The sequence below is a fragment of the Ranitomeya imitator genome, chromosome 8, assembly GCF_032444005.1.
Source record: "Ranitomeya imitator isolate aRanImi1 chromosome 8, aRanImi1.pri, whole genome shotgun sequence".
NCBI lineage: Eukaryota > Metazoa > Chordata > Amphibia > Anura > Dendrobatidae > Ranitomeya > Ranitomeya imitator.
This window is the reverse complement of record NC_091289.1, coordinates 145,290,432-145,412,327: the sequence shown is the minus strand read 5'-3', so window position 1 is coordinate 145,412,327 and position 121,896 is coordinate 145,290,432. Positions and strand designations below refer to the sequence as shown.

At 43.4% G+C, this 121,896-nt stretch overlaps 1 protein-coding gene across 2 annotated transcripts; it reads right to left on the bottom strand.

Moving 5' to 3' along the window:
- Positions 1 to 840: 840 nt before the first annotated feature.
- On the bottom strand, positions 841 to 56,062 carry LOC138648041 (calcium-activated chloride channel regulator 1-like). 2 transcript variants are annotated; one of them, XM_069737513.1, is made up of 15 exons: positions 55,880 to 56,062; positions 50,066 to 50,286; positions 49,785 to 49,925; positions 44,250 to 44,397; positions 34,235 to 34,343; positions 30,458 to 30,635; positions 27,514 to 27,738; positions 24,071 to 24,295; positions 21,126 to 21,303; positions 19,576 to 19,682; positions 16,404 to 16,625; positions 14,801 to 15,071; positions 10,787 to 10,951; positions 5,291 to 5,521; positions 841 to 3,648 (listed from the first exon to the last, which is right to left on the bottom strand). In XM_069737513.1, the coding sequence occupies exons 2-15, from the start codon at positions 50,222 to 50,224 to the stop codon at positions 3,317 to 3,319; spliced, it is 2,691 nt and encodes an 896-aa protein (XP_069593614.1). In that variant the 5' UTR covers positions 50,225 to 50,286; positions 55,880 to 56,062; the 3' UTR covers positions 841 to 3,316. The 2 variants fall into 2 exon arrangements, with proteins under 2 accessions (XP_069593614.1, XP_069593615.1); XM_069737514.1 differs by having other exon boundaries at positions 50,066 to 50,300; positions 55,880 to 55,985.
- Between the last annotated feature and the right edge of the window lie 65,834 nt (positions 56,063 to 121,896).

The window sequence follows — 121,896 nt, the reverse complement described above, 5'->3', positions numbered from 1 at the left end:
AGCCAGAGAAACCAAGGAGAGATCTGCCCACAGGCTGCCCCGAAGCACAGTCTGTCTCTGTCTCTATGATGAGGAACACGTTTGTGCTTCAGGGCGGCCTGTGGGCAGGTCTCTTCTTGGTTTCTCTGGCTTACAGCAGGAAGATAACACTCTGCCTACAGTCCTACCCCGGAGCGCTGGCATATCATTAGCAGAAAACCTCAAACACTGATTACACAAGAACCACAAGACGGATTCTTCACCCCAGGTTCATTTTAATTAGTTTAACAGTGCCATCCTGATATTGTAGTTTGCTTAGCAAAATCCTGCTAACGGGTTCACTTTAAGTCTCGTCTTTGCCTTCTTTTTTGCAAACTAAACATTCCCAGATCCTGTAATGGTTCCTCATAGGACATACTTTGCAGTCCGCTCGCCATTCCGGTAGCTCTTCTCTGAACTTGCTCCAGTTTTTCTATGTCTTTTTTTTTAAATGTGGTGCCCAGAACTGGGCACAGTATTCCAGAGAGGGCCTGACTTCACTATTCCCTCATTTTTACTACTAATCCACTTTCACAAGGAAGTATTTTGCATCAGTGTTTGTAAACCAAAACCAAACAGAAAACTATGATGGAGAGATTTGCAAGTCCTTCGTATTTTGGAATCACTCCTAGTTTTGGCCGACAAACACCGATGTACAGTAATTGAGATTATGAATTGTTCAGTTGTTGTACTGGATGCTAATAAACGGTCACAAACCCACACCCACAGTGATATTACTGCTACCATGTCTAATTGATTTATAAATGTTACAAGGAACACATGTAAAATTTACAGGTTGTGGAAAACAATGACATTAGAGAATAAGGTTTTATTCACATTTATTTCAGGTACTTTACAAGCGACCACCAAATCCCAAAAATATAAATCTTTGTTATAAAAATATACGTATGTTATTTGCTTTCCTTTCCCAGCTTAGCTGAATAGCACATCTAATTAATAGGAATCTGTCTTTGCTATAAACTGTTTTTGATATGTAACCTGAGAGCAGCACGATGAAGGGACAGATACCCTGATTCCAGCAATGTATCACTTACTGGGCTTCTTGTTGCAGTTTTTTTTTTTATGAAAACCCTGTTTGTGCAGGGGTAGCAGTGCTGTGATTGCTGAGATGTGTATAACCCCAGCCCCCCCATTGAGTGGCAGCTTTCTGCCTATGCACAGTATAAATAAAAGGCTGACAATCAATGGTGGGAGTAGGGTTACAGAGAGCAGGAGGACTACATGGCACGAAACCACTGGTCCTCTAGTGATAATCTCCTACTGATAAAGCAGTGATTTCATTAAAGCAACAACATGCAGTCCAGTAAGTGATGCGTCGCAGGAATCAGGGTCTCTGCCCCTACTTATTTATGCCCTCGGTTTACATAGCAAACCCTTACTGACAGATTACCTGTAATATACTGATTTAAAATGTAGCTTTATAAAAGGATATTTCAGCCTAAAGCAATTATTACCATGATGAGGTCAGAGAGTAAATTCACAAGACCCTGGTCTCGCATCCAGGTCAGTACTTTGTGACAGCTGGACAGGAGCCCTGGGAATAACTTCTTACCTGCCGACATCATCTTTTGATCAGTCGTCCTGGCGTGATGATGTTGGTGTGACATGGCGCACCTAAGATATGGTGCCAGGCTGGCTAATCAGAAGAGGAGTTGTGGCTGGCGGCAGGTAAGGGGCAGCTCTCTGGGCTACTGACCTGGCCAATGGGCAAGGGGACAGTACATATATTCATTAATCTCTATTTAGCCTATCCATATTCACTGGTGAATGTGAGAACATGGCGGTCCGATAAGTGGCCCTACCACTGATCGCCAGAGTGGAGGACATCTTTTCTTCCTAAGTGAGCCCTCTGCTGCTCTATTCACAGTCTATGGCATTGAAGCAAACAGCCTTGTAATGGACACTTTTTCTTAATATCTCTGTTCCGACCTGATCAATCCTTCATTTGTACATGATACAATTGTACATCAATGGTTTGTACGGTTCCCTGATATTTCCATTTAGGTGTGACATGAATACTGACTTCCAGTGCTCCTTGTACAGTGTCATGAGCCAGTATACATCTTAGTAATATTTAATACCTAAGCAGATACACAGCAGATCATCCAGTGGATCACTACTCTAGAAATAGAGATATAAATAAAAAAGAAAAACTAAATAAATTAGTGAACGTACATCCCCATTCTCTGGAGATTGCTTTAATCAGTTCCTATTAAAATGGTTGTGCTTCTGGCACTGACGGTGCCCTCCTAAATATCATCAGATGTCACTCTATTAGAAAAATGGAAGCATTTGGCAAGACGCTCTAGATACTGAACCTCCATTTTTTTGGTGGCTCACTTTAAGATAACACATAGTCATGTAATGTAGCTGGGTAAGCCTGAATCCAGATCTGCCGGGACTCCAGATGCTTCCATAATAAAGCCTCCATGCGCACAACTCAGCTTTTCTGCATGAGACCTTAGATTTTCTATATCAAGATTTGTCTTGGCATTTTTCCGTGTTTTTTCCCCCGATATTTTACACAGGTCTATATATTTATCATAACTCATATGTCAGGTATAGTTCTGAAGTTGAGATGTTGTTGAGTATACATAAGGTTTATCAACTCATGGGGTTTCCAGAACCTACTAAAGACACTCGACTAGAGCAAATAAAAGCTAAAAACAAAAAAATATACTAAATAAGCAATCAATCTCTGCTTTTAGGATTTGCTTTCACATGGTTTCAATTGGCTGGGGAAGAACATAAAAGAGAATGGTGATGATGATGGTCTCCTCTCTACTGATAGGTTTCTACTGTTAGCCCTCTAGACCATCAGGACTAATGTGGGCTGGAATAAGAGAAAATTACATAATTTTGTTAAAAAGAAAGAAGTATGGTAATTTTTCGCATCAAAATGTGTTGAAAAGTCAGTAAGGAAGAATGAAAGTACAACTGACTCATTCATACACATACATTATAGGGGACGTAGATTCCAGAAATACCAAGGTCAGTGTTTGGAGCGTTGCGTGCCGCTGCACCATCGTCCTCCTCAATAGTTCTGCTTTTCCATCATTCCACGTATAAGAAGACACTGTTATGTTGTCTAGGAGTTGTAAAATGGTATGAGCCTCATACAAGCGCACAAGGAAGTTTCCATGGAAGGTTATTGCACGGCACTGGCTCTCTTTTCTAACCAGTGATGAAACAGATCGATAAGTATATGTACATGTCCTATATAGGTATATCGTCCGCTTCAGTCCAAAATCTTGTTTTCTGTCATTCAACTTGTGCTTCAGAGATGGAAAGCAACAATTGTCATCAAAAGAGTCAAAATCAGCGCGTTTCCTGTTCCTAACACGCCGTTGGCCGAGCTTCTCGGTAAGAACAGGGCTGCCCTTGCCACATTGGACGGCTCCGATTTTTGATCTACCTTGTCTATAGCAACCAAGGCGAAATAAAATATGGTGCCATTTTTAATAGTAGTATTGTGAGGAGTGAAGCGAAATTCTTCCCGTAAACCGGACTGTGATGGCGCAAGACTGGAAATATTGACCGGCGTGCCTTTCTCAAAGTCATCAACGAGCGTGGTGCTGTTCAGGCTCATTCGTAGGTCGTAACTTGTGGCTACAAATGAAAAAGATGCAAACCATCAAAAACTAGAGGAACTACATTATATACAACTCTTCATAGACTTCATTTCATGTAATTATCTAAGTATATTATTGTAAATTACCCCTAGTTTTTTTTTACTTCACGAGTCATTTTATCCCTGAAAATGGGAGCAGCATCGTGACGTTATATATCATAAAAGCCAGAAAACACAGGTAACCAAAAATTGGCCGAAAATTCATCAAGAAACCAAATGATCATTAATAAGTGCCCAATGCTAAATCTGTAACAGGGCTCAACCATTTATAATACTGAACTCGTGGCATAGCGGCCTTTGAACCCTCTGAGGCACCAGGGCCTTAGTGCAAATCCTGGTCCTATAGCTATATTCCTGCTGATTCCCAGCTATTAACCTCTGACCAAGGATATTGCTTTTATGCTACTTGTCTGTGACCCAATATACCAATGCAATAGGAATGTTTCTTAATTGAAAAAGGGAAGAAAAATGTTTACAGCCAAATTAATAATTTTCCAAACTATGAAACTTTTAATTTTGGCTAACTTTCTGCTTTCAGTTTTCTATGTGGTTCCCTCCCTTCCTGAGACATCATTCAGGCGTCTGATTTTTGTTTTTATACATATCTTAAATCTGATTTTCATGTATTTTTGCTTTGTACCATCAGTGTGTCATCCATTTTCCTTGAATGCAAAAATAAATAATTCCATGCTCCTCTTACTCATTAAAAAGTACAAAATGAACGGAATTTGGATGGTATTTGAGTGCTGTCTGGTTTTTTTCACAGACCCATTGATTTGAATAGATCATTTTCATTCACAAACTGGATCAAATCACAAGAAAAAATTAACTAGTGAATGTACCCATAGACTATAAAGGACCACGGTTCCATTCATAAAACATATATGTGATGGTAGTTCTGGTTCTATATTCATGTACTAATGGTAGTTCTGGTTCTTCACTCATGTACTAATAGTCATAGTTCTGGTGCTGTATTCATGTATTGATGGTGGTTCTGGTTATGCATTTACAGTATGTACTGATGGTGTTTCTGCTGCTGTATTCAAGTACTTATGATGGTTCTGGTGATGTTTTCACATACTTATGATGTTTCTGGGCATTCATTATAACACTAAGCACCGTATCATGTCAAATCTATGTAATGCGTAACATACTCACTGTCAGGATGCAATTCTGCTTGCAGTTGCAGCAGGTGCCACATGACCACTCATACGTGATTTCCACCCTTACGGTTACATGCCATCTAGCTATTCCTGCTTCTCTCAGTGAAGCAGGGGTTATAGTTTTTCACTAAACATTGACAAAAATCAGGAAAAGCCACTATTTGGCAAGTTACAATAAGTGTGCAAATCACATATGAGCGGTCACATGATGACTGCTGAAGGAAAATCTAGTTTCTCCTTTCTTTCAAGTACAGAGGGAGATCCCAGATTATCAGATCTAATTTATCATGGGTGATGGTCAGTGTAGCTTTTAGGATATTTTGAACTAAAATGTGCTTCCGTTTGAGACTTATCCTTCCCGAGAATAATATTGTACCAGCCAGATAAAATAGTGAAATGTTCACGTCACATAAAACATGAAAATAATGCATGTTCAGAAATGAGAAAAAGCACATACCATTTCCTTTATCTTCATCATCACCAGTGGCTGTCCAAGACAGCACAACTATTTGGTCCTGAAACTCTGCCCCCAAATCGGTGATTCTACTAGGCTTAAAGACATCCGGTAAGGGACCCGATGGCACATTTGATACTACAAAAGCACCTCCTGCGGCTGTACGGCTAAAATTTCCCAAATTCAGATCCTCAATGGTAATTTTTGGTTTTGGAGGATTACTGACTAATACACCTGTGAAAAAATAAAGAAAAAATAATCAGGTAAATGTGACAGATGGGAATAGAACATCAATATCACCAAAAGCATTAAGATTTTCCCTACTCTACCAAACCTTAGAGTTGGCACAATGCAGTCAGGCAGGTAATGTTCTCCTGGCATTCGCAAAACCAGTGGTGGCATGCTTTACACCACTCAATCCGATGCTTGACATTGTCCTTGGTGACGTAAGGCTTGAATGCAGCTGCCCAGACATGGAAACACATACATGCTCCCGATGAGGGCACAGTTTTTGTGCTGATGTTATTGTCAAAAGAGGTTTGGACTCTGCAGTTATGAAGTGAGCAGAGTGTTGATGACTTACAGTTGTGCTCAAAAGTTTACATACCCCGCAAGAAGTTTTGCTTTCTTGGTCTTATTTTCAGAGAATATGAATGATAACACCAAAACATTTTCTCCACTCATGGTTAGTGGTTGGGAGAAGCCATTTATTGTCAAACTAATGTGTTTTCTCTTTTTAAATCATAATGACAACCCAAAACATCCAAATGACCCTGATCAAAAGTTCACATACCCCATTTCTTCATACCGTGTATTGCCCCCTCTAAGATCAATGACAGCTTGAAGTCTTTTGTGGTAGTTGTGGATGATGTTCTTTATTTTATATCAGATGGTAAAGGTGCCCACTCTTCTTGGCAAAAAGCCTCCAGTTCCTGTAAATTCCTGGGCTGTCTAGCATGAACTGCGTGCTTGAAATCTCCCCAGAGTGGCTCAATGATATTGAGGTCAGGAGACTGAGATGGCCACTCCAGAACCTTCAGTTTGTTCTGCTGTAGCCAATGATAGGTCGACTTGGCCTTGTGTTTTGGATAATTGTCATGTTGGAACGTCCAAGTACGTCCCATGCGTAGCTTCCGGGCTGATGAGTGCAAATTTACCTCCAGTATTTGCTGATAATGTGCTGCATTAATCTTTCCTTCAACTTTGACCAAGTTTCTTGTGCCTTTGTAGCTCACACATACCCAAAACATCAGCGATCCACCTCTGTGCTTTACAGTAGGAATGGTGTTCCTTTCATCATAAGCCTTGTTGTGGCCAAAAAGTTCAATTTTGGCCTCATCACTCCAAATTGCCTTGTTCCAGAAGTTTTGAGGCTTGTCTCTGTGCTGTTTTACGTATTGTAGGCAAGATACTTTGTGGCATTTGCACAGTAATGGCTTTCTTCTGGTGACTCAACCATGCAGCCCATGTTTCTTCAAGTGCCTCCTTATTGTGCATCTTGAAACAGCCACACCGCTAGTTTTCAGAGAGTCCTGTATCTCAGCTCATGTTATTTAAGGGTTTTTCTTTGCATCTCAAACAATTTTCCTGGCAGTTGTGGACTACATTTTTGTTGGTCTACATGACCGTGGTTTTGTTTTTACAGAGCCCCTGATTTTTCATTTGCTAACCACAGTTTGAACGCTGCTGACTGGCATTATCAATTCCTTGGATATCTTTTTGTATCCCTTTCCTGTTTTATACAGTTCAAGTCGCTTTTCCCATAGATCCGTTGACAATTCTTTTGCTTTCCCCATGACTCACACTCCAGTGGATGGATGAAAGATGCAAAAGTTTGTCTGGATCCCAGAGACTCACTCAGCTTTTACACACACACACTGATTACAAGCAAACAGGTCACAGGTGAGGATGTTGCCTTTAGTAGACATTCAACCCCATTTGTGTCAACTTCTGTCCATGTTATCAGGCCATAATCACCAGGGTAGGTGAACTTTTGATCAGGGTCATTTGGATGTTTTGGGTTGTCATTATGATTTAAAAAGAGAAAACACAGTTGTTTGACAATAAATGGCTTCACCCAACCACTAACCATGAGTGGAGAAAAAGTTTTGGTATTATCATTCATATATATATAGAGTGTGTGTATGTCCGTAAAGTCATGGTGAACTTTTGACCAGTCACTGGAAAGCAACAAAAAAACGACAGAAATGTGAAATCTGCTCCAAGTAAAAGAAAAACTCTCCCAGTTTCATACCTATTCAGTGCAGTTCGATGTGGGCTCCATTTATTGCCCTACAGTACACACATCCAAATGATAGTAAAGTTCTTGCCACATACGGGTAAGGACGTCTGGTGTAACAGAGTGAATAACATCTGTGATTCTCTGTTTTAAGTGATTAATGTCGTTGATACGTTCAGTGTACACATGTTGCTTCACATAACCCCAAAAGTAAAAGTCTAAGGGCATCAGTTCCGTGGATCGTGGTGGTCATGGCTTGACAGAACCCCTGCCTACCCACGGCCGGGGGAATGTTCTATCCAGAAATTAACAAACAATGGTGGTGTAGTGTGGAGGAGCGCTGTCCTGTTGAAAGATGACACCTTCTGGAAATTGTGGCACTGCATACAATTCCAACATGTCAAGATATGTGTTTGCCGTCACAGACCGTGAAAAAAAAGGGCCTATCATGGGGTTTCTCCACTAAACTTCTGGTTTCCTTCAACTGCTTATCCCTATTCCTATGTGGTGGCGCTTCGTTATAAACGCACCGATATTCACGTAGCACTTTGGTCACGGATTTTAATTTAGCGAGCCACAGAACACACTGAACTATTCCTCTGTACCATCCACATCTTGACTGGCATGGAAAACCACACAGCTGGCGTAAGCTTGTGGTTTCATGATGTCACAGACCTGGCAGTGTATTAATCAGAGTTCAGTTTATCAGGGGTTAATCTGACTGGGGGCCTCGGCAACAGCTTAAATGAGTTTGTGCTGTTTGATTGGTTCTTGCTATCTCTTCTCATGAACAGGTCTGACATTATTGGCCCAGAGAAAGGGCGCCAAAATGTAAACTATAAATAGATCCTGTAACTAGTCAAAAGTGCACCATGACTTTACAGACACACACACTAATATATATATATATATATATATATATATATATATATATATATATATATATATATATATATATCCAGCAAAAAAAGAAAAAGAAGCAGCACAGCTTAAACTCCAGAGATTATAAATAACTGTGACATATACAGGATACACGGCAGTCCGAGGAAGAAATGGAGGTGCTTGCGTGGAGTAAAGTCTGAATAATCACAAGTGAATAGAAAAACGCAACAGCACTCACCAATTCTGCAGTTCAAGTGTCCTTTATTGAAACACCATGCGATACATCTTGACGGCACGGGGGAGTGAAAAAAAGGCAGGAGTGCGACAGACGAGACGACGGCCGTTTCGCACTGCAAACGAGCGCTTCTACGGGTCCTTGTCCAAAAGGAAGTGACGCCAGGATAAGTAGGTGAGTTAACACGCACTCCACCTGCGCCATCATCCAATCGGACAAAAGAAAAGTGCACAGTGCATTAAAAACAATTAAAAACAAATGTGAAAGCACATTACTAACATGGGCGAACAACATATACAATCCTACGGTGACATTCTGTTTATTTTTATAGCAGTTTGATTGCAGGTATTTAGGATTGTATATGTTGTTCGCCCATGTTAGTAATGTGGCGTCACTTCCTTTTGGACAAGGACCCGTAGAAGCGCTCGTTTGCAGCGCGAAACGGCCGTCGTCTCGTCTGTCGCACTCCTGCCTTTTTTTCACTCCCCCGTGCCGTGAAGATGTATCGCATGGTGTTTCAATAAAGGACACTTGAACTGCAGAATTGGTGAGTTCTGTTGCGTTTTTCTATTCACTTGTGATATATATATATATGTTATGTATGTGTATAGGCAGGATCACTTATGTCTGTTGTGCGCGTGTCTGTGCGTGTATATATACAGTATATGTATATATATATATATATATATATATATATATATATATACATACTAGATGGTGGCCCGATTCTAACGCATCGGGTATTCTAGAATATGCATGTCCACGTAGTATATTGCCCAGCGACGTAGTATATTGGCCAGTCACGTAGTATATTGCCCAGCCATGTAGTATATTGCCCAGCTACATAGTATATTGCCCAGTCACGTAGTATATTGCCCAGTCACGTAGTATTTTGCCCAGCAACGTAGTATATTGCACAGTCCACGTAGTATATTGCCCAGCGACGTAGTATATTGCCCAGCCACGTAGTATATTGCCCAGCCACATAGTATATTGCCCAGCCACATAGTATATTGCCCAGCCCCGTAGTTTATTGACCAGCCACGTAGTATATTGCACAGCCCACGCAGTATATTGCCCAGCGACATAGTATATTGCCCAGTCACCTAGTATATTGCCCAGTCACGTAGTATATTGCCCAGCCACGTAGTATATTGCACAGCGACGGAGTATATTGTCCAGCCACATAGTATATTGCCCAGTCACGTAGTATATTGCCCAGTCACGTAGTATATTGCCCAGGCACGTAGTATATTGCCTAGCCACATAGTATATTGCACAGCGACGGAGTATACAGCACAGAGCCACGTAGTATAGAGACTTAAAAAAAAAATAAACATATACTCACCTTCCGAAGGCCCGTTGAAGTCCTGCTATACTCACCAACCGCCGCCTTTCCCGCTCCTCGGGACGCTCCCGGGACCGCTCCATTGCAAGCGGCAGCTTCCGGTCCCAGGGCTGGTGTGAGCAGGACCTGTGATGACGTCGCGGTCACCTGACCGTGACGTCACGGCAGGTCCTTGTCGCACACCAGCCCTGGGACGGGAAGCTGCTGCTTGCAATGGAGCGGTCCCGGGAGCATCGCGAGGAGCGGGAAAGGCGGCGGATGGTGAGTATAGCAGGTTTTTTGTTTTTTTGATTATTTTTAACATGACATATTTTTACTATTGATGCTGCATAGGCAGCATCAATAGTAAATAGTTGGGGACACACAGGGTTAATAGCAGCGGTAACGGAATGCGTTACACCGCGGGCTGTTACCGCTGCCACTAACCCTGTGTGAGTGGTGAGTGGAGGGATTACGGAGCGGGCGCCGGGCAGTGAGTGCAGGATAGTAGGGGAGGGACTAATCGGACTGTGCCCGTCGCTGATTGGTCACGCCTTCCATGACAGGCAGCTGCCGAGACCAATCAGCGAATGAATAACCGTGACAGAAGGACAGACAGACAGACGGAAGTGACCCTTAGACAATTATATAGTAGATATATATATACGCACACACACATACAATAACTGCCTCGTGTCTCCATTCCTGAATTTCAGAACTTTGTATAATTGGTGCAGTAAAAAATAGGTTCTTTCAACAAAATATCAAATTCAATTGCATTACTATTAGACTGATATCAGAACATGATAATCTTACCATTCTCAACATAACCAGGAAGGTATAGCACCCGGCTTTTTGGGATGGTGGCTTTGCTGTCTTTCTCATGACTTTCTACACGTACTTTCAAGTTGTACCTGCCATTTCCATTAAAGGCTGTGAAGAATCTGGAATATATTCCGTCATTCTTGATAATATCGGCACCTTCAAAGAAAGCAAAGTTTATTTATGCAAAATACAAGACTTGAATACTTTAATTGCAGAACTCAATATCAATTTTACAAAGACAGATGTAATTGCACAAATTAAAAATTATGTATGCCTCCACACATAATGCTTCTTTATTGTTCATTTGCTTTCAAATTTTTTGCTGCAATTGTGGGAGTTGGAAGAGATATGTATCTGCTAAAACTAGCATTTGGCTGACACCTATTTAGTGTATAAAGGGGCCATTGGAGACAGCAATAGGAAAGTGGCTGAACACAGATCTGCAGCGAACAGTGGGGAAAGTATCTAAGGTTTTATGGAGGGCAGAGAAGACAAACTATAGATACAGAGGAAAGCACGTGGAGAGGAAAGTACAGTATTGGAACTTTGCTGATACTTTAAGAGAAGACAGCAGCACCCTGGATACACACAGCGCTCACATCCAACCTGTATTACTGGCAGGGATATTTCCACAAGAGAAAAAAAAATAGACTTGGATCAGGTTCCAAACCAGTCTGAAAATGATTAAAGGAGTGAAGACTGCAGAATGAAACGTTTATTTTTATTATAATTAACCCCTTCATGACCGGGGGATTTTTCGTTTTTCCGTGTTCGTTTTTCGCTCCCCTCCTTCCCAGAGCCATAACTTTTTTATTTTTCCGTCAATTTGGCCATGTGAGGGCTTATTTTTTGCGGGACGAGTTGTACTTTTGAACGACATCATTGGTTTTAGCATGTCGTGTACTAGAAAACGGGAAAAAAATTCCAAGTGCGGTGAAATTGCAAAAAAAGTGCAATCCCACATTGGTTTTTTGTTTGGCTTTTTTGCTAGGTTCACTAAATGCTAAAAATGACCTGCCATTATGATTCTCCAGGTCATTACTAGTTCATAGACACCAAACATGACTAGGTTATTTTTTATCTAAGTGGTGAAAAAATATTCCAAACTTTGCTAAAAAAAAAAAAAAAAATTGCGCCATTTTCCGATACTCGTAGCGTCTCCATTTTTCGTGATCTGGGGTCGGTTGAGGGCTTATTTTTGGCGTGCCGAGATGACGTTTTTAATGATAGCATTTCGGTGCAGATACGTTCTTTTCATCGCCCGTTATTGCATTTTAATGCAATGTCGCGGCGACCAAAAAAACGTAATTCTGGCATTTCGAGTTTTTTTCCCGCTACGCTGTTTAGCGATCAGGTTAATACTTTTTTTTATTTGATAGATCGGGCAATTCTGAGTGCGGCGATACCAAATATGCGTAGATTTGATATTTTTTTTATTGATTTATTTTGATTGGGGCGAAAGGGGGGTGATTTAAACTTTTATGTTTTTTTTATTTTTTTCACATTTTTTTAAACTTTTTTTTTTAACTTTTGCCATGCTTCAATAGCCTCCATGGGAGGCTAGAAGCAGGCACAGCACGATCGCCTCTGCTACATAGCAGCGATCTGCAGAATTGCACGTGTGCTGTGAGCGCCGACCACAGGGTGGCGCTCACAGCGACGGGCAATCAGTAACCATAGAGGTCTCAAGGACCTCTATGGCTACAATGGAGACGCATCGCCGACCCCCGGACATGTGACGGGGGTCGGCGATGACGTAATTTCCGGCCGCCCGGCCGGAAGCGGTAGTTAAATGCCGCTGTCTGCGTTTGACAGCGGCATTTAACTAGTTAATAGGCGATTCTGCCCGCGCCTATTACGGGCACATGTCAGCTGTTCAAAACAGCTGACATGTCCCGGCTTTGGTGCGGGCTCACCGCGGAGCCCTGCATCAAAGCAGGGGAGCCGGCATCGGACGGTATAGTACGTCCGATGCCGGTAAGGGGTTAATAAACAGTGGCTCAGTGGTTAGCACTGTTGTTTTGCAGCGCTGGGGTCCAGGGTTCAAATCCCACCAAAGACAACATCTGCAAGAAGTTTGTATGTTCTCCCCGTGTTTGTGGGTTTCCTCCAGGTTCCCCGGTTTCTTCCAAAGACATACTGCTAGGGAATTTAGACTGTGAGCCCCATTGGGGACAACAATGATAATTTATGCAAAGTGCTGCAGAATATGATAGCGCTATATCAGCAAAGCATAATAATAACTAAACGTAATCACTAACATAAGTAAAAATGATTCTTTCCATGTCAGTGGTGTCCATAGCCTTTAAAAGCACTGTGTCATGTCCCCAAACGCTATTAACCGGCAGATTAACCCCATATCTGCAGGTTAACAGTGCTCTACAGCCGTGCAGACCCCAGACTGACACCCAGCCTGCAGGGAGGAAATGAACATTATTCCTCCTGTGCATAGTGAGTGAAGGCTGGGATGAGAGATGAGCGGACCCATCGATGTTTGGGTTCGCCAGAACTTCAATCCAAAGCTCGGTTTTGGTACCGGAACTCTACCTGAACCCCATAGAAGTCAATGGGGACCTGAACTTTGGTGATTTAAAATGGTCGTAGTAAGGGCTAGAGGGCTGCTGAAGGAAGCAAAGCACCCCCACAGAATCTCTCTCTCCATCCGAACAGTAAAATGGACTTCTGGGATATGCTTGTGTTTGGAATTCAGCACCATTAGGTTCTCTGATCTCTGGCTGTGACTACTCCCCGACGCTGACTGACAGCAGGCTCAGCAGTGCATCAGTACAGAGCTGGCTGTCAGTCAGTGGCAGGGAGCGGTTACAGACCTCCGGGTTAAGTTCGTGTTCAGCACCATTAGGTTCTCTCATCTCTGGCTGTGACTACTCCCCGACGCTAACTGACAGTAGGCTCAGCAGTGCATCAGTACAGAGCTGGCTGTCAGTCAGTGGCGGGGAGCGGTTACAGACCTCCAGGTTAAGTTCGTGTTCAGCACCATTAGGTTCTCTCATCTCTGGCTGTGACTACTCCCCGACACTGACTGACAGTAGGCTCAGCAGTGCATCAGTACAGAGCTGGCTGTCAGTCAGTGGCAGGGAGCGGTTACAGACCTCCAGGTTAAGTTCGTGTTCAGCACCATTAGGTTCTCTCATCTCTGGCTGTGACTACTCCCCGACACTGACTGACAGTAGGCTCAGCAGTACATCAGTACAGAGCTGGCTGTCAGTCAGTGGCGGGGAGCGGTTACAGACCTCCAGGTTAAGTTCGTGTTCAGCACCATTAGGTTCTCTCATCTCTGGCTGTGACTACTCCCCGACACTGACTGACAGTAGGCTCAGCAGTGCATTAGTACAGAGCTGGCTGTCAGTCAGTGGCGGGGAGCGGTTACAGACCTCCAGGTTAAGTTCGTGTTCAGCACCATTGGGTTCTCTCATCTCTGGCTGTGACTACTCCCCGACACTGACTGACAGTAGGCTCGGCAGTACATCAGTACAGAGTCGGATGTCAGTCAGTGGCTGGGAGTGGTTACAGACACCGCTCACTATGCATTTAGTGATGACTGAAGCTGCGCTGGACACGTCTCTCTGACTGAAAGCAGAACACTATTAACCTGCAGATTAACCCCACATCTGCAGGTTAGCAGCATTTTAGGACACAACAGGTTCCCTTAAGGAATAAAGACTGCAGTACTATTAATTACCAGCAGGTGGCGCACACAGACTGTTCTTTAGAACCTTCAACATGCAATAGTTTTACTTTCCCGGCAACACTAAAGTTGCCTGAAACAAATTGTTGAGCGACGAATGATATCAAAATGTGCAAATATACTATACACTATAGAGGTTTTCTGATTAACGGGTTGGATCTGATGGCCGTACCACCATGACTATGAAATACTACTGTATGTATAAGGATAATGTAGAAGTCATTTACCTTATTGATATGATTTCCTTAACCAATACCACATGCATGAACATGTAATAACACTATATCACGAGAACTAACCTGCACCGTTGTCCAAAAGTGGGAGCGTAATCACGTTTCCGTTCTGCGGCTCAATATATGCAGTAACTTTTGCATGTAGAACTGGAGCAAGTCCCTGGGTGACCGTCGCATACACAATCATTGGAGAAGGGAAACTGCTTGTGTCAGCATTCATGTATGTTTCAGCGATGATTGGGGGAACATTAGAATCGGCTGCTCGGGAATTTACGGTCAAACCAAGAACTTGTTCCGCTGAATGACTATTACATAGATTGTATTCCCAATCTCCTTTCTAAAATGAAATATGTACAGTTTGTTTAATTTTTAGCAAAGTACAAGGGAAACCTTACACATTTTGACAACAGATACCGTAAATAGATGAATAGATAAAGATGAAAAACGTAATAGTACTATTTCTTAAAAAGGGGGTTTAAAATCTATTTTTGGCCTTTATGAGTTGTATCCTTTATTTTCACCAATTTTCCCCTCTGTCTCTCATTTTCAGTTCTCTCTGGGCTATGGCTGGGGGAGTGAGTATCTGTTATGATGTTATGCTATGAGAGATATTGATTATTGCTATTCTTTTTCTGTAGCACACAGGCAGAAGCAACAATAGCATGGAGGACAATATATTGTAGTACTAAGCAGTGTAGCTGTGATTCCATCTCTGGAGTTAGGTAAACAGTTGCTTGAGCTGCAGCTTAATCTGTCTGTGCCTGCCTGGTCATTTACACTCCCCTCTATAGTGAGTATAATAGGAGGTGTAACCTGATACCTTACTGGGATGGCAACCCTTGCTTTGACCAAGACAGTTTTGACCATTTTTTTTAAGTGGATGATGAGTTCAGGAAGCAGGGAGAGAAGTGTCTCATAGGTGGAGAAAGAAGCAAATTTCTCAGATTAGATACAATATTTTCAACTGCACACCAGAATTCTGCGCAGTTTGTTAAAATGACAGTGATCATTTAACATGAGTTGATATTGGGCACTGTAATGTACATTATGGGAAAAACATTGTAGGGAATTTAATGCCATAACTGCACTAAAATCTGCACATTTTTACTCCATAGAAAGGTGGATGGAGTTAACCAGGGAAGAGTCAAAAAATATTTTGTAAAATATCAACATCAGATCTGTGAAGATCAGACAGCCAGCGCCCCTACCGATCATCTATTCCCAGCATTTGCATCAGCTAGATATAAAGAGTATACGGTGGAGGAACAGCACAGCTCCATACATTGCATATAGTGGCCATTCTCAGGTATTACGGCTCGGCTCCTATTTACTCTGATAGGAGAGTGACTGCAGTACCGAGAATGGCCACCACAACATGTACGGAGCTAATGTGTTCTGATACCGTACATCGTTCACATTGGGCTGGAGCTATAAATGGCTGATCGGTGGGGGAGACAGATGTAGTCAAGTATACGTCATTAATACCTAAATAGAGGACAAAATAAGGAAATATCAGAAGCTCTTAATAGGGCAGTATCTGGTTGTGGGACATTTATATTATATATATATAGTTGTCATGGTTAATATACAGTCTTATATGCTGAAGGACAGGAAGACCTGTGGATATTCATGTAGAAGCAGATGAAGGAGATGAGTAGTGTGCGGTTACCTCTGCTGTGCCTGGGATCGTGAGACGAGCTGATTTTGAGATAGCATCACTGGCAAATTGGTCATTTTTATATTCTTTCCCTTTTGGATCCTTAATTTCAATAGATGGTATGATACTAATCCATGTTACTAAAAAGAAAGTGTCATTTCCCACAGTATTATCGATGGTCACTTTGCCTGCCAGACATTTGCTTGGTTGTATTGTTGTTGCCGTACTTTCTATCTGTTAAGTAAGAAAAAAAGCATTAAATTGTAAGGGAAATTAGTTAATGGGTTGACATGCAGTGATGGTCTTCTGTAAGGAAGGGGGGCTTGAAACTGTCCCTTGAATCCTAACTATCCCTGTCCCGGGGGTACTGTTGATGGCAGAGAGGCCTGAGTCTCCATCCTTACTATGCTCCTATTAAAGGGAACCTGTCACCCCCCTCAGGCGTTTGTAACTAAAAGAGCCACCTTGTGCAGCACTAATGCTGCATTCTGACAAGGTGGCTCTTTTAGTTATGATGCCTGCACACGCTGAAATAAACGTTTATAAAATGCGCCCCCTCATACTCTGAAATCGCCAGGGGGGCAGGTCTTTCTTTCCTAATCAGACGCAGCACAGCCGTCACTCCGGGCCTGTGCGCGCTGGGCGCCGCCTCCTCTTGCTGCATTATCGTCCCCAGCGCCTGCGCTGTAAGTACAAAGGGCAGCGCAACTGCGCACGCCGAAAAAAAAAAATAATGCGCAGGCGCCGAGGACGATAATGCAGCAAGAGGAGGCGGTGCCTGGCGCCCACAGGCCCCCGAGTGACGGCTGTACTGCGTCTGATTAGGAAAGAAAGACCCGCCTCCCTGGCGATTTCAAGGTATGAGGGGGCACATTTTATAAACGTTTATTTCGGCGTGTGCAAGGAGCATAACTAAAAGAGCCACCTGGTCAGAATGCAGCCTCAGTGCTGCACAAGGTGGCTCTTTTAGTTACAAATGCCTGAGGGGGGTGACAGGTTCCCTTTAAACCCTAATCTGTTCCCTTCTCCCACCCCATGAGACATCAAACAGAAATGCAATGCAAACAAGACACAAAGGCAAAACAGGGATAGCAGAAAACTTCTATTATACAAAAGCACAACCCAATAATAGGGAGGAGGAAAGGGACAGGGAGGAATAACGTAAATGGGAACAGGGACCATGAGTTAAACACACATATACTACAGCAAACCACAGAACATTTTCACTCCAAACACTTAGCTTTAGAACACAGCACATGAAGATAAATCTTTCACTGGCAGGGACAAGAAGATCTGACCAGTTTATATAGGAAGAGGTAATGACAAGATCAGAAGCAGCTGAAATGAAGCATAACCATCTAACTACAGGTCTTCCAAGGGAACATGACACCCTTGTGACATGGGGTTGTCTATTTTCCAGAAAGTAGGCCCCAAACTCTGTAACATACCTAAAAAAAAAAAAGACACTGGGTCTTGGTGTTTTTGGCTGTGGTGGTGACGTCATATCAACTGCTCACATCACAGCCGTAGTCAGTCATTGAGGTCAGTGGCTCATGCCCAAAGATCAGTGTCTGTGCCGAGGTGGACGGCACGCGCCACTAAAGCTCAATGATTGGTTAGAGCAGTGATGGGTCTTGCAGACCTGACATCTTTGCTTCAGCCAAAATACAGAGAACCGAAGTGGCAAGGAGCTGAAACTGGACACAGAGAGGAGGCATCTGCTAAATTTATAATAGGTATTTTACAGTGTTTGGGCCAACTTTTCTCATAGTGGACAAATCCTTTAAAATTAAGTTTGGTTTAAGTCCAACCCAATCCTGATGCTATCAAGCCCTTGCATAGGCACAGGGAGGTGTTTTAGCTGTTCCCTTCTATACGTCTTATGACGGAATGTGGATGTCATGGGACACAGGCCTCCTTTCATATGATTATTCATCTGAAATACTATGTCCCTTGTAATAACCACCACTGAGAAAATGAACGACCACTGTCACTTTCCCTGACATAATAGTATGGGACACTTTGAGAACTTCTACCTCTCTAAAAGAAAGTCAGCAGGTTATCGCGCAGGAGGAGCTGAGCAATTTTACATGTATTTTGTAGAAAAAATTTCAACACAACTTGTGCTTTCTAAAAAAAAATCCATTCTTATTCTGGCTTTTCAGTCCTAATCATTGATTGACAGCCTTCTTTACATAGGTGTAATACTGAGATGTCGGTCAGTCACTGATAAGGACCGCCCACCTGACTGAAAAACCTAGAATAAGAAGAGGTCTAAATGATGTTATACCGAGTCTTCTTCCATAAACCTGTATATCAATCTGCTCATCTACTCTCTATAAGGCCACGATCACTCTGAGTGTTTTGAGGAGTTCAAAAAACAGGTTCTTCAAGAAAGAAGTGCTCCTGTTTGGGGAAGTGTTCAGAGGAGTTGTCCTTTTCTCGAATCTTTTTTTAAGAGTTTTGGAATACCGTAGCTTTTTTTTTCTTCTGTTTTTTTTTTTAACTGAAATAGTTTATGACAGGCTTTTGCTGGGACGATGTCTACTTTGGAGAGATTTCCCTAAGGATCTTCTTCAAACAGTGGCACACTTTTTTTCAAACAAGTGTTTTTCAAGACCTTTTCAGAAAAAAAAGCTCAAAAAACCTCCTTAAGTCCATGTTCACACATTGAGTATTTGGTGAGTTACCTCAGTATTTAAGCCAAAATCAGGAGAGGAACAATCAGAGTAAACGTATAATAGAAACACGTCACTACTTCTGTATTTATCTCCCACTCCTGGTTTTATCTTACAAATCCTGAGGTAAAAAACTCACCAAATACTCAACTTGTGCAAGTGGCCTTAATGAACAATAAGGTCATGAGTGTTTTTAGGAGTTTTTGCAGTAGAAACTGAACAGAAACTCTTAAAGCCCTTCTCAAAAACTCCACAAAAACATGGAATTTCCTCTCATTTTCTGCTCCACAAACTCAGTAAAAGGACCACACTCCATAGTTGATTTTCCCTGACAAATGTCTGGGAAAGTGTTTTTCAATCAGTTTTTCAGGAGGATCAACTCCATAAAAACTCCCCAAAAATCTCAGTGTGAACATAGCCATACACGCCACTTGCACATTGGCCTCCATTGTCAGTGTGACAAGTTTGCATTAATGAGACTTATATAAGCCATACTTTTTGCATACCTGAACGGATTGCTGTATAACATCTCCACTTCCAGATTTTATTCCACTGAAGGAGTCTATCAAACCATTTGCATCCACGTTATCAGATGCGTAAAGTTTTAAGCCCCCTGTAGGCAGATTATATTTATTTCATTAGGCATCGTATAATTAAAAATTACATAACAAACACCAACATCCTAAAATAAAGAAACAGGAAGAATCCAATTTACCTATACAAGTTTCTAAAACATAAAGCTTGTATAATCACATGTGCCACCAGCTATTTTGCCACCATATTCTGTCACGATGATGTTAATGAGTAATGCTGTCATGAATTTACATTTTCCTTAAAATTTTCACAACTCTCCTGGAAAAAAAAAGGAAGACCTCCTCAACTCCCAGAGGAGTTAGCTAATTTTCAGGCACTTCCAGAACATCATGGGCAGCACCCAAATCCACTTTCATAGGGTGTAATGTGGGGGGGAATCGCAGATGAGGTTTGGAAGGGGATGGCTATAGGCTATATAGAAAAAAATTTTCTTACTTCCCGGATGCAAGTTCTGGAAAGTTTGAAAAATTGCACAAAATGCGGTCATATTGCATCAATATTTATCAAAACTGTATAACTCTTAGCCAGATGTATCACAGTGGTTCATGCTGTTTGGTAAATCTGCTTGAATTTTACGACAGTCTATACTTATTTTACAACTTTTACTAGTTGGCTTACTTTGTGCACCACAATTGTGGAGCCTTTTTTTTTATGACACATTTTTTGCCACACCCACTTTCAGATAAGACACACCCCATTCCATAGAGCCAACGCCCTCTTGTCTAAAACACACTATAAGGCCGGGATCACACATACGCGAGATACGACCGAGTCTCACAGGTGAAAACCCAACTCTGGCGCCGGCACTCCGGAGCAGAGCGTGCAGCCGCACAGCAATGCATGGAGCTGCACGTTCCGCTCCGGAGTGCCGGTGCCAGAGCTGGGTTTTCACCTGCGAGACTCGGCCGTATCTCGCGTATGTGTGATCCCAGCCTAAGTATGGTGCACTTCATTAAAGACTGTGGCACATTAAGCTTGATTAATATGATATGCCCAAATGTGGGGTTTTTTTTGCAGGAATTTACAAAATTGTATAAAGTTTGCTATATGTGAATACAGCCTAGGAGCTGATTCATTCCTGCATTAAAAAAAGGAAAATGTGTTACCAAATAAATGCCTGTTTTCCATTCAGAAAATGTCAAGTTTCCCATTCAAGAATTTTCGATTAAATTTAATTTACATTAATTAAAAAAAAATAGTTATTTTATCATTTTCTAAATATTCACGCCGTAAGTTTCCTCGTCTGTCTCGGAATTTGCAGATATCACTCATTTCAAACGAAAGAGGAAATTTGCATGTGGGTTTATGATGCAAATATCGTGACAATGTCTACCAGAAGTTTTTAGTAGTCATCGGCTGCGCGACAATATAACTTAATAACTCAAAAAAAAGATGTCTTTGGAAACAAATCAATACTTTCTGACCATCAGGTTACAACATTATATAATGCAATATAACATACCTGTAATATCAGCCAACCCTTCCAGCCCTTTATCTGCACTGGTGCCCAAAGCAATGGTATGAATGATAGCACCACTGGCTTTAACTTCGTCATTGCAAGAGACGATGTTAGCGTCCTCCCCATCAGTTAGCAGCACTATTTCAGTTCCGTATGTACTACTATCAAGCTTTTTGTTTACCTAAATTAGAGGGAAAAAACTGAATTTTATTACACATGTTGCAAAACTCTCCTACACCCAAATTATACTTTGTAAAAGTGCTAGCACATGGCCGTCTTTTCGAACCAATGTTATTCTTTGGTGCCATACACATGTCTTATTTTTATCCTCCGGCGGACCTCACCGAGGAAAAAAGAAAAATCAGGGCATACCCTAGTGTGATTTGCTATTTCGATCGCACTTGGCCATGCAAGTCGATGAGTGTGTGGGAAGCATTGGACTGTACCTAGATGACATCTGAGTGCAGTCCGATTTCTACAGTCTGACAGAATAGGGAAGATGGAGATATTTTTCTTCTCCATCTTCTCATCGAGAGAGAATCGGATCACACTGTGATCAAACTTTGATCAAACTCTGAGCAGAGTGTGATTCGCATAATTGACCCTTTGAAGAATATGGGAGCTATTATTTCTTGTCAATCAACTATCTTATATGGTTCAAGATTATAGTCCTCCTGCAAAGTGTGAAGCTGAGACAGGAAACCATTGTCAGTAGGAGGCCAAGCTAAATTCACGCCTCCAGCAGATAGCTGGGTCAAAGCTATTCCTGGCAGGATGGATCCCTATTGAGAGTGTAAAGCTAATTACCTGACGAAAGAATTCCCCCAGCCAGATGGAGCCTTAATTTCATAAAGAGTTATGAAGTTATGGACTTACTGTATGTCCCAGCTGTATACTGGCTACATTTTTGAGATCCCGGGAACTGGCTGAATGCCTGCCGGAGTCTCAACCCATTGTAGCACCCAGGGGTAGGGAGAACAGCAAGTTGAAGCCAGATAGTGAAGCTGTGTTTGGTCTCCGATTTTACCGGGGCCCGCTGGATCTGATGGCGCTAAAATCGCCTCACCACAACCTTCCATAGAGAAGTTATGATCCATCAAAGGTTTTGGAGCTACAGCTGCCACACCAAGTGAGAGGGATTCTATGACTATCCTATGGCGTGGGGAAAGGAGTGACTGTCCAAGGGGTTAGGTGCACGTGCAACAACATGGGCTTTCATTCTCTGCCAAGGGAGGTCACGTCATGCAGCATGTTGGAAGAAACGGAAATAGATGGCCCCCACACGTCCCATGTGGTTGCCAGCAGCTAACAGCCAAACATCAAGCCAATAACTGACTTTTGTATCATCTGCTGATACTTTTGTACCACCACCTATATTTCCATAACTGACCATTGTATATGTATAACCATTGTGTATATAGTGTATTGTGTAGTGTGCCCTTAAGGGGATTAAATATATAATTTAACCATGGGCTGCTCTTTTACTTCGATCCACGAATCCACATGTTCATGTTCTCAGTTTTAACATCACATACTACTGGGGCTGGTTTCTGGCCCAATATAATTCCGGACTGGGCTTATATCTAACAAGGAACTGGTGGCAGTCCTATCAGGCTAGCAGAGCTCTGTTTGACTGGCATGATGAAAGGTGTCTCTCAGCCTGTCAGGGTTGTTAGCGAGTGTGATGCCATGTCAGTGGTGGCGTGGGTCACCTACTCTCACTCCCTGTGCCTCCCTGGGCCCATGTGGACAGGGAGTGTCTGTGTAAAACTGCAAAGCTGACCATTAGAGTCCCTAGAGGATGCAGAACATCACTTTAATGAAAATGAAGAGTCTGTACAAAGTGATGCCTTTGATGTAATAGTGACGTCAGGTGAGGTGGCTAAGTGTGGTTTCATCAAATGTGGTGGCAGTGATGGGATCCTGCGTGATCTCTTCAATGTCATCCTTCACAGACTTGATTCTGTTGGATGAGAGACTACACGATCGTGTGACCCTAGCCTAACAATGAGCGATTTAGAAATTTCGATAGCCCGACAACTCTTCTAATGCACTCAGAATGATCAGTAGTAAGATCGCTTTGTGGGCATACTGTGGTATGTAAAATTTGAGCACCCCTGGTCAAGCGTTATTAGCTGTGATACTTTCAAAAGGGGGTGCTACTACGTACTAATCATGCAGGGTGCCAAAACGTTTGCATAGGGTCATTTTCCTTTTTGTAATTTTTAAAATGTTAATTTTTTTTGCGCAAAATACAAAGGAAATGTGTCATCTTTAACTTTACACCTTTAGAGATCATCTGATGTTAAGCTTGCTTAACCGTTCACAATGACAGAATGTTCAGCTGGGGCCCCAAACCTTTATATACCACTGTAGACTGTCACTGAACTCGGCAGCACATGTCCTGCTTACTCAGCATAAAGTGCTGCTGAGAATTATGAGCATTTTGCTAGTTTGTTGAGTTTTTGGAGGCCTTTTCATTGGGCGGTTGGGAACCTATTTAGACTGACTATCTAGAAACAAGCCTTCCTAAGAATGACCATTCTCGATAACCATGTAGTGTACATGCACCCTAAGTAACAGTATTCCTGAAATATTATATGGAGTCTGGAGTACTTTGGAGGTTATTATCCATTATCGCTGATGGTGTAGAGTGATATTGGATACGAATATCCCTTCCCCGTGAAGATCTATTGTAGGTATACTTTAATATCTTATGCTTAGAGGTCTAGGGAGGGTTACTGGCTGATCCTTAAGATTATGTCATTAAATAGTTTCTTAAATTTTGATTTGTAAAACAAATTTTCAATGACTCAATAAAGGATTTTGTATGTTATGAGCATGTAGTTTATTATGACACTGGTATATTACCACTAGGAAAGCATCTTTCCATGTAAAACTTTTTATATAAAAAAATTTAAATAAACTATTGAAAGAAAATACTTTACCTCCAGTCCCTTACGAACTCCAGCACAAATGTTTGTGCCACCAGTAGCTCCTTTGGGGAGAAGCTGTTTCAGTTGTTCACGCTGGAAAGTATCAACGATTTTCACCAATTCAGATTTAACTATCGCATCGGTGGAGAAAACAACAATGCCAACATGGGATCCGGATTCAACTATTTGCATGATGTAAACTTCAGAGGCTTGGTAGAGACGGGAAATGCGGTCATTCTGTAATGTAAAGATGCAAATTATTATACCAATATGGGTCATTTAAAAGTGAGTTTTCATCTAATTTGACACCTCTACAGTCATAATGACTCGTATTTGGTAAAAAGGTTTTAAAAAGTTTTTTTGTTTTTTTTAATTGAAGAGAGTTTTTTAATATTTAGTGTATAATGTGTTTTTTTTTCACTGTCTACCTGATTGTACCCATTAAACAACATGGGAACAATAACTCTATTAGCCCAAAATCATATGGCCATATTAAAGGGGTTGTCTCATGTTCTTTACTTTGGGTAAGTTTGCAAACTGCCTGTAAAAATTGTTCTCAAGAATGGAAGGATATTTATTGCTTACTGACAGTAATCTAGGTCACTGGCCATACATATTGCTTACAAGCCGATTCCAATAAAACTTGCAAGTGCTAATCTCAGAAAATCATAGAAGGTTAGAGTTGAAAGGGACATCTGGGGTCATCGTGTCCAAGCCCCTGCTCAATGCCGGATTCACTAAACCATCTCAGACAGAGGTCTGGGCAGCCTATGTTTGAAGACTTACATTGAAGGAGAACTCACCACCTCTCATGGCAGCCTGTTCCACTCATTGATCACCCTCACTGTCAAAATGTTTTTTCTAATTTCTAATCTGTCTCTTCTCCCTTTCAGTTTCATTCCATTGCTTCTCATGTTTCCATGTGCAAATGAGAAAAAGGATGATCCCTCTACACTGTGACATCCCTGCAGATATTTGTAGACAGCTATTAAGTCTCCTCTTTGCCTTTTAATTGGCAAACTAAACATTCCCAGATCTTTTAACCATTCCTCGTAGGACGTACTTTGTAGTCCTTTCACCATCCTGGTCGCTCTTCTCTGAACTTACTTGAGTTTTTCAATATCTTTTTTAAAATGTGGTGCCCAGAACTGGACACAGTATTCCAGATGAGGCCTGCCCAAGGAGGAGTAGAAGGGGATAATGACTTCACGTGATCTAGACTCTATGCTTCTCTTAATACATCCTAGAACTGTGTTTGCCTTTTTGGCTGCTGCATCACACTGTTGACTCATGTGCAGTCTGTGATCTATTAGTTTCCAAAGTCTTTTTCACACATGCTGTTGCTTAGTTCTATTCCTCCCATTCTATAGATGTAATTTTTGTTTTTTTTGCCCAGATGTAGAATCTTGCATTTATCCCTGTTAAATACCATTCTATTAGCTGCTGCCCATTGTTCAAGCTTATCTAGATCCTTTTGAATCCTTTCTCTGTCTTCTATATTCTCGGAAGATCGCTGGGGCGCACTCTTGGCTCCCAATCTGGCTAGTTTAAGTGCTACTGCACTCCTCCTATGCTGCCGAGGGAAAAGGTACCCCATATATTAGCATCTGATATTGCAGAGTTTGGACCTGTGGTGCAAGGATGCCGCTGGTCTGAACTGTCAATTAAGTAGGAGTGCACTGCCTCTGTTTGCTGAGGATGGGGATGTACACTCCTGCTTGATTCACAGTTTGACTCTTGCCAGTGATGAGAACAAACCTTTAATGATGAGGAATGGGATTTAAGAATTATATGAGACCATATTCAAGGTTTCAGCATCTCCATCATTACATTTTGAATGTGTGAGGCACCAGAATAATGTGCTCTTGTCTGTCATGGAATCCAAGTCGCTGATTGGTCGTGGCAAAACGCCCACGACCATTGCCACAACCAATCAGCGACGGGCGCAGTCTGGCAGCAACATGGCCCTCCTTCCTCCCCGCAGTCAGTGCCCGCTCTGTACTCCCCTCCAGTCATCCAGTCAGCCCTCACACAGGGTTAATGCCAGCGTTACCGGACCGCGGTGTAACGCACTCCGGTTACGCAGCTATTAACCCTGTGTGACCAACTTTTTACTATTGATGATGCGTATGCAGCATCAATAGTAAAAAGATTTACTGTTACAAATAATAATAAGAAAAAAAAGTTATTCTCACCCTCAGACGTGTCGTCCTGTCCTCGGCAGTGCAAGCGGCAGGTTCCGGTGCTAAGGATGCTATGCGAGAAGGATCTGCCATGACGTCACAGTCATGTGACCGCGATGTCATCACAGGTCCTTTGCTCATACCAAACCTGGGACCGGAAGCTGCTGAGTGCACCGCACACAGGCGACAGGACCACAAGGGGCCCTTCAGAAAGTGAGTATGTTTATTTTTTATTTTTTAACCTGTTACATACGTGGCTGAGCAATATACTACGTAGCTGGGCAATATACTACGTGTCTGTGCTGTATACTACGTGGCTCTATGCTGTATACTACGTGGCTCTGTGCTGTATACTACGTGGCTCTGTGCTGTATACTACGTGGCTCTGTGCTGTATACTACGTGGCTGGGCAATATACTACGTGGCTGGGCAATATACTACGTGACTGGGCAATATACTACGTGACTGGGCAATATACTACGTGGCTGGGCAATATACTATGTGACTGCGCAATATACTACGTGGCTGGGCAATATACTACGTGGCTGGGCAATATATTACGTGGCTGGGCAATATACTACGTGACTGGGCAATATACTACGTGGCTGGGCAATATACTACGTCGCTGGGCAATATACTACGTGACTGGGCAATATACTACGTGATTGGGCTATATACTATGTGACTGGGCAATATACTATGTGGCTGGGCAATATACTATGTGACTGGGCAATATACTACGTGGCTGGGCAATATACTACGTGGCTGGGCAATATACTACGTAGCTGGGCAATATACTACGTGGCTGGGCAATATACTACGTGACTGGGCAATATACTACGTAGCTGGGCAATATACTACGTGGCTGGGCAATATACTACGTGGCTGGGCAATATACTACGTAGCTGGGCAATATACTACGTGGCTGGGCAATATACTACGTGGCTGGGCAATATACTACGTAGCTGGGCAATATACTACGTAGCTGGGCAATATACTACGTGACTGGGCAATATACTACGTAGCTGGGCAATATACTACGTGGACATGCATATTCTAGAATACCCGATGCGTTAGAATCATGCATATTCTAGAATACCCGATGCGTTAGAATCAGGTCACCATCTAGTCATATGATAAGAGTATTAGGGGTAATGATAGGTGACTGTGTTATCCTCTTGGATGAAGTAGTTTTCGGACAATTTTACTATCAAATACGGAGAACGGGACTTCAAGTACAATCATAAAAGAACAAATAAAATGAGCACTTACAGTGCCCATACTCCCGGAAACATCAAGAACCAAGGTGACCACTCTGTCCTTGTATTGCAGCAAGTCGAATGTAGGATCAGGAATATTGGTGTTGGTTAATGGAGCACTTGTCTTCATGTCAGGAGAATTCATGATGATTTCCCATGTGCTCTTCTGGTTACACAATCTGTTGTGTTGATTTGGAGCCTCTTTGTTATGAGATTGTTCATTGCAGAATGCATGGACCTGGAAGTGAACAATGGTAGGTGTTAAATGACTGCATGTAACAAGGTTTTTAGGATGAGAAAAATGAAAATAAACCAAAATGCCTGGCGGCCTCGACCAATCGGCGACGTGGGATTTCCAGGACAGATAGCCAAACCCTTAGACAATCTATATATATAATTGTCTAAGGGTTTTTCCGTCTGTCTGTCTTTCTGTCTGTCTGTCTTTCTTTCTGTCTGTCTGTCTGTCCTGGAAATCCTGCCTCTCTGATTGGTCGAGGCCGCCAGGCCTCGACCAATCAGCAACGGGCACAGCGACGATGATGTCATAAAGGACGTAGACATCCCGCGTCTCTGATTGGTTGAGGCCAGGATTGGCCTCGACCAATCAGCAACGGGCACAGCGACGATGATGTCATAAAGGACGTAGACATCTCACGTTTCTGATTCAGCGATGGGCACAGTATCGACGTAGATGTCATAATGGTTGCCATGGCGACGATGATGTCATAAAGGTTGCCTCGACCAATCAGCGACGGGCACAGTCTACCGCGAATTCTGGAATCATCATTGTCCATATACTACGGGGACATGCATATTCTAGAATACCCGATGCGTTAGAATCGGGCCATAATCTAGTATATATACAGTGGGGCAAAAAAGTATTTAGTCAGTCAGCAATAGTGCAAGTTCCACCACTTAAAAAGATGAGAGGCGTCTGTAATTTACATCATAGGTAGACCTCAACTATGGGAGACAAACTGAGAAAAAAAAATCCAGAAAATCACATTGTCTGTTTTTTTATCATTTTTTTTGCATATTATGGCGGAAAATAAGTATTTGGTCAGAAACAAACAATCAAGATTTCTGGCTCTCACAGACCTGTAACTTCTTCTTTAAGAGTCTCCTCTTTCCTCCACTCATTACCTGTAGTAATGGCACCTGTTTAAACTTGTTATCAGTATAAAAAGACACCTGTGCACACCCACAAACAGTCTGACTCCAAACTCCACTATGGTGAAGACCAAAGAGCTGTCAAAGGACACCAGAAACAAAATTGTAGCCCTGCACCAGGCTGGGAAGACTGAATCTGCAATAGCCAACCAGCTTGGAGTGAAGAAATCAACAGTGGGAGCAATAATTAGAAAATGGAAGACATACAAGACAACTGATAATCTCCCTCGATCTGGGGCTCCACGCAAAATCCCACCCCGTGGGGTCAGAATGATCACAAGAACGGTGAGCAAAAATCCCAGAACCACGCGGGGGGACCTAGTGAATGAACTGCAGAGAGCTGGGACCAATGTAACAAGGCCTATGATGATGATGTCATAAAGGACTATAAACATAAGGATGAATGACCTCGGGGAGATCAACACATCCAACACCGCGGAGACACCATCACGTGTTTCTCAACGCAGTGATGTTTATAGTCCTTTTACTAGGCACTGCTCCTAATAGCCAGTTTCCTACTCCACACTGATGAGGGGCAAATACCCCGAAACAGCTGTCTGTGGATGGATACCATGTTTTGGCATAGGTGGTTTTCCTTTTTGGATGCTGCCCTTTCCGTGGTTGTTCCTTCCCGGTGAAAGACCTGGCTATTTATTGCTTGCGTTGAGAAACACGTGATGGTGTCTCCGCGGCTTTTCTACATGCATTTGCATATTTCCCATAAGGGATGGGAGCAGTGTTCTGGATCACTGCATTGAGAAACACGTGATGGTGTCTTCGCGGTGTTGGATGTTTTGATCTCACCGAGGTCATTCATCCTTATGTTTATAGTCCTTTCACTAGGCACTGCTCCTAATAACCAGTTTCCTACTCCACACTGATGAGGGGCAAATACCCCGAAACAGCTGTCTGTGGATGGATACCATGTTTTGGCATAGGTGGTTTTCCTTTTTGGATGCTGCCCTTCCCGTGGTTGTTCCTTCCCGGTGAAAGACCTGGTTATTTATTGCTTGCATTGAGAAACACGTGATGGTGTCTCCGCGGCTTTTCTACATGCACTTTTAGTATTTAGTGAACATAGTAAAAAAAATCCAAAAAACAATTGTGGAATTGAACTTTCATCGCATTTGGAATTTTTTTCCCATTTTCCAGTACATGATATGGTAAAATCAATGGTGCCATTCAAAAGTACAACTCGTCCCGCAAACACAAGCTCTCACATGGCCATATTGATGGAAAAATAAAAAAGTTATGGCCGTGGGAAGAAGGGGAGAAAAAAATGGAAATGGAAAAACAGAAATACTCCTGGTCCTTAAGGGGTTAATTTGACAACTGGATCAAAAATCGGACATGTCTCATTTTTTTGTCCATTGACCACTTGGTAAGAGGAGAAAAATAACTAGAGATGTGCAGATCCCCATAGATTATGAAAGGTACAAGTGCCATCAGTGAAAACCACGGCTAACACTTGTACAGGAAAATCAGTCGTGCTCATGAGCCATAATAAGAAGAGAGCCATTTTCCCAGCTCGTATACTACTTTTGGGCTTGTTAGCCTTCATACTGAAGACCAGTCTATTTGGTAGTAAGAAACTCTAAAAAAAAATTCTGCCTTCTATTTTTTTTATGTTCTTTTTTTAAGAAATGAAACCGGATTATCCTTCTCTGTTATTGCAGCTCGGCCCGATTCACTTGTACAAATAAAGAGTGACATTTCCATACTTGGCTTCCTAACCCTGGAATTAATTGGGTCAGTAACAATAAAGCACTTATAGTATGAGCACTTACAGGATCCAGGGCTTGTCCGTACATGACAGATTCATGGACATCTCGGTCCACATTAGGGTAAAATGCACATTCGTCTTCAAAGACACCGGTTAATGGGTCGATTTCACAGTCTGCTTTTTCACATTTCGTTCCTAGGCAAACATCAACTTTATTTACTCCACCTAAGTTCAGAGGACATCTGAAAAAAAACAAAAAACAAACATGTTAGTTCTTGCTGACTGCAAATTCCTTCAGTCTTCCCTAAGAGTGCACGTACATGCTCTGTGGTTTAATTAAAGGAGTTTTCGAAACAATTAAAAAAAAATAGAGCTAAATGGTGTTTCGGCCTCTCACGGGCCCCACACGTGCTCATTACGATCTTTGGTGCTGGGCACATGGCCGCTTTTTTCTGGCAGCATGGATGACAAAAGCCGATACAAGTCTATGGGTTCATGAAAATACGTGTGTAGCACATAGATGCCATCTGTGTCCTGTACGTGTTTAACATTGCAAAGTATAGGAGAAGCTTTGGAATGTCTTTATCCATACCGGGAAAACATTAACACCGGTACCGGTTTTTCACGCACGTGGTTTATATGGACGTGTGAAGGAAGCCTTAAATAGTAAGTTCTAAAACTCATGAATACTTTCCAGTTAGCCCAGGCGCCCTGACCTGCCGGTAGCTGATTGCTCTCTCTGTTTCCTATGTTGGTACCTGACCGGAGCAGTGAGTGGAAACGGCCTGTTGACATTCACAAAATCGCGGTAATAAGTGATGTGGACAACTAACTTCCACCAGAATGGAGCAGTGAGTGAACTGGGCCGGCTTACTTTTATGTAGCCAGAGCAGTGAATAAAGGGGGCTGGTTGATTTTCTAGACACTGCAATATTGAATAAAGGGGTGACTTTCACATGACTGCAACAATGAGGGAAGACGTAGGCTGACTTTCATGTGACCGGAGCAGTGAGTGAAGGTAGCAGACTGGCTTTCATGTGACCGGAGGAATAAATTAAGGTGACTGGCTGACTTTCATGTGATCGGAGCAGTGAATGAAGGGGGATGGCTGACTTTCATGTGTCCGGAGCAGTGAGTGAAGGGGGCTGGATGACTTTCATGTGATTGCAGCAGTGAGTGAAGGGGGCTGGATGACTTTCATGTGACCGGAGCAGTGAGTGAAGGGGGCTGGATGACTTTCATGTGATTGCAGCAGTGAGTGAAGGGGGCTGGATGACTTTCATGTGACCGGAGCAGTGAGTGAAGGGGGCTGGATGACTTTCATGTGACCGGAGCAGTGAGTGAAGGGGGCTGGATGACTTTCATGTGACCGGAGCAGTGAGTGAAGGGTTCTGGATGACTTTAAAGTGACCGGAGCAGTGAGTGAAGGGTTCTGGATGACTTTCATGTGACCGGAGCAGTGAATGAAGGGGGCTGGATGACTTTCATGTGACCGGAGCAGTGAGTGAAGGGGGCTGGATGACTTTCATGTAACCGGAGCAGTGAGTGAAGGGGGCTGGATGACTTTCATGTGATTGGAGCAGTGAGTGAAGGGGGCTGGATGACTTTCATGTGATTGCAGCAGTGAGTGAAGGGGGCTGGATGACTTTCATGTGACCGGAGCAGTGAGTGAAGGGAGCTGGATGACTTTCATGTAATTGGAGCAGTGAGTGAAGGGGGCTGGATGACTTTCATGTGACCGGAGCAGTGAGTGAAGGGGGCTGGATGACTTTCATGTGACCGGAGCAGTGAGTGAAGGGGGCTGGATGACTTTCATGTGATTGCAGCAGTGAGTGAAGGGGGCTGGATGACTTTCATGTGACCGGAGCAGTGAGTGAAGGGGGCTGGATGACTTTCATGTGACCGGAGCAGTGAGTGAAGGGGGCTGGATGACTTTCATGTGACCGGAGCAGTGAGTGAAGGGTTCTGGATGACTTTAAAGTGACCGGAGCAGTGAGTGAAGGGTTCTGGATGACTTTCATGTGACCGGAGCAGTGAATGAAGGGGGCTGGATGACTTTCATGTGACCGGAGCAGTGAGTGAAGGGGGCTGGATGACTTTCATGTAACCGGAGCAGTGAGTGAAGGGGGCTGGATGACTTTCATGTGATTGGAGCAGTGAGTGAAGGGGGCTGGATGACTTTCATGTGATTGCAGCAGTGAGTGAAGGGGGCTGGATGACTTTCATGTGACCGGAGCAGTGAGTGAAGGGAGCTGGATGACTTTCATGTAATTGGAGCAGTGAGTGAAGGGGGCTGGATGACTTTCATGTGACCGGAGCAGTGAATGAAGGGGGCTGGATGACTTTCATGTGACCGGAGCAGTGAGTGAAGGGGGCTGGATGACTTTCATGTGACCGGAGCAGTGAGTGAAGGGGGCTGGATGACTTTAAAGTGACCGGAGCAGTGAATGAAGGGGGCTGGATGACTTTCATGTGACCGGAGCAGTGAGTGAAGGGGGCTGGATGACTTTCATGTGACCGGAGCAGTGAGTGAAGGTGACTGGCTGACTTACATGTGACCGGAGCAGTGAGTGAAGGAGGCTGGATTACTTTCATATGACCAGCGGAATAAATTAAGGGGGCTGGCTTAATTTCACTTGACTAGACCATTGAATGAAATGAGCTGACTAACTTTCACAAGTTCAGAGCAGTGAGTGAAGGGGGCTGGATGACTTTGAAAAGATAAGCAGACCCCCTTTTCAAGATATATATACCAGCCCAGCGTAGGCCAAAAGTACACGGTTTTGGTGAGTGCACTAGATGGTAACATTGCCTAACTTGTTTAGCAGCGTGACCAGTGATCCTCCAATTACATTTGTAATTGTAATTCCATATTGTGCAAACCTTCTTCAGTCACTTTAATCAGATGTCAATCAACAACATGGGTCTTCCTGCATTGAAATGGACTAATGCAATGGCATTGATATGGTATGTTGGTGTATGTTGTGCAAGTTAATAATATTTCATATGCGAGTAGGGCTCGTGAATTCTTTGTATAGATAATTAGATAATATATCAAGCATAGAACGAATTGTACTATTTACTCTGAGATTATCTTTCATTAAATTTGCTATAAGGAAGTTACTGTGGATTTTCCCATACATGGGATTAGCAGAGGTTTCATATCAATAAATTCCTTCCTCTTCACCTTGGATGAACTGTAGGCTTTAGGCCAGGTTCACACCTTCAGTATTTGGTCAGTATTTTACATCAGTATTTGTAAGCGAAAACCAGGAGTGGGGGAATGGTGATATGCTTCTATTACACTTTTCCTCTGATTGTTCCACTCCTGATTTTGGCTCACAAATACTGATGTAAAATACTGACCAAATACTGAAGGTGTGAACGTGGCCTTAGTGAGGTTTGCATCAACAATCATCTTGAGAGATACTAAACTGGAAACCCAGAAAAAAATACCCGATTTCTAGACAGATAACCCCCTGTTGACCGCCTAAACCAATATTGAATACTCCAAGATTTATGAACATAAAACCCACCTTCTTGGTAAATTACTACTGCGATCACTGGCATGCTATTAACACTGGTGTCTGTACACATTTCTACATATTTATTTATAGGATAATCCTATATCTTCCTTTTTGTTTAATTAAAGGGTGGTTAGGGCTTAAATGTCCTTATGACGTAGCATCATATATGTCAGAATGAGATAGTTTACGTTCAACCTACTAAAGTCTCATGAATCTAGGCTGTCCCCCCACATATAATGCTTCTGTAGTTATAACTTCAAAAGCCATCCCTGCATAGTGTGATTTTACAGAACTTAAAAAATGTATTTATTCACCTTGTTGCTTCAACATTGCCCTGTTTACTGATGTAGAACGGAATGTCTTCATTGTACTCATCAAAGACCCCCCATCTGAGATGAGCCCATTCATGGACGAATACTCTACCTGTGAAAATAAAGCACAAATATTAGGGAACCGACATCGGTTTATTCATAAGAAACAGCAGCTCTTAGGCTGCCGTCACACTAGCAGTATTTGATCAGTATTTTACATCAGTATTTGTAAGCCAAAACCAGGAGTGGGTGATAAATGCAGAAGTGGTGACGGGTTTCTGTTATACTTTTCCTTTATTTGTTCCACTCCTGGCTTTGGCTTACAAATACTGATGTAAAATACTGACCAAATACTGCTAGTGTGATGGCAGCCTGACTCTGGTAGCCTTAGGCTGCCGTCACACTAGCAGTATTGGGTCAGTATTTTACATCAGTATTTGTAAGCCAAAGCCAGAAGTGGAACAAATAAAGGAAAAGTATAATAGAAACATATGCACCACTTCTGTATTTATCAACCACTCCTGGTTTTGGCTTACAAATACTGATGTAAAATACTGACCAAATACTGATAGTGTGACGGCAGCCTTAGTCATCCACTGATGATCAAGAGGAGATAACAACTAATTGGGGAGCACTGTGGCTCAGTGGTTAGCACTGCAGCACTGGAGTCCTGGGTTCAAATCCCACCAAGGACAACATCTGCAAAGAGTTTGTATGTTCTCTCCGTGTTTGCGTGGGTTTCCTCCGGGTACTCCGGTTTCCTCCCACATTCCAAAGACATACTGATAGGGAATTTAGATTGTGATCCCCATCGGGGACAGTGATGATAATGCCAGTAAAGCGCTGCGGAATATGTTAGCGCTATATAAAAAACAAAGATTATTTATTAACTAATGAATTGAAGTTTTATTAAATGGTTGTGACCTTTGGAAAACCAATTTTATACACCCCATTATCAAATAATAGAGAGATCACCTGCTCTCAGGATCCTCATCTCTTGGCCAGAAGGCCAAATAGCACCTAGGAGAACCGCTCCTGTTTTTTTGCATTGCACAGAAACCCTTTCATTTTAATTGGGCACTGTGCAGTACTTTATTTCCCCTGTGGGGGTGCTGCAGGAAAGTTCAACACTTACTGCCAGGTTCCTCATAGATTGCTGAGACACTAGTAGAAAGAAACCTTGTGATCAGCTTAAATTTTAAGACACACTTCTGAGAAATATCGCACCAAGGAAAGCCAAAAGGAAAAATAATGGCACGTCCATCCAATGACATAAAAAACCTTTATTTAAATGTCCATTAAAAAAGTGGAACCACATAGCAGTCCTTAATGACAGCATGACACGTGTCAGTGCGGCGCCCCAGGGTCCTGGTCGTCGCTGTGGTATTGCTTTCCTCTCGGGGAGAGTGATGCTACGTTTGGAGGCAAAGAAGGATAACTGCATCCAGGTATCACAAACATGCAACACATTTCACACTCCAGGCCACCAGGGGGAGCTTCTGCTCCTATTTATTAGGTCACTCCCCACATAGGAAAAACTGGTTGCCTGTAGGAAAAGTTAGTAAGTTGCTGGCTGAGCTCATCTCAGTTAGTTGGTCCCTGACAGGGGTGGGATCCTGTCAGTGAACGAAGGAGAAAGGACAAGGAGCTCCTAGACATCAAAGGCAGAACTGTATTGCAGTGAGCGTGAAGGAAGTCTGTTATGACCTGGTGGTTAGGAGCACCCGACCTGATAGTTAAACTCATACAGGACGAGCTCTGGGATGTGGGAGCTCTGCTGACCGCAAGCCCTAATCCTATCGCACACACTAAAAATAGCCGTGGAGCGCTCCTGACGCTCCCTAGGCGCCTCGTCACAGCCTCAGAGCTAGCTAGCCCTAGAGATAGAAAATAAAGCCTACCTTGCCTCAGAGAAATTCCCCAAAGGAATAGGCAGCCCCCCACATATAATGACTGTGAGTAAAGATGAAAGTCACAAACGCAGAAATGAAATAGGTTTCAGCAAAGGGAGGCCAGACTTACTAAATAGACAGAGGATAGGAAAGGAATCTTTGCGGTCAGCACAAAAACCTACAAAAGACCACGCAGAGTGTGCAAAAGGGTCCTCCGCACCGACTCACGGTGCGGGGGGTGCCACTCTGCATCCCAGAGCTTCCAGCTAGCAAGACAAAATCAGGATAACCAACTGGACAAAGAAACAATGAGCAAAAATAACAATAAGGAACTTAGCTTCTGCAGGAGAAGACAGGTCACCAGGCAGATCCAGGAGCGAACTGAACCAATGCTAAAACATTGACAGCTGGCATGGAGTAACGATCTGAGTGGAGTTAAATAGAGAAGCCTACCAAAGGATAAACCATGTCACCTGTGTGAGGAACCTCAGAAGCAGCAGCTTCACTCATAGCCACCAGAGGGAGCCCACAGACAGAACCCGCCGAAGTACCATCCACGACCACAGGAGGGAGTTCGACAACAGAATTCACAACAGTACCCCCCCCTTGAGGAGGGGGTCACCGAACCCTCACCAGAGCCCCCAGGCCGAACAGGATGAGCCAAATGAAAGGCACGAACAAGATCGGCAGCATGAGCATCAGAGGCAAAAACCCAGGAATTATCTTCTTGACCATAACCCTTCCACTTGACCAGGTACTGGAGTTTCCGTCTCGAAACACGAGAATCCAAAATCTTCTCCACCACATACTCCAACTCCCCCTCGACCAACACCGGGGCAGGAGGATCAACGGAGGAAACCATAGGCGCCACGTATCTCCGCAACAACGACCTATGGAACACATTATGGATGGCAAAAGAAGCAGGAACGTCCAAACGAAATGACACAGGATTAAGAACCTCAGAAATCTTATATGGTCCAATGAAACGAGGCTTAAACTTAGGAGAGGAAACCTTCATAGGAACGTGACGAGATGACAACCAAACCAAATCCCCAACACGAAGTCGGGGACCAACACAACGCCAACGGTTAGCGAAACGTTGAGCCTTCTCCTGGGACAATGTCAAATTGTCCACCACATGAGTCCAAATCTGCTGCAACCTGTCCACCACCGCATCCACACCAGGACAGTCCGAAGGCTCAACCTGCCCTGAAGAGAAACGAGGATGGAAACCAGAATTGCAGAAAAAAGGAGAAACTAAAGTAGCCGAGCTGGCCCGATTATTAAGGGCAAACTCAGCCAAAGGCAAGAAGGACACCCAATCATCCTGATCAGCAGAAACAAAGCATCTCAGATATGTCTCCAAAGTCTGATTAGTTCGTTCGGTTTGGCCATTAGTCTGAGGATGGAAAGCCGAAGAAAAAGACAAATCAATGCCCTTCTTAGCGCAAAATGACCGCCAAAACCTCGAAACAAACTGGGAACCTCTGTCCGAGACGATGTTCTCCGGAATGCCATGCAAACGAACCACATGCTGGAAAAACAATGGCACCAAATCAGAGGAGGAAGGCAGTTTAGATAAGGGTACCAAATGGACCATCTTAGAGAAGCGATCACAAACCACCCAAATGACCGACATCTTTTGAGAAACAGGGAGATCAGAAATAAAATCCATGGAAATATGCGTCCAGGGCCTCTTCGGAATCGGCAAGGGCAAAAGCAACCCACTGGCACGAGAACAGCAGGGCTTAGCCCGAGCACAAATCCCACAGGACTGCACAAAAGAACGCACATCCCGTGACAAAGAAGGCCACCAAAAAGATCTAGCCACCAAATCTCTGGTACCAAAGATTCCAGGATGACCAGCCAATACTGAACAATGAATCTCCGAGATAACTCTACCAGTCCATCTATCAGGGACAAACAGTTTCTCCATAGGACAACGCTCAGGTCTATCAGCCTGAAACTTTTGCAGCACACGCCGCAAATCAGGGGAAATGGCAGACAAAATTACCCCTTCTTTAAGAATACCCGCCGGCTCCGGAACACCCAGAGAGTCAGGCACAAAATTCCTTGACAGGGCATCAGCCTTCAGATTCTTAGATCCCGGAAGGTATGAAACCACAAAATCAAAACGGGAGAAAAAGAGCGACCATCGAGCCTGTCTAGGATTCAACCGTTTGGCAGACTCGAGATAAGTCAAATTCTTGTGATCCGTCAAGATCACCACGCGATGTTTAGCTCCTTCAAGCCAATGTCGCCACTCCTCGAATGCCCACTTCATGGCCAACAACTCCCGATTGCCCACATCATAATTGCACTCAGCAGGCGAGAATTTTCTAGAAAAGAAGGCACAGGGTTTCATCACCGAGCCATCAGAACTTCTTTGCGACAAAACAGCCCCTGCTCCAATTTCAGAAGCATCAACCTCCACCTGAAAAGGGAGCGAAACATCTGGCTGGCACAACACAGGGGAAGAAGCAAAACGATGCTTCAACTCCTGAAAAGCCGCTACAGCCACAGAGGACCAATTGACCACATCAGCACCTTTCTTGGTCAAATCAGTCAACGGTTTAGCAATACTGGAAAAATTAGCGATGAAGCGACGATAAAAATTAGCAAAGCCCAGGAACTACTGCAAGCTCTTCACAGATGTCGGCTGAGTCCAATCGTAAATGGCCTGAACTTTAACAGGGTCCATCTCGATAGTAGAAGGGGAAAAAATGAAACCCAAAAATGAAACCTTCTGAACTCCAAAGAGACACTTTGACCCCTTCACAAACAAGGAATTTGCACGAAGGACCTGGAACACCATTCTGACCTGCTTCACATGAGACTCCCAATCATCAGAAAAGACCAAAATGTCATCCAAATATACAATCATAAATCTATCCAGGTACTCTCGGAAGATGTCATGCATAAAGGACTGAAACACAGATGGAGCATTGGAAAGCCCGAATGGCATAACCAGGTACTCAAAATGGCCCTCGGGCGTATTAAATGCTGTTTTCCATTCATCACCCTGTTTAATTCGGACAAGATTATACGCCCCTCGAAGATCTATCTTGGTGAACCAACTAGCCCCCTTAATCCGAGCAAATAAATCAGACAGCAGCGGCAAAGGATACTGAAATTTGACTGTGATCTTATTAAGAAGGCGGTAATCAATACAAGGTCTCAAAGAACCATCCTTCTTGGCCACAAAAAAGAACCCTGCTCCCAATGGTGACGACGACGGACGATTATGACCCTTCTCCAAGGATTCCTTTATATAACTCCGTATAGCGGCGTGCTCTGGCACAGATAAATTAAGCCATTAGGAAACTTACTACCAGGAATCAAATTAATAGCACAGTCGCAATCCCTATGAGGAGGTAGGGCACCAGATTTGGGCTCTTCAAATACATCCCGGTAATCTGATAAAAACTCAGGGACTTCAGAAGGAGTGGAAGGCGAAATTGACAGCAATGGAACATCACCATGTACCCCCTGACAACCCCAGCTGGACACAGACATAGATTTCCAATCCAACACTGGATTATAGACCTGTAGCCATGGCAACCCCAAAACGACCACATCATGCAGATTATGCAACACCAAAAGGCGAATATCCTCCTGATGTGCAGGAGCCATGAACATGGTCAATTGAGTCCAGTACTGAGGCTTATTCTTGGCCAAAGGCGTAGCATCAATTCCTCTCAATGGAATAGGATACTGCAAGGGCTCCAAGAAAAAACCACAGCGCCTAGCAAACTCCAAGTCCATCAAATTCAGGGCAGCACCTGAATCCACAAATGCCATTACAGAATAGGACGACAGAGAGCAAATCAGAGTAACGGACAAAAGAAATTTAGACTGTACCGTACCAATGGTGGCAGACCTAGCGAACCGCTTAGTGCGCTTAGGACAATTGGAAATAGCATGAGTGGAGTCACCACAGTAAAAACACAGCCCATTATGATTTTTACTTGTTGAACGGAGTCACCAGAGGAGCGGGGTTTCAAAGCTAGAAACAGTTTACAATTATTTTTGAAATTCAAGAATCTAGATCTATCCCCAGAAAATAAATCAGGAATAGGAATTCTAGGCTCTAACATAGGATTCTGAACCACAAAATCTTGAATGTTTTGTACCCTTGCAGTGAGATGATCCACACAAGAGGATAGACCCAGAATGTCCATCTCTACACCTGTGTACTGAACCACCCAAAGGTCTAGGGGAAAAGAAAGACAAAACACAGTGCAAAGAAAAATAATGGTCTCAGAAGTCCTCTTATCCCTCTATTGAGATGCATTAATACTTTGGGCCAGCTGTACTGTTATGACCTGGTGGTTAGGAGCACCCGACCTGATAGTTAAACTCATACAGGACGAGCTCTGGGATGTGGGAGCTCTGCTGACCGCAAGCCCTAATCCTATCGCACACACTAAAAATAGCCGTGGAGCGCTCCTGACGCTCCCTAGGCGCCTCGTCACAGCCTCAGAGCTAGCTAGCCCTAGAGATAGAAAATAAAGCCTACCTTGCCTCAGAGAAATTCCCCAAAGGAATAGGCAGCCCCCCACATATAATGACTGTGAGTAAAGATGAAAGTCACAAACGCAGAAATGAAATAGGTTTCAGCAAAGGGAGGCCAGACTTACTAAATAGACAGAGGATAGGAAAGGAATCTTTGCGGTCAGCACAAAAACCTACAAAAGACCACGCAGAGTGTGCAAAAGGGTCCTCCGCACCGACTCACGGTGCGGGGGGTGCCACTCTGCATCCCAGAGCTTCCAGCTAGCAAGACAAAATCAGGATAACCAGCTGGACAAAGAAACAATGAGCAAAAATAACAATAAGGAACTTAGCTTCTGCAGGAGAAGACAGGTCACCAGGCAGATCCAGGAGCGAACTGAACCAATGCTAAAACATTGACAGCTGGCATGGAGTAACGATCTGAGTGGAGTTAAATAGAGAAGCCTACCAAAGGATAAACCACGTCACCTGTGTGAGGAACCTCAGAAGCAGCAGCTTCACTCATAGCCACCAGAGGGAGCCCACAGACAGAACCCGCCGAAGTACCATCCACGACCACAGGAGGGAGTTCGACAACAGAATTCACAACAGAAGTCGTAGCAAAGGAGAGGATACCAGAAGGGGACCAGCCCTACACAGGCTGCCTCCTTCTGAGGTGCAGAATCCCGGTAGCCGGAACACCGAGGGAGTAAGGACCTTTATGCTTTGCTCCAGAGACCGGCAGGACAGCTAATTGCAAGTTACCTGTCCGCCCTACACCCAGGAGGCACGGTGACACCTACAGAGCCGGGTTATCTAAGAGACCCTATAAACAGGCACAAGTCACCAGTCATGCGGGTATTGTCCTATCCTATATGGGGGACAGAGAGAGTGAAACATTGCATCTGTGAGACCCTTATCTGAAGCCATAGGTAGTAAGGGACTACACCACTGCAGCGCAAGGGAAGGCTACTGATTTCCACCTGGACAAGGGGACTCTGGACTTGCCTCCAAACCGGCCGGACTCTGCCTGCCCTGTGATCTGGTGCCCTGGACTGTGGATGCTGAAGTCTTCAGTAAAGGTAAAGAGACTGCAACCTTGTGTCCTCGTTCTTCTCTGCGCCTCTCACCATACCACCATCTACACACTGGGAAGCCCTGGGGACATACTTTACCTGTGAGAAGGTATACCATCTAGCTGCCATAACATCACTCCAGTGGACCCCTTAAAGCTGCGTCGGTCACCCTGACCGAATACCACAGGTTGCGTCACAAACATTTCCCTTTTACACGAACGTCCCAGGGCCACGGACAGGGTCAGCCACCGTGACATCTCCCTGTGAATCGAAGGACCCGGTACCGAGTACCCCACTGCCCTGACGGGGGCGATCCATCAGGTTTTAAGCTGCTGCGTGGTTCCACTTTTTTTAATAGAAATTTTGAATAAAGGGTTTTGATTTTATTGGAAGGGTGTGTCAGCATTTTCCTTGTTGCTTACTGTGCCTCCCCGGTTGGATCCAATACTTTTCCTATAAACATTGCCTCTGTCTCAGATAAATTAATTACTTAATTTGTGCTCATACACATAATTTTCTAGAACAACACAGGCTGTTCTATCACTGGACTCCTGGTTGTGTCTATTAAAAAAAAGTGTAATAAGTTTATAATCTGGTGCACAGTGCCATTCATGTGAAGCACCAGTAAATTCTCAGTCCGATAAGCCCATAAAATTCAGTAGTAAATCTTTTACATATTTCTAGCTGATTATGAGACATTTCGGTAATACGTTACCTTTTAACTTCCCTATCCTGTTATTTTCCTATCCTGTATGCAGCTCGGCAGCTGCTAACGACAGATAACAGAGGAGCGAGAGAGATAGAAGAAAGAGTCCGTTTGGATGACTTCTCACGGCATGACTATGCGATACTCCCACACTGTTACTCCAAAAGGCTTTTTTTTAAGCCTTTTATGGCAGGTCTACATCAGACTGGCTCCTTTCACGTATAGTCTACACATATACATTACACACAAGGTCCACACTGAAGTTGGTACAAGCATGCGGCCCACAGGGGATTTACAGCCTACTAGCTGCAATTAAAATACATAAGGTTGTTAGGTATAAAACTAGGTAAGAGATGTAAGAAGAGATGCTACCTAAAGACCATCGAATTTACCAAAATTTAAATTTGGCAAATCATGCAAATTTAACAGGGAAATTCTATTCACTTTGATGCTTTCGAATTGCCTGTTCCTAATCATGGTCTGGGACCTCTATAGACCCCTAATCATAACCAACATAGAATTTAAGCAAATATTCCTCTTACTGCTCATTTTACGTACTGCCATTGCAGCACACCTTGCCTCTTTTTTCGCCTTTCCCCATTGTGCGTATCCTCTTTGGCTTGTTTTACTCTATGCTGGATCTTCTGGCACCAAGAAGGTCTTTAATGTCACTGCGTGCTGTGCCATCTCTGAACACAATGTGACATCAAGATGTTCACCAAGGGCAATCAGAGGCTTGATCGATCTTGAAACCTCGGCCCAGAGTGAAGAAGTTCAAAGAGGATAGTCACAACAGGGGAAAGCAGAAAGACGTGGCAGAGAACCAAAGTGTGGGCTATAGGTGTAGTGGAGCTGCTAAATCATGAGGTGACTGTGAGGATTAACTAGGGAAAAGATGGAAAGTGGACCCAATGGACCGTGATGACGATCCCCCCACGGACGAGCTGACCAGGTGGACCGCCCCCTATACAGGGAGAGTTAGGGGTAGGCCCGTGAGGGACTATCACCACGGAAGCTGGGGAGGCAAGATGCAACAGACAAAAGGTTATGTGGGACCGGAGGAAACAAAAGAGGCGCCAGACTGACGGGAGTGGGAGAAACACAGGACTGCAATGATACAGGACTGGTAACACAGGGACGACAGGAGGACTGCGGTGATACAGGAACAAAAGAGCATACAGCACAGATGAGAGGCCAAGAGCACTAGCACAACACAAGTGATCTTCAGGCACAGAGGGGCGGACGGAAGCAACTTACATACAAACGCAGCAAGGCACTTCCGGGTGAAGATCCTCCAAGACAAAAGAGAGGAGGGAAGGAGTGCCACCAGGAAGGTTAGAGGTGCGCGCGCGCAGTGCTGAATCTGGCGTGCGCGCGCACCCGACGAGCAACAGAAGCCGGGAGCAAGCGCAGAGAGGAGGACGCCACTGGAGAGGAGACGTGCCGGGACGCCGAAGACAGGTGAGTATGAGTAGGCGGCAACGGCAGCGGCGTAACAGTGACTATTTTTTTAATCTTTTATCAACCCTCTACAGTTCATCAAAATAGCAACCGCAGCTGGCAGCCATATTACCGAGTTTGCATAGAGCAAATAGCAAAAAGCACGTATTAAGGAGAACACAAATTTTGGTAAAATTCGAGGAGAATTCAACTCATCTTGCATGAATTTGCTAATCTCTGTGCTACCCCTACCAGCGCACAGTGATTGACAGTTCTGCTCTTATATAAACTCATACAAAAAAAAATCTGAATCCTGAAAGCATAATAAAAGGTTTATCGTTATCTAAAACTTCCCTCTATCATAGGACACGCAAATCTCATTATTTAATAATACACTTAGTTTTCTTTACCTCTGGGTCCATATATCGGCAGTAATTTGTCATTCAAGATAAAGTTTGGTGTAAGATGTATATATTTTCCTCTCTCTCCACAACCACCATATTGTAAGGTGTAAGGAAAATCTCCAGAAATGAAAGGATCGGCTATGATGATATCAGCCTTAAGGAAAAAGAGAGTACGTATTATGTAAAACAGGAAGTGCATATCAAGATTATACAGTGGCATGTAAAAGTTGGGGCACCCATGGTCAAAATTATTGTTATCGTGAACCGTTAAGTAAGTTGAAGATGAAATGATCTTGAAAAGGCCTAAAGTTAAAAATACACATTTCCTCTGTATTTTAGGCAAACAAAAAATACAGTATATTGTCATTTTTTACATTTTCAAAATTACAAAAAAGGATAATGGGCCAATGCAAATGTTTGGGCACCCTCGGAGATTTATATGCTCAGATAACTTTGGCCAAGGCTTCACGATCATGGTTATGAAAGGCCAGGTCATGCAAATTTTCCAGCTTTCTAAAAACCCAGACTCTTCTAACCTTGTACCAAAAAAACAGCAGCCATGGGTTCTTCTAAGCAGTTGCCTAGCACTCTGAAAATGAAAATGGTGGAGGCCCACAAAGCAGGAGGCGACTATAACAAGATAGCAAAGCGTTTTCAAGTTGCTCTTTCCCCAGTTCGAAATGTAATTAGGAAATGGCAGTTAACAGGAACAGTGGAGGCCAATATAAGGTCTGGGCACCAAGCAAACTTTCAGTGAGAGCTGTTTGTAGGATTGCTAGAGAGACAAATCAGAATCTCTGCTTGACTGCAAAATACCTTCAGAAAGATTAAGCAGACTGTGGAGTGGTGGTACATTGTTCTACTGTTCAGAGACACCTGCACAAATATTGCCTTCATGGATGAGTCATCAGAAGAAAACCTCTCCTGCATCCTCACCATAAAATTGGCCCATCTTCCTTTTTTGTAATTTTAAAAATGTAAAAGATGGAAATATGTTTTTTTTCTTTCCTAAAATACAAAGGAAATGTGTCATCTTTAAGACCATTAGCAAGTTTTGCTTTCACAAACCCAGTGATGATAAATACCTTTGAATATTAGAATCAAAGCTTCGACAAAGTAAAGTGTCTTTTTTAGATAAATTTGTTTTTTGAGTTTGAAGAAATTCACCCCAGAGTAATCTGTCATTTCACAGAGATACGTCATAAATTACATTGATGTACAAAGTTGTTAATTTTTACCTGCAGCAACAGCCTTGTGGAAATCTATGAAGGTCTGTGTACACAGACTGGATTTCCCCCTTAAAGGGGTTGTCTGGTCAAAACAAGTTATCACCTATTCACAGGAGAGATGACAACTTACTGATCGTGGGTCCCAAAGGTCGGACCTTCACCAATGATTGAAAAAACAGGAATTTTTTTATTCCAGAAGGTCCACTTTTATCTCTGTTACAAAATGGAGTGGGAGGCCGGATGCTCAACCGCCACTACATTCATTCTCTATGGGGTTGCTGGATAAAGCCAAGCAGGTACGGACTGAGACTGGGATTCAGCCCTGGCATTTGCTATCACACAGGCCCATGTTGCCCGAGCTTCCAAGCACCAGATGGGATATAATATCAATATTACACTGGATGGAGGAAAGCAAGATATACTACAAGACCAATATTTCTAATGATACCCGTGGTCTGCTGGAGTAAGTGATGGAGTCAGCGACTTTGTGCTCCATCACAACTGGTAAAAGTATGGGTGTCTTGAGAACACCGATTCTGTTAACAATGTAGCAGACAAGGCAGCCCATGACCATTCTGGCATTTGCCAGAATTGCCACATGGCCAGTCCGGCCCTGAAGCCAAGTATAGCTCTCAGTAGTCCCATAGGTTATACATGGTGCAGCAGTAGAGTATTTTGCATTGCTACTCCATTCTAAGAAGATCAGTGCAGGTCACAGCGATTGGACCCCCACCGATCAATAAGTTATCACCTACCCTATGGATGGGTGATAAGTTAACTTGTTTTCACCAAACACCTCCATTAAGTCATACCTGTAGCTGTTACAAAAGATATTTGGGATAACTATAAAAATGTTTTACAATGACATGCCCCTTTTTCATACGCCATACTACATCCCTTCCATGCGCCTATTTGACTAATTTCTTGACCCTGATGACAGGAAACCTCTTGGAATTGCTTCCTTCTGGAAGGTTTTGCTAGTGCCCTTAGGATATGTGCAGATGATCAGTAAACGCTGCAGGTTGGACGCTGTGTAGATGTTATAGCATAGTGGATGGGATTTTAAAAATCCCATGTCCACAGACGACTGCGGCTCACCCGTGGAGACGGACGTGCGGTGCGTCTCTCCAGACCACAGCATGTCTATTTATCTTTCGGAGATGCAAGCCTCCGCAAGATAAATTTCACCCGTACAATGTATTGGTCGAGGTGAATCCGCACGTTTCAGTGATCACATACGGATTCACCTTTGTTCATTAGACAGCAGCGCTTTAGACACAACGAAAATACGCGGTGTCCAATGCGCTGCCAGGTCCGGATCGCCTGCACATACCCTTAAAATTCACCAAGTCTTCCCAGTGTCCAGGAGAACTTGCTTTGTTCCAAGAGTGTCCAAGACATTGCAGGAGAGCTGGTAAGTATGATTTAATTATTATGTGCATATGAGAAACTAAAAGCAAAAAAACGTGATTTGCGACTATGAATTTACGAATTTTAATCTCCCAATATTTGTGGCACTTTGTATTATTTTATGGTGTATGACATCCAGTAGCTGTGTGTGAAGAGAACTGTTAGTTTTTATGACTTTATGTATTTACCAGTGCTGCCACCTTTGAATAGTAAGGGTTAAAGTACGGAAGAATTAAAGGTCACGAAGAAGATCTGATAACTGTTATTATGCATGTGGCGGAGACTGAAAAACAATCCCTTAATGTAAGTACATGTGCAAATACTGGATGGTCACAAAGTACAAGAAATGTGTGTTAAGTCATGTACGCCAATAATCATTGTTATGAAGTATGGCTGTGCATGTATTCCTAAATGTGAGATGTGGGAATGATGAGAACGTCTTTTTAGATGACTTCTTATAGATTAAAGTACCAGGTACTAATTTGTATTCAATGGGTTGACCACTTTAACAGTTTCTCTCCTTCCTTAATGTGGAGGAATTTATCGGCAAGGTTTCAATTTTGCTACAACACCACTAAAGTTGAAAAGAAGCATGGCATCATTCACAAAGAAATAATTGGGATCTTTACGTAACATACAGATTTATCTCCAGAATGAAAGCCGTTCTTTGCAGCTCCTGATGGCTAATGGATGATGGCCCTGATTTTATAGACCGTCTATGAACTCAGAATTATCTAGTCAGTTATTGGAAAATGTTTTCTTTTACCAGACAGGTCCTTTAGGGTCATGTAAGCCAAGGTTGTGTATGGCACAATTAGTTACGTCGTATTCAGAACGCGTACATACTTGCATGTGTGTGAATGGGAGAACTAAGGATGCTTTCACATTGCGTTTAGCTACACGCTTGCTGGCCCCCTCGGGCATACATCCAAAACCTCCACAAAACGGGATGCACCGATGGTGCTATAGACTATAATGGTGCCGGCAGAGCCAACATGTGCTCTGCTGTGCATCATTTTTGGGCCTACTGGAGGCAGACATTCAGATGCAGTCCACTACGTTTTGGTATCCACCTCCAGTAGGCGTACACGTCTATGGGAACAGTCTACGTCCCCGTCGGCGTATACATCAGAATCCCATTTTGCGAGGGGTTCGGACATATGCCTCGGTGAGGAAACTGAACGGGTGCCTCAATGCAATGTGGGTGCACCCTCGGATAAACGAGCAGACAGCTATTTCAAAGGGATTGATAGCACCAGTAAGAATTCTAACTTGTTAATTGGTGCAGGTCCGAACATTACGATCCTGTCCTATATGAGATAGCGTGCTGAAGAAACTGGCTGGCAAAGAATATTCAGGAAGAAGTTCCAAACCAGGATGTCCAAATCAAAGGTAGAGTGTCATTACTATTGACTACTAAGGACCCAGAAGAAAAACAGGAAAAACTGACTATATGGGCACAAGCCCCAGCAGTACTAGGACTTGCATTGCCTAGCATTGCCAGTGCCACGCCACAACCTCTAGCGCCAGGTTTAGGAGCAGCCAAAGGGAGTTTTGCCACAGATGTTACAGATTCACACTGATTGGTAGAACAGGGCACTTTTTATCCCTGTAAGAATTGAGCAGGGCCCATACTTGACTGCCACTCCATTAATTCCCTTTTGGGCTGCACTCAGCTTTTTCTGGCAGCGCCATCTAGAATTAAAGGTTCTCAGTGGTCAGGCATCTGACCCTCCTCGCCATTTTGCAACTGGGATAAAAGTTCCCTATAGGGAATAAAAGTTCCCCATTCTACTAATTGGTGAGGGTCCCAATGTTAGGACATCACCTATCTGCAAGTTATCCCCAATCCTGCGGAGTGATGATGACTTGTTTACATTAGACGATTTCTTCAAGCTGGCCATACACATTAGGTAACTTAGAGGGAATTTAGCAGACAGCTAACTCTCCCAACTTCTCCATACACATGGATGCTTGCCTCAGCCAAGCAAAACCCTCTGGCAGAAGCCTACCTCAGGATCGGACATTGCAATTCCAACTACTTGATCCATCCTTTCCTTGACATCATCTCTTGGGGGAGAGTCGGGAAGCCTTCATGCTCATCAGATGGTCAATCAGTTCTACTGAAACCTGCGAACTTAGCCTACTTTGATCTAAACTGTATGGGGGTCCTAGGGGGTATGGCCAGCATTAGGCTTGCACATGTGCTAAAGTGAAGAGTGTTATCTATATTCAGGAATGAATGCATTATATGTTCTGCATTAAAGAAGCACTCCTCCCATCAAAATTTGTATAATTTTAATATATTGCAATCATCATATTTTATAGCACTGTGCACTTACAATTGCTCATTTTGCCTTTTGTACCTAGTTAATTCTTCTTTTTTCCATAAGGTCTGTGACATCACATGACTAAAAACAGACTAGCTGAATCCTTCTAAGCGCTATGTAGAAACAGAAAATCTCGTTTCCCTGCATGAGTCATCATTAGAACTACAATTCTACATGGCTTCAAAAGACCCTGGCAGGGGAAGGAGCGGAAAAGATGGGTCAGGAGGAATTGAAGAGGGGGATGACTCATGAAGGGAAAAAAAGACTTCATGGTTTTACATAGAGCACAAAAAAGAGAAGAATTAACTGGGTAGAAAGGCAAAATGAGCAATTGTAAGTACACATTGCTATATAATATGATGACTGCAATATATCAAGAGGATAAAAACCTTGATGGGAGGATGAGTGCTTCTTTAAGATGCTATAAAAATAGTACATCAATAAATATTGAAGGCTGTATAAGAGTAACATGATATGGGCAGGTTTCCCATACTTTACATATTGAGCTGGTATTGCAAGTCATGCAGAATTCCATGATCAGATTTACAGATAATATGTTGCATATGAATTACCTTGTCATAAGACTCTGTTTTCGGCCTGCCATATGTGCTGTTACTGGCCCAGGTATTGGGAAGAAGAATTTTTGCACTTCTAATAAAGACTCTGTTTTCTGTAGCTTGCAACATGTAGGAAGAAGCCTCCTTTACCATTTTCTAAAGAAAAAAAATCAAATAAAAACCAATGCAAATGAAATGTTTCCTATCATAAACTATTTCCACATGTCTGGTAATAATATAGGATATACATAGACACAAGTATACTGTAAAAGTGGTGACTATTATGAAATATTTACCTTTATATTCTCGATGATCATTTTATTTTCGGGAATCTTTGGGTTTATTGCGATGATAATGTCTTCGTAGCCATTGTTGGTAAGCTTCACTAATGTGTCTCTTGATGAATGGATCACGTGAAGTATAGAAATGAGAACGAGTATCCCGACCTTCTTCATTGTTGCGGTCTCCGTCCTTCCAGCCTCCTGTATTTAAGGCAAGTTGTTGTCCCTGATGTGACCTGCAATTAGGCGACTTTACGTCACATATTGGTTGGTTAGCTAAGGAACAATATAATGGGGTTTTCCAGTTTCATGTAAAAAAGTCTTACTGGTTGTATCATGGAGAATTACGCAACTTTTTAGTAATTTGTTTTTCAGCTTTCACTATTTTCGACATCACTGTTAGGAAATTACACAAGTGGAAATGATCTGGTAATAAGGCAGGATTAACACATAGGGGCAAGAATTACTCCTTCCGTAATAATAATAGAAGATGTAATGAGACCAGGAATGAGCAGAAAGCTTTGATGGATCAATTATGAATGATGCCTTTTTTTTATTTACACAGTAACTAAATTATGAGATATTTTTTATGTGTTTTTAAGCCTCTTGTAAAAAAACAAAAAAGTACAATTGCACCGTAAATGTAAAAAAAATAACCCAGGAGGCTTCTTTGCCAACAATGAATATTTTTATCATATAAATAATGAGGGCAGCTACCAAAAGAGTACTTTGCTTGTTAGCCAACTAATTGCTGAGATATAACATGAGCCAATAACCAAGAATAATGCATTTGGTCAATTATCTACCCTAACCCTAACGACCCTTACTTGCCATGTGCCCTCCTGCTCCATCCATTAACCCTCAGTATCACTGTCATTATTTGGTCTGATGTTCCCGGTAAATCATATCTGCTGTTGCCTAATACCGGTGTTAACTCCGTACATGTGAAATAGCTGCAGGCGAGAATACATGTGTAATAACGCGTGCGCTCTGCTATTATGGTATGCAGGTATTTTCTACCCTCAGGATATTTTACATTCTGATTCCACTGGTTCTAAAGGTTTTATGACTAAATAGAAATAATTTGATTTCTCAGGTCTTTATATAATTAATCATTTCTTGTTGTCACACGTCCGCAGACGTTTTGCCAAACACAGTAAATGGAAACTTCATAATCATGACAAACATCTTTGATACAGAAAAGAAGTATCATACTCGAGGATCCTCAGTCAGTATCCACGGATTACTATAGCTCAATATGTCATTGCAAATGTGTTGATGGCACAGATCCCTCATGACGACAGCTTGAGCTGTTACACATCAGTATTACCGACCTACAGACCCTCCATATTCTGAAATATCGTGAAGCTGAAAAGAACCATCCTCTGCCACAGGAACGGCGCTCTAGAATACATCTTTTTCCTGCCCTTTTTTTTAATAAAATCTGCCCACAGGCACAAATGCTGCTAAAATTATGAAATAATATATTCTCACCCTTCCATGTAAAATGGTTATCCATGTTTGTTATACTTTGTGCTTAAAGAGACTGATAAGTCTGCAGTCGCTCTCTGTGACTGAAAACTTAGGAATTCCTCCAGACCCAGAACCAGAGGGTAAGTATGAGTTATACACACCCCCGGGCAGTGGGCTTGGCCTCAATCTCCATACACTTGTATGCAGCAAGGTCACGTCCTCTTGTCAGCCGCGCCCTCTAGTCGGCTGTGTCCTCTAGTCAGCCGCGCCCTCTAGTCAGCCGCGCCCTCTAGTCAGCTGTGTCCTCTAGTCGGCTGTGCCCTCTAGTTGGCTGTGTCCTCTAGTCGGCTGTGCCCTCTAGTTGGCTGTGTCCTCTAGTTGGCTGTGCCCCTTAGTCGGCTGTGTCCTCTAGTCAACCATGCCCTTTAGTCGGCTGTGTCCTCTAGTCGGCTGTGCCCTCTAGTCGGCTGTGCCCTGTAGTCAGCTGTGCCCTCTAGTCAGCTGTGCCCTCTAGTCAGCTGTGTCCTCTAGTCAGCTGTGCTATCTAGTCAGCTGCGCCCTCTAGTCGGCTGTGTCCTCTAGTCAGCTGTGTCCTCTAGTCAGCTGTGCCCTCTAGTCGGCTGTGTCCTCTAGTCAACCATGCCCTTTAGTCGGCTGTGTCCTCTAGTCAACCATGCCCTTTAGTCGGCTGTGTCCTCTAGTCAACCATGCCCTTTAGTCGGCTGTGTCCTCTAGTCAACCATGCCCTTTAGTCGGCTGTGTCCTCTAGTCAACCATGCCCTTTAGTCGGCTGTGTCCTCTAGTCAACCATGCCCTTTAGTCGGCTGTGTCCTCTAGTCAACCATGCCCTTTAGTCGGCTGTGTCCTCTAGTCAACCATGCCCTTTAGTCGGCTGTGTCCTCTAGTCAACCATGCCCTTTAGTCGGCTGTGTCCTCTAGTCAACCATGCCCTTTAGTCGGCTGTGTCCTCTAGTCAACCATGCCCTTTAGTTGGCTGTGTCCTCTAGTCAACCATGCCCTTTAGTCGGCTGTGTCCTCTAGTCAACCATGCCCTTTAGTCGGCTGTGTCCTCTAGTCGGCTGTGCCCTCTAGTCAGCTGTGTCCTCTAGGCAGCTGTGCCCTCTAGTCGGCTGCGCTATCTAGTCAGCTGCGCCCTCTAGTCGGCTGTGTCCTCTAGTCGGCTGTGCCCTTTAGTCGGCTGTGTCCTCTAGTCAACCATGCCCTTTAGTCGGCTGTGTCCTCTAGTCGGCCATGCCCTCTAGTCGGCCGCGCCCTCTAGTCGGCTGGGCCCTCTAGTTGGCTGTGCCCTCTAGTCGGCTGTGTCCTCTGGCCGGCCGTGCCCTCTAGTCGGCTGTGCCCTCTGGCCGGCCATGTCACTAGTTGGGGCGCAGCCTCGTTCAAGTACAAGTGTATGGAACAAGCCTTCACCCACTGGCCTGGAGTATACATAACTCATACACACCCTCCTTTCCGTGGTCTGAAATGGGCAAATTCCCGCAGAGCACAGTGCAGTCACTTTGTGAGCCTGCAGAGTTATGAATCGACCCAGCGCACGCACTCTGCACTGAGGATATTCATAAGTCTGCAGGCTCACAAAGTGACTGCATACTTATCGGCTTTGACAGGACAATCCCTTTAAAAACTAACTGGCAGGTACTTGGTATCAGAGGCAGCTACTTGCCTGCTGTGCCCGGCGCCGACACTGTCCGCTCCTGCCAAGGATTCAGCTGCTCCATGTCCACAGCGCAACTCTTCTTCCTCCGAGCTCCTTTGTCCAAGGGGCGTCACTGCTGACATCATGCTGATTGACAGCCAGCTTCCCGCAGTTTGACAGCCAGCTCCCCGCTGCCTATCAGCATGACGCTGGCAGCCATGCCCAATCAACATAGCAGAAAGGAAGAGAAGTATCTGCTCTGGCAAAATGGCATCAGTGAAAGCAGCTGAATTGCTGGCAGGAGCGGTCTGTGACTGCTCTACGTTGGCAGAGGTCTGTGCCGGGCACAACAGGCAGATGCCTCCCTGTTAGTCCTTAGCATATTGTAAAAAAAAAGAAAAAGTCCTGGATAACTCCTTTAGCTGGAGCGTGATTATATATTATTTCATATTTCTAACAATATTGGCAGCTCTTCATTTATCTTGTACAACCCTTTAAAGAAATATTTTTTAAAGTCAAATATTTTGACTGCAAAATCACCACAATAAATGCTGAAAAACGATATATTGAATTACAGTGCCGGGACAGCGAAATCATTTGTGTCAGTCCAAAATGTTTAAGGCATTCACTTTCTCATCTGTCCATGTGTGATAGCGACAATAATTCTAGTGATCACCATAATAATAATAATAATAATAATAATAATAAATGGTCTTATAATTGTGACTTTTAAGTAAGTTTGATACAATCTTCCGGCTGGAGTTTGCCCTTATGCTGCCTGGAATCTGAGCTGCCGTTCAGGAAAACACAAGGGGGTTTGAAAACACAGAAACACAGTCACAGTCCGAAAGAGAAACTAGAGCGGGTCACATGACTCAGCGGTGGGAAATTCCGCGTTCTATAAAAGCAGGGACATAAGGGGAATTTGTGTAACTGTCCAAAATGATAAATAACCCAACACATCTGAGATGTATCCGAGGATTAGGCACCAAGGAGATCCTCAGATTTAGAATTCACTTAAACGATCTGTTACATTTTCTGTGATTGTTTTGCAATTTTTCTGACATTTCTGTTTTGTGTAGAGCAAGATTTATTGCTGCCAAAAAGCTACTGACTTATCACAAAGGTACAAGCTGGTATTCTCTGTTATCGGCCTCAGCATCCCAATAACTGACCCTGATGATGCCTGCCTTTTTTTTAAAGGGAAACTGCAAGCAAGTTTTGCAACCTCACCTGAGAGCAGTGTAATGTAGAGACAGAGACCCTGATTCCAGTGATGTGTCACTTACTGAACTGCTTGCTGTAGTCTTTATAAGATCCTTGTTTTATCAGTAGGAGATTAGAGGAGTAATAAACCTGCTGCCAGGTAATCCAACCTTGCCCCTACTACTAATTGTCATTTTCTGCCTATACACAGTGTACACAGAATGCTGCCAATCAGTGGTATGGGTAGAATTACACAGAGCTGAGTATTCAGAGAACTGCAGCAGAGAAAAAAAATGAATACAGAGCTCTGCATAATTCCACCGACACCACTGATTCGCAACTTTCTGTGAACACAGTGCATAGGCAGAAGATTGCAATCAATAGTGGGGGCGTGGTTGGCTTCAGGTTTATTAGTCCTTTAGTAATAATCCCCCGCTGATAAAACAAGAATTTTATTAACACTACAGCAAACCGTCCAGTACGTAACACATCACCGGAATCAGGGTCTCTGCCCCTACATTATGCTGATCTCAGATTATGCAACAAAAATCTATTGCAATTTTCTACAGTGTGTGTCAGGTACAGATATTTGTAAAACAGGCATACAATGTAATGATCAGAAAACAACTATTCGCCATCTTTGTAGGTGTCTATCTTGGAGGTACATTAACCAATGTGCCATTGAAAGCGGTTTCCATAACCATCTTCTCTTTTTTCAGGTTCTGCACCCTTAATGAAGCTTCCACAGCCCCTATGCTCCCCTCCCCTGAATGTGCGTTTGGGGGTCACAGCTTTCTCTAATGATGAGGCACAAGAAACCTTCTGGAAGAGCCGCGTTAGGAGAGGTGTCATCAGAGCCAACGCTTCCAAGAGTCCGAGATGGCTCCTTTTAGATGACCAAAAAATAGATGGCAAATATGATAATAAGAAAATGTTATGGAATTGCTATTCAATCAATACATCCGTATTCAGTTTTTTTCTTTAATAAAGTGTGTATAGCTAGGTCATTCTTCTGCAAAGATTCATAATACAGACTTAGCCCTGTATCTAAAATATTTGGAAAATATTATAACATATATATTGTAAAATATATGATAAAAATAATATAGGCAATTTACCAGCTATATGTATGTTTTGTAAACAGAAGGTAATTAACCGTAAAGTCGCACACATAACGACTGCTGATACAGAGTGGCGTCCCTTAAAATGATATGTATGACGCGTGTATGTGCCGGAGTGGGACCAGAGGAGAATACATTCTTTGTTTAGAAATTATTCAACTCTATGGCCACATTGTACTCATATAATAGTAACCTAGTAATAATAATATATTGGTAAATAGAACGTTGGCTGTTCAGAAGTTACATTATAGAAGCTGCCGGATAAGAGTGAGACACAAGAAGTATGAAGAACGTGTTAGCACAAGTATAAAGTTATCAAAAAGCAGAATAGTAAAAGTGACCCCAGACTAGAAGCGTTTCCTCCCAGTCACTCACCTGATGCCTCAGTGTAGGGAGCAGCTCCTGGCCATGGACTGACAGCTACTTGCTCGAAGGCAGCTATATACTCCCCTAGGCAGCACGAATTCCTGCCGCACACTCCCCTTTCTGTATCTTCATCCTGTCTGTGGGGCGAGGGCAACTCCCCGTGGACTTCTAGACAACTTCTACTGAAAAGATAATCTGTGCTGCTTACGCAAAATACCTTCGCGCTCCTGTAAGAACGACATAGCGTCGCGTGGAATATTCGCGACATTTCTTTTTCATTGACTCGTGCATCCACAAATATTAATTGAAACTGTATACTGTAGGCTAAATGTTATTGTCCGCTGATGCGTGAAAAATGAATGACGTGTGGATTGCAAAAGGATGTAAAATATGGATATATTCATGGCGAAAGGATAGCCATACGGATAGAAAATATACTTTTTTTTTTCTGGCTAAAAATTGGAAGATTTTTGTATACTCTAAATGAGAGTCAATTATTTATTCAGGGACAGATATTTTTTATTCAGGTGCATAATAATGACGCTCTTGTTTTCATACGTGTGAAATGTGACGCAGAAGACCCTAGAAGAGGGAGATCTGCGGGGACGAGCTGTGGGAAAAGTTATCATGGCATCTGGACAACATGAAAAAGAAAAGAAAGATAGCTACTCCAATGATAAAACATGGCACTTATAAGTTACCTGTATGCAAATGTTTAGTTGTGATACTGACTGTGTGTCATCAGCACTGTGATTCATGTGTGGGCTGCAGTCTGATGATGGCTGGTAACCATAATTCTCAGTATTTCCTCACTGTTGTTAAGGTCATACTGGGTGTTGTAGGTTCATGTAACACAATTTTATATGGAGCTGACCTGACATTACATTTAATCACTGCACTAATGGTTGTTCTGGTGATGTGTTGCTGTTCTAATGGTGGTTCTGGTGATGTATTTCTGTACTGAAGGTGGTTCTGGTTATGTATACTATACTAATGGTGGTTCTGGTGTTGTATTCTTGTACTGATGGTGGTTCTGGTGATGTATTCCTCTACAGATGGTGGTTGTGATGCTGTATTTCTATACTGTTGGTGGTTCTAGTGCTGTATTACTGGACTGTTGGTGGTTCTGGTGATGTATTTCTATACTGTTAATGGTTTTTGTGATGTATTCTTGCACTGATTGCAGTTGTGATACTGTATTTCTGTACTGATGTTGGTTCTGGTGTTGTGTTCATATACTGATGGTAGCTCTGGTGATATATTGTTGCATTGATGGTGGTTCTGGTGATGTATTCCTGTACTGAAGCTGGTTCTGGTAATGTAGTTTTGTGCTGATGGTGGTTCGGGAGCAGTATACGTTTACTGGTGGTGAATCTGAATCTGGCGATGTATATATGCAGTGTCGGTGGTTCTGGTGATGTATTTCTATACTGATGATGTTTTTGATGCTATATTCATGTACCTATAGTGGTTCTACTGATGTATTTCTGAACTGATCGTGGCTCTGGTGGTATCTCCTGTACTGTTTTTGGTTGTGATCTTATACACATGTAACAATTCATAACCTGTCAGATAATGTGACACATGGCTATGTTAATAAAGAATTGTGTTGTCTGACAAGTTAAGGATTACTATATCTGTATTTATATTAGGAGCAGTAATTATAAAATTAGGCACTGAAGCATGTCAAATCCTGACAAGGTGTCATATACTCACAGTCACTGTGGGGAGCTCAACCTTCTTATACTCTCCTCAATTGAAAAGGAGTGGAGTTGATCATAAAGAAAAAAGCAGACTGCTTTCAGTACAATTGTTCTCAACAATAAAATATCTTAAAATGCAAGAATAATAAAAAGAATATACAAAAAATACACAAATAAAACAATTCTTCTCTATAATAAAACATCCTAAATGCTTGTAAAGAAAAAATACACAAATAAAATATGTGCATCTGCACATAAATGCAATGCCATTTATGTGCTGATGTAAATATTTTATTTAGTGGGTTTTTTGTTAATGATCAAATCCACCCTTTTCAGTTGAGGAGCGTATAAGAATGTTGAGTTCCTCATTTTACTTGTAGACACCTGAAGAAGGCCGTTCACAACCAAAATGCGTTGTCCTTTTTTTTTTTTTAAATACCCCTTTTTGGAGAAAAATCACACTGCTACCCCATTTTTATTTTACTTTCTGCGGTGGAAGCACCACATACCTGGATCCTCTCTAGCCACTATATACCGATGGAGCCCAACTTGGAGGAACTTCCTACAGTCCATCAGGTCGGCTAGAGTCCACAGAACAAATCATTCCTAGTGTTGTGCCTCAGCCCACAAACCAATCAGGTGAGTATTGTCATTTATTTATCACACAATCTACTGATCCTTCCATACTATGCTTAGATTGCGCTACATTTTTCTCCTTTCCTAAGGGAATCCCATTTTATAAAGATAACCCTTATGATCTTGGGTTAGGATTACAAGTGCTTCTCACTAAATTAGAATGTCATCAAAAAGTTAATTTATTTCAGTTCTTCAATACAAAAAGTGAAACTCATATATTATATAGAGTCATTACAAACAGAGTGATCTATTTCAAGCATTTATTTCTGTTAATGTTGATGATTATGGCTTAAACCAATGAAAACTCAAAAGTCATTATCTCAGTAAATTAGAATAATTAGCAAAAACACCTGAAAGGCTTCCAAAGCATTTAAAAAGGTCCCTTACTCTGTTTCAGTAGGCTCCACAATCATGGGGAAGACTGCTGACATGACAGATGTCCAGAAGGCAGTCATTAAACACACTCCACAAGGAGGGTAAGCCACAAAAGGTCATTGCTATAGAAGCTGGCTGATCACAGAGTGCTGGATCCAAGCATATTAATGGAAAGTTGAGTGGAAAGAATGTGTGGTAGAAAAAGGTGCACAAGCAACTGGGATAACCACAGCCTTGAAAGGATTGTTAAGAAAAGGCCATTCAAAAATTTGGGGGAGATTCACAAGGAGTGGTCTGCTGCTGGAGTCACTGCTTCAAGAGCCACCACAAACAGACGTATCCAGGACGTGGGCTACAAGTGTTGCATTCCTCATGTCAAGCCACTCATGACCAATAGACAACGCCAGAAGTGTCTCACCTGGGCCAAGGAGAAAAAGAACTGGACTGTTGCTCAGTGGTCCAAGGGGTTGTTTTCAGATGAAGGTAAATTTTGCATTTCATTTGGAAATCAAGGTCCCAGAGTCTGAGGAAGAGAGGAGAGGCCACAATCCAAGCTACTGGAGGTCTAGTGTGAAGTATCAGTGATGGTTTGGGGAGCCATGTCATCTGCTGGTGTAGGTCCACTGTGTTTTAACAAGACCAATGTCAGCGCAGCCATCTACCAGGAAATGTTAGAGCACTTCATGCTTCCCTCTGCCAACAAGCATTTTGGAGATGGAGATTTCATTCTCCAGCAGGACCTGGCACCTGTCCACACTGCCAAAAGTACCAATACCTGGTTTAAAAACAACAGTACCACTGTGCTTGATTGGCCAACAAACTCATCGTACCTTAACCCCATAGAGAATATATAGGGTATTGTCAAGAGGAAGATGAGGGACACCAGACCCAACAATGCAGACGAGCTGAACGCTGCTATTAAAGCAACCTGGGCTTCTATAACCCCTCAGCAGTGCCACAGGCTGATCACCTCCATGCCACGCCGCATTGATGCAGTAATTAATGCAAAAGGAGCCCCGACCAAGTATTGAGTGCATTTACTGAACATACATTTCAGCAGGCCAACATTTCGATTTTAAAATCATTTTTCAAGCTGGTGTTATAAAGTATTCTAATTTACTGAGATAATGACTTTGGGGTTTTCATTGGCTGTAAGCCATAATCATCAACATTAACAGAAATAAACACTTGAAATAGATCACTCTGTTTGTAATGACTCTTTATATGCGTTTCACTTTTGTATTGAAGAACTGAAATAAATTAACTTTTTGATGATATTCTAATTTAGTGAGAAGCACTTGTACATAAATGACAGACTATACAAAGTTTTATTTTAGTAGGTTTGGATACCAAAATCTAGACCACTATAACTAATTTTATATCTAATAGTATAGTTAAAGGGGTTACCAGCAATAAATAATGATTTAATAAAAATGCTAAATATTTACATTATCAATGTATTTGCCCCACAGAATTGGAATATACATCCACTACAATACTACAGCCCTAGGGATTTGTGAAAGATGGAAATATATAATACTAGCTATTGAACCCGTTCTACGCCCGGCTGGCGAGCATTTATATTGGTATATGGTCTCCATCCTGTCATGTGCTGCTCCATCCTGCGTCGCTGGGCGCCGAGTGCTGGGGGGCCTGAGCAGGCGGGGACACCGGCGCGCTGTGGGGGTCAGGTGCCAGAGTCGCCGCTAGCTCAGGCCGCCGACACTTGCTATATTCACCTGGCCCTGATCCAACGCTGTGTGCCGCTTCTTCCGGGTCTTCTGGCTGTGACTGTTCAGTCAGAGGGCGGTGCGCATTAAGCGCGTCATCGCGCCCTCTGAACTGTGAACGTCACAGGCAGAGGACCCGGGAGACGGAGCCGCACGCAGCGCTGGAACTGGGGACAGGTGAATATAGCTTATACTTACCCTCCTGGCGCGTCCCTGCCTCTCCGTTGGAGATCGCGGTGTGCGTTCAGTGTTTACGCATACCGCGATCTCCTGGGAGCGTCACTCTGTGGGGGCCAGACTGCGCCGGCGCTTGCGCAGTCTATAAAGGCTTCGGACAGAGTGACGCTCCCGGCGTTATATTATAGATATATAATGTGACTAAAATTATGTGTTATATCACAAGGAGCATTTGTACCGCATTCTGACATTGGAATGATCTTTCAGGACGACCTGGATGATCTTTATCAAATGTGCAAGTTTAGGCAACATCTTATTGGTATTTCATAATAGTACATGGTTATTAGCATGTTCAGGTCTTGTTACTCCATAGTCAGGTTCTGTTACACAAGTGAAGGCTAAAAATTGAAAAACTGCGACCACTACATTGTCATGGACAACTTTTTACGTTATTTTTTGCACATGATCCCTCTATTTTTGATATATATTTATAGAATTCTTGTTTCTAAATGATTAGGAACTTGTCTTCTTTGCATTATTTGAGGTCTGAAACTGAAAGCACTGTGTTTTTTTTAATTATTTTGACCATTTCTCCTCTTCAGAAAAAAAAATACAAAATTTAGTGCTTGGAAATTAAGATACATGTTGTTAGAAGTTTATGGAATAAAAGAACAATTTATATTTTACTCAAAAGTATACCTATAAAGAGAAAAATCTGAAAAAATGAACATTTTGCAGCGGTCTCTTAATTTTTGCCAGAGCTGTTTTTGTATGAGGAATGAGGTGCAAATGTAAGAGATAAGGAATATGGTGCCTACTGTTTGTAGGGGGATATCTTACATATTCTTTTTTCCATTTCATCATACAGTAGTAATCCATCCATGCCCTTGAATCTGGAGCTTTTGGAAACTCCAATCGGTAATATCACTAAGGGCTTATTACAGACTTGCAAATTAATTGTTTGGGACGAATGTACCATTGCACACAAGCAAATGGTTGAGGCCCTCAATCATACCTTCAAAGATATTCAGTGATCCCATCACTTAATGCGGGAATTGTTATACTTTTTACAGGTGACTTCTGCCAAATGTTACCTGTTCTTAAGGGAGCAGCGCCAGCAGACGAGCTGAATGTCTGTTTAAACTCTTCTTATCTATTGAGACATATTCAGAAGCTAACGCTGACTAGTAATATATGGGTTCACTTGATGGGAAATACTACTGCCGACTAATTTACTCTCCTATATATTGTGGCCTCTGGCAATCTGGATTGTCAGTGTTAAGTCTTGTACTGCTTGGTGAAGGAGTGGAGGATTCGGTGTTCAGTAGAGGCGGTTTTGGAGAGTTATTCTGTGATAGTTGCTTGCTGTTTTGGTTGTGTGTATTGTCCCCATCCTCTCCCATTTTGTTTACCTTCCTAATATCTCTGGTGTTCTCCTCTGTTGTCTGTGAGTGCATATTTTGCATGATTGGTGATTTCATTTATCTCTGTACGTCCTACCTTGCTTGTCTGGTTTGTGTATTTACATACACTATTCCTCCCCAGTTCCCTGGGTGGTGGACGGGGACAGATATAGGGCTGATTCAGGAGTACAACAAGGTACATGGCCCCAGCATCTTCACCATCAGACGTAACCAGGGGAGCATGGATAGCTAGGGTGCACCTAGTGTCCGGGACAGGGTAGCAGCTCCTGGCCATGGGCTATCCGAATCGTGACACTATTCTTCTAAGAAATTATAAGGGTATGTGCCCATGATCAGGAACAGCAGTGTTTTTGATGCAGCCCACCTGAGTTGCATCCAAAACCCTGCATTCTACATTAGAAGCTGCATAAAGTCACCCACGGAGCGGGTTTACGAGCTGTATCATTTTAATTATCTGAATGTGATAGATGCTACGGTGCCGATGCGGCCACCGGTGCCATTTTGATAAAAATATTTTTTTTCAAACAAAACTAAATGTCTAAACAAAATTAAAAACAGGTATATTATCCACTGTATAACGCTACAGTGCATGCGCCGGCACCTGCCTGATGAATGCAATTTTTTGCTTTTCAAACCATGTTATATTCAGTATGTAAAATAGAGGGCAGGTCAGTGAGGGATCAACAGCCTGTCATAAGCCATGCAGATGAATATGTAATCAGAGCGCCACATAAAGCCCCGCCCACAGTCCGCCCCGGAGCACGAGAATATCGTTAACTGAAAACTACAAATTAAGATTAAAGAACAAACACAAGATGGATTTAATCAACCAAGGTATCATTTTTATCAGTATAACGGTTCCAACCTGACACTGTCTGTAGTTTACTTAGCACATTCCTGCTGATAGTTTCCCTTTAATAGGAACTGTTGCTACTTAGTAATTATAAGATAATATCTGTAATGAGAGATTATTTTATTATATATGATAATTTGGGATGTTACAGAAGCAACTAAGTGTTCCGAAGAAAATATTCTGATGTGTAATGTATTACAGGGAGTCAAAAGCCCTGAAGACACGAACATGACAGGACATGAGTCTATACATATACTAAGAAAGTGAAAGCAGCTTATAACAATAATAATACGTTTGTACGACCTAATAATGAAAAGTGAAATGTTAGTAATTTGTATGAAAAATAAATACAGAAACACAGGGCTCTAGCGCTTAATATAGAAAAGAATAATATTTTATTGTCTGGAAATTATTTTGTGTAATAGTTGTTAGACAGTAACATTTTATTATTTTATATTAAAGGGAATCTGTCATCAGTTATTTTAGTGTCTGAACAAATGTCACTATCTTTTACAGCTTTGTACTGCATTACACAAAGTTGTCACTTGCCTCCTGACACCACCTGTGCACCCCAAAAATACTTTTTGAATTGGTCCCATGCTGTATGTAAATCGCATGGTCCGGTCTGATGGGCATCATTGCTATGGTGTCTGTGCCTCCTCTCTCCTAATGGCCGTTCTTCGGCTCTGATTGATGTGGATAATGTGTCCTGAGTTATCCACAAAGCCCAACAAAATCTCCTGACTGTGTAGCAGTGTCACTGGCTCACTCATGCGCACTTTGCTCTGCCCTACTGGTTCCAGTACATAGGAGCTGGAATGATATCTCTCGGTCTAAGCACAGCTATGTTTTATGACCTGCTCACAGTAGGGGTGGGAAAAGTGCGCCTGCGCAAGCCAGCGGTGCTACTACACAGGTACCAGATTGTGTAGCACTATGTAGGTGATGCAGGTCATCCACATCAATCAAATATGGAGGATTGCCATTAAAAGCATAGAAAGGCCATAGACGTCGTAGCGAGGACCATGAATGATCAATGTTGACCATTGACACGATGATGAGCAAGGGCAGGTTAGTACACGGCGATGGAGGAGGGTATGTAAAAAGGTATTAGTATAGCCAAATTGAGCCTGTGCATTTGTAATACAAATAAATGTTTTCTTATTGTAAAGTCACTAGTCTTTCTAGAGGTGTTTAAAATCAAAAGGCAAATCAGATGGAATGAGAGGAATTGTTGAAATGAAAACATCTTCTAATGTGGCACATCCTGTCATCTTTCCATTTTAGGGCACTGCAGTACATGCAGACCACATCCATTTTTCCTATCTGAACTTTAGGATTATCCTGATAGTTTATGTCTGACTGGTAACAAAAGGCAGCATGTTTCAAATCTCCAACCATTTCCTGTGCCCTGGTGGAAGAAATAGCAATTCTCTTAGTGGCAAGTCGACCTTCTCTCTGCTAAGATGACTCATTGGCCCTTGAGGAAGCAGCTCTTCTTCTCTTATCTGCAAGCCTCACTTCCCTCTCCTCAGAAAGTTCATTGGCTCTTGAGGAAGCAGTTCTTGTTCTCTTGTCTGCAAGCCTTGCTTCCCTCTCCTCAGAAAGGTCATTGGCCCTTGAGGAAGCAGCTCTTGTTTTCATGTCTGCCAGCCTCGCTTTCCTCTCCTCAGAAAGTTCATTGGCCCTTGACGAAGCAGCTCTTGTTTTCATGTCTGCAAGCCTCGCTTCCCTCTCCTCAGAAAGTTCATTGGTCCTTGAGGAAGCAGCTCTTGTTCTCTTGTCTGCAAGCCTCGCTTCCCACTCCTCAGAAACTTAATTGGCCCTTGAGGAAGCAGCTCTTGTTCTCTTGTCTGCAAGCCTTGTTTCCCTCTACTCAGAAAGATCATTGGCTCTTGAGGAAGCAGCTGCTGTTCTCATGTGTGTCAGCATTGTTTCTCGGTCTTCACATTTTTCATTGGCCCGTAATGCAGCTTTTCTTTTCGCATCAGCTGACATTCGTGCCATGAAATTCCTTTTCTTATGAGGCATTATTGTGGTAAAAATAGTCTGTAACTGGCAGTTTCTATATCCTCTCACATAGAGGTAATGTGACTGACATCAGCCTTTCCGCCTACACACCCTAACTGACATGCTATTTTCCTCACACAAGCTTTGTTATACTGAGAATGTCCTTTGTTGCCTATACCAATCAGAGCTCAGATTAATTAACTGTAGCAAAATAGAAGCTGAGCTTTGATTGGTTGCTATTGGCAGCCTGATAAATCCCCAGCCAACAGGAAGCCCTCCCCCCTGGGAGTATATATTAGCTCACACATACACCTAATAGACAGGTCATGTGACTGATAGCTGCCGTACTTCCTATATAGTACATTTGTTGCTCTTGTAGTCTGTCTGCTTATTAATCCAATTTTTATTTTTGAAGGATAATACCAGACTTGTGTGTGTTTTAGGGCGATTTTCATGTGTCAAGTTGTGTGGGTTGAATTGCGTGTGGCGACATGCATATAGCGACTTTTGTGAGATGAGTTTTGTGTGTCGAGTTGCATGTGACAGGTTAGTGTAGCAAGTTGTGTGCAGCAAGTTTTGCACATGGCGAGTTTTGCGCTTGGCGAGTTTTATGTGTGGTGTGTTTTGAGTATAGGTACCGTCACACATAGCGACGCTGCAGCGATACCGACAACGATCCGGATCGCTGCAGCGTCGCTGTTTGGTCGCTGGAGAGCTGTCACACAGACAGCTCTCCAGCGACCAACGATCCCGAGGTCCCCGGTAACCAGGGTAAACATCGGGTAACTAAGCGCAGGGCCGCGCTTAGTAACCCGATGTTTACCCTGGTTACCATCCTAAAAAGTAAAAAAACAAACGCTACATACTTACCTACCGCTGTCTGTCCTCGGCGCTCTGCTTCTCTGGTCTGGCTGTGAGCGCCGGGCAGCCAGAAAGCAGAGCGGTGACGTCACCGCTCTGCTTTCCGGCTGACCGACGCTCACAGCCAGTGCAGGAGGAGAGCAGAGCACAGCGCTGGAGGACAGACGGCTGTAGGTAAGTATGTAGCGTTTGTTTTTTTACTTTTAGGATGGTAACCAGGGTAAACATCGGGTTACTAAGCGCGGCCCTGCGCTTAGTTACCCGATGTTTACCCTGGTTACCAGCAAAGACATCGCTGAATCAGTGTCACACACGCCGATTCAGCGATGTCTACGGGGAGTCCAGCGACGAAATAAAGTTCTGGACTTTCTTCCCCGACCAGCGATCTCCCAGCAGGGGCCTGATCGCTGCTGCCTGTCACACTGGACGATATCGCTAGCGAGGACGCTGCAACGTCACGGATCGCTAGCGATATCGTCTAGTGTGACAGTACCTTATGTGCAAGTTTTGTGTGACGCAACTTTTGCATGTATTTCAAAAACCTGACCGGCACATCCAAACATAGACTAAGTGTGAACAGGTGCTGAACCTAGAGTCGCCAACTCGTATATAGTTAAGTAAATAAGGCAGCACACTGCAGCGCTAAAATTCTCTCTCTCTGTGGAGGGGTATTGGACCTAGCTTCAGGTGTTTTAATTACAGCAGGTCCAATACCCCTCCACAGAGAGAGAGAATTTTAGTCTAAGAAGAGGTTTCACATGTACCCATTCAGAGGGAGACGTTTATTCTCAGCGAGGTAAGGCAAGTTTAGGACCTGGTATGAGAGAGATGCCGTAAAGGGGCTACCAGGTACACATACAATTGGCCATTTTTATGCGCTAAAAGCTCTCATTTGTCATATTTCTAGTGCAGTAATGCAGTTCAAATTTCATGTTTTCAAGTTTACATGTTTTAGCGCTGCAGTGTGCTGCCTTATTTACTTAACTATATACGAGTTGGCGACTCTAGGTTCAGCACCTGTTCACACTTAGTTTATGTTTGGATGTGCCGGTCAGGTTTTTGAAATGTATTCTTTAGCCTTCTGATCGTGCACTCCGCCTCCTAGCTTCAGGTGTTTTAATTACAGCAGGTCCAATACCCCTCCACAGAGAGAGAGAATTTTAGTCTAAGAAGAGGTTTCACATGTACCCATTCAGAGGGAGACGTTTATTCTCAGCGAGGTAAGGCAAGTTTAGGACCTGGTATAAGAGAGATGCCGTAAAGGGGCTACCAGGTACACATAAAATTGGCCATTTTTATGCGCTAAAAGCTCTCATTTGTCATATTTCTAGTGCAGTAATGCAGTTCAAATTTCATGTTTTCAAGTTTACATGTTTTAGTGCTGCAGTGTGCTGCCTTATTTACTTAGCAACTTTTGCATGTGTTGCAACTTTTGTGCAAGTGGCAATTTTTTCATGTGTGCAAGCTTTGCGTGTGGCGAGTTTTCCATGAGGTGAGTTTTGTGCATGGCGAGCTTTGCGTGAGCCTAGTTTTGCATGTGGCGAATTTTGCACGTGGCGAGTTTTGAGTTGCGACTTTTGTGTTTTGACTTTTATGTTGCGAGGTTGGTGTATGTGTGGTGAAATGTGTGCTGAGGGTGGTATATGTGTTCAAGCACGTGGTAGTGTGTGGCACATTTTGCGTGTGTGCTCATATCCCCGTGTGTGGTGAGTATCCCATGTCGGGGCCCCACCTTAGCAACTGTACGGTATATACTCTTTGGTGCCATCGCTCTCACTCTTTAAGTCCCCCTTGTTCACATCTGGCAGCTGTCAATTTGCCTCCAACACTTTTCCTTTCACTTTTTCCCCATTATGAAGATAGGGGCAAAATTGTTTGGTGAATTGGAACTCGCGGGGTTAAAATTCCGCTTCACAACAAAGCCTATGACGCTCTTGTGGTCCAGACATGTGACTGTGCAAAATTTTGTGGTTGTAGCTGCGACGGTGCAGATGCCAGTCCTGGACATACACACATACATACATACATACATACACATTCAGCTTTATATATTAGATTTCTCATGACTTATTGTGACCCATAGAGTCAAAGTACTCCCATAACTAAAAATGTATTACCAGGTTCCCTTTACTTGCTGTATTAACACTGACAGTCATACAGTGTCCTTGTCAACAATGGGAGACTAAATAAAAAAAGAGATTGATCTAACAAGTACATTAAAGGGTCTTTTATAGATCTCCTCTAGAATATTAACCCCTGCAATGCACCTTACATGCAATGCCATCACATAGGAGTTAGTGACAGCACATATCCAACAGTAATGGGTAGGATCAGCAGTAACGTTGATTCTTGCCTTCTTTCCCCTCAGATGCCATCATCCATAGACCCCGTTATCACAATATCAGTGCCCCCTTGGCAATACCATTACTCCTATTAAACATTAATGGTTGCTCAGGAGTTAGCACTGTTTCTTTAAAAAAAAAATGGTGCCAGAGTTGGATCTAACCAAGTACACCTCCTTGGACTTTGTACACTTTTGGTTTTCTTCTGTTGAGCATTGATATTTTTTAATATTTTATTTTATGGAAAAGCACCGTAGAATATACATCAATTTAACATTGTGCCTAATGACTGACTCAAACTTATATGCTCTAAAGAGTCCATAGCCTTTGAGAGAGTTTGTGACCTTTTCATTGTCAGACAGTAATATATTTTGGAAATCGGGGTGTGCAAAATGTGTTGGGGTGTGATTTATGCTCACTTTACAGCTTAAAACACACGCTAAGAGCTGGATTGAGTGAGAGGAGATAAATTAACCCTTGTTGGCACACCCCACGTCACGTGCTGAGAAGTGTGTATGTGACAAGTCATAATTAGTGATGAGCAAGTATGCTAGTTAGTTGAGTTTCTCCGAGCATGCTCGGGTGGTCTCCGAGTATTTCAGCATGCTCGGAGATTTAGTTTATGTCGACGCAGCTGCATGATTTGTGACTGCTAGACAGCTTGAATACATGTGGGGATTCCCTAACAAACAGGCAACCCCCACAAGTATTCAAGCTGTCTAGCAGCTGCAAATCATGCAGCTGCATCAACATAAACTAAATCTCCGAGCATGCTGAAATACTCTGTGAACACCCGAGCGTGCTTGGAGAAACTCGAGTAACGAGCATACTCGCTCATCACTAGTCGTAATGTGAAATTTATTTTCAGTCACTTGGAAGGGGGACAATATATGAAATGTTGTGAACAAGCTCCAGCTGCAGGATTCATGGCCATCTCCTGTTGATTTTTTAAAATAGTAAACTCAGCATTTCCTTTATGCGAGCATATTGGGGAAAAGTGCATAATGCTCATGTAAGTCATCCAGATCTTTGGCTCTTATTAGGTGGCTGTATTGGACATACTGTATGTTGCTTTCCTTTCCAAGGCTTCTGACAGTTGAAGACATCTAAGATAACATTTTTTTTCTTCGAAAACCAATCTTCCTGCCAAAGGAAACAAGGGTCCATATGATACTTTACAACTTTACTCTTATCTGTGTTGGTTTTACTATGTTCACTGACACCCAGCGTCCCCTCTATCTGCTCCCAATAGAAATCAGCTTAGTTCTTCTAGTATATGCTTCCAGGGGGGTTTCTTGGTTGATCTGTACAACATTTTATTTTTTTATGCAAATCTTGCGATTATGACATCCACCCATCCTACAATATAATATTGTAGGATGCTTGCAGGTGCCTAGGATGCAGTGACACACAGGAGGCAGAGCAAGGGTTAACAGGTATTTTATATAAAACAACAGTAAGTCAAGCAGGGGGGGCACAAGAATAAAGGTAATAATAGATTAAGTTATCAGTCTCTGGGCCTTGGTGGAGGGTGGCTGGAAGATCCCTCGGTGGTGCCGCAGGTGATGCGATATGTCTCCGATCCGGTCCCGCAGTAAATCAATGCACTGTCTTCTCGCGGTGATGAATCCTCTGGGTCCTTTGGCATGTGGTCTCCTGGTACGGGCGTGAGATGCTGTAGAGGTATAGGTCCGCGGCACAGCGGACATAGCAAACAGTTCAGTAGACAAGGCTGCAGAAGAAGTACACAGACCAGCGGTCACAGCCTCAGGAACAGGCCAGTTCTCAGTGTGCACCGCAGGGATATGGCTGAGTGGTGCCTCCGCAATGGCAAGCGGAACAATGCTATGCACTCTGTACCGGTCACGGTAAAGTGCGGAGGCCTCTCTGAGCTGTGACTTGTCAGTCGGGATGGACTTGCTAACTGGGTATGATGGCAGGGATAGCTGGCATGGGTCTGTTGAGAGGGAGTCAACCATCTTTGTGTTCACACTCTGGTTCCCTCACGAAAGCCCCATCTTCCCGCACACACACTATTTAAGTCGGATCCGCCCCTTCAGTCAGGTGTCCTGAACTGCTCCGGTCAGAAATCTCTTCCCCCGGAATAATGGTGACAGCCCCGAAAGTTCCAGCCCAGAAATGCAAGAGGGACCGTTAGCCTGGATCTCCTCCCTACACTATCTTAACCATGCAGTTTTGAGACTGTATATTGCGTGCGATTGATTGTATACAGTGTTTGTATATACAATTATGTTTTCGTGGTGCATTTTTATACTGCATGCTGCTTATCAGGGTCATTAGCACTGATGTTTCAATTGCCTAAAATAACCAAATAAATTTGGGCCATGTAGTTAAAAATTGCACCTGATGGAGCGTCCTGAATAGTTTCAGAAGGATTCTAAAAAAAGAGAAACGTGCCAGACAAGCTAAATAAACACCGTCTGCTATACCACCGGATTATAAATGATAAAGGAGATTCCAGCATCTAAAGAGGAAAGTATTCTTTACAGTTAGAGCAGTCAGATTGTGGAATGCTGTACTACAAAAGATAGTAATGGCAAACTTTATACACAAGAACTGTAAGCTTCTCTTACAACAATGGCCTTGTGGGTTATAAATAATCTAGCGATAGATAGTGTATAAATGGGAAAAATGGACCTATATGTTTTTTCAGCCGATGTACCAATATGTAAATAAAAGGATTGGACAACCAGGACAAAGCAAGGAGAAGTCAAAATAATTCATTATAGTAATGTAGTGGCTCCATATATTTGGGGATCCAGAAGGAAAACTAAAGGTACCTTCACACTGAACAACTTAACAACGATATCGCTAGCGATCCGTGACGTTACAGTGTCCTGGATAGCGATATCGTTGTGTTTGACACGCAGCAGCGATCTGGATCCTGCTGTGACATCGTTGGTCGGAGCAGAAAGGCCAGAACTTTATTTCGTCGCCACATCTCCCGCAGACATCGCTGAATCGGCGTGTGTGACGCCGATTCCGCGATGTCTTCACTGGTAACCAGGGTAAACATCGGGTTACTAAGCGCAGGGCCGGGCTTAGTAACCCGATGTTTACCCTGGTTACCATTGTAAATGTAAAAAAAAACAAACAGTACATACTTACATTCCGGTGTCGCGTCCCCTCGCCGTCAGCTTCCCGCACTGACTGTGAGCGCCGGCCGGCCGTAAAGCACAGCGGTGACGTCACCGCTCTGCTTTACGGCCGGCCGGCGCTCAGTCAGTGCGGGAAGCTGAGGCCGGGGGACGCGACACCGGAATGTAAGTATGTAGTGTTTGTTTTTTTTTTACTTTTACAATGGTAACCAGGGTAAACATCGGGTTACTAAGCGCGGCCCTCCGCTTAGTAACCCGATGTTTACCCTGGTTACACGGGGATTTCGGCATCGTTGGTCGCTGGAGAGCTGTCTGTGTGACAGCTCTCCAGCGACCACACAGCGACGAAACAGCGACGCTGCAGCGATCGGCATCGTTGCCTATATCGCTGCAGCATCGCTTAATGTGACGGTACCTTAAGCAATTTTTTTTTTACACTTACATTTAAAAAAAAAAATTTTGCAAAGTACGGCACATAAATAATTTGGGGTATGCCTGCAGCCCACTTTGGAGGCACAATTTAGAATTCCATTTACATGTCTTTTGTAAATCTTCTCCATCACTATATCAAGTAAATTACTTGGTCCAGCTGTTTCCTTTTTTGGCAGAGGGGCCTTCAAGCCTTCGCACCCCCTACACTACAGTATAAGCCGCTGGAAATGATGATAGATTTCAAATAAAAAGTTAGAAAGATACTTATCTGTATTTTACATTCTAAAATTTTGAGACATAATATCATCATACACATATTTTGTACATGATGTATTAAAGGGACTCTGCCAGCACAAAATTACTTTTCAAACCAGGTGAAGGCACTCGGTGCACTCTTGGCGTGGTAGAGCCGTTTAGTATACTTTCCCATATGCTTGTGAGTCGCCCTGCCAGGGCCATGGGGTGCCCGGTACCGGGTACGGTGTTCACAAGCGGATGTCACGGTGGCGACCTGGTCTGTGGCCCTGGGAGCCCATGTAAAAGGGGAAAGTCTTTAACCCCTTTCTGACATATGACGTACTATCCCGTCGAGGTGGGGTGGGCCCGTATGACCACCGACGGGATAGTACGTCATAGCGATCGGCCGCGCTAACGGGGGGAGCGTGGCCGATCGCGGCCGGGTGTCAGCTGACTATCGCAGCTGACATCCGGCACTATGTGCCAGGAGCAGTCAAGGACCGGCCCCGGCACATTAACCCCCGACACACCGCGATCAAACATGATCGCGGTGTGCCGGCGGTATAGGGAAGCATCGCACAGGGAGGGGGCTCCCTGCGGGCTTCCCTGAGACCCCCGGAGCAACGCGATGTGATCGCGTTGCTGCGAGGGTCTCTTACCTCCTCCTCCTCCTTGCAGGCGCGGATCCAAGATGGCCGCGGCATCCGGGTCCTGCAGGGAGGTGGCTCCACTGCGCCTGCTCGGAGCAGGCGCCGGGAAGCCTCACTGCTCTGTGCACTATAACATGATGCCCCTCCCCCATGTGTAAAAAAATTTAAAAAAAAAATTCCCCCCCCAAAAATAATATTCTTCCTATAAATACATTTCTTTATCTAAATAAAAAAACAACAATAAAAGTACACATATTTAGTATCGCTGCGTCTGTAACGACCCCACCTATAAAACTATATCACTAGTTAACCCCTTCAGTGAACAGGGAAAAAAAAAAAAACGAGGCAAAAAACAACGCTTCATTCTCATACCGCCAAACAAAAAGTGGAATAACACGCGATCAAAAAGACTGATATAAATAACCATGGTACCACTGAAAACGACATCTTGTCCCGCAAAAAACGAGCCACCATAAAGCATCATCAGCAAAAAAATAAAAAAGTTATAGTCCTCAGAATTAAGCGATGCAAAAATAATTATTTTTTCTGTAAAATAGTTTTTCTTGTATAAAAGCGCCAAAACATAAAAAATGATATAAATGAGCTATCGCTGTAATCATACTGACCCGAACAATAAAACTGCTTTATCAATTTTACCAAACACGGAACGGTATAAACGCCTCCCCCAAAAGAAATTCATGAATAGCTGGTTTTTGGTCATTCTGCCTCACAAAAATCGGAATAAAAAGCGATCAAAAAATGTCACGTGCCCGAAAATGGCACAAATAACAACGTCAACACGTCCCACAAAAAACAAGACCTCACATGACTCTGTGGACCCAAATATAAAAAAATTATAGCTCTCAAAATGGTAACACAAAAAATATTTTTTGCAATAAAAAGCGTCTTTCAGTGTGTGACGGCTGCCAATCATAAAAATCCGCTAAAAAACCCGCTATAAATAGTAAACCAACCCCCCTGCATCACCCCGTTAGTTAGGGAAAAATTAAAAAATTAAAAAAATGTATTTATTTCCATTTTCCCATTAGGGTTAGGGTTAGGGCTAGGGTTAGGGCTAGGGATAGGGCTAGGGCTAGGGTTACGGTTAGGATGAGGGCTAGGGTTAGGGTTAGGGCTAGGGTTAGGGTTGGGGCTAGGATTAAGGCTACAGTTAGGGTTGGGGCTAAAGTTAGGGTTAGGGTTGAGGCTAAAGTTAGGGTTAGGGTTTGGGCTACATTTACAGTTGGGAAGAGGGTTGGGATTAGGGTTAGGGGTGTGTCAGGGTTAGAGGTGTGGTTAGGGCTACCGTTGGATTAGGGTTAGGGGTGTGTTTGGATTAGGGTTTCAGTTATAATTGGGGGGTTTCCACTGTTTAGGCACATAAGGGGCTCTCCAAACGCGACATGGCGTCCGATCTCAATTCCAGCCAATTCTGCGTTGAAAAAGTAAAACAGTGCTCGTTCCCTTACGAGCTCTCCCGTGCGCCCAAACAGGGGTTTACCCCAATATATAGGGTATCAGCGTACTCAGGACAAATTGGACAACAACTTTTGGGATCCAATTTCTCCTGTTACCCTTGAGAAAATACAAAACTGGGGGCTAAAAATAATTTTTGTGGAAATTTTTTTATTTTATTTTCCCATCTCTGCGTTATAAACTGTAGTGAAACACTTGGGGGTTCAAAGTTCTCACAACACATCTAGATAAGTTCCTTGGGGGGTCTAGTTTCCAATATGGGGTCACTTGTGGGGGGTTTCTACTGTTTAGGTACATTAGGGGCTCTGCAAACGCAATGTGACACCTGCAGACCAATCCATTTAAGTCTGCATTCCAAATGATGCTCCTTCCCTTCCGAGCTCTGCCATGCGTTCAAACGGTGGTTTTCCCCCACATATCGGGTATCAGCGTACTCAGGACAAATTGGACAACAACTTTTAGGGTCCAATTTCAACTCTTAACCTTGGAAAAACACAAAACTGGGGGCTAAAAATAATTTTTGTGGAATTTTTTTTTTTTATTTGCACAGCTCTGCGTTATAAACTGTAGTGAAACACTTGGGGGTTCAAAGCTCTCATAACACATCTAGATGAGATCCTTAGGGGGTCTACTTTCCAAAATGGTGTCACTTGTGGGGGGTTTCTACTGTTTATGTACATTAGGGGCTCTGCAAACGCAATGTGACGCCTGCAGACCATTCCATCTAAGTCTGCATTCCAAATGGCGCTCCTTCCCTTCTGAGCCCTCCCATGCTCCCACACGGTGGTTCCCCCCCAACATATGGGATATCAGCGTACTCAGGACAAATTGGACAACAACTTTTGGGGTCCAATTTCTCCTGTTACCCTCGGGAAAATACAAAACTGGGGGCTAAAAAATAATTTTTGTGGGAAAATTTGTATTTTTTTATTTTTATGGCTCTGCATTATAAACGTCTGTGAAGCCCTAGGTGGGTCAATGTGCTCACCACACATCTAGATAAGTTCCTTAGGGGGTCTACTTTCCAAAATGGCGTCACTTGTGGGAGGTTTCAATGTTTAGGCACATCAGTGGCTCTCTAAACGCAACATGGCGTCCCATCTCAATTCCAGTAAGTTTTGCATTGAAAAGTCAAATAGCGCTCCTTCCCTTCCGAGCTCTGCCATGCGCCCAAACAGTGGTTTACCCCCCACATATGGGGTATCAGCGTACTCAGGACAAATTGTACAACAACTTTTGGAGTCCAATTTCTTCTCTTACCCTTGGGAAAATAAAAAATTGGGGGCAAAAAAATCATTTTTGTGAAAAAATATGATTTTTTATTTTTATGGCTCTGCATTATAAACTTCTATAAAGCACTTGGTGTGTCAACGTGCTCACCACACATCTAGATAAGTTCCTTAGGGGGTATACTTTCCAAAATGGTGTCACTTGTGGGGGGTTTCAATGTTTAGGCACATCAGTGGCTCTCCAAACGCAACATGGCGTCCCATCTCAATTCCTGTCAAATTTGCATTGGAAAGTCAGACGGCGCTCCTTCGCTTCCGAGCTCTGCCATGCACCCAAACAGTGGTTTATTCCCACATATGGGGTATCAGTGAACTCAGGACAAATTGTACAAGAACTTTTGGGGTCCATTTTCTCCTGATACCCTTGGTAAAATAAAACAAATTGGAGCTGAAGTAAATTTTTTGTGAAAAAAAGTTAAATATTCATTTTTATTTAAACATTCAAAAAATTCCTGTGAAACACCCGAAGGGTTAATAAACGTCTTGAATATGGTTTTGAGCACCTTGAGGGGTGCAGTTTTTAGAATGGTGTCACACTTGGGTATTTTCTATCATATAGACCCCTCAAAATGACTTCAAATGAGATGTGGTCCCTAAAAAAAAGGGTGTTGTAAAAATGAGAAATTGCTGGTCAATTTTTAACCCTTATAACTCCCTAAAAAAATTTTTTTGGTTCCATGTGTAAAGTAGACATGTGGGAAATGTTACTTATTAAGTATTTTGTGTGACATAGCTCTGTGATTTAATTGCATAAAAATTCAAAGTTGGAAAATTGCAACATTTTCAAAATTTTTGCCAAATTTCCATTTTTTTCACAAATAAACGCAGGTAATATCAAAGAAATTTTACCACTATCATGAAGTACAATATGTCCCGAGAAACAATGTCAGAATCACCAAGATCCGATGAAGCGTTCCAGAGTTATAACCTCATAAAGGGACAGTGGTCAGAATTGTAAAAAATGGCCTGGTCATTAAAGTGCAAACCACTCTTGGGGGTAAAGGGGTTAAAAGGGATTTGGTGAATAGAGTTTATGTTCATGATGCCGCCTGTGGTATTCGGTCCGTGTGGACCAACGCTGCTTAGAAGGGTCCTCTGGGGTGATGTTATGGCAGCTAGATGGTATAACTTCCAACAGGTGAAGTATATCCCCAGGGCCCCCGTTGTGTAGATGGAAGATGGTGAATGGTGCAGTAAAGAACGAGGGCACAGGTTTGCAGTCTCTTTATCTGGTTTACTGACTTCTGGCAGCCACAGTCCAGGGTTCCATATCACAGGGCAGGCAGGGTCCGGCCGGCTTGGAAGGGAATCCAGAGTCCCCTTTACCAGGTGGAGTTAAAAGCCTTCCTCTAGCTCAGTGGTGTTGTAGTCCCTTACTGCCTATGGCTTCAGATATGGTCCTCACAGTTCTTCTCTCTGTCCCCCATATAGGATAGGACAATACCTGCATGACAGGTAACTCGAGCCTTTTTACAGGGACTCAGGCATGCCCTGGGCTCTATATGTTACTGTGTCTCAGGTGTGTGTGGCGGACAGGTAACTTGCAGGTCAGCTGTCCTGCCGTTCTCTGATGTAAGTCGTAGAGGTCCCTTACAACCTCGGTGTTCCGGCTACCAGTTATCTGCGCCTCAGAGGGAGGCAGCCTGCTCTTAGCTGGTCTCTCCTGATGTTACTCTCCTGTGTTTCGTTCTCCTGCATGCTTACTGAACAATGTTCGGCTTTCTGTATGTCTTATCCAGGAGCTGTAGTACTTCAACCTACATGGCCACTTTGTACGTTATTCTTGCCTCAGAATGCTCCAGTCTGCATCCTGGCACTATCTGACTGAAAATCTCCCTTTCCCTCCAAACCACAATATATATAGGGGAGTCACCTAGAAATAGGATCAAAAGCTCCCCTTGTGGCCTGGAGTGTGAACATGTTGTATGCATTGTGGTTACCTGATAAAAGATATCCTTCATCGCTTCCAAACGTAACATCACTCTCCCCGTGAGGAAAGCAATGCTTCTGTGACGACCAGGACCCTGGGGCGCCACACTTGTTCTTCATACATATCCACCTTCATGTAGCTGCTGTAAAGCCTGAGCTATCAATTAAGGTAGAGGAGAGTGGAAATAAAGTGAGTGGGATGGAACGGTACTTGGTTTGAACTGTTATTTGTGCTGGCAGACAAGCTCGACTCTCTTGTGACTTAACATTGTGGTTTATCTACTTCCAAATGGAAATTGGTGCTTTAACTTATTCTCGTTTCAGCATGCTCTTCCTCTGTGCTATGAAGTATGTAGTATCCAGTCCTTAAATCTCATGCAGGATTACTTCCGGACATTTTTTTAAAATAAATGATCTGTCCTCCCATTCCATAAGATAAACCTCTTCCTGAAATCATTCATAAATCTGATGGTATGTCATGTACAGGAAGATGGTAAAAAAATAGGATGTGAACTTTCTATAATTATCACTAATTTACCACTTCACCCAGAGCCTGTTTTCACCCTCCTGACCAGGCCAAAGTTTATAGTTCTGACCAGTATCAATTTATGACACAATAACTCTGGAACACTTCAAAGGATTCCAGTGATTCTGAGACTTTTAGGCATACATTTTTTGCATTTATTTGTGAAAATAATGGAATTTTGGCAAAAAATCTTGCAATTTTCAAATTTTTATGCCCTTAAACCAGAGTTGTATCACAAACAATGGTCAATAACTAACAGTTACCGTACCACATGTCTACTTTACATCAATACAATTTAATACATTTATTAAACCTTCAGGTGCTTCACAGGAAGTAAAGCAATATTGAAGAAAAAAATTAAAAATTTTTTTGTCCACAATAATGTAGATTTAGCACCAAATGTAGAATTTTTACAAGGGTAACAGGAGAAAATAGGCCATATAATTTGTTGTGCAATATCTTCTGAGTATGATACCCCATATGTGGTGGAAAACTACTGTTTGAGCGCATGGCAGGGTTCGGAAGGGAAGGAGCGCCATATGACTTTCGAAGTTCAAAATTGGCTTGACTAGATAGCAAATGCCATGTCGCATTTGCAGAGCCCCTGATGTGCCTAAACAGTGGAAACTGTTATGATGCGGTGGTTTAGGAGCAACATGGAACGAGCTCTGAAGGAAGTGGTAACTGTACTGACCGCAGTCCCTAAGCTCAACACAACACTAGAAGTAGCCGTGGGATGCTCCTAACTCTCCCTAGGCACCTCGTCACCGCCTAAGAGCTAACTACCCCTAAAGATAGAAGCAGGAAAACTATCTTGCCTCAGAGAAAATCCCCAAAGGATAGATTAGCCCCCCACAAATAATGACTGTGAGTGGAGAGGGAAAAGACATACACAGAATGAAACCAGGATGAGCACAGGAGGCCAGTCTAACTTGATAGAAAGGACAGGATGGAATACTGTGCGGTCAGTATAAAACACTACAAAAATCCACGCAGAGTTTACTAAAAATCTCCACACCTGACTAAAGGTGTGGAGGGTAAATCTGCTTCCCAGAGCTTCCAGCAAGACAGAATTCATTCATACTGATAACGCTGGACAAACATAGAAAGCACAGAACGGAAAAGTCCGCAAATCAGGGGAGATGGCAGAAAGAATCACCCCTTCCTTAAGAATGCCAACCGGCTCAAGGACTCCAGGAGAATCAGGCGAAAAACTCCTAGAGAGGGCATCAGCCTTAACATTCTTAGATCCTGGAAGATACGAGACCACAAAATCAAAATGGGAGAAAAACTTAGACCATCGAGCCTGTCTAGGATTCAGCCGCTTGGCCGACTCGAGGTAAACCAGATTCTTATGATCAGTTAAGACCACAACGCGGTGCTTAGCTCCCTCAAGCCAATGTCGCCACTCCTCAAACGCCCACTTCATAGCCAACAACTCCCGATTGCCGACATCATAATTGCGTTCCGCAGGCGAAAACTTTCTGGAAAAAAAGGCACACGGTTTCATCAAAGAACCATCAGACTCCCTCTGAGACAAAACGGCCCCTGCCCCAATCTCAGAAGCGTCGACCTCAACCTGAAAAGGAAGAGAAACATCCGGCTGACGCAACACAGGGGCAGAAGTAAATCGGCGTTTAAGCTCCTGAAAGGCCTCAACAGCCACATATGACCAATTCGTCACATCAGCGCCTTTCTTCGTCAAATCAGTAAGGGGCTTAACCACACTGGAAAAGTTGGCAATGAAACGGCGATAGAAATTAGCAAAGCCCAAAAATTTTTGAAGGCCCTTCACAGATGTGGGTTGAATCCAGTCATGAATAGCTTGGACCTTAACAGGATCCATTTCTATAGATGAGGGAGAAAAAATAAAACCCAAAAAAGAGACCTTCTGAACTCCGAATAGGCACTTAGACCCCTTCACAAACAAAGCATTATCACGAAGGATCTGGAACACCATCCTGACCTGCTTCACATGAGACTCCCAATCATCGGAAAAAATCAAAATATCATCCAAATATACGACCATGAATTTATCAAGATAATTGCGGAAAATATCATGCATGAAAGACTGGAACACAGATGGAGCATTAGAGAGCCCAAATGGCATCACAAGGTATTCAAAATGGCCTTCGGGCGTATTAAATGCAGTTTTCCATTCGTCACCCTGTTTAATACGAACAAGATTATATGCCCCTCGGAGGTCAATCTTACTAAACCAACTAGCCCCCTTAATCTGAGCAAACAAATCAGTAAGCAAAGGCAAGGGGTATTGGAGTTTAACCGTGATCTTATTAAGAAGACGATAATCAATACAGGGTCTCAAGAAGCCATCCTTCTTAGCAACAAAAAAGAAACCCGCTCCCAATGGTGATGAAGAGGGCCGAATATGCCCCTTCTCTAAAGACTCCTTAACATAACTCCGCATGGCGGCATGCTCTGGCACAGACAGATTGAAAAGTCGGCCCTTAGGGAACTTGCAACCAGGAATCAAGTTAATAGCACAATCACAGTCTCTGTGCGGTGGAAGGGAACTGGACTTGGGCTCATCAAATACATCCTGGAAATCCGACAAAAACTCAGGGACCTCAGAAGAGGGGGAAGAGGAAATTGACATCAAAGGAACGTCACTATGTACCCCTTGACAACCCCAACTAGTCACAGTCATAGTTTTCCAATCCAGCACCGGATTATGTTCCTGTAACCATGGAAAACCCAGTACAACAACATCATGCAGGTTATGCAACACCAGAAAACGGCAATCTTCCTGATGTGCTGGGGCCATGTACATAGTCATCTGTGTCCAGTACTGAGGTTTATCATTGGCCAAGGGTGTAGCATCAATACCCCTCAAAGGAATAGGGCTCTGCAAAGGCTGCAAGGAAAAACCACAGCGCCTGGCGAATTCTAAGTCGATTAAGTTCAGGGCAGCGCCCGAATCCACAAATGCCATGACAGAAAAGGACGACAATGAGCCAATCAGGGTCACAGATAAGAGAAATTTAGGCTGAATAGTACTAATGGTAACAGACCTAGCGACTCTCTTAGTACGCTTACGCTTAGGGCAATCAGAGATAACATGAGTAGAATCACCACAGTAAAAACACAGCCTATTCTGACGTCTGAATTCCTGCCGTTCTGTTCTAGTCAAAATCCTATCACATTGCATAGGTTCAGGACTCTGCTCCGAGGACACTGCTATATGGTGCACAGCTTTGCGCTCGCGCAGATGCCGATCAATCTGAATGGTTAGAGACATAGATTCGCTCAAACCGGCAGGCGTAGGAAAGCGCACCATAACATCTTTAAGGGCTTCAGAAAGACCTTTTCTGAAAATAGCATCCAGAGCCTCCTCATTCCATTTAGTGAGCACAGACCATTTTCTAAATTTCTGGCAGTATAATTCTTCCGCTTCCTGACCTTGACACAAGGCCAACAGGGTTTTTTCTGCATGATCCACAGAATTAGGTTCGTCACACAATAATCCGAGCGCTTGAAAAAGTGCGTCTGCATTCAATAATGCCGGATCCCCTGTTTCAAGAGAAAAGGCCCAGTCTTGAGGGTCACCACGCAGCAAGGATATGATGATTTTTACTTGCTGAATGGGATCACCTGAAGAATGGGGTTTCAAAGCAAAAAACAATTTGCAGTTATTTTTAAAGTTCAAAAACTTGGATCTGTCCCCAAAAAACAAATCAGGAGTAGGAATTCTAGGCTCTAAAGCCAGATTCTGGACAACATAGTCCTGGATACTCTGTATTCTTGCAGCAAGTTGATCCACACGAGAAAACAAACCCTGAACATCCATGCCAGAGAATATATCCTGAACCACCAAGATATCAAGAGGAAAAAAAAGACAAACCAGAGCACAGAAAAAAAAATTGTTCAGAACTTTCTTTTCCTTCTTTTGAGATGCATTTAATTCATTTCTGGCCACTTGTACTGTTATGATGCGGTGGTTTAGGAGCAACATGGAACGAACTCTGAAGGAAGTGGTAACTGTACTGACCGCAGTCCCTAAGCTCAACACAACACTAGAAGTAGCCGTGGGATGCTCCTAACTCTCCCTAGGCACCTCGTCACCGCCTAAGAGCTAACTACCCCTAAAGATAGAAGCAGGAAAACTATCTTGCCTCAGAGAAAATCCCCAAAGGATAGATTAGCCCCCCACAAATAATGACTGTGAGTGGAGAGGGAAAATACATACACAGAATGAAACCAGGATGAGCACAGGAGGCCAGTCTAACTTGATAGAAAGGACAGGATGGAATACTGTGTGGTCAGTATAAAACACTACAAAAATCCACACAGAGTTTACTAAAAATCTCCACACCTGACTAAAGGTGTGGAGGGTAAATCTGCTTCCCAGAGCTTCCAGCAAGACAGAATTCATTCATACTGATAACGCTGGACAAACATAGAAAGCACAGAACGGAAAAGTCCACAATCTGTGAACAGAAAAGAGCAAGCAAAAACTTAGCTTTGCTGAACTGGTCAGGATAATAGGGAAATCCAAAGAGATGTGAATCCAACCAGGAACCATTTACAAGTGGCACTGGCTGAAGGACAGAGCAGGCATAAATAGCCGAGCAGAAAAGACAATCAGTGGAAGCAGCTGAAGACAGCTAACTCCAAGGAGCAGCCATACCACTTGAAACCACAAGAGGGAGCCCAAGAGCAGAACTCACAAAAGTGCCACCTACAACCACCGGAGGGAGCCCAAGAGCGGAATTCACAACAGCACCCCCCTTGAGGAGGGGTCACCGAACCCTCACCAGAGCCCCCAGGCCGATCAGGACGAGCCAAGTGAAAAGCACAAACCAAATTGGTGGCATGGACATCGGAGGCAACAACCCAAGAATTATCCTCCTGACCATAACCCTTCCACTTGACAAGATACTGAAGCCTCCGCCTCGAAAAACGAGAATCCTAAATCTTCTCAACCTCATACTCCAACTCTCCCTCAACCAACACCGGGGCAGGAGGGTCAACCGAGGGAACAACGGGCACCACATATCTCCGCAACAAAGATCTATGGAAAACATTATGAATGGCAAAAGAGGCTGGAAGAGCCAAACGAAATGACACCGGATTATTAATTTCAGAAATTTTATAAGGACCAATAAACCGAGGCTTAAACTTAGGGGACGAAACCTTCATAGGAACATGACGAGAAGACAACCAAACCAAATCCCCCACACGAAGCCGGGGACCAACACACCGATGGCGGTTAGCAAAACGTTGAGCCCTTTCCTGAGACAACGTCAAATTGTCCACCACATGAGTCCAAATCTGCTGCAGCCTGTCCACCACAGAATCAACACCAGGACAATCAGAAGGCTCAACCTGCCCAGAAGAAAAGCGAGGATGAAAACCAAAATTACAAAAGAAAGGTGAAACCAAAGTAGCCGAACTAGCCCGATTATTAAAGGCAAACTCAGCCAACGGCAAGAAAGACACCCAATCATCCTGATCAGCAGACACAAAGCATCTCAAATAGGTCTCCAAGGTCTGATTAGTTCGCTCAGTTTGGCCATTAGTCTGAGGATGAAACGCCAAAGAAAAAGACAAATCAATGCCCATTCTAGCACAAAAGGCCCGCCAAAATCTAGAGACAAACTGAGAACCTCTGTCAGACACAATATTCTCCGGAATGCCATGCAAATAAACCACATGCTGAAAAAACAATGGAACCAGATCTGAGGAGGAAGGCAACTTAGGCAAAGGTACCAGATGGACCATTTTAGAGAACCGGTCACAAACAACCCAGATAACAGACATCTTCTGGGAAACAGGAAGATCCGAAATAAAATCCATGGAAATATGCGTCCAGGGCCTCTCAGGGACCGGCAAAGGCAAAAGCAACCCACTAGCGCGGGAACAGCAAGGCTTGGCTCGGGCGCAAGTCCCACAGGACTGCACAAAAGCACGGACATCGCGCGACAAGGAAGGCCACCAAAAGGACCTAGCAACCAAATCTCTGTACCAAAAATCCCAGGATGACCAGCCAACACTGAACAATGAACCTCAGAAATCACCTTACTCCTCCATCTATCAGGAACAAACAGCTTCCCCACAGGACAGCGGTCAGGCCTATCAGCCTGAAATTCCTGAAGCACCCGCCGCAAATCAGGGGAGATGGCAGAAAGAATCACCCCTTCCTTAAGAATGCCAACCAGCTCAAGGACTCCAGGAGAATCAGGCGAAAAACTGCTAGAGAGGGCATCAGCCTTAACATTCTTAGATCCCGGAAGATACGAGACCACAAAATCAAAACGGGAGAAAAACTTAGACCATCGAGCCTGTCTAGGATTCAGCCGCTTGGCCGACTCGAGGTAAACCAGATTCTTATGATCAGTCAAGACCACAACGCGGTGCTTAACTCCCTCAAGCCAATGTCGCCACTCCTCAAACGCCCACTTCATAGCCAACAACTCCCGATTGCCGACATCATAATTGCGTTCCGCAGGCGAAAACTTTCTGGAAAAAAAGGCACACGGTTTCATCAAAGAACCATCAGACTCCCTCTGAGACAAAACGGCCCCTGCCCCAATCTCAGAAGCGTCGACCTCAACCTGAAAAGGAAGAGAAACATCCGGCTGACGCAACACAGGGGCAGAAGAAAATCGGCGTTTAAGCTCCTGAAAGGCCTCAACAGCCACATAGGACCAATTCGTCACATCAGCGCCTTTCTTCGTCAAATCAGTAAGGGGCTTAACCACACTGGAAAAGTTGGCAATGAAACGGCGATAGAAATTAGCAAAGCCCAAAAATTTTTGAAGGCCCTTCACAGATGTGGGTTGAATCCAGTCATGAATAGCTTGGACCTTAACAGGATCCATTTCTATAGACGAGGGAGAAAAAATAAAACCCAAAAAAGAGACCTTCTGAACTCCGAATAGGCACTTAGACCCCTTCACAAACAAAGCATTATCACGAAGGATCTGGAACACCATCCTGACCTGCTTCACATGAGACTCCCAATCATCGGAAAAAATCAAAATATCATCCAAATATACGACCATGAATTTATCAAGATAATTGCGGAAAATATCATGCATGAAAGACTGGAACACAGATGGAGCATTAGAGAGCCCAAATGGCATCACAAGGTATTCAAAATGGCCTTCGGGCGTATTAAATGCAGTTTTCCATTCGTCACCCTGTTTAATACGAACAAGATTATATGCCCCTCGGAGGTCAATCTTAGTAAACCAACTAGCCCTCTTAATCTGAGCAAACAAATCAGTAAGCAAAGGCAAGGGGTATTGGAGTTTAACTGTGATCTTATTAAGAAGACGATAATCAATACAGGGTCTCAAGAAGCCATCCTTCTTAGCAACAAAAAAGAAACCCGCTCCCAATGGTGACGAAGAGGGCCGAATATGCCCCTTCTCCAAAGACTCCTTAACATAACTCCGCATGGCGGCATGCTCTGGCACAGACAGATTGAAAAGTCGGCCCTTAGGGAACTTGCAACCAGGAATCAAGTTAATAGCACAATCACAGTCCCTGTGCGCTGGAAGGGAACTGGACTTGGGCTCATCAAATACATCCTGGAAATCCGACAAAAACTCAGGGACCTCAGAAGAGGGGGAAGAGGAAATTGACATCAAAGGAACGTCACTATTTACCCCTTGACAACCCCAACTAGTCACAGTCATAGTTTTCCAATCCAGCACCGGATTATGTTCCTGTAACCATGGAAAACCCAGTACAACAACATCATGCAGGTTATGCAACACCAGAAAACGGCAATTTTCCTGATGTGCTGGGGCCATGTACATAGTCATCTGCGTCCAGTACTGAGGTTTATCCTTGGCCAAGGGTGTAGCATCAATACCCCTCAAAGGAATAGGGCTCTGCAAATGCTGCAAGGAAAAACCACAGCGCCTGGCGAATTCTAAGTCGATTAAGTTCAGGGCAGCGCCCGAATCCACAAATGCCATGACAGAAAAGGACGACAATGAGCCAATCAGGGTCACAGATAAGAGAAATTTAGGCTGAATAGTACTAATGGTAACAGACCTAGCGACTCTCTTAGTACGCTTACGCTTAGGGCAATCAGAGATAACATGAGTAGAATCACCACAGTAAAAACACAGCCTATTCTGACGTCTGAATTCCTGCCGTTCTGTTCTAGTTAAAATCCTATCACATTGCATAGGTTCAGGACTCTGCTCCGAGGACTTCCATATGGTGCACAGCTTTGCGCTCGCGCAGATGCCGATCAATCTGAATGGTTAGAGACATAGATTCGCTCAAACCGGCAGGCGTAGGAAAGCCCACCATAACATCTTTAAGGGCTTCAGAAAGACCTTTTCTGAAAATAGCATCCAGAGCCTCCTCATTCCATTTAGTGAGCACAGACCATTTTCTAAATTTCTGGCAGTATAATTCTTCCGCTTCCTGACCTTGACACAAGGCCAACAGGGTTTTTTCTGCATGATCCACAGAATTAGGTTCGTCATACAATAATCCGAGCGCGTGAAAAAGTGCGTCTACATTCAATAATGCCGGATCCCCTGTTTCAAGAGAAAAGGCCCAGTCTTGAGGGTCACCACGCAGCAAGGATATGATGATTTTTACTTGCTGAATGGGATCACCTGAAGAATGGGGTTTCAAAGCAAAAAACAATTTGCAGTTATTTTTAAAGTTCAAAGACTTGGATCTGTCACCAAAAAACAAATCAGGAGTAGGAATTCTAGGCTCTAAAGCCGGAGTCTGGACAACATAGTCCTGGATACTCTGTACTCTTGCAGCAAGTTGATCCACACGAGAAAACAAACCCTGAACATCCATGCCAGAGAATATATCCTGAACCACCCAGATACCAAGAGGAAAAAAAAGACAAACCAGAGCACAGAAAAAAAAATGGTTCAGAACTTTCTTTTCCTTCTTTTGAGATGCATTTAATTCATTTCTGGCCACTTGTACTGTTATGATGCGGTGGTTTAGGAGCAACATGGAACGAGCTCTGAAGGAAGTGGTAACTGTACTGACCGCAGTCCCTAAGCTCAACACAACACTAGAAGTAGCCGTGGGATGCTCCTAACTCTCCCTAGGCACCTCGTCACCGCCTAAGAGCTAACTACCCCTAAAGATAGAAGCAGGAAAACTATCTTGCCTTAGAGAAAATCCCCAAAGGATAGATTAGCCCCCCACAAATAATGACTGTGAGTGGAGAGGGAAAAGACATACACAGAATGAAACCAGGATGAGCACAGGAGGCCAGTCTAACTTGATAGAAAGGACAGGATGGAATACTGTGCGGTCAGTATAAAACACTACAAAAATCCACGCAGAGTTTACTAAAAATCTCCACACCTGACTAAAGGTGTGGAGGGTAAATCTGCTTCCCAGAGCTTCCAGCAAGACAGAATTAATTCATACTGATAACGCTGGACAAACATAGAAAGCACAGAATGGAAAAGTCCACAATCTGTGAACAGAAAAGAGCAAGCAAAAACTTAGCTTTGCTGAACTGGTCAGGATAATAGGGAAATCCAAAGAGATGTGAATCCAACCAGGAACCATTTACAAGTGGCACTGGCTGAAGGACAGAGCAGGCATAAATAGCCGAGCAGAAAAGACGATCAGTGGAAGCAGCTGAACACAGCTAACTCCAAGGAGCAGCCATACCACTTGAAACCACCGGAGGGAGCCCAAGAGCGGAATTCACAACAGGAAACCCCCTTAGGTGACCCCATTTTGGCAACTACACTCCTCAAGCAACTTATCTAGAGGTCACAAGAAACTCAAAAACCTTATAGTATGTTTGTGGCCAGGAGTACACTCGTATATCTCCCCCAGTACTATAGTCCAAATCCTCAGGACAATTCAGGGTGCTCCATAACATACACAACACCAGAGAACGAAGCAAAAGAATCCCAAATACCATGATCATAAAATCATACAAACTTTATTTAGATCAATAATCACAAATTGTCATGTAACATTACTGCAATAACAGGCATCTAGCCCAAACAGATAGAGTGTAGAGGAAACTAGTGGTATGCCTGGGGAATATGAGGGAGTATATAAAGTCCAGGGTACAACCATAATAAATCAACCTATAACATTATTAACTCATAGAGCCGTTACAAAGTATCAAAAAGATCTCTTTATCAGAGTCCATAGTATTATAAAATGCAAGGCGCCATCATATCAAACAAAATGGACACTAATATACCATCAATAGGCTTACCCATAGATCAGGACGGCTCCCTCAGATACCGCAGGCAGCCCCCTCTTATCTAGAGGTGTAGTGAGCACCTTGAACCCACAGGTGCTTCACAGAATTTTATAAAGTTGAGCCGTGAAAATGAAAAATAATTTTTTTTCCTGCAATAATGTTGATTTTGCCACAAAGTTTTCATTTTTACAAGGGTAATAGGAGAAAATGAACCAAACAATTTGTTTTTCAATTTATCCTTAGTAAGCGAATACCCCATATGTAGTGGAAAACTACAGTTGGGCACACAGCATGGCTTGGAAGGGAAAGAGTGCCAACTGAATTCTGGAGCTCAATTTTAGCTGGAATTCATCTTAGGGTATAGGCTTAGTACATGGAAAATTAACATTTTTTCCACTAAAATGTTGCTTTTGCCCCAGGTTTTTACATTTCAAAAGGGGTAATAGGAGAAAATGAATGGTACAATTAGTTATGCAATTTCCCCAATACCCCACATGTGATCAAAACTACTTTTGAGGCACAGTGCAAAGCTCAGAAGCGAACAAGCCCCATATTGGTGTTCAGACTTTGCTGAGGGTGCCATATCACATTGGCAGAGCCTCTGAGGTGCCAGTACAGCAGAAAGCTTCCACAATTGACCCCATTTTACAAACCACACAACGCAATGAATTCATCTAGGGGAGCAATGATTATATTGACACCACATGTGCCGCACAGAATTTTATACCATTGGACGGTGAAGAAAGAATATTTTCATTTTCATCACTAAAATGTTGTTTTAGCCTCAAGTTTTTTTATTTTTATAAGGGCTAATATGAAAAAATAGACCTCACAGCTTGTTGTGCAATTACTCCTGAGTGTGCCGATACTCTTCATGTAATCAGGAAATATTTTTCAGGCACAGTGCAAGGCTCAGAAGGGAAGGAGCGCCATATTGCAATGCAGATTTTGTTGCTTTGGTTTCCAGGTGCCATGATCCCCTGGAGGAGGCCATGAGGTGCCAGAACAGCACAACCCTTTCATAAATGACTCCATTTTACAAACTACCCCTCTCAATGAATTCATCTAAGGGTGCAGTGATCATATTGACACCACGAGTGTCACCGACTTTTATACAATTGGGCAGTGAAGATAAAATAATAACATTTTTGCAGAAAATAAATTGTTTTAGCTCAAATTTTCAATTTTAACACTGTAAAATAGGTAAAAATGTCACCATAATTTGTCACACATTTTCTGTTCGATGTGGCAATACCACATATGTGGCTGTACAGTACTGCTTAGCCACACGGCGAGTCACGGCCGGAAACGAGCACTATTTGGCTTTTGGAGAGAAAATGATCTTAGAATAGTATGCAAACTCCATATACGGAGCCCTTAAGTGTCATAAGAGCACATTCCCCTCTCTAGTGACCCCATTTTGGAAATTATACCCCTTTTGGAATTTATCTACAATTGTAGTAATGATTTTGTCTCCATGGTTGTTTTCTAGAAACAAGCAGCAGTGGAAGTTGCCGAGTGAAAATTGCAAATCTGCCAGTGTAGTTCCCAGTACGCTGTAGTGACCAGTACATTGTAGTGACCAGAACATTATACCCAGCTCGTGTTTCTGGAGACATGCACCCATATATTAAGGGGGCCCTCATCGCTACAGAAATGCAATAAATGAAGACACAAAAAGAGCACAGCGAGGTCAAAAATACTCTGTTGTAAAGAAGTCACAGTAAATGAGCAAGTGCTAGTCAAAAAATGAAAAAAAATACAGGGTATTTAGTTAATACGTTTTTTTGCAAAAAAATATATATTAAGCTGCTCCACCAATCGCCAAGGTATACCCATAATAGAGCAGTCCTATCTAATGTATATAATCCCTATCTGATGTATTTAAAAACCTGATCATCTGTATAGTACCTGTATAAGCAGGGTTCAGAGAGAAAATATCCATGTGGACATCCAGGGTGGAACAGCTTTAGTGCAAATGGCCCACAGAGAAGTGGTGGACTCCCTAGTCTTGTAGAAACAGGAGAACAATTAGAACCAAAAACACATGGACTACTTGCACAGTGAACAAGTCTCTAGAAACCTGTTCACACCAGGCGGTGGTGTGAACAGGTTTCTACAGACTTGTTCACTGTGCAAGTAACCCATGTGTTTTTGGTTCTAGAAATGCAAAAAAAGTAGATGATAAGTGTTGCTTAGGCACACTGTGGCTCAGAAGGGAGGGGGCATTTGAATTTGAAAGCACATTATTTGCTGGATTTCTTTTGCTTTGGTGAGGAAACAGTGCTAGTCCCAAGCCTTTATACAACCAGTAATGTAGAAGCACCCCATATTTCAATTGACAGATGACGGAACTGAGTGGGAATTTGTTTTTTTTTTTGTGTATTGAGTTGAACATTTTATTTTGGACTTTTTGCCAAAAAATTTGGGTCGCATTTATCTGTGCTCCACACTGAGCACTTACATTGGGGCTTCCATCTAAATCTCCAAATAACGTGATTCAGATGAAACCACCCAATGAGTACATTCACTATAAAGAGGTAACAGAGTTACTCTAGACTCCGTCTGGCCTCTGCTCAGAAGTGTCTTTGTTTTCAGAGGTGTACAAAACTGTGGCTGATCACGCTTTTATGCACGCCTAAAAAGACAGACACCGCTGGATCATAGGCCAGACAGAGTCTACAGTATCTTCATCTGCCTCATTATAGGGAATTTTCCACTGGGAGTTCAATCTGAATCACGTATTCCAGAGATTTACACTGAAACCTCGGTGTAAGCGCTCAGTGCAGAGTGCAGGATAAATGTGATCCAAGCCTTACTGCCATCTTTGAGAGGCAGAATGAAAAAATCAACAGCAAGTGAAGAATTGATTTTATTTATTTTTTGACAACGTTCCTTGTGTGGTATAAGTGATAAGACGGCTTCCTTCTTTGGTGTGGCTGCTATCACACAGTAAAATACTCTTTTTTGCAAAATAAAGTTTTTGCATCGCCATATTTTGAAAGCTATAATTTTTCTATATTTCTGCAAGAGTCATGTGAATCCTAAATAAAAAAATAGTAATCTCGGGTAGCAATTAGTGAGAAAATCATATAATACCCCTTAAAAAATTGTTACTTTATTAATTTATATTAAAATGCCACCAGCCTGTGGCCATCCCACACACAACAAAAACTACCGTGAAAAAAACTGGTGTAGGGGTGGATATTCCCTAAATGATACCTATACTGGCGCCCTAGGGGAAGCGTTATGGCGCCCCCGCTCCCCAATGACTGACCCTGGGGTCCCTAGATGGGACGGACTATACAGGGAGAGTGCAGGGCATGTTTGGACAAGGGTAGCTGTGGACTGCCCTTGTAAGGGCAGGAGCTTTGGGGATAGTCTATCGATAGCCCCATAGGGACTGACATAGGGACTGTCGTCTCCGTCACTGTTCCGGATTACCTTCTGACCAGAAATTTTCCGGCGCTCCTGGGCCCTCATCTTGGAACCGGTGAGATTGTTCCTTTTTTTTATGTTATTTATAGCCATCAGTGGCACTGCCTATAGGCTACTCGTGATGGTTTTTATTGTTTGTTCATGTAACTAGTCTGACGTTAGGTGCTGTTGATGTTATTCTACTCCAGCCTCATATGTCATTGACTAGTTTTCATGATATCTCCAATACGCTGTGGAGGATATCATCGTGTCCTTTCTGGGGATAACTAGTCTTCGTGGCGATCATACCAATTGTTTGAGACTTTACCCCAGTTTTTTACTTCACTTGGGTGTTTGGTTATAGTTTTTTTGTTGTGTGGCTTCATGCCATAATAAAAGTTATGTTTTATTCTTCTCCACTTATGCTTTGTTAGATAGGTCCCTAGATACACCCTATGTTTCCAATCGGGTCCCTCTACCCAGACAATAATAAACTGAAGGTACCCCTAGTGTCTATTGTGAGGCAGTGACCGGTGTCATATGCGAGGGTCGCTATGTGTCGCCCAGGATGTGCTTAGAAGCATATTAGATCCGCTGGAGTGCCCTGTGCTCACAGCAGATTGCCTGTGAGACACAGGGAAGAATAAAAGTAAGTGTGAACTGGGTCAAGTTATTTGTCCCAGAATTTATTCAGGAAAACCTGGTATGGGCTTTTATTTTGAAACGGACTGCAGGATGGTAGTGGGGCCGGTCCGTTTCCTCCAGCCCAGATCTTATAGTGGCCCATGGCCATAGAATCTGGAGGATAGAAAAAAAAACCCCAGCAAGAGAGTTTGGGTGTGTCAGTCTGATCTGGGAGTCAGACCTTGCAGGAGGCTTGTGCAAAGCTCCTTCCGTGTGGAGAAACACGGGCCAGGCAGAGCCTGAAAAGCCAGACACCCCAGCGTACACAGGGGGTGTAATACGCTCACGGCAGCGGACTATGGACTATTGTTATTTTTTTTTCCCGGCTGCATACTGAAGGACTTGTTTGCTTTCTTTTCCCATTTGTGAGTATGCTGTGTAATAAACAAGACTTTGTTTGAACTTTATATGGGTTACTGCCTATTCACTGCACAGCAAGGACATCGCTACATCACATTTGGTTGGAGAATGCGGAGCAGTGTGAATTAAAGCATACCCCAACGCCATTTGCATGTCTGTTATTAAGCCTGCTACATTGCAACTCAGGCCTACAGACAAAATGGAGGAGATCCTGAGGCAGCTAGTCCTCGCACAACAACAACAGCAACAAACTAATAATCTGTTGCTGCAGCAAATTACAGCCCTGCGAGAGGCACCTCCAGCACCGACCCCGGAACGTCGCGATGCCCGTGACAAGGTCCGCTCTGCTTTGAGGAAATTGAGTCCGGAAGATGACGTGGAAGCTTTCCTCACCGTCTATGAGCGCACGGCAGAACGGGAGAATCTGCCAGCAGCACAGTGGGCTGAAGTTGTGGCTCCGTTCTTGAGGGGTGATGCGCTAAAGGCCTACTTTGACCTCAGTCGGGAGGATGCCCAGGACTATTCCAAGTTAAAAGGTGAGATCCTTGCCCGACTGGGGGTTAATACTTATGTGAGAGCTCAACGGGTGTTTTCTTGGACTTTTGTGGAAGCCCAGCCTGCCCGGTCTCAGATTTTTGACTTATTGCAGCTTGTGAAACGGTGGCTCCAACCTGAGACTTTATCCACAAGTCAGATAGTAGAGAGGGTGGTGGTCGACCGACTGGTGAGGGCTCTGCCAGCGGCCATTCAGCGTTGGGTGGGTCAAGGGGACCCGGGTACCCTAGACCAGGTTGTAGGCCTGATAGAGCGATATAAGGCCACCCAGGACTTTATACGGGACACTGCTCCGCTTCGGCTGTCACGTAAGGCTCCGCCAGCTCAGGAGTCTGAGAAAAGTCCACGGCCCTCCACTGGGACAAGACCGGACCGAGTCCGTGCTGAGGGGTTGTCTCGGAAAGAGAGTGACCACAGACCTGTGTCCCCTAAACTGGCTCCAAGGTTACCTCGTGCCACAGTCGTTACGTGTTGGCGGTGCCAAGAACCTGGACATGTGGTTGCTAATTGTCCCCTAACAACAGAACCCATGGACTGCGGGTATACCCGCCGCGTGTCTATGTATGCCCAGCCAGTCTGCATTGCCACTACAGACCCTGCCGGTACCGAACCTCAGCTGTGCAGAGTGCTCGTCAATGGGTACCAGACGGATGCTCTCTTGGACTCGGGGAGCTTGGTGACCCTGGTACACGGGTCCTTGGTTGCTGGGGACAGTCCTATTGGACGGAAAGTGGGGATAGTGTGCATACATGGGGACCTCCGAGAGTACCCGACTGCGGAGGTCACGTTCTCCACCCCATGTGGAGAGATAAAACATGTGGTGGGAGTGGTAAAAACTCTTCCGTATGGGACTGTGATGGGTAGAGACTTACCGTTGTTCTGGTCCCTCTGGGAGACCAGAGTTAACCCTCTCAGGGTAAAAAGCATTCCGGGTGCAGAACCCGAAGATCCCGAGTCAGGGATACCTGCCGTAGGGGTCGCCACGATAGGGACAGTGTGTAATCCCAATAGGTTTCCCCTAGAGGTATTGGCAGGGGAAGTGGAAGAGAATCCACCAATTCATGAGCTGGAGGTGTCACCTGGTAAGTTTGGGACTGCCCAGCTCCAGGATCCCACTCTGACCCGGGCAAGGGAAAGAGTAATCGAGGTAAATGGGGTGGCACAACAACCTGGTGCAGAAAAGGAGTTTCCCCGGATGGCGGTCATCCAGGAGTTGCTGTACAGGGTTGATAAAATCCGGGATGAGGTGGTAGAACAACTGGTAGTGCCCCAACCCTATCGTCGGGCGGTGCTCGACATGGCTCACACTCACATGTTGGGGGGGCACTTGGGGGCCAAAAAGACGTTAGAGCGCATATTACAGAGGTTCTTTTGGCCTGGTGTCTACGCTGAGGTTACAAAGTACTGTGACACATGTCCTGAGTGTCAACTAACCTCACCCACCACGAACTACCGGATTCCGTTAGTACCTCTGCCCATCATAGAAGTACCCTTTGAGCGGATAGCGATGGATCTGGTGGGACCAATAGTAAAATCCGCCCGGGGCCATCAGCACATATTAGTAGTCGTAGACTACGCCACCCGGTATCCAGAGGCGATACCGCTTCGGCACACTTCGGCTAAACTAATAGCCCGTGAACTGTTTGCCATGTTTTGTCGTCTTGGGCTTCCCAAGGAGATCCTTACAGATCAGGGAACCCCTTTTATGTCTAAAGTGACTAGGGAGCTATGTAAATTGCTCCAAATTAAACAGTTGCGTACGTCAGTGTACCATCCACAAACCGATGGGTTGGTCGAGAGGTTTAATAAGACCCTCAAGGCCATGCTCAAAAAGGTGGTCGCCAAGGATGGGAAGGATTGGGATATGTTGTTGCCATATTTAATGTTCGCCATACGCGAGGTACCGCAGGCGTCCACGGGGTTCTCCCCATTTGAGCTATTGTATGGCAGGCACCCGAGGGGGCTGCTGGATGTAGCCAAAGAGACGTGGGAACAGGAGCCCACTCCACATAAGAGTGTTATCGAGTATGTGGCAAGTATGCAGGATCGGATTGCAGTCGTGCAACCCATCGTAAAGGAGCATCTGTTGGATGCCCAGGCCGCTCAGAGCCATACCTATAATAAAAGGGCCACGGTCAGGTCCTTTAAAGAAGGAGACCGGGTGTTGGTACTAGTGCCCACCCCAGAGAGTAAACTCATGGCCAAGTGGCAAGGGCCGTATGAGATACGGGGAAAGCTGGGGGAAGTGAATTACAAAGTGTACCAACCCGGGAAAAGAAAACCCGAGCAGTTGTACCATGTAAACCTGCTAAAGGCCTGGAAGGACCGAGAATGTTTGGTCACAGATGCAACTACGGTCATACAATCAGAGGTCTCTCTGGCCCTGGCCAAGGACACAGCCAGGTGTGAGGTAAAGGTCAATGATGCCCTCACAAAACAGCAGCGGCGGGAGGCTCGAGCTTTGGTACAGCAGAATATGGATGTATTCTCAGAGCTGCCGGGGCGAACCTCAGTGATTCAGCATGACATTGTCACTGAGCCCCGGGTAAAGGTGCGGATGAAACCGTACCGAGTGCCAGAAGCCCGAAGGCAAGCCATCGCGGCCGAGGTAAAGCAAATGCTTCAGTTGGGAGTCATTGAGGAGTCCCGAAGTGAGTGGGCTAGCCCCATTGTACTAATACTAAAACCTGATGGGTCATTACGCTTCTGTAATGACTTTAGGAAGTTAAATGAAGTATCAAAATTTGACCTGTATCCCATGCCACGGGTGGACGAGCTAATTGAGAGACTGGGGAAGGCCCAGTACTTCACCACACTGGATCTCACGAAAGGTTACTGGCAGGTTCCCTTAACAGAGTCAGCGAAGGAAAAGACCGCTTTTATAACCCCAGAGGGTCTCTTTCAATACGTTGTCTTACCTTTTGGGTTACATGGAGCTCCGGCCACATTTCAGAGGCTGATGGACATTGTGTTAGCGCCACATAGAGACTATGCGTCAGCCTATTTGGATGACATAGTCATCTTTAGTACCGACTGGGATACCCATCTGTCCCAGGTACAAGCAGTGCTAGAGTCTCTTAGAGCCGCAGGGTTAACAGCAAACCCAAAGAAATGTGCGATAGGTCTCACGGAAGCCCGGTACTTGGGATACGTGATCGGCCGGGGGGTTATCAAACCTCAAGTGAACAAAATTGAGGCCATTCAAAATTGGCCCAAGCCCTTAAGTTCCAAACAAGTGAGGGCATTCCTTGGCATCATTGGGTATTACCGTCGGTTTATACCCAATTTTGCTGGTAAATCGGCTTCCCTAACGGACCTGTTAAAAGGGAAGAAAACGGTGATGGTCAAGTGGAATCCTCAAGCAGAGGAAGCGTTCCAGTCTCTGAAGTCGGCGTTGTGTGGACAGCCGGTCCTCATCAGCCCCGACTTCAAGAAAACCTTTATTGTGCAAACCGATGCCTCAGAGGTAGGCTTAGGAGCGGTGCTGTCGCAAGAGGTGAACGGGGATGAGCATCCAGTCACCTATTTAAGCAGGAAACTGACCCCGGCAGAGAAAAATTATAGCGTAGTGGAGAAGGAGTGCTTGGCGATCAAATGGGCCTTGGAGTCCCTACGCTACTATTTGCTCGGGCGTCAGTTTCGGTTGGTAACAGACAATTCACCCCTTGTCTGGATGAGAAATGCAAAGGAAAGGAATGCCCGAGTCACCAGATGGTTCTTGTCCCTACAAAATTTCAGCTTCTCTGTGGAACATCGGGCTGGGAAATCACAGGGAAATGCAGATGCCCTGTCACGGGCACCATGTATGCTGACAAATGTTCAACCCCACAAGTCTGAACAGAGGGGGGGGGTATGTGAGGCAGTGACCGGTGTCATATGCGAGGGTCGCTATGTGTCCCCCAGGATGTGCTTAGAAGCATATTAGATCCGCTGGAGTGCCCTGTGCTCACAGCAGATTGCCTGTGAGACACAGGGAAGAATAAAAGTAAGTGTGAACTGGGTCAAGTTATTTGTCCCAGAATTTATTCAGGAAAACCTGGTATGGGCTTTTATTTTGAAACGGACTGCAGGATGGTAGTGGGGCCGGTCCGTTTCCTCCAGCCCAGATCTTATAGTGGCCCATGGCCATAGAATCTGGAGGATAGAAAAAAAAACCCCAGCAAGAGAGTTTGGGTGTGTCAGTCTGATCTGGGAATCAGACCTTGCAGGAGGCTTGTGCAAAGCTCCTTCCGTGTGGAGAAACACGGGCCAGGCAGAGCCTGAAAAGCCAGACACCCCAGCGTACACAGGGGGTGTAATACGCTCACGGCAGCGGACTATGGACTATTGTTATTTTTTTTTCCCCGGCTGCATACTGAAGGACTTGTTTGCTTTCTTTTCCCATTTGTGAGTATGCTGTGTAATAAACAAGACTTTGTTTGAACTTTATATGGGTCACTGCCTATTCACTGCACAGCAAGGACATCGCTACATCACATTATACATAGATCACACCTATAGATAGGGAAACCTAAACCCCACACCATGATATAAAAACAGTGGAGAACATGTTCATAGGCTTTTAACGGCGATACAGAAAAGATTCAGCACGATCGCTGACCATGTTAGGCTATAAATATCACATCTTTCCTCATCATCGCTAATCATAAGTAAACATGGTACTCATCCACAATCAGATGCCATCCGCCTATGCTGTATATCGCCTCTAACGCGTTTCGCCCCTCTGGCTCATCAGGAGGCCTGATTTCATGACATGTATCCCGATGGTAGATGATTGATCTGAATCACGATGCACTAACCTCAGTTGAAAAAGCCCGCCACAGCTACGAAAGTGCCAGACTTCCTGTAACCTGACTGGAAGTCCGATTCCCTCTATGCATTATGGAAGAATGATTTAGTTTTAGTGCGCCTGCTCACGATGGAGCGCACCTTCTAATCCTGCGTTCCACGGGATGCGCTCTGCGCAGACTCCTCGTGGAATGCATATGTCTCTTCTGCGCTCCACCAGCTTTACAATCGCTAGGGCGCCATCTACCAATGCGCTTGCGTGAACTAAGGCTAGGTTCCCATTGCGTTAATGGGAACGCGCTAACGGACAGCGTTGCACGGCGAAATTAACGCCGTGCAACGCGTCCGTTAGGGCGCCCATTCACGGCAATGGGAACTTGCAGCACTAGCGTGTGCCATGTTCGGCACGCGCTAGCGACGCGCCGATGTTTTGTGGCGCGCCGCGGACGCTGCTTGCAGCGTCCGAGGCGCGCCCGCGGTCCAATCCCCGCTCTCGCAGATCGGGGATCTGCGAGAGCGGGGACGTTACCGCGACCCCGGAACGCAGCCCCGGTAAAAACATTGCGTTAGCGCAATCTGCTAGCGCTAGCGCTAAACGGATTGCACTAACGCAATGTGACCCTAGCCTAATAAACACTTCCCTCTAAACATATAATGGGAGAACAATGCAAGTCTAATGCGCCTGTTTCTGATGGAGCGCAACTTCTAATCCTGCGTTTCACGGGCTGCGCTCTGCGCAGACACCTCCTGGTGCGCATATGTCTCTTCTGCGCTCCACCAAAGGATGCCGTCTCACATTGCCTGGAACGCACTATTTCTCTGATCTGCATTCCATCCCTTATGTCTCACAAAGAGTCATGTGAAGGCTTAATTTTTTGTGCAATCAGTTGAGGTTTTTTTAGTATCATTTTCGGGCACATGACATTTTTTTGATTGCTTTGTATTCCAATTTTTGGGAGGCAGAATGAACAAAAATAAGACATTTAGGAATTTTTGGGGGGGTTTCTTTATGCTGTTCTGAATGTGGTGAAATTGATAAAGCCCCTTTATTTCTCAGATTAGTACGATTACAGAGATGCCACAATTAAATAATTTTTTTATGGCTTGCCACTTTCATAGAAAAAACAATTGGTTTTGCCTTGCTATATTCTGAGTACTATAACTTTTTTATTTCTCCGCTGACAGAACTGTATGGTGGCTTGTATTTTGCGGGACAAGATGACATTTTCATCAACACTGTATTTATTTACATTCGATTTTCTGATTGTGTTTTATTCCACTTTTTTGGCGTTTTGATGTAAAAGCATATTTTTTATGCCACATTTTTTATTAATTCTTTCAAGGAGTTCATCAAAGTTCTTCTTTGGGACTTAAACTTTTATTACTCTGATTGCTGGTATAATGCATTGCAATGCTTCAGCGTCTGTCAGTGCTGCACTGACAGAAGCCTCTTAGACCATGGTCTCAGCATGGTCTAACAGGCTTGCCATAGCTGTTTGACCCGGAGGTAATTGGGTCATAATGATGATCCATAGCAATGATCAGGGCCTCATGATGATGGTCTAACACTGGGAGGAGCAGAGCGGAACTTGACAAAGCTTCTTATGGAGCCAGTTGCAGTACAGTCAGACATATGATGGTGAGAGGGAGATGAAAAGAAATGGCTGATCTTTGGTGACCTATATAATAGAATCTTGTATGTGTTTTTCACAAATGTAGATGCATTATAAGGTAAGATAGTTTGTATGTTTAATGACACTTTAATGTGGAATTTAAAAAAATGCAAAAATGGCCGTTGAAATATTGAATCTCTTGTGACAGATTTCTGGTAAATGCGTCAACTAATGAAGGAACCATTATTTACCGAAGAGAATGTAATAAAACATCAAAGAGAATGAATAGCAAGAGCTGAAACTGAGTGCGTTATGAAAGTGTTTCTAGAGTGTACATCCAAATGTATCCTATATGTGATAGCACACATGAAGTGTTTATTGAGTTCATCAGAGATATGCACAATACATTTCTAATATTTTGTAAACCATCCACAAATTTTGGAGGAAAGTTTATAGAGACAGAAGTCAAGGTAATTTGTTCTGGCATAAACATATAGTGAGCCTGTAATGCTATCACTCCCTGAGAAAGCAACTTGCGAAACGCACGTTGGGGTGCATGGTAAGGAAGCAGGAAGCTGCCATTCAACATGGCCACAGGTCTGGATTTGGGGATCTGAGCATTTTTATATGTTATTGGTCTTCTATTATTTATTGATTCTGCTAGATCCATTTGAACATTATTTCACTTGCAGTGGTTTTGCACTTGCTCTTTATTTTTGCACACTGCTATAAATTTGCATATATATATTCATATTTATATGTATTTAACAATTAATTTATACCTTTTTTATTTATCAGATATATATCTATATAAATACAGATGTATATTATATTTATTTATGGTGTATAAATAATAATATTATTTTTGCACTTTTTTACTTGATATGATATGGTCTTTTTTTATATACCATACTTATTTTCTCATTGTTCTTCCACCATTCTATTACAATTAATATTGATAATATGTTGATGTAGGCAATTTTTTTTATCCTCTTGCCTACTTCCATTTTAACATATCTGTGTTGTTTGTTGTTTTTAATCTTTTTTTTCCGGAATTAACAAAAGCATAATTAATGATTTAATTGGTTTAACTATTTCATTCTTTTTTTCTTACTGGAGTATTTTGTACTACATCCAATAATCTTATTAACCTGTTCTTATAGTGTTAACCTGCAGGGTAATAGCATTGTGGAGGTGCACGGCCGCAGTACTGAAAGTGTGTCACCCAGGAAAAAATGTACTTTATTTTTCAAAAACTAAAGTGGACAAAAAATGCTCAAAAAATCTGATCATGTTATCAGCAAGGAGGATCAACAGTGAAATAAATGAGTAGGACTAGTATAGAAAATGTTTTTTAGGGATTTTTATTTTTAGTTTTGAAGTCATCCACTCCAAAAAAAACCTTTGCACATAGCTTTAATGGGGTGGTCTTTTGGCTAATGCTGCTCCGTTGTATATAGTCAATTTTTGCTAGATAATGGGCAAATATCTGATCTAAGTGGGCCTTGTATCCCCAATAACAATGTATTCTGTTTGCCTGTGTTGCATGACTTTCTAGATGTTTGGTTATTCTGTATTATTTGGCAAGCAATATGGAGACTATTGTGCGGTGTGCCATTACGGAGAAATAAAGGTCATTGAATCTGATAAAGTCTCTTGACTGTTATTATTGTACACTGCTCTATTTCTAATTCTGGAGAAACGCTGGATGAGCAATAAATGACCTTTGGAGTCTCTTTTATGTAAACATTACTGTACAAGTAATAGCGTGCCATTTGGCGCCATTCTAACTTTCCATGTTATGCGATTTATTTTTAATGTTTGTGTTTATTGCAAATATCTGTTGCAAGTTATATCCAGTACTATGTAGATACAACTGCCCCGATTACTTAAAAGTGGGGTTTTGTACTCCAGTCTTGATGCAGTGAGCGCTGGAGTAAGATATGCCAAATTCGTTACCGAACCTTAATGAATTTAGAGAATCTGTGTGCCACCACCAGAATGCACACCAGGTAGGTTATGGCTTCCATTTCTGTTGTAATTCCAGGCATATATTATGATGAATTTGTTGGGCTTGCTGGGATACTTTTCAGGAAGTTGGCGGATCTGGCTGTGAATTAGTGTAAAAACACCCAAAGATGCAATATTTTCGTACAACTTCACATTGTGCAAAAGTTTCGTAACACTTCAAGCAGTTTTACGAAAGAGCACTTAAGATATTTCCTTGAAGAATCAGAGCCCCCAATTTTTTTTATTGATCACTAGTTCATTCTGGTCAAGGAAAGTTGTGATTGGATTGGTTTATTTGACTAGCCTCAACACATACTATAAGAAGGTACTAAACCTGCTTAGCGTAAAAAGCAGATGAGGATGGTCAGTGATTCATAATCACATCTATATATATAATTGTCTAAGGGTTTTTCTGTCTGTCTGTCCTGGAAATCCCGGCTCTCTGATTGGTCGAGGCCGCCAGGCCTCGACCAATCAGCGACGGGCACAGCGACGATGATGTCATAAAGGACATAGAAATCCCGCGTCTGATTGGTCGAGGCCGCCAGGCCTCGACCAATCAGCAACTGCCACAGCGACGATGATGTCATAAAGGACGTAGACATCTCACGTTTCTGATTCAGCAACGGGCACAGTATCGACGTAGATGTCATAATGGTTGCCATGGCGACGATGATGTCATAAAGGTTGCCTCGACCAATCAGCGACGGGCACAGTCTGCCGCGAATTCTGGAATCATCATTGTCCATATACTATGGGGACATGCATATTCTAGAATACCCGATGCCTGGCGGCCTCGACCAATCAGCGACGGGCACAGCATGGCGATGATGATGTCATAAAGGTTGCCTCGACCAATCAGCGACGGGCACAGCATGGCGACGATGATGTCATAAAGGTTGCCTCGACCAATCAGCGATGGGCACAGTCTGCCGAGAATTCGCCTCGACCAATCAGCGACGGGCACAGTATCGATGTAGATGTCATAATGGTTGCCATGGCGACTATGATGTCATAAAGGTTGCCTCGACCAATCAGCGACGGGCACAGTCTGCCGCGAATTCTGGAATCATCATTGTCCATATACTACGGGGACATGCATATTCTAGAATACCCGATGCGCTTGAATCGGGCCAACATCTAGTAATTCATAATTCAGCAAATGACTTGTGGTAGTGTTATCTGCACAGCAGATCCCAAGGGTTCCCCGGTGGTCACCATCTCACCCCTTTATAGAGATCTGACCTTCGCTGCAGGACCCCTGAGTTGCATCCACAGGGAAGCTGTTGAGTTGAGGGAGGAATAATGAATAAACAGGGTCAGAGAGACAGGGGCAATGAGAAAATCAGAAGCAGTGGAAAAGAAAAGAAAGAGCCAGCACTGAAACATGAGCAGCAGCACGTAATGCAAATCTGTGTCATAATCCTGCATGTTACCCACCACTTCCAAACTTGAAAATAGTCCAAATTTTAAACTGAGCTATAAGAGTAAAACCACAGCAAAAAATGGGCATTTAGGGGCAGATCTTGCTACTTGAGGGCTTTCTTATGAGTTTCTCTGAGTGGGGTGAGCGTAAATGACCTGAATTTTGAAACTAACTATTGGCAAGTGTGCTTGTCTGGCATTTCACTACAAGTAGCACTTAATGTTTTATTTTTCAAATATTTATTTTTATAAAACTATTGTGAAAAGCTCTAATGGCTGTCTAAATTCAGATGGAAGCAAACATTTACGTGAACTTGAAATCTGCCCGGGGGCCGGATAAAAAGCAATCGAGGGCCATTAATGGCCCTGGGGCCTGTGGTCACCATCCCTGCTATAACGTATGATTGCTGAGGTCCAGCTGCTGAGACTCCCACTGTTTCCGGGAACAAAGCACCCAAAGTTCCCTATATGACTGGAGCAGTACTGAACACGTGTGCTTTTTTTATCTTGATGCCTGACCGTTGCTCCATTCATTGTCTGTCTATGGGGTTGCTGGAAAAAGCCAAGTGCAGAGACTTAAGAGCCTCTCACCCTCCCTCACCTGGGCCACTATTGCAGGGTGCCAATGGGTTGTTAAGACAGCTCGGGGCCCCTTGAAGACCGTTGTGTCTGTCATGACCGTGCTTCAGTGACCCCCAACCTGTAGCTGGTGTTCATAAGAGACCATGATTTGTGCTGAACACAGCAATACTAAAGTATTGCTACTTATAGTATAAGCGGCTGGATGATCACAGCTTCCAGTCTCATAAGGGGACTGCAAAATAAAGTAAAAAGTAAGGAAAAGTTATTTTAAAAAAATTAAGAAAACATAAAAATTCGAAACACCCCTCTTTTCCCCGTTTAAAGATCTTAAAAAATACACACATGTGGTATTATTGGTGTGTCCAATCTATCAAAATATTAAATTAGTTAAACTGATTGGTACAAACAGTAAACTGAAAAAAAATCAAGACACCAGAATTGGGATTTTTAGATCATCACAATTCACAACCCCACAAAAAAAAAGGAATAAAAATTGATCATAACGTCTTATCTAACTCATAATGGTATCAATAAAAACATCAGGATGTCCTGCATAAAATAAGGTCTCACAGAGCTGCAAAATGAAAATTTTACAGGTCTTGGAAAATGGCAACAAGCAATTTTTTTTTTTTTTACAAATTTCCAATTTTTCACTACTGAAAGGGGTTGACTAGGCTTGGGGTTCGAGTCTGTACTGTCAGGAGTCTCCAGTGACGGGAGCTGGCGGGCGTGTATGTGATTTGCATACATGTGATCACACGCCAACAAGACGTGTTAGCATCCTCGCTCAATATAAATGAATTGAGTGAGACCGGACACGTCTAGTAGGAATGTGTCCGGAAGTATGCAAACCACCTCCTCCCAGAGCCGGCACCGCTGAATCCTGACAGCCCGCACTGTGAGGATCCACAAGTCTGCAATTACATGGAGTGACTACAGACTTGAGCCCCAAAAGCCTGGACAATACCTTTAAATTGGAAAAAGACTATGCAAGTTTAATATTGACGTAATCGTACTGACCTGGCGAGTCATATTTCCAGATCATTACTGTAAAATGAACGCCATTAAAACAAATTCCAAATAAACAAATGCAGAATTTATTTTTTTTTCATCTCACTTGGAATTTTCCCCATTTTCCATTAGTGTATGGTAAAATTAATGGTGTTATTGTAAAGTAGAACTCGGCCCACAAAAAACAAGCCCTCATATGGGGGGGAAATAAAATTAGGGTTCTTGGAAGAAGGCGAAGAAAATCGAAAACACAAAAAAAACAAAAAAAACGAAAAGCCGCCCAGTGCTTAACGAGTTAAGGGGCAGTTCACAGCAAAGTGGGTTCACTATTGTGCCTCATTCACAAAAGGGACTTTGGGACCCTCGTTCTTGTGATTGGTGGGTGGGCTCTTAGAGGTCAGTCACCTATCTTGTGGATATATGTTTTGTATGACGCCACCCTTTGGAAATGCAAATTAAAAACAGACAAAATGATGTTGTCCAATCTGTCCAATCTAAAATAGCCAAATCACTGCATACAAGAGTAATGGCCAAAATAAATCCAACATGTCAGATTATATTTTCTGTTGAGAGTCGTTTGGGATGAATAAAAAAAGGAGTGAAAAAATGGCCTGTCTGCAGATACAGTCCGAGTAATGAATTTTGTGCACATAACACTGCGGCTTATTGTGTGTACAGGGACAACTTGAATCCTTTCCATGTTTCTCGCCTTGCTACATTCAGTTTCGTAGGCTTGTTTCCATGTTTTCCAGGTGAAGGGAGGTAGGAACTTTACCAAAACATTTAATAAAAGCTGTATAATTAGAGTTTATAAAGGCCGTTTGCCACCAGATAAACAGCTCAGTGTATGAGGAAAGGCTTCCTGTGCAACAAACCAGTTACTACAGTGTTCAAAGAAACAAAAATACCAGCCCTGTGCCAATTATACTTTATTCCTCTGCTAATCAGACCCTTTGGCTATAGTATTATATGTAGGATTGGAGTGTCGGGTTGGATGCTGACACATTAGGCATACTCTTTGTGCAGCACTCAAAACTATAGGTAACCTCCCCAAAATCACCATAAATGAAAATTCAGTCTCTTTGACCACTATGATAGTCACCCTCACTTATGCTGACAATTATGCACTGAGGGGATCAGATTTTGTTTCCGTGCAATGGTACAAAATATATCTAACATTTTAGAGTTTGGACAGAGAATCCTAATTGTTATCATTAGGGCTGTTACCCCTTGTATATTCCAGTCTAATTAATTACAATTAAATGTCAAGTTTAAATACACCCCCAAAAAATAACTTTACTATTAAAATAAATTTGCTATATCAAAGATTGCCCTCTGCTGATGAGTCAGTTGATAATGTACTATATGACTACTCAAAAAAAAAAAGATTTTTGGTGCATGCAATAATTGTGAAATGTCAACAGATCATCAGCCATTTTAGTCCTTTTTTTTGTAAGGAAAAAAAATAGCACAAATATAAACACTAATATTTGGATGCAACATTATTTGCAAAAAAGAAAAATAAATAAACTATGGAACATTTTCATAAAAATACACTTCTTCTAGCCACATCTAGCCACAGGATGGCTTTCGAAGCCTGAAGTGGATAAAAGGAGCTAAAAAAGGCTAAATATATGCATAGTAAGTTGCTTTTACATTCCTGTATGTGTATGTATATGTGGTATTTTTAGTGCTTTTTCAGGATGTTTACAGATGGAATCTGTCTGAAAAACATGTCATGTCCTCTACCAGGACAACCCTGTCGCTTATTACTAGTGATGAGCGAATATACTCGTTACTCGAGATTTCCGAGCATGCTCTGGTGACGTCCGAGTATTTTTTAGTGCTTGGAAATTTAGTTTTTATTGCCACAGCTGAATGATTTACAGCTACTAGCCAGCCTAAGTACATGTGGGGATTCCCTAGCAACCAGGCAACCCCCACATGTACTTATGCTGGCTAACAGATGTAAATCATTCAGCTGCGGCAATAAAAACAAAATCTCCGAGCACTAAAAAAATACTCGGAGGACACACGAGCGTGCTCGAGAAATCTCGAGTAACGAGTATATTCGCTCATCACTACTTATTACATATTTTTTTTGCTCCCATTTGATGTCTCGTCAATAAACTTAACTTTAGCATTCATTAGCACTCGAGTGTGCGGTGTATCCCAAACTAATTATACTAGGGACTTATACAGTCCGTTACACCAGCACCTCGCCTTTTCAGACTGAGTGCACACCAATTTACCTTATTCATCAATCAAAATGTTTGACGCTGATAAAATAAAAACATTTCCCAAGCCGGCACCGTTCCAGAGGTGTTGGCACTCTCGTTCCCAAGCCTCACGTGAGGTTAGTAACATAGTAACATAGTAACATAGTTAGTAAGGCCGAAAAAAGACATTTGTCCATCCAGATCAGCCTATATTCCATCATAATAAATCCCCAGATCTACGTCCTTCTACAGAACCTAATAATTGTATGATACAATATTGTTCTGCTCCAGGAAGACATCCAGGCCTCTCTTGAACCCCTCGACTGCGTTCGCCATCACCACCTCCTCAGGCAAGGAATTCCAGATTCTCACCGCCCTAACAGTAAAGAATCCTCTTCTATGTTGGTGGAAAAACCTTCTCTCCTCCAGACGCAAAGAATGCCCCCTTGTGCCCGTCACATTCCTTGGCATAAACAGATCCTCAGCGAGATATTTGTATTGTCCCCTTATATACTTATACATGGTTATTAGATCGCCCCTCAGTCGTCTTTTTTCTAGACTAAATAATCCTAATTTTGCTAATCTATCTGGGTATTGTAGTTCTCCCATCACCCTTTATTAATTGTGTTGCCCTCCTTTGTACTCTCTCTAGTTCCATTATATCCTTCCTGAGCACCGGTGCCCAAAACTGGACACAGTAGTCCATGTGCGGTCTAACTAGGGATTTGTACAGAGGCAGTATAATGCTCTCATCATGTGTATCCAGACCTCTTTTAATGCACCCCTTGATCCTGTTTGCCTTGGCAGCTGCTGCCTGGCACTGGCTGCTCCAGGTAAGTTTATCATTAACTAGGATCCCCAAGTCCTTCTCCCTGTCAGATTTACCCAGTGGTTTCCCGTTCAGTGTGTAATGGTGATATTGATTCCTTCTTCCCATGTGTATAACCTTACATTTATCATTGTTAAACCTCATCTGCCACCTTTCAGCCCAAGTTTCCAACTTATCCAGATCCATCTGTAGCAGAATACTATCTTCTCTTGTATTAACTGCTTTACATAGTTTTGTATCATCTGCAAATATCGATATTTTACTGTATAAACCTTCTACCAGATCATTAATGAATATGTTGAAGAGAACAGGTCCCAATACTGACCCCTGCGGTACCCCACAGGTCACAGCGACCCAGTTAGAGACTATACCATTTATAAATACCCTCTGCTTTCTATCACTAAGCCAGTTACTAACCCATTTACACACATTTTCCCCCAGACCAAGCATTCTCATTTTGTGTACCAACCTCTTGTGCGGCACGGTATCAAACGCTTTGGAAAAATCGAGATATACCACGTCCAATGACTCACCGTGGTCCAGCCTATAGCTTACCTCTTCATAAAAACTGATTAGATTGGTTTGACAGGAGCGATTTCTCATAAACCCATGCTGATATGGAGTTAAACAGTTATTCTCATTGAGATAATCCAGAATAACATCCCTCAGAAACCCTTCAAATATTTTACCAACAATAGAGGTTAGACTTACTGGCCTATAATTTCCAGGTTCACTTTTAGAGCCCTTTTTGAATATTGGCACCACATTTGCTATGCGCCAGTCCTGCGGAACAGACCCTGTCGCTATAGAGTCCCTAAAAATAAGAAATAATGGTTTATCTATTACATTACTTAGTTCTCTTAGTACTCGTGGATGTATGCCATCTGGACCCGGAGATTTATCTATTTTAATCTTATTTAGCCGGTTTCGCACCTCTTCTTGGGTTAGATTGGTGACCCTTAATATAGGGTTTTCATTGTTTCTTGGGATTTCACCTAGCATTTCATTTTCCACCGTGAATACCGTGGAGAAGAAGGTGTTTAATATGTTAGCTTTTTCCTCATCATCTACAACCAGTCTTTCCTCACTATTTTTTAAGGGGCCTACATTTTCAGTTTTTATTCTTTTACTATTGATATAGTTGAAGAACAGTTTGGGATTAGTTTTACTCTCCTTAGCAATGTGCTTCTCTGTTTCCTTTTTGGCAGCTTTAATTAGTTTTTTAGATAAAGTATTTATCTCCCTATAGTTTTTTAGAGCGTCAATGGTGCCATCCTGCTTTAGTAGTGCAAATGCTTTCTTTTTACTGTTAATTGCCTGTCTTACTTCTTTGTTTAGCCACATTGGGTTTTTCCTATTTCTAGTCCTTTTATTCCCACAAGGTATAAACCGCTTACAGTGCCTATTTAGGATGTTCTTAAACATTTTCCATTTATTATCTGTATTCTTATTTCTGAGGATATTGTCCCAGTCTACCAGATTAAGGGCATCTCTAAGCTGGTCAAACTTTGCCTTCCTAAAGTTCAATGTTTTTGTGACTCCCTGACAAGTCCCCCTAGTGAAAGACAGGTGAAACTGTACAATATTGTGGTCGCTATTTCCTAGATGTCCGACCACCTGCAGATTTGTTATTCTGTCAGGTCTATTAGATAGTATTAGGTCTAAAAGTGCTGTTCCTCTGGTTGGATTCTGCACCAATTGTGAAAGATAATTTTTCTTGGTTATTAGCAGAAACCTGTTGCCTTTATGGGTTTCACAGGTTTCTGTTTCCCAGTTAATATCCGGGTAGTTAAAGTCCCCCATAACCAAAACCTCATTATGGGTTGCAGCTTCATCTATCTGCTTTAGAAGTAGACTTTCCATGGTGTCTGTTATATTTGGGGGTTTGTAACAGACCCCAATGAGAATTTTGTTACCATTTTTCCCTCCATGAATTTCGACCCAAATGGACTCGACATCCTCATTCCCTTCGCTAATATCCTCCCTTAAAGTGGACTTTAGACAAGACTTTACATAGAGACAAACCCCTCCTCCTCTCCGATTTTTACGATCCTTTCTAAACAGACTGTAACCCTGTAAGTTAACTGCCCAGTCATAGCTTTCATCTAACCATGTCTCGGTTATTCCCACTATGTCAAAGTTACCTGTAGATATTTCTGCTTCTAGTTCTTCCATCTTGTTTGTCAGGCTTCTGGCGTTTGCGAGCATGCAGTTTAGAGGATTTTGTTTTGTTCCAATCTCCTCGCTGTGGATTGTTTTAGAAATGTTCTTACCTCCCTTCTGAGTATGTTTTCCTGGGTCTTCTTTGTTCGAGTCTAATGTTTTTCTTCCCGTCCCCTCTTCTTCTAGTTTAACGCCCTCCTGATGAGTGTAGCGAGTCTTCTGGCGAATGTGTGTTTCCCAGGTTTGTTGAGGTGTAGTCCGTCTCTGGCGAGGAGTCCATCGTACAAGTAATTCACACCGTGGTCCAGGAATCCGAATCCTTGTTGTCTGCACCATCATCTTAGCCAGTTGTTCGCATCAAGGATCCTGTTCCATCTCCTGGTGCCATGCCCGTCTACTGGAAGGATAGAAGAAAAAACTACCTGTGCATCCAGTTCCTTTACTTTCTTCCCGAACTCTTCAAAGTCCTTGCAGATTGTCGGTAGGTCCTTCCTTGCCGTGTCATTGGTGCCAACATGTATCAGAAGAAATGGATGGACGTCCTTGGAGCTGAAGAGCTTTGGTATCCTATCGGTCACATCCTTGATCATCGCACCTGGAAGGCAGCATACTTCTCTTGCGGTTATGTCCGGTCTGCAGATGGCTGCTTCTGTGCCTCTCAGTAGTGAGTCTCCCACCACCACCACTCTTCGTTGCTTCTTGGCTGTACTTTTTGCTGTCACTTGTTGCTGTGTGCTCTTTTCTTTTTTGCTTGCTGGTATTGCTTCATCCTTAAGTGTGCCATCTTCATCCTCTACAAAGATTTGATATCGGTTCTTCAGTTGTGTGGTTGGTGTTTTCTCTACGGTCTTCTTGCTTCTTTTGGTCACATGCTTCCACTCATCTGCTTTTTGAAGTTCTCTGACACTTTTTTCACCTTCTGTGACCAGTAGAGATGCTTCTGTTCTGTCTAGGAAGTCTTCATTCTCTTTGATGAGTTTCAAAGTTGCTATTCTTTCTTCCAGACCCCGCACCTTTTCTTCTAAAAGGGCCACTAGTCTACACTTCTGACAGGTGAAATTGGATTCTTCTTCTGGTCGATCTGTGAACATGTAGCACATGCAGCAGCTCACCATGTAGGTTGTCACATCAGCCATGTTGCTCCTAGATCCTGCTGACTTGCTGTGTGTTTTCCTTCTTGTGTAATCTACTCAGCCAAGCTTTCATGCAATAATGTCCAACAGGCAGAGGGAGACTCTTCGCTTCTCCCAGAAGGCACCTGGAATATGCAAATTATCCTCCTCAAGCTTGAATCCCTGGTTTGGTGATGCTTTCCAAGCAGCTGGTCCCGGCTGTACCCAACGATCTTCTTGCTGAGGGAGACTCTTCGCTTTTCCCAGGTTGTTACGTCACGTGAGCCCTGCACCCAATCAGCACTGGCATCACTGTCCCCACCTTTGTAAAAATGGAACGTCAAGAGGAAGTCAGAGAACAGCCACTGCCCTGGCTTCCTGTTGATGTGCAATATGTTCAAAAGTGGGGATAGTGACGCCAGTGCTAATTGGGAGCTGGGCTCACATGACATAACCTCACGTGAGGCACGGGATCGCGAGTGCCGACACCATTGGAACGTCGCCAGCACGGGAAGTGAGTATTAGTATTTCTATTTTATTCATACCAAACATTCAGATCAAGAAGTGGTTGTCCTAGTAGTGGACAAGCTCTTTAAGGAGTTGTTCCATTTCAGAAATTTATGTTCAGTTCACAATGTGACCATAAATGTTTGATGGATGTGGTTTCTACCTCTGTGACTTTCACCTACAGTTGTGCTCAAAAGTTTTCATACCCCGGCAGAATTTTTGCTTTCTTGGCCTTTTTTCAGAGAATATGAATGATAACACCAAAACTTTTTCTCCACTCATGGTTAGTGCTTGGGTGAAGCCATTTATTATCAAACTACTGTGTTTTCTCTTTTTAAATTATAATGACAACCCAAGACATCCAAATTACCCTGATCAAAAGTTCACATACCGTGGTGATTTTGGCCTGATAACATGCACAAAAGTTGACACAAATGGGGTTGAATGGCTACTAAAGGTAACATCCTCATCTGTGGTCTGTTTGCTTGTAATCAGTGTGTGTGTATAAAAGCTGAGTGAGTGTCTGGGATCCAGACAGACTTTTGCATCTTTCATCCAGCCACTGACGTTTCTGGATTGTGAGTAGAGGAGCTGCGGAGACACCATCACGTGTTTCTCAACGCAGGCAGTGAATAGCCAGGCCTTTCACCGGGAAGGAACAACCAAGGGAAGGGCAGCATCCAATAAAGGAAAACCACCTATGCCAAGCATGGTATCCATCCACAGACAGCTGTTTCGGGGTTTTTGCCCCTCATCAGTGTGGAGTAGGAAACTGGCTATCAGGAGCAGTGCCTAGTAGAAAGTCTATAAAGGCACGGATGATTGACCTCGTGGAGACCAAAACATCCAACACCGCGGAGACACCATCACGTGTTTCTCAACGCAGTGATCCAGAACACTGCCCCCAAATATGCAAATGCAAGTAGAGGAGCTGCGGAGACACCATCACGTGTTTCTCAACGCAGGCAGTGAATAGCCAGGCCTTTCACCGGGAAGGAACAACCAAGGGAAGGGCAGCATCCAATAAAGGAAAACCACCTATGCCAAGCATGGTATCAATCCACAGACAGCATATTTGGGGGCAGTGTTCTGGATCACTGCGTTGAGAAACACGTGATGGTGTCTCCGCGGTGTTGGATGTTTTGGTCTCCACGAGGTCAATCATCCGTGCCTTTATAGACTTTCTATTAGGCACTGCTCCTGATAGCCAGTTTCCTACTCCACACTGATGAGGGGCAAAAACCCCGAAACAGCTGTCTGTGGATGGATACCATGCTTGGCATAGGTGGTTTTCCTTTATTGGATGCTGCCCTTCCCTTGGTTGTTCCTTCCCGGTGAAAGGCCTGGCTATTCACTGCCTGCGTTGAGAAACACGTGATGGTGTCTCCGCAGCTCCTCTACTTGCATTTGCATATTTGGGGGCAGTGTTCTGGATCACTGCATTGAGAAACACGTGATGGTGTCTCCGTGGTGTTGGATGTTTTGGTCTCCACGAGGTCAATCATCCGTGCCTTTATAGACTTTCTACTAGGCACTGCTCCTGATAGCCAGTTTCCTACTCGTTTCTGGATTGTGAGTCATGGGGAAAGCAAAAGAATTGTCAATGGATCTACGGGAAAAGGTAGCTGAAATGTATAAAACAGGAAAGGGATACAAAAAGATATCCAAGGAATTGATAATGCCAGTCAGCAGCATTCAAACTGTCATTAACAAATGGAAAATCAGGGGCTCTGTAAAAAACAAAACCATGGTCAGGTAGAGCAACAAAAATGTCATCCACAACTGCGAGGATAATTGTTTGGGATGCAAAGAAAAACCCACAAATAACATCACCTGAAATACAGGACTCTCTAGCAGTGTGGCTGTTTCAAGATGCACAATAAGGAGGTGCTTGAAGAAAAATTGGCTGCATGGTTGACTTGCGAGAAGAAAGCCATTACTGCGCAAATGCCACAAAGTATCTTGCCTATAATACGCAAAACAGAGACAAACATCAAAACTTCTGGAACAAGGTAATTTGTAGTGATTAGACCAAAATTGAACTTTTTTGGCCACAATCATAAACGTTACATTTGGAGAGAGGTCAACAAGGCCTATGATGAACGGAACACCATTCCTACTGTAAAGCATGGAGGTGGATCACTGATGTTTTGGGGATGTGTGAGCTACAAAGGCACAGGAATCTTGGTCAGAATTGACAGAAAAATGAATGCAGCACATTATCAGCAAATACTGGAGGCAAATTTGCAATCATCAGCTTGGATCTGCGCATGGGACGTACTAGGACGGTCCAACATGAACATCGATCCAAAACACAAGACCAAGTCGACCTGTCATTGGCTACAGCAGAACAAAGTGAAGGTTCTGGAGTGGCCATCTCAGTCTTCTGACCTCAATATCATTGAGCCACTCTAGGGAGATCTAAACACAGTTCATGCTAAACAGCCCAGGAATTTACAGGAACTGGAGGCATTTTTTTCAAGAAGAGTGGGCAGCTTTACATCTGAGAAAATAAAGAACCTCATCCACAACTGCCACAAAAGACTTCAAACTATCATTGATGTTAGAGGTGGCAATGCACGGTGTTAAGAAATGGGGTAGGTGAACTTTTGATCAGGGTCATTTGGATGTTTTGGGTTGTCATTATGATTTAACCCCTTCCCGACCTGTGACACAGCGTATGCGTCATGAAAGTCGGTGCCAATCCGACCTGTGACGCATATGCTGTGTCACAGAAAGATCGCGTCCCTGCAGATCGGGTGAAAGGGTTAACTCCCATTTCACCCGATCTGCAGGGACAGGGGGAGTGGTAGTTTAGCCCAGGGGGGGTGGCTTCACCCCCTCGTGGCTACGATCGCTCTGATTGGCTGTTGAAAGTGAAACTGCCAATCAGAGCGATTTGTAATATTTCACCTAAAAAACTGGTGAAATATTACAATCCAGCCATGGCCGATGCTGCAATATCATCGGCCATGGCTGGAAACACTTATGTGCCCCCACCCCACCCCACCGATCGCCCCCCCAGCCCTCCGATCGGTGGTCCGCTCCCCTCCGTCCTGTGCTCCGCTCCCCCGTCCTCCTGTCTGCTCCCCCCGTGCTCCAATCCCACCCCCCGTGCTACAATCACACCCCCCGCACAGCGATCCCCCCCCGCACTCCGATCCCCCCCCGCACAGCGATACCCCCCGTGCTCCGATCCACCCCCCTGCACAGCGATCCCCCACCCCGTGCTCCAATCCACCCCCCCCCGTGTTCCGATCCACCCCCCCAGGCTCCGATCCACCCCCCCGTGCCCTGATCTCCCCCCCCGTGCCCGGATCTCCCCCCCCCTTATACTTACCTAGCCACCCGGGGTCCGTCCGTCTTCTTCCCTGGGATTCGTTCCAGAGTGAATTTTGATCACTGAGATATAACCTATCTCAGTGATCAAAATAAAAAAAATAGTAAATGACCCCCCCCACCCCCTTTGTCACCCCCATAGGTAGGGACAATAAAAAAATAAAGAATTTTTTTTTTCCACTAAGGTTGGGGTAAGAACTAGGGTTAGGGTTAGGGTTAGGGGTAGGGTTAGGGGTAGGGTTAGGGGTAGGGTTAGGGGTAGGGGTGGGGTTAGGGGTAGGGGTAGGGTTAGGGATGTGCACACGTATTCTGGTCCTCTGCGGATTTTTCCGCAGCGGATTTGATAAATCCGCAGTGCTAAACCGCTGTGGATTTATCGTGGATTTACCGCGGTTTTTCTGTGCATTTCACTGCGGTTTTACAACTGCGATTTTCTATTGGAGCAGTTGTAAAACCGCTGCGGAATCCGCAGAAAGAAGTGACATGCTGCGGAATGTAAACCCCTGCGTTTCCGTGCAGTTTTTCTGCAGCATGTGTACAGCGATTTTTGTTTCCCATAGGTTCACATTGAACTGTAAACTCATGGGAAACTGCTGCGGATCCGCAGCGTTTTCCGCAGCGTGTGCACATACCTTTAGAATTAGGCTATGTGCACACGGTGCGGATTTGGCTGCGGATCCGCTGCGGATTGGCCGCTGCGGATCCGCAGCAGTGTTCCATCAGGTTTACAGTACCATGTAAACATATGGAAAACCAAATCCGCTGTGCCCATGGTGCGGAAATTACCACTCGGAAACGCTGCGTTGTATTTTCCGCAGCATGTCAATTCTTTGTGCGGATTCCGCAGCGTTTTACACCTGTTCCTCAATAGGAATCTGCAGGTGAAATCCGCACAAAAAACACTGGAAATCCGCGGTAAATCCGCAGGTAAAACGCAGTGCCTTTTACCTGCGGATTTTTCAAAAATGGTGCTGAAAAATCTCACACGAATCCGCAACATGGGCACATAGCCTTAGGGTTAGGGTTGGGTTGGAATTAGGGTTGTGGTTAGGGTTAGGGGTGTGTTGGGGTTAGGGTTGTGGTTAGGGGTGTGTTGGGGTTAGGGTTGTGATTAGGGTTACGGCTACATTTGGGATAAGGGTTAGGGGTGTGTTGGAGTTAGAATTGAGGGGTTTCCACTGTTTAGGCACATCAGGGGGTCTCCAAACGCAACATGGCGCCACCATTGATTCCAGCCAATCTTGTATTCAAAAAGTCAAATGGTGCTCCCTCACTTCCGAGCCCCGACGTGTGCCCAAACAGTGGTTTACCCCCACATATGGGGTACCAGCATACTCAGGACAAACTGCGCAACAATTACTGGGGTCCAATTTCTCCTGTTACCCTTAAGAAAATAAAAAATTGCTTGCTAAAACATCATTTTTGAGGAAAGAAAAATGATTTTTTATTTTCACGACTCTGCGTTGTAAACGTCTGTGAAGCACTTGGGGGTTCAAAGTGCTCACCACATATCTAGATAAGTTCCTTGGGGGGTCTAGTTTCCAAAATGGGGTCACTTGTGGGGGGTTTCTACTGTTTAGGCACACCAGGGGCTCTGCAAATGCAACGTGACGTCGGCAGACCATTCCATCAAAGTCTGCATTTCAAAAGTCACTACTTCCCTTCTGAGCCCCGACGTGTGCCCAAACAGTGGTTTACCCCCACACATGGGGCATCAGCGTACTCAGGAGAAACTGGACAACAAATTTTGGGGTCCAATTTCTCCTGTAACCCTTGGGAAAATAAAAAATTCTGGGCTAAAAATTATTTTTGAGGAAAGAAAACGTATTTATTATTTTCACGGCTCTGCGTTATAAACTTCTGTGAAGCACTTGGGGGTTGAAAGTGCTCACCACATATGTAGATAATTTCATTTCGGGGTCTAGTTTCCGAAATGGGGTCACTTGTGGGGGGTTTCTACTATTTAGTCACATCAGGGGCTCTGCAAACGCAACGTGACGCCCGTAGAGCATTCCATCAAAGTCTGTATTTCAAAACGTCACTACTTCACTTCCGAGCGCCGGCAAGTACCCAAATAGTAGTTTACCCCCACATATGGGGTATCACCGTACTCAGGAGAAACTGGACAACAAATATTGGGGTCATATTTCTCCTGTAACCCTTGGGAAAATAAAAAATTCTGGGCTAAAAATTATTTTTGAGGAAAGAAAACGTATTTATTATTTTCACGGCTCTGCGTTATATACTTCTGTGAATCACTTGGGGGTTGAGAGTGCTCACCACATATGTAGATAATTTCATTTCGGGGTCTAGTTTCCGAAATGGGGTCACTTGTGGGGGGTTTCTACTGTTTAGCCACATCAGGGGCTCTGCAAACGCAACGTGACGCCCGCAGAGCATTCCATCAAAGTCTGCATTTCAAAACGTCACTACTTCACTTCCGAGCCCCAGCATGTGCCTAAACAGTGGTTTACCCCCACATATGGGGTATCAGCGTACTCAGGAGAAAATGGACAACAACTTTTGGGGTCAAATTTCTCCTGTTACCTTTGGGAAAATAAAAAATTGCGGGCTAAAAAATCATTTTTGAGAAAAGAAATTTTTTTTTTTATTTTCATGGCTCTGCGTTATAAACTTCTGTGAAGCACTTGAGGGTTCAAAGTGCTCACCACACATCTAGATTAGTTCCTTTGGGGGTCTAGTTTCCAAAATGGGGTCATTTGTGGGGGATCTCCAATGTTTAGGCACACAGGGGCTCTCCAAACGCGACATGGTGTCCGCTAATGATTGGAGCTAATTTTCCATTTAAAAAGCCAAATGGCGTGCCTTCCCTTCTGAGCCCTGCCGTGCGCCCAAACAGTGGTTTACCCCCACATATGGGGTATCTACGTACTCAGGACAAACTGGACAACAACATTTGTGGTCCAATTTCTCCTATTACCATTGGCAAAATAGGAAATTCCAGGCTAAAAAATCATTTTTGAGAAAAGAAAAATTATTTTTTATTTTCATGGCTCTGCATTATAAACTTCTGTGAAGCACCTGGGGGTTTAAAGTGCTCAGTATGCATCTAGATAAGTTCCTTGGGGGGTCTAGTTTCCAAAATGGGGTCACTTGTGGGGGAGCTCCAATGCATAGGCACACAGGGGCTCTCCAAACGCGACATGGTGTCCGCTAACAATTGGAGCTAATTTTCCATTCAAAAAGTCAAAAGGCGCGTCTTCCCTTCCGAGCCCTGCCGTGTGCCCAAACAGTGGTTTACCCCCACATATGAGGTATCAGCGTACTCGGGAGAAATTGCTCAACAAATTTTAGGATCCATTTTATCCTATTGCCCATGTGAAAATGAAAAAATTGAGGCGAAAATAAATTTTTTGTGAAAAAAAAGTACTTTTTCATTTTTACGGATCAATTTGTGAAGCACCTGAGGGTTTAAAGTGCTCACTAGGCATCTAGATAAGTTCCTTGGGGGGTCCAGTTTCCAAAATGGGGTCACTTGTGGAGGAGCTCCAATGTTTAGGCACACAGGGTCTCTCCAAACGCGACATGGTGTCCGCTAACGATGGAGATAATTTTTCATTCAAAAAGTCAAATGGCGCTCCTTCCCTTCCGAGCCTTACCATGTGCCCAAACAGTGGTTTACCCCCACATGTGAGGTATCGGTGTACTCAGGAGAAATTGCCCAACAAATTTTAGGATCCATTTTATCCTGTTGTCCATGTGAAAATGAAAAAATTGAGGCTAAAAAATTTTTTTGTGAAAAAAAAGTACTTTTTCATTTTTACGGATCAATTTGTGAAGCACCTGGGGGTTTAAAGGGCTCACTATGCATCTAGATAAGTTCCTTGGGGCGTCTAGTTTCCAAAATGGGGTCACTTGTGGGGGAGCTCCAATTTTTAGGCACACGGTGGCTCTCCAAACGTGACATGGTGTCCGCTAAAGAGTGCAGCCAATTTTTCATTCAAAAAGTCAAATGGCGCTCCTTCCCTTCCAAGCCCTGCCGTGCGCCCAAACAGTGGTTTACCCCCACATATGAGGTATCAGCGTACTCAGGACAAATTGGACAACAACTTTCGTTGTTCAGTTTCTCCTTTTACCATTGGGAAAATACAAAAATTGTTGCTGAAACATCATTTTTGTGACTAAAAAGTTAAATGTTCATTTTTTCCTTTTATGTTGCTTCTGCTGCTGTGAAGCACCTGAAGGGTTAATAAACTTCTTGAATGTGGTTTTGAGTACCTTGAGGGGTGCAGTTTATAGAATGGTGTCTCTTTTGGGTATTTTCAGCCATATAGACCTCTCAAACTGACTTCAAATGTGAGGTGGTCCCTAAAAAAAATGGTTTTGTAAATTTTGTTGTAAAAATGAGAAATCGCTGGTCAAATTTTAACCCTTATAACTTCCTAGCAAAAAAAAATTTTGTTTCCAAAATTGTGCTGATGTAAAGTAGACATGTGGGAAATGTTATTTATTAACTATTTTGTGTCACATAACTCTCTGGTTTAACAGAATAAAAATTAAAAATGTGAAAATTGCAAAATTTTCAAAATTTTCGCCAAATTTCCGTTTTTATCACAAATAAACACAGAATTTATTGACCTAAATTTACCACTATCATGAAGCCCAATATGTCACGAAAAAACAATCTCAGAACCGCTAGGATCCATTGAAGCGTTCCTGAGTTATTACCTCATAAAGGGACACTGGTCAGAATTTCAAAAAACGGCAAGGTCTTTAAGGTCAAAATAGGCTGGGTCATGAAGGGGTTAAAAAGAGAAAACAGTAGTTTGGCAATAAATGGCTTCACCCAACCACTAACCGTGAGTGGAGAAAAAGTTTTGGTGTTATCATCCATATTCTCTGAAAAAATGCCAAGAAAGCAAAAATTCTGGCGGTGTATGTAAACTTTTCAGCATAACTGTATCTCGAGGATTGTGCCTCACCTTGTGCAGCCAGGGTGCACTGTTGTTCCAGAAACGTGTCAGGTTGTTGTTATTGTTTAATTTTTAATCATGTCCAAATCATTTTTTTACATTTTAACTGGTCGGTGTGCCAGAAACACATGCTATCCTTTTCCTACATTTGCTGAATGCACCAGCAAGATCAGCACCCACCAGACACATGCTAGCAAACTTGCTTGGATTCAAGCTGGATACTAGTCATGTGGAGACTCCCTGTCCCTTTTCCCGAACTCGCAGGGTATATTCATTTGTGATTTGTCTATGGTCTCACCATAAGGCCGCCATTTTTCCCACTGTCAACAATGCAACAAAATCATGAATATTTAGCCAAGGGGCCACCGATAGGGAGTCACACCTTCTGTTCAAGAGTAAGAAAATGATCATGGAGCATATAATACCAAGTTGTAAAAAAAATTCTGAATCTATATTCTATCTATACATAACTTTGAATTCCAAAATTCATATTACATGTTCATCACCCTGAACTTTATCAAATTAATGAGATTTCCTAACGCAGCGAAAACATATTTAAAATCAATCATTCTAGATTTGGTACCAAGTACTCAAACACACAAGTTTATGGCTCATTCCAGGGATTCTTCATATTTTCTACCTTCTGATTGGCTTCAAACTAAATGGAGAAATTCCAAAATGCTAACATTAGAAATCTATACGGGAAATGCTCACATCTCCATGCGCTCTGGTCTATAATATAAGCAGGCAAGGCAGAAAAGTGTCAAGTTACAACATAGCACTCAATAAACCAGTCCTGACTTTGACTATTTAGTTTGTTTTATTATGTAGGAGCAGTTTTATATATTTTAGAATTGCATAAAAACTCTGATTGAGCAGTAGTATGAGTTGATCAGACTCACATGCCACTATTGGGTATGAACCTCATTAGCATATGTGCTGGCAATGGCCAAAAGTGCGGTGTACACCATCTTTCATCTTCAGATGTTCTTTCTCAAATGTATCTCTTATAAAGAATGAAATATTCTTGATTTTAAAAAAAGCTCTGACACATTTAGTTTTTGTGCAGATCTATGAAGACAGATAGAAGGGTATCTATGGGGTCTGGGAGAGCATGTGCCAGAAGGGATGCCAACAAAGCGCTCAGCTTTGGTTGAGTTGGATGGGCTCCGGGTGGAATTGAATCTTTTAAAACGGGACGGGAAGAGGGGACGGGAAGAAAAACATTAGACTCGAACAAAGAAGACCCAGGAAATCATACTCAGATGGGAGGTAAGAACATTTCTAAAACAATCCACAGCGAGGAGATTGGAACAAAACAAAATCCTCTAAACTGCATGCTCGCAAACGCCAGAAGCCTGACAAACAAGATGGAAGAACTAGAAGCAGAAATATCTACAGGTAACTTTGACATAGTGGGAATAACCGAGACATGGTTAGATGAAAGCTATGACTGGGCAGTTAACTTACAGGGTTACAGTCTGTTTAGAAAGGATCGTAAAAATCGGAGAGGAGGAGGGGTTTGTCTCTATGTAAAGTCTTGTCTAAAGTCCACTTTAAGGGAGGATATTAGCGAAGAAAATGAGGATGTCGAGTCCATATGGGTCGAAATTCATGGAGGGAAAAATGGTAACAAAATTCTCATTGGGGTCTGTTACAAACCTCCAAATATAACAGAAACCATGGAAAGTCTACTTCTAAAGCAGATAGATGAAGCTGCATCCCATAATGAGGTCCTGGTTATGGGGGACTTTAACTACCCGGATATTAACTGGGAAACAGAAACCTGTGAAACCCATAAAGGCAACAGGTTTCTGCTAATAACCAAGAAAAATTATCTTTCACAATTGGTGCAGAATCCAACCAGAGGAGCAGCACTTTTAGACCTAATACTATCTAATAGACCTGACAGAATAACAAATCTGCAGGTGGTTGGGCATCTAGGAAATAGCGACCACAATATTGTACAGTTTCACCTGTCTTTCACTAGGGGGACTTGTCAGGGAGTCACAAAAACACTGAACTTTAGGAAGGCAAAGTTTGACCAGCTTAGAGATGCCCTTAATCTGGTAGACTGGGACAATATCCTCAGAAATAAGAATACAGATAATAAATGGGAAATGTTTAAGAACATCCTAAATAGGCAGTGTAAGCGATTTATACCTTGTGGGAATAAAAGGACTAGAAATAGGAAAAACCCAATGTGGCTAAACAAAGAAGTAAGACAGGCAATTAACAGTAAAAAGAAAGCATTTGCACTACTAAAGCAGGATGGCACCATTGAAGCTCTAAAAAACTATAGGGAGAAAAATACTTTATCTAAAAAACTAATTAAAGCTGCCAAAAAGGAAACAGAGAAGCACATTGCTAAGGAGAGTAAAACTAATCCCAAACTGTTCTTCAACTATATCAATAGTAAAAAAATAAAAACTGAAAATGTAGGCCCCTTAAAAAATAGTGAGGAAAGAATGGTTGTAGATGACGAGGAAAAAGCTAACATATTAAACACCTTCT

Bases quoted from the DNA above. Each gene is read 5' to 3' on its own strand.
- LOC138648041 (XM_069737513.1), bottom strand. From the start codon at position 50,224: ATGAAGAAGGTCGGGATACTCGTTCTCATTTCTATACTTCACGTGATC. The intron at 30,636-34,234 runs GTGAATAAATAC...GTTTTTTTTCAG, and splicing joins GGCAATGTTGAAGCAACAAG to ATGTCCTCTGAACTTAGGTG. The intron at 3,649-5,290 runs GTATGTGCTTTT...TTTCATTTGTAG, and splicing joins TGATGAAGATAAAGGAAATG to CCACAAGTTACGACCTACGA.